The 117,808-nt window shown below is 38.6% G+C and overlaps 6 protein-coding genes and 3 long non-coding RNA genes across 11 annotated transcripts; 2 read left to right on the top strand and 7 right to left on the bottom strand.

Moving 5' to 3' along the window:
* Window positions 1-15,818: 15,818 nt before the first annotated feature.
* LOC147492983 (uncharacterized) lies at window positions 15,819-16,994 on the bottom strand. Its single transcript, XR_015197324.1, has 4 exons — window positions 16,929-16,994; window positions 16,586-16,638; window positions 16,225-16,387; window positions 15,819-16,093 (listed from the first exon to the last, which is right to left on the bottom strand). It is a non-coding gene; the product is annotated as an uncharacterized LOC147492983 (long non-coding RNA).
* A 133-nt stretch (window positions 16,995-17,127) lies between these two features.
* Window positions 17,128-21,395, bottom strand: LOC147492982 (protein CASP-like). Its single transcript, XM_086567713.1, has 9 exons — window positions 21,120-21,395; window positions 19,839-20,930; window positions 19,676-19,729; window positions 19,191-19,397; window positions 18,971-19,103; window positions 18,612-18,899; window positions 18,378-18,527; window positions 17,514-17,602; window positions 17,128-17,317 (listed from the first exon to the last, which is right to left on the bottom strand). Exons 6-9 carry the CDS (start codon window positions 18,699-18,701, stop codon window positions 17,128-17,130), a joined length of 519 nt encoding a protein of 172 aa, XP_086423839.1. The 5' UTR covers window positions 18,702-18,899; window positions 18,971-19,103; window positions 19,191-19,397; window positions 19,676-19,729; window positions 19,839-20,930; window positions 21,120-21,395.
* Window positions 21,396-22,311: 916 nt separating this feature from the next.
* LOC147492981 (uncharacterized) lies at window positions 22,312-26,480 on the bottom strand. 2 transcript variants are annotated; one of them, XR_015198651.1, is made up of 6 exons: window positions 26,316-26,480; window positions 26,119-26,235; window positions 24,470-25,984; window positions 23,943-24,298; window positions 22,979-23,087; window positions 22,312-22,678 (listed from the first exon to the last, which is right to left on the bottom strand). It is a non-coding gene; the product is annotated as an uncharacterized LOC147492981 (long non-coding RNA). The 2 variants fall into 2 exon arrangements; XR_015198652.1 differs by having other exon boundaries at window positions 23,943-24,289.
* An 81-nt stretch (window positions 26,481-26,561) lies between these two features.
* Window positions 26,562-29,036, bottom strand: LOC147492980 (replication protein A 70 kDa DNA-binding subunit D-like). The gene is made up of 9 exons (XM_086567712.1): window positions 28,764-29,036; window positions 28,396-28,558; window positions 28,044-28,329; window positions 27,833-27,917; window positions 27,637-27,755; window positions 27,452-27,533; window positions 27,015-27,144; window positions 26,792-26,937; window positions 26,562-26,688 (listed from the first exon to the last, which is right to left on the bottom strand). The coding sequence occupies exons 2-9, from the start codon at window positions 28,465-28,467 to the stop codon at window positions 26,562-26,564; spliced, it is 1,047 nt and encodes a 348-aa protein (XP_086423838.1). The 5' UTR covers window positions 28,468-28,558; window positions 28,764-29,036.
* Window positions 29,037-30,515: 1,479 nt separating this feature from the next.
* Window positions 30,516-44,450, bottom strand: LOC147492978 (uncharacterized). 2 transcript variants are annotated; one of them, XR_015199621.1, is made up of 8 exons: window positions 44,356-44,450; window positions 42,738-42,778; window positions 42,461-42,617; window positions 41,530-41,622; window positions 41,297-41,425; window positions 40,179-40,267; window positions 33,737-33,788; window positions 30,516-30,607 (listed from the first exon to the last, which is right to left on the bottom strand). It is a non-coding gene; the product is annotated as an uncharacterized LOC147492978 (long non-coding RNA). The 2 variants fall into 2 exon arrangements; XR_015199622.1 differs by lacking the exon at window positions 40,179-40,267 and having other exon boundaries at window positions 30,517-30,607.
* LOC147492979 (uncharacterized) lies at window positions 34,717-37,339 on the bottom strand. The gene is given in 2 exon segments (XM_086565282.1): window positions 34,717-36,469; window positions 36,567-37,339. Coding segments are annotated over 2 exon segments (2,526 nt in total).
* A 9,548-nt stretch (window positions 44,451-53,998) lies between the features above and the next one.
* Window positions 53,999-54,484, top strand: LOC147492977 (uncharacterized). Its single transcript, XM_086567710.1, has one exon. It carries the CDS (start codon window positions 53,999-54,001, stop codon window positions 54,482-54,484), a length of 486 nt encoding a protein of 161 aa, XP_086423836.1.
* A 748-nt stretch (window positions 54,485-55,232) lies between these two features.
* LOC147492976 (uncharacterized) lies at window positions 55,233-58,473 on the bottom strand. Its single transcript, XM_086567709.1, has 2 exons — window positions 56,002-58,473; window positions 55,233-55,917 (listed from the first exon to the last, which is right to left on the bottom strand). The coding sequence occupies exons 1-2, from the start codon at window positions 56,516-56,518 to the stop codon at window positions 55,286-55,288; spliced, it is 1,149 nt and encodes a 382-aa protein (XP_086423835.1). The 5' UTR covers window positions 56,519-58,473; the 3' UTR covers window positions 55,233-55,285.
* A 35,026-nt stretch (window positions 58,474-93,499) lies between these two features.
* Window positions 93,500-93,970, top strand: LOC147492975 (uncharacterized). The gene has a single exon (XM_086567708.1). It carries the CDS (start codon window positions 93,500-93,502, stop codon window positions 93,968-93,970), a length of 471 nt encoding a protein of 156 aa, XP_086423834.1.
* Window positions 93,971-117,808: the final 23,838 nt, after the last annotated feature.

The raw sequence follows: 117,808 nt of genomic DNA, 5'->3' as shown, positions 1-117,808 counted from the left end.
ATGTCTTAATTACACGTGTTTCTATGCCCCCCCCCCAAACACGAAGAATGCTTTGTCCTCAAAGCATTTAAATAAAGAGGGTAGAAAAATACCATGGAAATGCGTGAAATTCTGGAACATCTACAAAACAAGGTTAGAATATACTAATATAGGAAATAAAAAAAACGACGCGAACTCTATAAGAGTTCCACCCATTATGGGGTTAACGCAATTAAATTGCTTGGGACATAAGCGGACACTAACCTGAAACTAAAAACTTACCTCCACTCCAAATAAGTTTTCGTCATCCTCCTCTTCTATAAAGAAGTGAGGTTCCTTTGCATCCCCGCCATGCCATTATAATTTGCCAAGTTTGCGCCATTTATCATCTACGGATCCTAACCTTTGTTAAAAGCCACTTGGTCGGATGGGGTGTAAGGTGCAACCTGATGAGGTTGTATCCTCCACCCTTGCCAAGTCATTGCACGGAAAGATCGAATAATAGAATTGGTGGGTCTCACAATGTCGACCCCAACCTAGTCCGTGAAACGGGCACAAAAACAGGGGAAGAAACATAGTATAATCGGCAAACTAATATAGGCATAAGAAGATACTTATGCCTCATGCTATGGGCTCGTGCTAAACTAGACATTAAGGTCTTAGGAAGGTCATATAGCAGGCGTTCCTCAGCTAAAGCAAGGAAAACATCGCAAGTGGCATCATTCGCAGAAGAAAAATGCCACTCCCCAATATGTTTAGCATGATAAAGAACATTACCGTATCACATTAAAGGGACAAGCTACCAAGGGCTCGTTATATGTCCCTTGGTCCTCTACACGGAAAATGCCGGACCCATAAGCCTCATGCAAAAAGTCATAAGTGTAGACATGCATATTATCTACCCAATAGCATCATGGGTCTTGTATTTCAGCGGCATGGCAAGTCCAAGAACAAATGCTAGCAAGAACCATAAAAGCGGTTCCCAGCCTCGTGTGTGATCACCTCACGAAACCAAGCACCATAAGTAGTGCTTTGAAACAAATCTTTGAAAGACTGTTCGGTATTATTGTAGGAGATGTCATCTCAAAACTACGCATACTGAACAGCTGCACATCACCCGAACAACCCGCCGAGAAAAACTGGAATTTTTCTGGTCCCGACGGAAGTCGAGCGCCTTGAGTCGCTCGAGCGCGCTGGCGCCTTCTGAAGTTTTTAAATTCCAGTGTTTGAGCTGGTCGGTTCGGCTTCTTGCTTAGGCTCTAGGTCTCGTAGATGAGGGCGGGTCGATATGATGAGGCGGTCGCGCTCTGAATAAATTTTCCAAAAATGTGAAGGGCGCAGCGCTTCTGGCCTGGCGGCGCCTGGGCTATTTGAAACCGGAGTTTAGATGAAAAAGAAAGTAAAACTTGGAGTGGATGGTGCGGGATGATGGTGGAATGTATTGTGGTTTGTTAGTGTAGAAAGAAGGGAGTTTTATAGGTTTTAATTGTTAAAACGAATCGGTAAGTTGCCAAAAAGTTTTAAGGCAATTTCGAAAACAATAAAATTTCAAAACCCAGCGGAAACAACTCATATTCTTGATTCTAAAACAACCCTAGTATCTTTTATCTTTGGATTTAGACTAGTAACTTCTAAACTCTCTTATATTTCATCCTACCACCACATCTAATTATAGGTATGCCAATTCGACAATATTCTCAACCTTCACTCCAAAACAAACTCTAAAATGGAGGATCTTCTACAAATCATGATAGAATAAATAATACCACCCCAAACAATTCGGAAGGTGGGATTAACAATAAAATCTATGCACAATTTGAAAAGAACCACATTATATTAAAATTGAAATTCAAACAACATTTAACTACCAAATTCAAAGTTAACTACGAATTTAACAACGTAACATCCTATCTACTAAAAATAATAAAAACAACATCAAAACGACAAACAAGAAGAAATCTAACTACTCTTCAAGGGAGTGAGGTGGGGGTAAGAATAGGAATTTGAGTGATCAAGAATGGAAAAACCAAACACCCCCCCCAAACAAATTTTTGAAAACAGGTTTGTAAAAATTTGTTTTAAAACGTCAGGTCTTTTAAAGTCGATTCCCTAGACTTAAAGTGATATATATGTATTTACATGCGGTTTCCCATATATCAATAATCTAAAAAGTTGTGGGTCTTTCCACAAATAATTAACATGGAATGCACCATCAAACGAATTAAGCACCAAGATTTCCTATGATGTAGCTTAGTGGAATGAGAGTAAAGCCTTATAGATCTAAAACCTAATCGAGCATACGGTTTCTTCTTTGTCCTCCCACGAAGGGAATGCCAAGTAAATGAACATGAGAAAATTGATGGTTGTGGAAGATCGTAGGATGTGGATAATTTTGAGAAGGGAAAAATGGAAAAATGAAAAAAGTGTCCGGTGGCTTGTCCTTGGGTGTTACTTCTTCACTAGTTGGTTTTAGATAGTTATGAAGCATAGGAGAAACACCAAGGTCAAGTACAAACTCAATGGTTCTTTGAAAAGGTAGAGGCGAGGAACATTCGTGATGGAAGGTGAATGAGTGACATGAGGATGTGAGGTGGGTGAATGGTGTTCAACTAGTGTTCTTAGGTCTATATCATCGAGAGGCTTTGAGATATGCAAGACATTCCTCAATAGGTGGGTAAGAAGAATCACCGGGATAGAGGGCTTAAAAATTCTTCTTCCGTCATGGCGTCAAGAGATGAATGGATGTCAATAGGAGAGAACTCAAAAGGAGTCGAAGGAAATCTTCCTCGATGTTATCTACGCCTAGGGAGTAGAAATTGTGATCCTTGTCTTCTTCCATAAGAGGGGTATCTACTAGTGTGGGGACTAAAGTGTCACCGCACTAATGTGAGGTACAAAAAACTCTCAATGGACTTCACTTCTCCTTCTATAGGCAAACCCTAGTTGTCCCCTGTTTTTGTCTAAACATGTTAACTTCTACAGAAAAGATTTCCAAAAGAAAGAGTCATTGAGCCATCCCGACAATTGATTTGGGCATTGGCGGTTGCCAAGAAAGGACGCCCTAAGATGATGGGAATGGAATCATGAGCAACTTCGTATCGAGAAATAACAAAGTCGGCGGGATAGTAAAAATCCCTGAACTTTAACAAGAATATTTTCAACTACACCCTTGGGATACTTAATAGAACGATCGGCTAACTGCAAAGTCATTTTGGTTGGTTGAAGTATTGTTAGACCCAGTTGTTTATATAAATAAAAAGGGAGTAAGTTAACACTTTCCCCGGTCTAATAAAGCGGTTGTTATGAAGGTATCACCTAAGGTGCATTGTCTGATAGGGCGACCCGGGTCCTTGTACTTAACAATTCCGTTATGTTCGGATAAAGAGGGATATTGTTCGGTTAAGAATGCTTAAGTGGGGGTATGTTGGTTTTCCTCTTCTTGGTGCACAACTCTTTTAGAAACTTAGCGTGTCGGGTAGACTTTTATAGCTTCTAGAAAAGGTAGGTTTATAGTCAAATTTTTAAACACTTCCCTAATCTCATCAAAATTCTCATCCTTTTTAAACACAACTAGTCTTTGGGGATATGGTGCTTTATCGCTATTTTTAGCGAAAGGGATAAAAGTTTTATTAGTCTTTGCTTTATCTCTATCCGTTTTTCCATCTAGGTATCCATATTGGAACCTCTACAGTGTAGGGTCTTCACTTTCTATTATTGGATCTTGTAATGTTTTCCCTTTTTGGTTGTGGTTTAACCGGGTACTTCTACAAATTGTAGGGTCTTGAGTTTCTATTATAGTATGTGGTATGGTATCATTTTTAGTTTGTGGGTAATCTTTAGGCATAGTCACTTGGTTATCAACTACTGCATACGAGCGAAGGGGTAGTGACTGCCAGAGTCCCCTTGGTTTATATTACCATTACATTACACTGAATACTTTTTATTTCGAAGGCGGTGTTTGTTGACTTAGGATTAGGCATTGCTTGACTTGGAAACATGCCGGTTTGGTTATTATTTTGGTTAGAAGACATGTCAATAACCTTTTGGCACAAAGACTGCATTATTTGCATCGTTTGTTTCATCATATTAGAGTTTTGATCATCTTTGATCTTTCATCAAGTTGGAGTTTTGTTGCATAATTTGATTTTGTTTCTCCAACAAGGTCACTACTACTTTGTCTGTAGATGGTTGTATTGGAATTAAAGCTTGTTGAGCGTTCATGTCTTGATGTTGATAGTTATGGGTTATGGGTACTAAACCTCTATTCGGTCACCTAAGTTCCCTTGTCCTTGATGTTGAGTTAAGCTGGTTGAAGTGTGATGGTTGTGGTGGTGTTTGTGCATAGACAAGAGGACAATAATAGAAGGAATGCTCAAGACTACAAATGACATTACAACGAGTAGAGTTAATGTTCATGGCTGGAGTGGGTTGTTGTTGAACAGAGATGGCATCTACCTTTTTAGTGAGGGCATCGATAAGAGTTTTAAGCTCGGGATCATGTTTAACCTCACGAGAAGAAGGAGAGGAGCGGGAGGAATCATTACCTCCCCAATTGTTGTTCCTCTTAGATTGATCTTCTAAGAATGTATAAGCCTCTAAGGCTCCTTTACTAAGAAAACTACCCCCAGACATGATATCTAGAACCTCCTTATGATAATGTGAAAGCCCCTTGAAGAAAGAACGAACAAGCGTGTCTTTCGCAAGATTATGATGCGGGCATTCAATGAGAAGATCAGTGAAACGATTCCAGGCCTCTGAAAAGGATTCATGAGGATTCTGGCTGAAGAAATGAATCTTGTGAAGCATTTCATCTGTCTTTAGTGGTGGGTAAAATTGTTCCATGAACAATTGAACAAGTTGAGCCCATGAGTCCACGAGTTTGGCGTTTGGGCGGAGTTAACCAAGACGCCACCTTGTCGGCTAGGGGTGAAAGGAAACACCCTAAGTTTAACTTGATCCGACTTACGCTAGGATGATGGAATGTAGTGAGAACTTGGTCTATCCTACGATGTGCTGGTAAGGCTTCTCGTGGTCTAAACCATGAAAACCGGTAACAAGTTAAATATATTAGGGGGATTCGAAAATCCCCACTAGGTCTGCAAAGAACGATGCGACTTAGGGCCATCGTTTAGGGCTTTATAAAAATCGAGAGAGGAGTCTCTTGTTCTTTAGCCATTGATGCAGGTGTAGTGTGTGAAATTCTAGATAGGCGTGTTATATTTATTTCTTGAAAAACAAGCCTGATTATACTAGAATTAAAACTCCTCGGCCGAAGAGGCGGAAGGAAGAAGGACACGAATGCCTCCTTTGTTACAGCGTTTGAATAGCGTCTTGTATATGCGATTTCAGTGTATTTAACAAGTTAGAAACACTAAATAACTTTAAGGAATAAAAATTTGCATTTTTCTGTGAAAATTGGGCTGTTCACACTGAATTTTCCCTTGAGGGCGCGAGTGGGCGCGAGTTGGGCGCGAGTGCCCTCTGTTTTGTCGAATGTCCAGTGTTTTGGGCGTGGGTCGCGCTCCATGGTTTTCAAGTTTTAGGCCTTTTATCGTACTCCAAAAAATCTGAAATTTTTACAGTAATTTGCTAAGACGTCTATCAAGTAGGCTGAAAAATTTAAGATCAATCGGAGCTGTGAAAGTCCCTCTACAGCCCTTCAAAGTTTGCGAAACGGTTTTCGGACACAATACAAACAACCGAATGGTTAACCCATCAAAAAAAATCCAAAAATTGCCAAATTTTTACTGGTGACTCCTGACAGATCCTACTTGTTCCTGTAAAAATGTTAGAGCAATTGGAGTTCTACAACCTCTCCTTATTGGCTGGTGTTTCAGATATTAAGTGTTTGCAACACTGCAGAAACACACTGGAAACACTCTACTATTTAGGAGGTCAAAACAAATCAAAAACTCATCAAATTTTTACTACAAACTCCTTAGTTAGGATAGATACTCCTGTAAAAATTATAGAATTTTTAGAACTCCCTAAGTAACCTTACTCGTCTGTTTTTCAAGAACATACGGTGTGAAAACTGAAATGCAGCACTGTAAAGATCGTATTTTTTTTTTTTCACACAAGGTAAAACAACTTTGAAAAATCTGAAAATATTCTAGTAAATCAACAACACATTAAATAATATGTATGAAAATTTTCAGAATTTTCGAAAATTTAGAAATACCTTCACCGCAGTGTTTTTCTCTGTGAATCCATGAGCCCCTATGCCTGAAACGATTGAAACGGTTCGAAAATTCAAGAAACAAGAATGAAAAATTAAAAGGGTGGGTGGGTAGAGAATGGGGGATTGCCCCTTGGATTCAAGCAATTGAATTCTTGTCATGAACGAGATTAAGATGGCAGCGGCGCCATTTGATAACCCGTAAAAACAATAAAACACTAATATTAATGTTAACAACACTAATACGTAATCCTACCGTTCTTACGTTTAAATCAATATTTCTTACTCTCAAAACAAAATCATGCAATACAACGAGTAAGGATTTCGTTCCACTCTTAAACCCTCAAGACTTAAATAGAATTCAATTATTCAAACACAAGGAACAGTGAGAGTGATGTGTTTGGTGTTTAAACTAAAACTAATTATAAATTTAAGACAACTAAATCTAAAGATTCTAACTTTATGAAATTTAACAAATAATAATTAAAATCTAACATCAATAACTACGAAATGACTAACAACCAAGAAATGAAATTAGATCTAAGCAATAGATAAATGACAAAATCGAATTTGATCAATAATAAACTACTTTATTTATCTAATGAAGCAATAACAATATTTTAATACTTTAAATTAAAACAAGAGAAATGAAAACTAATTAAAATGAAGATTTAATTCTAGATCTAACTTTTTCTAACCCTAAACTCCATTAACATTAGCTTCCTAACCTAACTACCATTAACAAAGAGTCAAGCTTTTGTTTTATACTTCCGGATCCAAAATCGTGCATGGGCTTGGAGCCATGTTTTGGGCCGGAAAATCGGGCCCAAAACCCAATTTCTTTAGTCCAAAATGGGCTCCTCAGCTGCAGTTGGCTTCGACAGATGTTTCGTCCACTTCTGCTCCTCTGATTGGGTCAAGGCTTGGTCCATTGGAAAGCTCTTTCCGAGCCGGTCGTTTTGACATAAGGTAGGCCCAATTCCAAGGTCTGAGTCCAAAGATATGGTCTTCGGAAGTTCTGCTGTCTTTGTGCACTGTTTCTGCCTGCGTGGACTTTGACTTTTCATCTTTTGACCAGGCTTTACAAAGGCTTTGTCTTCTTGAATCTTGGCCTTTAATCACCGAACTCCTTAGTAACCAACCATTGCTCCTTTATCTCATCAAAGTGGCACATTCCTGCACATAATTGACTTTGAAGCCTGAAATACATAAAAACACGTAATCAGTATTAACTCTTACTTATTACTCACATAATTGGTCTAAAAGTATGACTGCTAAGGGGTTAAAACTACAGTTTTGGGCTCTTATCAGCAGCAGTGGTACCCCAAGACGTCATTGATGTGGGTATAGCTGAATGGGAAGATATGTTAATCGGATTCTTCCTGGATAAAAGGATGAGCTTCCCATTTGTTAAGAATGCTTTAGAGAAAACTTGGAAGTTAAAAGGATCCATGGATATTACCACAGACAGGGACTTGTTTTATATAAGTTTCACTGCTTCTGAAGACAAACAAGCTGTCCTTGAAGGTGGTCCAATATTTATTGCGGGGAAGATCTTTGTTGTTATGCCATGGTCACCGGAGGCGGAAAGCTAAAGGAATAATGTTACAACAGTGCCAATCTGGGCAAAACTCTCAAAAGTCCCGAAAGAACTATGGACAAAGAAAGGACTATCCTTCCTCGCTAGTCTTATAGGGGGTCCTCTTTGTATGGATGGAGCAACGTCAATGAAGAGACGACTAGACTTTGCGAAAGTCTGTGTTACTATTCCATTGGACTTTGAATTTCCATCATCGATAAAACTGAAGATACGTGGCAAAGTTGTGTTCGTTGACGTGGAGTATCCTTGGAAACCCCCGTCGTGCCCTAGATGTTGTAGGTTTGGACATCTAACTGCTAGATGCCCAACGGCTCCTACTCAAGTGTGGGTTCCTAGAACTAGTCTAATCCGAGAACAGAACCCCTCTGCTGCAGCTCCAACTGCTGGTCAGAACTCGCAAAATGTTGCAACTCCAAGCTTCAGTGACCCTGCTGGGTCTGATGTCTTATCTATGATCAATGTTGCAGTTGACAATAGGGAATCTCCAAGTTCTACAAGGACTTCAGCACGTCATCAGCATGACCTGCAATCTCCTTCTCCCCTCTTGGATGCAGTAGTCTCTAGGGATTCTCCTAGTACTGCAAATACAGTTGCTGTAGCTACAGCTGGACCAAACTCGCAAGTCGACATAAATCGGATTTACCCTGCCCCCCGGGTCCCTCACGAAGATATGTTTTCTACCAATGGCCTAGTAGTCACTAGGGTCTCTCCCAGTTCTGATAGGATGTCAGCTCGTTCTCCGACCTCTTTTGGGAGACCAGTGGTTTCTAGGGAATCTCCTAGCACTGCCATGACGATTGTTGGCACTCCTTCCTCTCCACCTTTTTTGAGGCCAAGTCAGTCTCTTACTCGGTATAACAAGACTAATGCTGGTTCGCTGGGGCCGCTGCTAGCCACTCCTTCTCTCCCTCGTCTTCTTAGCTCTGCTACTGATGGCTCAACTTTGAATAAGCAGAATGGATCTTCTTCCTTTCCTTTGGGGATTTCAGGTAGTCATACCTCCTCTCGAGACTGTGGAAATCCCAGAGGAAAAGAAGTAGTTGTCTTCTCATCACACAAACAGTCACAGGCTGACCTTGAACTGGAGGTAGGTTCTGTATCGGCTGAGGAACTCTTCCAGTTCAACGTGGACAATAATGCTTACGCAGCATTAGTTATGGAGGAGGAAGGTATCGATGACAACATCTCAGAGACGAATGAGGAACCTTTTGACGACCATATTGAGATCTCTCCGCAAGTCATAAGTTTGAATATGCCGTCACAAGTTGTTACGGAGGCCGCCTACAACAACAACAACAAATGCAAAAAATCAGGAAATAGAGGGAGAGGTAGAGCCAAAAGCTCGGGAACGAGGGAAAAATAAACGATGATCCCATGAAGATCTGCACTCATAATGTTAGGGGTTTAAATGATGTGAATAAAGCGAAGGATCTTAATGCTTTCAGAACCAAGAATAAACTTGCTTGTTTTTGTCTTTTGGAAACGAAAGTTCGGTAAGAAAATTTTTTGAGTATCAGCAGGGCCTGCTACCCGTCTTGGAAGTTTGAGCATAACTACTCCAGTGCAGTCCCTGGACGCATTTGGCTCTCATGGGATCCTTCAGTCCTTGGAGTTTAAAAGCTTTTGGAGAGCGACCAATTCATTCATGCTCAGGTCACCATCCTTGCTTCAGCGAAGGAGTTTCATTTTACAGTAGTCTATGCAAGTAACAAAAGAGCGGAAAGGATGACCCTCTGGCAAGATCTCATCAGTCTTAACACAACCTTCTCGGGTCTTTGGTGTATGACTGGAGATTTTAATAATGTTCTCTATTCTCACGAGAGGATTGGTACTGACTTGGTACACCCAAGGGAAACTTATCCCTTTGCAGCTTGTCTTAACTCTGTTGGACTCTATGAACATAAATCCAGTGGAGGGTTCTTTACGTGGACTAACAATGGTTCTAGCTCTATGTGGAAATGGTCTAAGATAGACAGGTGCCTTATCAATTCCTTGTGGGCTACCCATTTCTCATCTTCTGGAGTGGAAGTTTTACCCCAGGGTCTTTCAGACCATACGCCTATCGTAATCTCGGTCTCCAACTCTTATACATGCAGGGCACCTTTCAGGTTCTGTAACTACTGGGTTGTGAATCCTGCCTTCAAGGAAACTCTTCTAAAGTGTTGGTCTATCCCTAGACATGGCAATCTATCGTTTATGCTCTGTAAGAAACTAAAGTTGTTCAAGGAAGCTCTCAAAGGCTGGCCTAAGTTTAGTTCCACGGATCTACAAAATTAGGTGGTAGCTGCCAGGGCCAACCTAGAAGACATCCAAATGCAAATGCAGAAGCATCCTTTTGAAACCCATCTTTCTTTTCTAGAAAGCCGCCGTAGATCTGAGCTTTGCGATCTTATGCTTATGGAGGAGTATGATCTCATGCAGAGGACTAACACTGACTGGTTATCCTTTGGTGACAAAGGAAACGCTTTCTTCCACAATGCCATAAAGGAAAAGAAGATAAGGAACAACATTTGGTCTATTCTGGATACTCAAGGATATCAGCAGGAGGGACAGGCTAATGTTGCTAAGACTTTCATATCCTTCTATAGGGATCTGTTGGGTTCCTCTTCCACGCCCTCTTGTAATCCTGGGCTTCTGGAGCAGCTTAATCTTCAGGAGCTGCCTCTTGAGAGTGCAGACAGTTTGATCAAGGATTTTGATATCATGGAAATCAAGGAAGCACTCTTTTCTATGGATGATAACAAAACGCCGGGGCCTGACGGGTTCAATGCCTTCTTCTTTAAGAAAGCTTGGGACATAGTTGGAGAAGACTTCTCTCTTGCAATTCAGTATATGTTCAATCGGAAGTTCATTCCAAGGGGTATTAACTCCACCCTTCTTTGCTTGATTCCAAAAACCCTTGCGCCTTCAAAGGATGATGAATTCAGGCCCATTGCCTGCTGTAACACTATTTACAAGTGTGTGGCCAAGCTTTTAACAAGCAGGATGAAGGAATTTATGCCACTCATAACCTCCAGCGGCCGACAAATTTCCTTCGTCCCAGGCAGGAACATCCAAGATAATATTATTCTTGTGCATGAGCTTATTCGAGGTTACAACAGGAAATATGGCACCAGGAATTGTGCAATCAAGATAGACATAAAGAAGGCCTTTGATTCAGTCAATTGGGAAGCCATGGGTATGATTTTGCTGAGATTTGGGTTCCCTCCTATCTTCATAGAATGGCTTTCGATGTGCTTCACCACCCCCTCTTATTCCATTATCATCAATGGAACATCTGAAGGATTCTTCGAAGGTGGACAAGGTCTTAGGCAGGGCGACCCAATTTCACCGTATCTATTTGTCCTGGTGATGGAGGTGCTCTCTGGCCTTCTAAAGCAAGCTCTCTCTGCTGGCCACATTCACCCGCACTCTAAATGCCGGAAGCTGAGTATCTCTCACTTATTTTTTGCGGACGATGCTATGATTTTTTGCAAAGGAGATATGGCATCTATTCTTGCAATAAAGGAAATCCTAGTACAGTTTTCACTCTTCACAGGTTTGAATATCAATTTAGATAAATCATCTCTGTTGGTTGGGTGTATGTCACATGCAGTAGGTCTAGACTTGGCAAATGCTTTGGGTATACCCCTTATCTCTCCGCCTCTTATATATCTTGGTCTACCGCTAACCTCATCAAGGTTAGGTATACGAGATTGTCTACCTTTGGTAGAGCGACTGACTTATCGGATCTCTAATTGGAAGAATTTCTCTTTGTCAAGGGCTGGTCGACTTGAACTTATCCAATCAGTTCTCTCATCCTTTCAAGTATACTGGTCCAAAACCTTTGTTTTACCAAAGAAAGTCCTGGACAATGTTTCTAAGATCTGCAACCGTTTTCTATGGTCGGGGCCCAATATGACAAGGAAGATGCATCATCCCAGCCATGAGGTATTAAGGTATGCTAAAGATCAGGGTGGACTGGGCATGATAGATGCCAAAACTTGGAACAAGGCGGCTTATTGCGGCCTGATCTTCCGATTAGCTGAGAAGGATGGATCTCTGTGGTCAAACTGGACTTGGAGCCAACATATAAAGAAATCCTTCTTTTGGACTATGAAAATACCAGCAAGCTGCTCTTGGGTATGGAGGGGGATTCTGAAGCATCGGAACATTGCTCGGAAACATGTCCGATATGTTATAGCAGATGGGACTAACACCCTCTTCTGGCATGATCCATGGTGCTCAGGTCAACCGCTTTGGGAATCATCAGAAGCGAGACACTCCTTTGTGCTACCAATGGATGCAAAGGTCAGCGAAATTCTGTCTCAAGGTAACTGGTCCTCTATGGTGGAATCTATCTCGGACAACTCCTTGAAAAACCGCATCTTGAATACGGAAGTGAATAGTTACCTAGACAAAGATGAGGTTATTTGGTCAGCGAGTAGTAGCGAAGAATTCTCAGTTAAATCAGCATATGCAGTTCTGCGAAAGGAGAGACAAAAGGTAAAATGGTACAGGGTGGTCTGGGGAAAGCTCTCTATCCCAAAATTCTCTTTTACATTGTGGCAATTGCTCTCAAACTGTGTTCCCACTCAGGATTGCTTGATACAGAAAAAGATCTTGCACTTCTCTGAATGCAGTCTATGTGGTATGTCTTCGGAGCACTCAAAGCATTTATTCTTTGACTGTCAATACTCAAAGCAGTTCTGGGCCTCTGTTAAAAATTACTTTGGACTAGGGGAGCTGGTCAAAGACTCCTCGTCAGAATGGTATAGTATTTTCAGGTTATGTCGGCAAACCACCACCTATGCTAATATCTTTAAAGCTTTTATTGGAGCTACGGCCCATGAGATTTGGTGCGAAAGGAACAGACGGAAGAAGAAGAACATCTTGTTGACGCCCCAACAGTTAATCTCAAAGATTATGACCATAATGAAACTGTACATACAGAAAAATCTAACAGAGGTCAAAGATTCTTACTCTCTGCGAGCTCTTGCTGAAAGGTTGGGACTGCATATGAACTTTAAACCTCAGGAAGTTCTTTGGTGCAAGTGGAAGCCAGCGGAACAAGGTGCTTACATGCTTAACACTGATGGTTCGGTCCAGCAAAATGGAAGTGGGTATGGAGGGGCTATACGAGATAGCTTGGGTAATGTAGTTCGCGCTTATGCAGGTTGCTCGTCAAGGAACTCAGTCATATACCAGGAAATCCAAGCCATTGCAGATGGGCTTAAGCAGGCCCAAGAGATGCGTATAGAAAAACTGGAAGTTAATTCGGACTCTCTGGGAGCCATAAACATTTTGAAAGAGAATGAATGCAGCCCATGGTATTGTGCTAATACGGTAGCCTACATTAGAAGTATTACTTGCTCCTTTGCTAAATGCTCTTTTAGCCATACCTTTCGAGAAGGGAATCAGGTAGCTGACTATCTTTCAAAATTGTATAGATCGCCAGATGATGGTGATGTTGTATTCTCTCCTCCTCTAGACGAGAAGTTACATCGTATCATAGAGGCAGATAGAATAGGAACTATGTATCCCCGTTTTTCTTCTAATACAGGTTGAGGTAAGCCATAACCTCTAGATTATTAAAAAAAAAAAAAAAAAAAAAATTGTGCAAATCTATTTGTTAATCGCTTTTCTCTGTTTTGATTGCTGTGAAGTGTGAATGCCCTTATGCTCCCTCAATTTCTCAATTAGATCCGTCAAATTGGTGTAGGATGACCCACCTTCTTCCACATGCCTATTTACTTTCTCATCTTCCTAGGTATAAGAAAGGTGAGAGAATTCACATTTTCAAACAACTGAATCCAATCACTCTCATGAAACGATTCATTGTATATTTTGTTGTACATGAATGGTGTAATTTTATCTGGCAGTTCAAGTTTGGAGTACTTCCTCCTATTCTAGCAGAAGATAAGGCCTTGAGTGAGCCTTGTTTGGAGATATGCCCAAATGCAACTTGGCGGAGAGAATTAAGCAGAAGTGCCAATTAAATGCAAGGCCTAAAGTATATGATATACGACTGATCGCCATCACTATATATATGATATACTCAAACTCTCCAAATATAAGAATTAGAAATACATTCAAACTCTCCAAAGGGATTCCATGTGGCACTGTAGGCTATTAGAAGAGGCTATTTTTCATATTAGAGTGTCACGTAGGAGAGAAAAAAATCTCTTTTAGAAGTCTCTACTTTAGTATATATAGATCTTTTAAATATTTTGCGTGACAACAAGGCTTCATTCATTTCTGTTAAACAAATTCTCAAACATCTTTCAAAATCAAAATTCTCAACTTTAGACCACAAAAAAAAACATTATAATTATGATAAGACATATTACATATCAAACATTGGAAATCTTTTGTAATAAAATGTGCATAATCTCCTTTCAAAGCTTCCCACATACCTTGAATAATTTTGAGAACAAAATTAATTTCAAATATGCAATTGATTTTTCCCTCAGTTACACCTACAAAACTCAGTTGCAAATCAAAGAGATCAGAGATAGTCATGAAATTTCTCTATCTACAATGGTTTCACGGTTAGAATGGGGTTGAATTTGTAACACATGCAATTTGTATAGTCGAAGAGCTCCAAGGTAAATATTCAAGTGTTTAATAGGTGCATCGACCTCTAGTGAAAAAGAAACAATGCACTTTTGGTGTTGACCATCTATAGTAGCTTGATCTGTATAGAACATTCTTCTCTCTCCTGGTGATTCCTTCTTTATTGATATAGCAAGGTTATGGACATATATGAAAGCTGATGAAAAAATAAATTGTCTGAACTTTAGAATATAAACTTAAGGAATCAATTAAATACATCTTTTGAGACCTCAAGTAATTGATTGTACCTTTCAATCATCCATTCATTGCACTTTGTTATTTGGGGCAGCCCCTTCTATTGGTTTGCATAAATATCCCATTCTAACACAAAATATCAAGATCAATAGAAAGCTTAGTAATGCTTAATAAGTTCCAGACTTCTATGAGCTCTTTAGTAAATTTGAAAACATCCAATTGCAACAGAAACAAACCCAGTACCCTACAATGCTTTAACATCTCAAAATCAACATTTGGTTTTAAATAGATATTGGCGGCAGTTTTTAAGTGGAAAATGAAATTCAATATTATGTATTTGAGAGGGCAATTTTTCTTTCAAAAGCTCAATACATGCAGCAATCTAAAACTAATGTGCAATAATGTTTGTTCATCAATCTAAAACTAATGTGCAATAATATTCTAGAGTCAATGATTGCCAATCAAAACTTATATATTGTAGTTCAATGTACATAAGAATCAAATGTGAAAATCCAAAGTTAAAAAAACATACATACGAAGAAATTCTATTTGAGGAGTTGCAAACTTGCTCCAAGACACTAAAGTTGGGATATTAAAGTGAATGATATGATTGTAAAGCAACTATTAATTATATTAACAAATGATATCATAAACCATGGCTTGACAGGCATGATGTGGGGTGAACTCATGATCAAATTGTTGCATAATAAAGAGAGTAAATCTTATCTTTTTTCTATCTGCTAGGTGTAATTTTGTTTTAATTGAACCATAAGCATCAAAATCCCCATTAGACCCAGCAAAAAGACATTAAAAGTACAGACAAACAAAATTATTAGTGTTGTCCATAGAAAAAAAATTATATATAGTCAAAACACTGAATTCATAACACACTAATTTGGATGACAGACAAAAAAAGTACTAAGAAATTAACATTTTTTTATCAACTTGAGAAAATAAGCTTCTTTTGGTGAATTAAATAGCAGGTGGTTTGAGGCATAAAATACAACTTCTTTGATTCGAAAAAAACAAAGTGCAAAGAAAACACACTAAAAAATCAAAGAACTTGTTTTTAGTATGTACCTTCATAGACTTCATATGATTTAGAGCAGCAAGCATGTCCATCTCTCTGTTAGAATCCAAGGTTCTGTTTTCCAATGATTTCATCTGCTGCCTGAAAGAAAAATATACGTACAACCTTAGCAATTAATTCCACTAGCAAAATGCACGTGCTCTGCACATGAACAATACACAAAACTTATTGAAGAGAATGGTAACATAGTTATTAAGAAGAGAGTTAAGATGCTCCATATTTAACCATAGTGTTTTGTGCGAAATTTTCATAGCTTGTGTCCTTTTGCGCCTCACAGTCACTTATATAATTGACCTTAAGTTAGTGGGCTTGTATAAGTGCGCCTCAACAAAGAATTTAACCATAGCAGTTTAGTACTTTATAACAGACTAAATTTTCATATTTAACCAATGTCTTGGGCTAGTTTTTCAGTTGGCCTTGCTTGAAGCTCTTTCTTGATCTCTTGAATAGAAGTTCCCTGCAAATTAATAAATAAATAGCATCTGAAAACTGCATGTGAATTAACATAAGTAATTCGATTGCGTCCTTTCCTCATTCAAATTGCTAAATTCTTTGTTGAATCATGTCTCATTGAAATAAAATAAATACCTTTTGACTGATTAATGCATTCAACTTCTTCATCTCATTCATGTGTTCCTCCCGTTCATTTTACAAAGTGGTTTCCATATTGTGAAGTTCCATATTCAAGTCGGAGATTATTTTCTCTTTCGCACTCAATGAATTCTCCAGGATAGTAGTTAAATCCATATTACTGATGCAAAAAAGAGTAACATCAAGCTGAGGAACATAATACGAAGAAGAAAAGCATGATAACACTCAAAACCGCCTTTTATTAGCTACCGTCAATGTTAATCTTACATTCAATGCAATTTATCACCACCGGGGTCTACCAAACTAAAATGTAAGGATGATTGAATTCATGTGTAGAATTTGACTTATGAAACCTCACCTTTTGTTTCCATTTTCTTCATTTGTCGTCTCTAATTGAGAGCGCAAAAGTCCCTGCAGGGAAGTCCAAAGCAAAATAAGGTGTTTTCACAAGATCATGTAATAATTTAATAAGGTGTTTCTTTTTTTCCATTAATGTTGATCCCAAAAAGGACATCATGTGGATTCATTTTCTTCAAGTGAAATGAAGAGACGATTATCAATAGATGCAATAGAGTGTTTACAATGAACAATCTACAGTCTTGAAGAATAGCAGAAAACGGATGGAAGATGCACATATATGTCTAAACTAAAGGTTCATGATCACGGACATTTGAAATGATACCATTTATCATAATTTTCACCTTCTCCCTTTCAAGACTAAGTAGTTGTGACTGAGCCCGTTCAACTTCATCCATAAGAAGATTAACCCGATTGCTTTCTTCTTTGTATCCTCATCATCTGAAAGAGACAAATGAGAATGTGTTACATAACCACATTTTCATAAGTACCTTTTCAAATAATTAAGCAAGCTTCTCTGAGAGAATAAAAAATATAAAATGCTTAGAGAGTAGACATCAGCATTGCATGTGACATAAATAAAATGCCAAAACCTATTCTTAAAACAATGGCAATATACATTTCTGATTGAGCACGAAAGTCAAATAACTGGCTCTGGGCAAATTCATGCAGCTTCTGCATATTTGAAACACTATTTTTAGCTTGCCGTAACTGATCCTGCAACAGTCGCTCCCTGCCTCCATAAGAACACAAAACATGTTACACATTCCATGAGCATAAAAAAAACAACCGAAAAAATGAAAGGAGAGAGAGAGAGAGAGAGAGAGAGAGAGAGAGAGAGAGAGAGCTTCACATAGCCATGTTTACCAAAACAAAGTAACAAAAGTCAAGAACATGAGTCAAATTTTCTTTAACAACAATGTGTATACCTTTCTTTAAGGACGTCCAGTGTTTTCTGATTCTCTTCTGCCAAGCCACGTTGCTTGATTTCTACAATTTCTTTCACTTTTTCCTCCATCTAAATTCATCTCAAAAAAAAAATCAGAAAAACAACAATAATCATTAGCATAATAACAATTACTATTGTAATCTATAAATTTCGATTGACAGATGCCAAAGCATGAGAAGTTCAGACCATGATACAGTAGCAACCTATATAAAGGAGCAGTACATGCGACAACGCCCTTCTACTATCTGCTACGGTCTCCATAATTAACCCATAAGAGGTGTGCGAAAATCAAAAGACCTCGTTGCTTGGTTCGATCAATCACACTTCAACAAAGTCTATTTGCCACAAAACACCTAGGTTCTAAGGATTTGCAAAATGATCTCCATCAGAAACCCATGTCTAGGAGTGAACCTAAAGGCGTAGAACTACAAACCGAGCTTCAACTCTCACTTCTGAACCCAGGCACTTCCCAAGCATAACCTCAGAATATCAAAGTCCCACACCTTTAGATGAACCCGTCCTTGGGGCTATGATACCACATTGCAAAAAGCCGGTTCCCTCCTATCACACTATTGTCCCCACTTGCCCCTATGAGAGTTTTATGTCAAATGGCCAGGGTGCCAACCCAAATTCAGCACGTCACTTGGGAATGACAGATATCAGAAGGAACCTAAAGAAACATCCACCCGAGTCTGTAATGGTAATAAAATAGGGGGTTGCCAAAACAAATTTTACTTCAAGGAAGCATGTGGGAAACTCATATTTTGCAAGACTATAATAAATAAACCAAGTTGTATTATAATTTTTCATGAAAACATGAATAGGACATATAAACTATGCTAACCTGTTGTTCTAGTTGGCGATTGCGGTCTTCAAGTCTCCGTATAGTCGCTTTTTGATTTTTCAAATGAGCAGCTTCAATCCTAAACTCCTCTAGTTCAACCTTCATCTTTCTATTCTCAGACTGTAGTTCTGAAACTTTCACATCTTGGTCCTACATTAAAAAAAAAACACAATCAAATTCTCTGCAACAACATAAACCGAACGCATAAAACGCAAGCGTACTAAAAAAACTTACAGCAATTGAAGCAATAGCTAGATAAGGATCCGGAGCCTCATATAACTTCTGAGTGAAGGTGAAGGTTGAAACATGATTGGATCGAATCATGATTGGATTAGATGGTGAAGGTCAGATGACTGAAGGTCAGATTACTTGTTGAGACTGAAGATCAGATGGTGAAGGTCGAAACATGATTGGATCGAATCCATGCACTTGCTCAGCACTTCTCCTCGCGGTAATTGTCCCCAGATAATCCAGAATGCAAGATTCAATTTCATCCTATGTAAAATCTCCCACAATACTCACCTGAAAGAAGACATTGATGGGGATCAAGGCAACAAAGGGGGATATATAGTTTTGAGATGATTCTGAGATACCTCCATATTATCGCCGAAAAATTGATTTCAGGAAAGATTCTTCGTATGTCTTGAGTTCTTATGTACTAACGTCATGGTGACTGCTTGTTGAATGGCGTCTAATGGGCCTTTTTAATTTTCCTCCAAATCACTGCTGTAGAGTTCTTATGTACAATTAATTTTCTTAATTGTGGTGGAAGGCTGATCTGACGTCCAGAAAAAAGATCAAACAGGAAGTTACCATTGTGATGTGCCATCTCAAATAGCCTTGGGCTGATCCACAGCAGATACTCCGACTTGCTAAGATTATAGATTGTACATTCTAAGAGACTTAAGAACATTCCAGTTTGTGTGGTTACATCGCGAGAGATCATTAACCAAGGAAGTCGATTGAGTCCATGAAGGTAGTGTATGTGCTTTACTGCAATGGACCTCCATGCATGACAGACTGCAGCAAAACGGATATAATATGTCAGACATAGTCTATGCAAAATAATCTTCTTCGTTGGTCACCTTATTGCAACTTCCCTTTTTTTTTGTTATAACTCAATTCCCATATCACCTCTAAAAAAAATGCCATATAGCACTTGGTCACATGAACCAAGAACAAATAGAAAAGATGAACAAAATAATGCAGAATAACATCAGAACTTGTACAAAGTTTAGAGATGCTTAATCTGTAAAAGTTTATTAAATCTAATCCACGCGCTTAATCTGAAAAAGTACCTACAGTATTCTACTCAAGAAGATCAGATTACGATTTGAGGCTTTTCGAGAAATCTGAAAATAGACAATTAAAATCTTCAGAGATTAACCCATTTAGGAACTCATTACCTACAAATCATTTAAACATATAGGCCCCAGATCCCAAACTAAGGAGGTAGCATACGTATTTAGAGGCCTGATAGTTTATAGGCTTCCAGATACTGACTTGCAGCTAGCTGATGCTGGTTGATCAGTGTAAACCGATGCCCTGAAATGACTATTGGTGCCACACACTCTGGATCTTCACCAGTGAGCTTGAGCAGTAAGAAGAGAATTGCATGTGGGAACATTAGGACACAGACTTGCGTCAACCATAGCCTGAATAAATGGGAAGAGAGTAAATACCAAAAGAAGGTAGAAACAGGCAAATGAACACATATATTCGCTTACATTTATAGCTAACACTGATCACCATGAACACAAAAAAGAGGGTGTGCATATAAGCCGGCACTATTAGTTGCAAAGGTAATGGAAATATCATAGCAAATTGGGAATTAAGCATGATTTGCTAAAGTTTTTTTTCAAACACATATATAAACTGATCACGTAGCAGCATTAGAGGACAGAAGCACTTTTTAAACTCAACTTAATACTAAGCATAGCCATAAACGACTTTGATACAAACCTAAGCTTGGAGAAAGTAATTATCGAGGCTTTAGGGAAACTTAAAACAACAAACAGTAAAGAAATACACTCAGAAGTAAAAGCTTCAAGTTTCGGAACGTGTCTAAATATCCATGGAAGGTTCATAGTCCGAGTCGACATTGTAGTTGGGCTCATCGGCTTCATCATCACTGATAATTATCACCTCTGGATTGGCAAGCGGGTGCTGTAGATTTTGAATTTGATGTTGCAAGGTCAGGTTCCGGTTGCGCACTTGTGCTATTTGGTTACGAAGCTGATTAACTTGGTTGCGAAGAGATTCGGCTTGCACCCGTGTTTCACGCAGTTCACGGAAGTTGTAGTCAATGATTTCGACTTCGAACGTATTCTTAAGGTAGTTTACGGCCAACCTTGCCGCCACTTGTTCAGAATCATCCCTGTATGGTGTGGGCAATCCAAGAAACCTCATTCTGGTAGGTTGCAGTTCAACCCATGCCTCATACTGCCTGTTGACGAAATTCGATCCATACGATGGTAATTGCATACCTAGGATTCGTGATGCCTCATCGAGTAAGTTCTTGAATGAAATGGGAATGTTGTTATAAGCCATAGCCTGTTATGGAATAACCAAAAAAAGGAAAATGGATTAGTCAGGAAAAATACGAAATAATAGTGGACAGCCACAATAAGAAAGTATAACATGCCTAGCTTCTTTGTCTAGCTAGAGAGAATGAATAAGCAATGAGACTAATAATTGAGGAAATGTAATAAAATCGTTGGGATTTATAGAAAACAAACCGACCTAAAGTAGAAATAAGATGGAGAGGCAGACGCCTTTTTTTTTTCGGGCATTAATGGAGCTTCGTCGAGTTATGACTGGGGAGGAGCTATGGATAGTGGTTAATCATTTTTGGTTGAAAGGGTTTCCATTTTTTTTTAGTTTATTTATTGGTGCCTTTCCATTCCCTTTGTTTGAACTTAAGTGAATAAAGTGGGAGATGAAGCATTTGAGAGGCTGGCGAAGTATTAAGTTGGGCTAACGTGACGGGATTATTGAAAGCCCATAATTTGTACCGGGTTTTGGATGCTAAGAATTTAATCTAATTGATTTGAAGCAGTTATCTTTAATCTAATAATTTTAATAATGCGTTTTCGACCCTTGCTTATTGGTTTATAATCCTTTTATTTAAAATCTGTCTATATTTTAACAGCTATCACCACGATAATGCCAATACAAATCTATAAAACCAATCATGTAATTAATAATAAAGTATATATATATATATATATATATATATATATATATATATATATATATATATATATATATATATATATATATAAGGACATAAAGCAATTTGCATCGTTTGTGTCAAAATAAAGAGCAGATGTAGCAAAGGGAGTCCAAATATAGAATTACTTAAGTGAAAATGGTTATGACACAAAATTTTAATTTGCTGAAGCATTAGAGGTGGGTGGACTATACTAATAGAGATGATAGAGCAGAGTGTTGATTAGAGAATAGCAAGAGGGTGACGCTATTTATAGAGATTATAAAAAAGAGTGTTGATTAGAACAAATAAAAAGTCATTCTGATGTTGCATCTTAGGATTCATAGTAATGTATAAATTAATATTGCCTAACTGCGTGTATGAATATCCAAATAGTCTGGAGTTAGATATGGGAGAATCTCCAAATAGGAACTTAGGATATGCTTAGATATGCCTAGCTTAAAGTAGCATGTGAGGAGCTATTACAAATTCTGGACGCAGCACACCCAATTTGTATTGCACAGCAAAAAATTGTGAGGCTATTGAAGTCTCCAATGAGGTTAGTTTCTGCACATATTATTGTGTGCGCACATCATATATCAGGGTCACCTTTAGAAGCGGAAGTAAATTTGATTCAGAGAATCATATTTGATGAATCCTTTTGAATTTATCATAATGTTAAATAAGTAATTTATATTCAATAAATCAATTTGATTGATTGGATCAAGTGTTAAGCCCATTTAATTTGCAGAAGTGAGTACAATTGGAACACTTCTAAAGAAGACAATACCGCACGCTTTATGAAAACTTGAGCAGAGTCCGATTTTTTATTATACTGAGTTGCCCATAATAGTTACTCGGCTTCCATTGTCCGAGATAACTTACATGAATTCAAAAGGGAAGAAATGGCACACTATGTTGGGAAGGTTAGTCCTGCTTATTCCCATCCACCATTGCAGAAAACCTCATATTGATTCGGCATGGGCCAGCATCAAGAGTAAGTTGTTTGATGTATCCGAGATTTCGTGATTGAATTGTTTCGACCTTCAACCCAACTGATGTAACCTATTGGTTAGCTTGTCAGAATCACCTGCAAATTAAAATTAAATATCAAATCAAAAAGACATTAAGGTAAGTATGTGTGTAGCCAAAAAATTGGAGGGTGAAAAGCAATTGTTACTTTGTCAATTCTAGTACGTATTTAAGTTCCTTGATGTTTAACAATTTTATTGAATGTCTAGCATTGGCATATCCGGATTAAAAACATATATAAAATACGAAAAGGCAAACATACGTATTGTCAATTCAATCAAATTATCGATTAGTTGGTTTCCTTTGGTTGCGTTATTGAATATATACGAAATATATACTGACACATCATTAGACTAACCTCTTGCAACAGGGTGCAGCTCGTTCAAAGGTAGCCATCAGTGAAGTTTGGATTTGCTATATGCATGGGTGCAGACTTGAGGTAGTGTTCCAATTCAGCCCGCTTGAATCTTCAGAGGGAGTGAAAAACGACCAATTATTAGTATAACCCAAAGAAAAACATTGTTAAATCAGGGGCTGATAAAAACAATTTATATACATTACAATTAATAAGAAACGGGTCTTACAGCAGCTATAACAGCATTGGGGAAGTAGGTCAACTGCTGATTGAGAGTAGTATAAGTAGATAGATCCTCGACAATGATTGGAATATAATAAATTGTGCCTACTTGAGACATTAGGCATGTAACTTATATAGGAGATGATAAAGAATTTGACGGAGTGCGGGATAAGTGTTTCAAAGTTATTTCTTTTGCAGAGAGAAAGTGTAGGCATGCTGCTTCTAAATGTTGCTTGACAATCCCTTGACACTTGGGGAAAGTTGTAGGTATAAAAATGATAGTTAAAGCTGCTGGCTTTTGTGAACAATTAGTTGGTGTGCTTGTAATTTTCACCATTGGCTGGTCTTTATTGTTAGACTTGGCTGATTCAACTTGGGCGAGCACATTGTCACTTTGTAGAGCCAAGAGTGGATGTCTTTAGATGCAATGTATTTGTATTTGGCCCTTAACAAACCACTGTTGCTAGGACCAAAATGGTGCTGTTTCATGCAAAACCTAAAAAATAGCCGAGACTAAACAGCCTGAAGCTTTATGCCTGATTTGAGATCGAATGATATTCCTACTGGAAACTAAATGACCTATAGAGGTTGAATCTAGACCTAAGACGACATGTATAACTGACATTTTTTTTAAGAGGCAGTCCCAAAAAAAACACTTAAAAGCAGGGGCTTACTCCAACACTTGGAAAACATATAGCTGAGCTGTCATAGTGGCGACGTAAATGCAAAGCTAAAAGGAAATCACCTTCTGTTAGATGGAGTAACCATGATGTGGAAATAGCCTTGACACGCAGCTGATCGATCCACCAGCCTTAGCCGAGTCTCGTCTGCTTGTACATTGAAGGGTTTAAGATAGGGGCATGCCTTGATTGCGCGGGTGTTATGGTCCTTCTTCATTAAACTATTTTGACCACGCCCGACCCACCCCCTCTTCCTCTTGCTCCCCGACCTCGGCATATCCCACTGTCATTACCTGGCAGTTGCTGGTCCATATTTACTTGACGTGGCCACTGCGGATTGAATCGTTGATGCTGCTACCACACATTGGGCTGTTGTTGTTGCTGCTAGTGGATGCAATCCACCTCGCGGTATCTGAAATTGCTAACAACAAAAGATTTGGAATTTGTCACATTAACAGGTCAAAGAATATATCACTAAATATAACCTAAAAACTAATAACTGCGACACACGGAAGCAATGTAAAGTATAGTTATAATCAAAGAAAGTAACTCAAATTGGTTAACTTAAGAGCTTGAAAGCGCGAAACCATACCTTGCACATACCGTCAAATCCCTACCACCAAGGGGAAATCAGCATACAATGAGCGCATGACGCTGCAGAGTTTTCGATTTGACAGCATCCCTAATAATATCATGATAAAGTGGTTGCCTATAGCAATTTCAGCAAAAGTATTAAACGCGTCAAAATTAATCCCGGAATTTTCGTGGTCACCGAAAGCCGGTCCGAAAGGTGGGCACTTCTTGTTCTCGTTTCTAACCGTCCTAACCACAGCCTATATATACCTTCCATTAACTTCCAATGGGAAACAGTACAACCTTGTCAACAACATAAGGATATTCAAAGCTTCATCTTAGGACAAAGGGAAAAAAAAAGGTTTTACAGAGAGCAAAACCATACGAACTGCAGAAAAGGAAAACATAAATCTGGGATAGGGAACCAGCTTAAAACGTAGGCAAACCATATAAACCGCCGTACGCAACATGACCTAAATCGTAGCATCAGTCGAGACAAACAACGATGGCTATTAGACCATGAACAAATTAATTGACGACAATCAATATCAGACTAATAATTTGAAATATTTGTAAAGTGTTGTTCTATAAGAAACGACCATTTTTGAGAATGTTAGACTCAGTTTGTCAACCATTTTTAAAGGATGGAAAAGAAATATGACGTTAACACATATATACTACGCCTTGCTAATCTATTCTCTACACCACATGTATTAAGAAATTTATTACCTATAATGTTTAGCGGCGCAAAGTACGCAAGTAAGGGTTATATTTTTATTTGATGGTTAAATAACAAACAGCAACAATGCATATGAAAACAAAAAAACATCATTCCCCATTAAAATCAGACCAAGCACGTCAAAATCTGATATATTTTTGGGAAAATTGAAAAGGTCACCTTTGTGACGATTTCGTTAAGCTATACCTGCTGTAAAAAAGAACTAAATATATAGATGAGAGAAATGGGTGCATAAGAGAAATACGTCTAGTTTGCTAGCAGCCAAATCCGGTATAAATGGGGAAAAAAACAGCATTCATGTGAAGACGTAACACGCGTACATTTTAATAGCAGCGTGATCACATGCCTAGTAGAACCCATAAATTAAACTGGGCCACATTAGAAAGTTGCATAAGAGATTCCATATGTTCCACATATACCCTCATGTCTACTGTACTGGTATGGCAGTTACAATCCTTAGAATTCATACATAGATGGTTGGTGCATGCGAAAGGGAAAAGTAAGAGATAAATTGCAGCATATGGTACATGACAAAAAAAACAGTGACAAAAAGATGGAACATAACAATTAACATTGAACTGATATAAAAAAGAAATCAAAGTTAGATAGGGAAGCACCAAACTACGAAACGAAACAGACAATGCTGAAAAAAAAAAGTGAAAACACAAAGGCACCAGTGTAAAAAAAACTTAGAGGCACATTTCTCAAACAGTATCCAAATCCCTCTTGTTAAGAACACACATCAAAAGAAGTAGAGTTAAGACAATGTATTGATTCTGCAGCCATGGATGTCTCCTGCAATGTAGAAAGGGTAAAAACGTTGACACACACGGACTTTTGATTGTATGCTTCATGTAGACTTTTTTTAACAAACAAAATAAATAAAGTTTTAAATTACAATATCCAAGAGTGTTGTGTTGTACATTTACCTTGAACTATGTTCTTTTTGTTTTTTTTGATGGCTGCATCTCGGAGGTTAATATTTTGCCTGGAGCAGCTTCTTCAACAATATCAACAAATGACTCCACATATGCACCTTGGCTTCCCTAAGGATGCGTAAAATGGTTAAATGTGATTGTAGTAAAACAAATTTGTTATCCGACCAAAAAGACACACATCAAACTACCTGCTCAACCAATTGACAATCTATCACAGCTTGGTCAGGGTAAATCTTCTCAACGGTAAACGATTCAAAACCTTCCTTTGCACTGTACTCGGTAATTTGCACCTGGAAAATGTAAGATCGGCCTTCAAGTTTCCTTAGTTCAGTTTGAACTGCTTTCGGCCCTTGGTCCTGTAATTTGGATAAGAATGGGTAATTTATACAAATGGCCTTCATTTTAAAAATAGACAGAGGCATTGGGTTTTTTAATCAACTTGCCTTATGGATAATTTCTAATTCTTCAACCGACTTCTTCACCAAGTGTTCAGCATGTTTGTTGAAAGCGACAAAAGTGGTAATGTCTGAGAAATCATTAACAGCAAATCGTAGCTTGTACCTGTTTTGACATTAGAATGTGTATAGGCAAGAAGCAGTCATTTGTCATTTGTCATTTAAAATAAAAGTTTAAAAAAATAACATAAAATATATATTTAACTCACTTTTTTTCGCTGTCCACCCTACATTTTGGACATTGTGTCTTGGGTTCAGCCTGCGCAATCGTTTTCATACAACGCTTGCAACTATTGTAGTACCAATTATTAATGTATACTTTGTCTATAATGGCACTGCAAGTATAACTTGATCCCTACAACGATAGAATGGAGTATATTTAGAGCCAAAGGTATATACATTCATATATGAAAGAAAAAAATTTGCATATACCTTATACGATTGATCTCTTCCCATTTCCTTCAATTCACCTATAGTAACTCGCATGTCTCTAAGTAGTGCTTCTTCAGAGAGATTTTCAGCAGGGACCTCAAGCTCAACCAATATGTTTGCAGCTTCAATGCTAGTGGGCAACAATATAAAAGAATGTACGACCCGCTAAGTTTATAGGACAATATAGGCAAGGAATGGTAGTAAAGAAAACACACAAACCAATTGAAGGAAGAGGAAATTGGCCCAAATGGCACTGTGGCTGATTACAACACATTCATTTGTTATACAAACGTAAAATAGTTTACGTTCATCCATAACAGTTATATGTTGTGACAGTTTGGTCCTATACATAAACTTATATTTTATTTCCATAACCTCTTTTTAACGCGTTATGTAAGAGTGAATGCAAATATGTTAGATAAATATCCTAAACTCACCCGCGCTTGTATTCAGTGACGGCGTGGATATCCAGGTTGACATAGATTTTTGTTCCACTAACAGACGAAAGGGTAATCTTGTCTACAACAAAAGACATGAAAAGTGCGTTGGCTTAGAATAGAATTTAAAATTAATTAGTTTTCAATATCAATTAAAGCTGTGAACACTGTAAATGTATTATTACCTTGATAATCCCTTGCAACCAGCGAAGTGGCTATAATGATAACATTCTGTTGTGTTAGTATGTCATCCGGAATTGATTTGACCAGATCACCCCATAAAGTAATGGTCACTTCAGCGCGCCTAAACGGTGAATAAACTTGATTAGGTTACAACAACATGTTTGACTGTTTAAATTGATATATAAAGGGTGTACTAACTTCTGATCCATGAGGACTATCTCCTTTAAAACTGATCCAGATATATGTTTTGTGCTGCCGACTTTCTTCAACACACCAATCACATCTGCTTGTTTAAATAAATATAAGGTTAGATCGTTGATTATATCCAGTTAACTTTAAGAGACGGTTTAATTTAACAGGGATGTAAAATCGAGAGGGGATATTTAAGCATAAGGTGGTGATTGATTACCTGATAGAAGAGTTTTCTGTTTTGCTTTGTCTGGCACTGTGTTATACTCAATGAAATTGAAGTTGTATCTTGCGATTTCAGCCCCCCCTTCATCAGCTAACTGTATCAAAGTGATTGGCTTGAATTTTATTACAAAGGGATGTACCACTGGGCGATAGGTCGTTGCTAACACCACGTCAAATCTCTCAATGACGTAGATGTTGCCCTCTTCCAACAAAGCTCCTTTTGCAAATTTGTCAAATTCTTGAAAATACTGCGATTCCAATTTAGCATGTATGTGGGTTCCCTAGCAAGAAGAGGAAAAAATCAGTGGTAAATTTTGAATGATTGCAAAACATACGCGGTTGATTACCTTAGCATCCAATAGCAGAAAGTCTCTACTTAAGACCTCATTGTTGTTATTCCAATGGATTGACTCCCACATTCTGGTCAAACTAACTTTTATTTTCAAGTTGGTTGTGCCACTACGAAGCGAGGTAAGGTGTTGGAATTATGTTGTTGACATTGAGGTATTCCTACAAAACAACCATATTGAATGTACAAAGAAACTAAGCAGAAATCTTGAACACACACTTTCTAAGAAAGGTCATCTAGATTACATAAGAAAAAAGAATATAATCATCTTATAGTGACATAGATGAAACTTTAGATTGCCCACAAGGCGAAGAGTAATATGATTGAGAGGAAAATAATAGCAGGGTATGTAACTCCAACGATTACCTGGAAGATGCAAATATTTTACTTGATAAATTGAACGAAATGCTCACAACTTCTCCAGCACAACATGTATATAAACAATAATATAGGTAGGCTTGGAGTGGAACGGTCTTGACCAATTTAAGGGGTTCAATGTTGTAAGGGCGTTGCTTATGTTTTTGATTTTAATCATATGCATTAATGGGAGGCCTGGAAGTTGTATAGATTGCAGGCGTTTTAGGAGGAATGAGGGAGGTAGCACCCAAACGCTGATTGGTTTTTTTTTTTCCGCAATTATTACATATCTATATATTTAATGGGCAAAGGGAAAAGTGAAAACTGCCCACGTATTAAATTTTATTAGGTTCTGGGCAAGAGGAACAATGTATGAGGCCCATTATTATTGTTACCTCTCTATCACTCTATGTTTCACTTTTATTTTTTTATTTTTTTATTGGCGCTTAATTTGTTTTTTTTTTAATTATTAAGATGTTTTAAATTTGATTTATATAATTTTTTCTTGGAATAATCATCTTGATTTAATTGAGATTAAAATGACCGAGTGTTGTGATATGTGGGAATTCATACCGCCTTATTAATGCGAAAATAGTATCAATTTCTGCAAATGTGTTGTGAGGTGCAGATGAGTGACTTTGCTTCGCTTGTGGTTCAAATGTACACATTAGGCGTAGTTGGTATACTACAATGTGAAATTACCAATTGGACGAATATACTAATTGAACTGAAAATACGTATATAGATATTCGCAAGAAATGATGACTTGCTCACATATTGTCTACTGAATCAATATGCCGTTAAAAATAAAACAAAATAAGCAATAATAATATATTGGAAAAAACACAAAGCAAACTAAAGAGATGTAATCACACGATCACAGCGCACAATAGAAATATTAACTCTCACATGAGGTATAGGGCACGTTGATTGTTATCAAATATAAGAAAAACTTGTGTTTTTGTATATCAAAATGTTTGGTAACCATCGGTACTCTTAAAACATGCTGCAGTAGCATCAATTCAAGGCGGCTTCCATACTCGAACCTGAAACACTATTTGGTTACTTGGATCTACAGTTAATGTTTGGTGGTGAACGTCAACCAGTCGACCAGTCTACCAGGAGCATTCATTCCATTTAATAGCCATGAGTAGCCAAGATTGAAGGCTAACTTACGGAATCCCACTTCTTGACCCTGTCACCGAATAGTTTGGAACAAAAGGCGGCAAAGTCGCAAAAGCACCCCTGAAACAACAGGTAGAAATTGATTAATCAACAAATAATTGGATCTATATTACGGTATGGTTCCATGTGTTTTCTGTGTATAGTATGTTTAAGGTGCGTTAGAGGCTAACAATGTTGGCTGTAAGCTAATTTTTAAGTTATTGCAAGATATTCTTTCTGAGGTTTTAGAAACATAATGTCCTATGAAATTAAGAGGGACCACAGCTACTTCTGAATCCCTTTCAGTATTCTTGCCTGCCTTCGAGGTTATATGTGCTAACGTAAAGCCAATTGCTTTGTTTATGTTATCCAGTTGTAATGCTATTAAATTGGTAGAAGCGACCATATCCGTTCCAGAGAAATGTGTATGCTTGAAAGTTCAAACGGCAGGTGCATTTGTTCCATAGCAGATGTTCTTATCGGTTCTTATTGTTGTTCATTTAAATTAAGGCATAAAAAGTTAAAGTTAGATACAAAAGGGATGAAACAAACTAAATCAAAAACAAATGTAACTTACCTGACATTGCTCAGCATCAATGTCACCTGGTCCTAGAAACCCATGAAAAATCGACACGAATCCATCAGGCTAACCGAAAATAAGTAGATGAATGTCAATCATAGCCTCCAAACTATCAAGGGGCAAAAAAAGGCCAAACAACTAATCAATGACCCTATGAATAATTTGATAAAACAGCACAGGAAAAAAATTAAAATCAAAAGCGCTAAAACAAATCAGGAAAAAAGAAATTGCTTTGGTGATGCTACAGGGGCTGCTGAATCTGTTGCTCAAGTTATGGAAGGTGCATCTACAATCGTTAATACTCTTCTTTTACTGTGCTTTCGTATCATTTAGTTCTGACATTTAGAGAATCGGAGGTAGTCTGACAGCTATATTAATGAAGTTGCAACCTTGACGCCACATAATATGTTGAGCTTGTTACTAAAAAAAATAAGTTGTCGGACTCTATCATATTCCTTTTATCAATGGTGAGAAGCATAGTATGTAGTCACGGGAGAGCACGAATTGAATGGTTGTGGAACTAAGATCGAATTGTGTTTGACTATGTAGGAGCCCAATATGCAGCTAGCCAATCCATGCAGGACTCAACTTGAACAATGTTCTAGGAATCTACTTATTGAACAATCTAAAAACTAATTGAATTCTCCTATGGCAGATCAGATAGACTCCTAGATGAAGTTCAAAATGAGATAAACTTAACGTTTAATTTATAGCCACTATCCTGACTTGGTAGTTATTTGCTTATGGTATTGTTATAAAATGTATCAGTAGCTCCTTGGCCAGCAAAGTGTACTGCAATAACTTATGGTATTGTTATAAAATGTATAAGGTCCCCATGACCCACGTACGTTCGGCTCAGCTGGGAAAGCTGAGCAGAATGCAATGTCGGTTTAGAGGACTAAACAGAGGACGGTGTTACTCCAGGTTCAGATTACTGTAAAACTAAAGTAGAAACAAAAAATAGACTGCCAGAAGAGCAGTTACATAGAACGGTGAGTACTGGCAAGTGGAACTTATCAAATGCAAATTAAATTGATCTGTTTAAGACCATAAGATGGAAAGCCTATCACAACTGCAATCAGAACTTGGTTATTTATCTATAAATCAATGGAGTTTCCTTGTCCCATGGTAAGGTCTTATTATAGCAAGGGAGACACGACATTCAGTGGGAAGGAATGAATATACGGATTTGGGCCTAAGACTGGACGATCAGGTATCTACTCTCTAGGAGTATAGTTACATTCTCAATGCAATGAATACTAAGTGTTAAGAGTAATTGTCTAAGAGTTTGCCGCATTGGGGCTCAAATACGGGGTCAATGGCTTTTCGGATTCCCACACACCCGTTATCATAATGCTTCATTTCATCTTTGAATATGTGAACCCACCAAGTCTCATCAGTCAATACTCAGCTTAATAACTGATTGCTGTTCCAGTTACAGCTGTAGCTGGCTGTTATGCTGACCATAACAATGACCATATGAACGGCACAAAAGATTAATTCTAAGTGTATTCCGAGCTAGCCTCATTAAACGGGCTGAGCCACACGCGCAAGTTTCCTGCCGGATTGAATGTCGTCGTCATTTCAACCCACTCCCTGGATTAGGTATAGGGAGGCCTCTTAGAGACAGGCAAGGTATAGTGATGAGCCACACCCTTAAAAAGAAAGAAAGAATTGCTCGACACTGAATAGAAAATAAAGGAAATCCGCCATTCCTATGAATGGCGTCAGGACCAACCCTAAGCTGGCTGTTGGTAATCAAATGCCCAAAGTCCTGTCGGGCAAAGAAAGTCACAACCTCCCCGTTTCTGCTAGGAGAGGAAGATTGATCAAACTGACTTGCTAGTCGAGGCACTTAACTTTCCAGAACATTACAAAAATGAAGATTGAAAAATGTTAAAACTTCTCAATATGGATGAGCAAGATAATGTTAATGTTTATTAACAATGGGCATTCTCAGAGCAAGCCTTGGCAATAGGCCTGTCCAAGAGAGCGTTGTAAGTTCACCTAGTCGAAGAGAGGGACATAATCCGGTGACACTCGATGAGGAAAGGACCAAGATCAAAGGATCAAAGAAACCCGACCGCATAGCTCTTACCGCGTAACTCAACGCGTGCTAATCGGGTTTCCCTCCTACGGCGGATGGATGTAACCGCCAAGGTGCTATTTTTCGCCTTCGCCTTACCGCAGGCGATCCGCGATTATTCGGGCCTTAGTGCGTGTGTATTTCTCTGACCAACGCTTTTTTTTCCAGTACACCTCATAGAGACAGAATTAAAGAGGGGGAGAACCTTTTATTTCACAAAAAGGGATTTTACGAAAGAGAGCCTTCAACGGCCACCCTACTCTACTCCTCAACTCGTGCCATCCACGATGACTTAAAAATCTCTAGAGCCCGGGAGAAGGGCCGGTACAGCTTTTCAGTGGTAAAGGACTGACCACATAATCACTCTTTAGTCGCAGCGTGACCAATAACTGATGCAGGGGAGCTTATATCTTATATAATCGACGTGATCTGTATGTGACCCATGCCGGGGACGCTTCCCTAAGCTCGGACCAGTGGTATCTATTTGCTCAGAACATTGGCCGCCAGGTGTTCCACAGATGGCTAGGTACCCAAGGGAATATGATTGACCCAATGGATACTACTTCCTTGTGGGAATCCCTTCCCGTGCCCTGACTTGCTAAGCAAAACCAAAACTGACTATCACAAGTGCCTGCTGTTGTTGTTAGGTTAATCTGCCCGTATCCTATACTACCCCATTCTTAGGTAAACCATTTGTGCGAAACGTCTACCTAACCTTTATCCTCAAAGCCTTTCGACTGCAGAGCTCATCTCTGCTTTTTAGTTTGCGATGGGGCATGTGAGCAACACAATCGCCTCTGTTTCAGGTAAGCTTGTCAGCATATTTTGTTTTGGGATGCCCAAGTTGAGTTGATAATTCAGCTGACCTCACAGCCAGCCGAGCATAAGTATCAGGTTTAGTAGCCTTTGTGGTGACCAATCCATCCATCATACTGAAATTCAAGCGTTGGTAGTAGATAAAGGCCTCAAGAAATTTAAGAATTGGCATAGGCTTCAACATATATTGGAAGCAATAAGGGTAGTAGTAGGCTCCCGACCCTGACACGAGGGTAGCCTAGACTCAACAATAAGGTAAGTTAGCTCTCCGCACTTGTACCATTGCAACCAACAGTGTACAACGCAAACAGAAGAAGTTAAGGTAGTTATAATTACCTCCTCTTCCTTGGCGCTAGTGAAACAGCTGTTGCCTCCAAAGTTAAGTAAGCTGCATTCAGTTAAAGAAACGATCACAAACTGTAACAACACATTATCCACTCCGCAGTTTGATATAATAAGTTCGCAGCAAACGTAAGCAATGCAAACATTATCTTTATGTAGTGATATCAGGAAAAACTTATTCGCGTTGTTAATATTGCTGCAGGAACACATGCAGTACAATATTAATTCTTTTGGTTACACATGCGAATGGATATGTATAGGCATAATTTCACAAATTTATATATCTTCTCAACAGAAATGAACTTAATGGAACAACATAAAAATCATTTTTTATCTTGGGAAAAACCTGTGTAAATTCCTTGCAATAACAAAAAATAGTGCAATTGAGTTGTCAAATTGCACACCAAATTACTACACATCATTAAACCTTGTTCGATGGATTAACCGGTGCAGAACGCAAGGAAATTGTACAGGCAACTGTAGTTATATATTGTATACATAAGAGAAACAATCAACGTACGAAGTAAGGAAGATTAAAATAACATACAGATATATGAACCAATAATTAGGCAGCTAAGAACAGAAGATACCAACGGCTACTGTGCACTGCAAGAACGGAGGATGTCGTTGTAGACGACATTTTTAGTGTAAGTTCCAAAGAGACCCCTCAATGTTCCCTTCTTAACTAAAACTCTAGTCGAAGATTGTGAAACTCCTCTTGATAAAGCAACATAGAGTTGGCCGTGGGAGAAAACATGCTCAGGTAAATATACGCCAACATTTGGTATTGTTTGACCTTGTGATTTGTTTATTGTAAGAGCGAAGCTTAACTTTATAGGAAATTGTTTCCTAGTCAACTCAAAAGGTAGCCTTGCATCTTGAGAAGGGTGCAACGGAATACGGGGCAAGAAAACTCTAGCACCAGCTGAATTTCCAGTAACGATTTCAGCATCAATTACATGTGTGTCGAACCTCTACATATTAGTCGGTGTTCCATTACATAGGCCGTTCTTAGGATCTAAATTCCTCATTAGAATAACTGGAGCTCCTAGCTTGAGTTTCAACTGGTGAGGAGGCAGACCACTGGGACAGATAGAATTTAAGTACTCTTGAAGGTACAAACCACGCGTATCATTTCCAACCGAATCGAAAGAGTAATACGACACTTCTTCACCTGGAAACTGATTAATTATTTCATCGTTCACTAATTCAACCGTTTCATTCCTAGGAGTTATTATTGCCCTCTTAATCATGTAGTCAGTGTCACCGGCATTTTCATGTAATCTTGGAAAGATCTCATTTATAAGATTCACACGTGAATGCTCATTCTCCCACGGCACCACAATGTCTCTAGGAAGTTCAATCATGTCCCCATCAATAAATGGTCTAGTCCCATCGCCTATGCTCATAAGAAACTCCGCAAAAGCGGGATCATTTTTCGCTCGCATGTTTTCTTTAAGACGCACCACATGCACTTGATCCCAAAGTGGTGAGTTTGTAATACATGCATCAATAGTTTGTGCTCTTGTTCCACGTGAAACAATAGGGAGTACTTGACGGAAATCTCCACCCATAACGAAAACCTTCCCTCCAAAAGGTAATTCGCTGCCTGTGATGTCTTTTAAAGTTCTGTCCAGTGCCTCAAACGCATAACGATGTGTCATTGTAGCCTCATCCCATATCAGTATACTCGCTTGTTGTAACAAACATGCCAAGTTACTCTTCTTGCTTATTTTGCACGTGGACGTAGATGTAATTGGTATTGGAATCTTGAACCTAGAATGGGTCGTACGACCGCCAGGCATCATTATAGCAGCAATTCCTGAAGTTGCTGTCGCAATAGCAATTTGGCCCTCGCTCCGGAGTGTTGCTAGAATGGATTTATATAAGTATGTTTTGCCTGTTCCGCCTGGTCCGTCAACGAAATATACCCCACCCTCTCCCCGTTGGACCGAAGTGATAATCTTTTCATAAGCATTTTTTTGATCATCAGTAAGTTTACTTACAGAAGTAATGTCTTCTGAAGCAATGGGAATAGACAGTTCTTCTCTAACCAAGTTGGATATATCATCTAGGTCAACATGTTCACCGGTGATTGCAGGCAAATCGTAGCCCAAAATATTTTGACCATGCTGTTCCAACAACACTTGAAGTTCGCGTAACAAACGATCTGTCGCATACGTTGAGTTCAAACCCGACGCGGTGTAATCTTCAGCCATATAGCTATGGAATTCATTCCACAAATCACGAACTCCAGATGGATTACAATATACCAAGATTGTAACAAATAATTTCCGTAGAGAAGAGGGCATTTGTATCCTCGATGCTTCAAGCAAACATTCGTGAACATCATTATCCCTTTCAAGCAGCCCCAATGCTTCAGCCGCCTCTTTGAATGTGGGGTATACATTAGATCCGACCGTTCGTAGATGCTCAAATGATGTTGGTCCTCGAACATGATTAAGCAATACCCTCAAGTAGTACCGCTCACCTTCAAGAGGGGATACTGCATAAAGCCTTCCAATGACACGATTATGTCCATTTCTTTCTTTCCAATTATTGGACGTCTTGTTCCATACATAATGTCCAGGGATCTCACGATAAAGATATAGCCGAGCAGCCTCATCAATGCCATTAAGTTTAAAAAATTCTGTTAACATCAGCCAAAACATCCTCAATGAGTTGGTTGCCTTCATAGGTAACCTCATGCATATTCTTAAGATGGACCTGCAAAGAATACACAGATGGGTATATCTGGCTAAGCGGGAATTCAAAAATTCTCCAAAGGGCTTCCTGGGGGCAAATCCAACGTCCATCTACATACTGCTTTATTTCATCCTGTTCTTCTATGTCTGTAGATGTTACTTCCACGGCCACTCGATCTGAACCCTTGTAGATATACTTGTACAAATATTTGACACTTCTAATGCTCGAGCATACCTCCACATTGATATGGCAATTGTATTTTTTTAACAACCACGGGTTATAAGGCACAACCCAACGATTATCGACACGGTAACGACGACGATGATTCTGGACAATTGCAAAAGCACCATTGTCTCGCCTCATATATGTAGCATAGGAATCACTTCCTTGATTAGTTACTGGTGCAAATTGTTTTGGGAAATTCCTTGTACAGTTCTGATCTTTCATGCAAACACATGTTGGATTCACAACACCACACGGTCCATGAATCATGTGTTTGACAACAATCTCATATAGCTCTGGTTCAATATTTGGATCTGGAATTTCCGCTCTAACAATTTGGTCATAATCGTCTGCAGTTGTTAGTTTGTCATTCTCGTCAAGAATAAGAAGGATGTGTGCATGAGGCATGCCTCTTTTCTAGAATTCAATAACATGTACGTGTGCCACGACTTTCCCAAGAACTCCTTTAGTAAACAAATCATTCTTCAACTCTTCAAGCTTTGCACGAAAGATCCTTACTATCAATTCTGGCCTGTCATTTGGAACTTGACCTTCTAACAACTCATCAGTGATATCCTCCCAAGACGGATTGCAAGTCATTGTGATAAACAAATCCGGCCTCCCATACTTTTGAACTAATGCCATAGCATCGTGATATCGCCGGTGCATGTCACGGGACAGCCAACAAAAGATGCAGGCAAGATGGTTTTGCGTCCAACATTACCTACATTTTTTTAAGAGATGGATATAAGGATGTCTAACCGGTTAGATGGTAATAAATTATAAAACTTAATACACACCTGAATGGATTTCTCCTGAGCTTAAATAGTCTTGCAGTCCTTGATAAAGCTCAGCCCTAATTTCTTGTTGGTGATCACGTATCCACCTTAATCTCAGAGTTGATATTTTAACATAGTTGTCAACTATGTACTGCTGCAAAAGACGGCCACTACGGAGCAGTAGAAGTGGATCATTTGGTCGAATCTAACAATGGGAGAAGACATTGGTCAGGTAATTGTTTTGGAAAACCAATTCAGAACAAAACACTAAATAGGTCGAAGTTGAAGGCTTACTTGGAGCAAGTAACAATAAAATTGTTGACTCGTGAGTCGTTTTCTATTAGAACGGAACATATGCAAATTCCATCCCGGGCTGCCGTAAGGGAGTAGAAGAGGGTATTGAAATGGATCATAATAGCCGGCGGTGTCGGGGACATTCTCAAACTCTCCAGATATTCTTTGAGCTATGATGTCCCTTTCATTTAGGTTACTTGGATCCTCACCACCAACTAAGATCGCTGCTACTTGAGAAGATGTAGGCATGCTATATTGATGTGCTCCTGTTGGGTGATCTCTAATAAGTAGACGAAGATTCGGTGATGACAACCGCTGGGAAACCTGGCGAAAAATCCTGACATACGGATTCTCCTTTAAAACATTATGAATGATAGCCAATACCCGTCTGTCCAACACGCTATTTTCAGCCATACGATTGTCAAGCTCATGATCTGTATCGTATATATACATTTGAAGAAATCTAGGTCTGTGACCAGGACTCGGGAGAAGGCCACCGATACGGTGGTAAATAGAGCCCCGCGTTTTATATGTGTAAGCTCCTTCTCGACCGTTAGCTAGATCATCGTCTATCCTGACCCCCATAGAAGTAAATGAGAAGACATGATTATATGCACGTATGTTCTTCCTAAAATTGACAGCAGTAGTTGATGGAGATGTAAATAAATTAATCAACTCAGTCGGTGCTGCTAAAGTGGGCAAGTTTATTGTCCCATTTGAGCAAAAACCGGAGGTTCGCGGATGTAATAGTTTAAACGGCATCGTGGACAATTCGTAGCTTGTGTTAAACGATGTGTATGAACATCTGAAGAGTTGTCGTAGCCTCGTGCACAATTATGATTCCGCCTTTTTCTAGTCGTGTCTCCCCTCATCCGTCCGATCTGACCATTATCTAAGGCAGCACACTATGCTAAGTCAATATATTAATCATGGAAGCCTAGTAGCAAAAAAGCCTAAAAGACATAAAATAGATACAGTTAATTCAAGGGCAAAGTTTAACCTTGCATAGGAAGCGCTTCTTCTCTTGACCCCTCATGGTCGGTCCCGACATCCCCAGAGTGAATTACAGTATTAATCCCATTGAATGGATTAATGACATCAACACAGAAATCCCCGTGATCAGCGTCAGTGTCTACAAAATAAAGCAAGGTCTTTGTATTGCAAGATACGTAAACGAAAAAAACAAATTTATTATTGGGTAAAGAGTAAGGTCCACATGTAACCTTCAAAAGGCTCGCCGTCGCTGCCACTGCTGATCTGGATATCGACCCCATTCAAGCCAACGTTATTGATAGCATAGTCGTCAGGAATATCATCAGCAAGGATGCCCAAACCTGATTAGATTCTAGTCATTTTCCCTAGATAAATAAGCGCTTGTGAATCTAAGCGGATCAGAAATTAGTGGGGGTAGTTACCGGCATTGCCAACAATTTTCGACGTAGCTGCCGTTGCGTTAATACAGTTCCGAGCATATTGCCTTATATGAGTCAGACGTCTTCGTTGCAAATCACGCTCTCCGTAAAGCAATACGTGCGAAACATCTCTAGATGGGTGTCGGCCTTGGATTAACTCGGGAGCCGTCGAATTGTTGGAGTCCAACGATCCATCAGCAAGAAACGATTGAGGGGCATGCCACGCAACACGTATGCGCTCTCTCTGAGAAGTCAATTCTTCATTTCTTTGGTTTCGGATTCGTTGATAATAATTGATCCGCCTACGTTCCCTTCGCTGGGCCATCTGTTCTGAGCTCATATTGCTTACTCTTGCTCTTTCTCGATTACGCCGGTTTTGTTGTTGTTGTTGTCGTACGTCACGATCACTAAGGGAACTTAACCTTGGGTGCTCCTCAGGCGCGTCCATATCTAAATGGTTGTAAACGGATAATACGTTGGCTGCACAGGCTATTTTTCAAAGGTAGGAAAAGAAATGATATCTAGGGAGTTACTAATCCACTCCCACCTGAACAAATTCAAAAATGTAGATAAACAAAACAGCGCACACAACAAAAATGCAACAGATTAACAAAACAAAACGAAAAGATATAATAGTCCACATTCCAATAGAAAGCTCAAATAAGTTAAACATACATTAAAGCACACGAGGCTAATAAGAATAAATAATAAAATATATAGTTGTTGATGGTCTAGACAATTAAAATGACAGCATCATATTTGGTTAGGTGCGCAAGTAAGTCTAAAACAAAAAAAATTTGCGGAATGTGCTGATGTTTATACAGAAGTGCACACCGACAAATTTGTTATCGAAATTGATTTAATGTGATTCATGCAAATATGGTAAATATGAGTATGTATTTCATTTGATTGGAGAGAGGGACATAATCAAAATGGGACCGTAAATATCGCAATGGACAACTCTTATTCGAACAATACCGGTTCTAAGAAGGAAAAAGACGTTCAAGAGTGAAGCCAACGCACCTAAAATTCAAATTGGGCGAAGATTAACTTATCCTTATAGCGATGCACACAACAGAAAAGATCGACAGAGGGCTTCTGAACCGTATTGACTGCAAACAACAACAGAGAAAAGGTTAAAAAAACCTGTGGAAACGAACAGAAGGCTCTATACACTTCCCAATGGGGGAAAATTGGTTGTTGATGCTGTAGAAGCATTGCTTATGACGGCTGCTTCGCTTGATCCTACTTTGGGGCCTTTCTATGTAACACTAATCTAATAATTATAATTATAGTATAAATTTGAAAGGGAACTGGGATCATCCTTTTTTATTTGAGACTCTTTTATATCACAACATCCAATGAATATATAAAGACAGTGTTGGAATGGTCCTTATAAGGAACAAAAATGTTGTTTATCACGTAAGTGACTTTGATCTAAACAATGTTAATGAAAAACCTAATCATAGCCGAGATGAATTTTCTTAGTATCCACGACTACTGGGTCGATGACTATGAGGGGCACAATGGCAGCCGACCATAATTCTAGTGGTTGAGTAAAGCCATACGGGCTGAACCACACCAAGCAAAATGAGTCGCCGTAGAGGGGTCGTGTATCACGCCACATTAAACATGGAATGGACTATTAACAAAGCTGTTATAAATAATTAAACATGCATCTATGGAATTAGGTTTTAAATCATTCCAACGAAGAAGTTGGTCACGTAGTGTTAGATTAGGGACATGCCCAAGCATGGTAAAGAATGGGAAGGGACATCATACATGCGTAGGTATGTGTGAAGAATGGTTGGATTTCTAGTTACATAATCATTGGATAATTTATTTTGGCCAAGAATCAAGGCATGTTGGAAACATTAAAACTGAAACACTAAACCTACCTGGCGAACAATCAAGGAATGTTCAGACACGGTAACAGAACGAAAAAAATCTATAAAAGACAACTAACCATTTTATGAACCAGGTACGAAAACTCAAGTTTAAGCGACTTTATCTTATTAAGCCCAAATGACATTGTTCTGTGCTTTTGGTTAATGCTGATGCCACAACCAAGGAACTTAACAAAGGTATAGCAAGAGTCAACCAAAAGGTGAAGCTAATAAAATCAATGACAAATGGCGAACATTTAAGTAACGTCTGTGTAAAGCAGAAGCACTTAAAATGCAGTGCGTCTCTATAGCAATTCTTGCTTGTAAGGAACCTCTGCCAGGTTCTAGTACTGCACAAAACAAATTTTGATACGGACAGGCGACCTACAGAAGGAAAGAAGTGTGTATAATTAGCAATAGCAATAAGTTTGACACGTCAGAATCCAGACAAAAATGGGATGAAAAAAATGCATGAACATGAATTGTACCTTCAAATTCAAAGGTTATATCAGCAGATCAACTTTGTAGCACTGGAGATGATATGCGAGCGGCAAACCTCTGGATCATGTGGATGTTCGAGTCTGTCAAGGGAAAACCAAGTTCACACCTCACGAAAAATGATTTGTTTAAGTACATATATATGAAAAGTATATATATATAAGGATATATTCTCCTCATATATGGGATGATTCAACATCAACAGATTATTGTTGCTAACAATAGCACGAAGCAGTAGCTCCATGGCCTACTCGTGTCTATTTTTCAACATTTTACATAGTTGCAAGAATAAAATCAGATCTGGTATTGCAACATTGTTAAACTACAAAATCCAGCTATTTCTTGTGTGAATAAGTTACCAATAATAAATATAAAATATAAAATACTTCATGAACAGATAGCTTGAGTATATATAACATGTTGATGCAGGCCACATAAACACAATAAAAACAAAAAACAGGTTGGAATGACTTAGAAGATGAGCACGTTTTTTTGTCCAAATATTTTGTCAAAGTGGCTGCAATGAACAGCAAGTATCACAAAATCCTGGAAATGCTTGCTTGCAAGCAAAACAGAACAACATGTGGAGAAGTCCATCTTGAACCATTTTTTATTTCTGAAACGATAGATAGAAACCATGAAATATTCGGCCTGAAGTCTTGAACCAATGATTTTGGTAATTAAAAAGTTTGCAATCTCTTCAAGATTTACTTAAAAAATGTCGAAACAGATTAATATTTCACGGTCCTTCGCCTCAATGACTGCAAGTTAACTTGCAATTAAAGAAGAAAGGGAAAATGGAAAGAAAATAAAAGTAAACTATGAGTTTGGAAGTTTCTCCCAAACTCATTTATTCAATACTTATGTCTTTAGACCGTTAGTAACATATTATAAGCAGTGTAAAGTCCATAGGTTACTTACATCTTCAAGCTCCTTTGTATACGCTTCGGCCTTTTCGGCAGTTTTTATCATTTTCCATCAATCAAGGAACTCCCAGCTCTTTCAAACACTCTGCTCGATGAACATCAAAAGTTGGGGAGGAGTTGTAGCCATCTAGTAGATGCTCAGAGTTGTGGACCTAAGCAGAGGAGACAAAGACGGTTAAAGTTCAATTGGATAAAAGGCTTCAGACTTATAAAACCTAAATTATATCAGACGTATTTTGCAGAAGAATGCACAATGCTAATTTAAGTGTTACCCGCTCTGTAGCAACTCTTTGCTAAACTTCACCGAGTAGCCCTGTAGATTCCAAATTTGAGAAAATTGATCAATTAAAAGACATAATTTATTAAATACACGATAAATGATAAGTGATCATATGGGTAAGTAAAAACACATGCGACTCTAAAGTACGTAAGCAATTGAGGGCAATCAAGAATATATGCCCATCATGTTGGCATAGCACATAAACAGTCAAGATCATTTGCTAATTGACCATGTCATGTCAATTCCAATTATGCAATATCCTTCTTATACCACGGACAATTTATATGTTTTTTATAAAAGCGTTGTACAGTGGATACATTAATCAAAAGTTTTTTGTTGATAAGTAAGAGATAGTAAAGTGGAATAATTGTAGACAGTACATCAACACCAAGACCATTAGCTAAGAAAGACCAAACCCAAAATAAGTACAACCAATCCCCCCCGTGTCGAAATAAGGTAGGAACAAAAGCAAACGCACGAAGAAAACAAACAGAGTACAGTAGCCAAAGAAGGCCTGAAAGCAAAAACTAAAAGAGTGCAAAAACCTAGGAACAACCACACCATGGTGGAACATCAGAAAAGTGGCATTTCTTGTCCTGATGCACCCCCATTAAGTCCCTCCTCCTCCTCAAATCCACAACAACCATACGCCCATACCAACAACATGGCCCACTCCTCCACCCCTGAAAACGCATGATTGTCGGGGTTCGGTCGGTTCGGTTATAGGGGCCGTCCGGAAGTCGGTTTAAATAAGTACATCCAATCCCCCCGTGTCGAAATAAGGTAGAAACAAAAGCAAACGCACGTAGAAAACAAACAAAGTACAGTAGCCAAAGAAGGGCTGAAAGCGAAAACATAAAGAGGGCAAAACCCTAGGAACCACCAATCCATGGTGGAACATCAGAGAAGTGTTACTTCCTGTCCTGATGCACCACACCCCCCCCCCCCCCCCCAATCAGTCCATCCTCCCTCCTCAAATTAACAACAACCATACGTCCATACCTACTACATGCCCCACTCCCCACCCCCCGAAACGACAAAGAGGCCAAGATCGGTTCGTTTCGGGTTATAGGGGCGTTTGACGCCGATTTAGTCCCAAACCCAACCCAAAACAAGCCAGGCACACCCGCAGCCACGAGTACTCGAAATCGATTATGCTATCTTCCAGTTGTCTTCATCACCGTCCTCCAAATCATCATCACACTGATTGTCACCGGACCAAGTTATTGTTCTTGCTTCCTCCACCCTCCAAGCCTCTACCTAATCCAGTAACTTTAATGTTTTCATATTCGCGTCGTACCTTTCTTTGGAGAAACCCTGTAGCCACCAGCAGTGCGATGGAATTTCCTTTGCTTCCAGTTGTGGCCTATTTAGAACATTACATCCTTTAGAATAGAAAATCGCAATGAGGATATAATTTAAACCGTCTCTCTTAAAATAATCTAAAAGAACTGTAAAGGAACTAATAATCTTAAATCGCACTGAGGAGATATCCATTACCATAGAACTATAAAAGAAAAAAACTAAACCGTCCCTCTTCAAATAACAGCAGTGCGATCAAATCTTTAGTGAAAGCAGGGAAAAGGAGGTTAAGAAACAGAAAGGCCTACCTGAATTGTCTTGACTGAAGGCTTGGTTGAGACTTCCGATTATTTGGGGAAGAAGTGACTGAAGGCTTGGTTGAAGAGAGAGAGAATGATGGCTGATATTCTGTTTGCAAAAGAGGGGGAGCCGTAAAGGGAAGAGAGACGCTTGGTTTGTTAAATTTAATTTCATAAAACGTAATTATGTGGGCAATCAATGATGGGTATCTGGCGCACAATTGAATAGGGGCGTATAGTTGATTTCCAACCTGAATTTACACATACGTCCTTAAATTACTATATAATTTTGAGGGTATAAATGGTAGACAAATATGCAATGACTAAGCAGCCCTTCTCAGAAACATTGAATAATTGATTTTATTTTTTGATTAAGGGCATTTCATGGTAGGAAAAAGGTTGGTCCAATTTAAAGGTCCATGTTAATTATGGTATACTATACTAATAGAGATAATTACGTTTCAAAGTGTACTGGAACCATACCAACAATGAAACTCATAAACAAATATCCACAAATTGCAAAGCACGTCTTACCAATTAGTTTTTTTTTACCTCATCCTCCGCACGCCAAGGCTTAAAGTTGCGGGTAGCAACTGACTCAACAACATAGTTTGAATTTCACGGGTCAGTATTCATAATCAGTTTAGCTGAGCAGTTGGTGCATTTTAAGTAGAACCTGAATATTTGAATTCCCAAATATGTCTGTCTTATAACAACCAAACCACTTAATCTTAAAACTACCCCAATAAGTATATTCTAATCATATTTAATTATTTATTATAAAATTTTTTTAAAAAAAAAAGTAAGTAGGTTCAAAGAAAGATCAAAAAGCATTATTGCAAATGTCAAAATGACTTCACGTAATACCAAATCTCAGACTCAATCAGTTTACGTGAAAGGATTATACTAGCCATAGTTCACAATCTCCATTACATTATATAATTTCAATAGATGATCAAATTATCTTCATAATGGAATCGATAACCAAGGCAATAAACAGTGAAGTCGAAGCGTAAAATAAATATCAAAGTTTTATATATTAGTAACTGTTTCAGCAAGATTTGCCAAAACACACTAGGTGAGAGTCGGAAGTAATGTTTTTGGAGATGGTGAAGGAGATGGTTGTTGGGGAAAGATGAGACTAGACTTTAGTGTGAAGTTGCCTACGTACCCAAATGTATTGCTTGGGATCAAGTCTCGATAGCGTAGTTTTGGAGAATGATGAAAGTTGGATTTTATAGGTAGAATCGGTGATTAGTTACTTACTCGTTCTCTAATATTCCAATCGTGGGATAAAGTTGGAGAACTGTTGGAGAACTAACAATCACACAATATGAAGTGGATGGAAGTGAATCTTGAATGTGGACGAAGTTGTAGAAGTTGATTGATTTGGTCAAAAAACTTCATCGCAAATGTTCAAGACACATGTTTAATTGAATAGACTTTGCGTTGTGTAGGTAGGTAGGCTATAAATTGAGTCTGAGTATGGGCTCTGAGCGTGGACTTGTATTGAAGATAGACTCTGAGTATGGACTCTGAGCATGGACTTGTATTGAATTGGGCTTTTATTGAGCCACATTTGTGGGGGTTGGAACATCTCCCTCTTTTTTACATGGGCAAGACCCGTGTGGCAAAGAAAATATTGGTTTTTTTGTATGTGGTAGGTTTTTTTATTAAATTGATCAGTAAAATAGAAGTGATTGAAATTATATTTGAGTGTTCAATACAAGGTATTAAATAAAATGATCGGTAATGTAAAAATAGTGTTAGGCAAAAATCAAAGTTGGGTTTATGAGCTTGTTTAGTTGATAAAATCTAGTGGTAGCTTGGTAAATAAAATTGTGGGAAATAAAAAAAATTAATGTATGGTCGGCAGTTGAAGAATTGTTAGACTAAAAGTGAAAGGCCATCAAAGAATTGAGGATTTTAGGCCATTGGCATTTTAATTGATTTTATTGGTTATACTTGTGAGATCAAATTTTAGATAAGTGGTTTGGACTGACATTAAATGAGGCATTGAAGTGGGCTTTTGTTAATGGGCTTAGTATATATAGATTTGCCTTCACCAAGAGGATTGGCAAATAAATGTCTACTTATGGATCGACAAACAAATTAGAGCGGCAAAATTAGGTTGGCAAACAAAACGGCCTAAAATAGATCAGGCTAGAGAACGCGTTGTCTCTGTTGTTGTTCGGCCTTCTTATCAGCTGTTCTACCGTTGCTGCTACAGCCTCCACAGGTAGTGGATATGCAGGGGTCGCCATTGCTGTTGGTGAAAGGATTGGTATCGATCGGTTTGAATCGTTTCGGAAACTAATCGGCATCAGCGAGCGGCAAGCTCAAAAAAAATTATTTCAATTTAAACCAAATTGATCGACATGTTAATTGGTTTTAGGAATTGGATCTGCAAGTTTAAACTTATCGGTTTACATGCCAAATCGATCGGTTATTAAAAAGAAATGTGGGTTTTCAAAAATTAATCAAGTTGGTTTAAAATAAATAGGTGGCTGTGTTCGGCAACTTGATATGGCTTTGATCGGTTTTGATTTAGTTGGCAATAACTTGATAGGCCTTGTCATTCTGAGTCATTTCAATCGGGAAGAGATGTTGATTGGAAGACAATTTTAGATTGATCGGTATATGATCTTATAGGAGAAGGTTTGGTAACTTCGGTGGGTTTGCGAGCCATAGCGAATCGTTTCTAAAATTGATCGAGGCATCGTTTGATTAATTGAATCGGCAAGTCTTTTCGATTTCGGTGAGGAACTGTTCTTCGAATTGATCGGGAAATTTGAAACTTCGCAGCAACTTGATCGGCAAATAGAATTGATAGTTTAATTGAACTAATTTTATTGATTTTTTTTTTTTTTTTTTTAAAATTTTTTTTTAGAACAATTTGAATGGCAAGTTCAAAACTGATTGGTTGTTAGTGATTGTCAAACATATAGGAGTGGCTCAAAGTTATTTGAGGTAGGTTGGTTGATAATTAAGTCAATATAAACAAAGTGGAATGGCATGTTGAAATTGAGAATGGGGCAGTTAATATTCTTTGAGACCAATATTAAAGGTTTGGGAATAGGCTATCAAGGCTTCGGCATATAAAAAGGAGGCAGTTTTATCAAAGATCGATTGAGCAATAGAAACAGTCGGTTTTTTTTTTATTGATAAGTAATTAAATTGGAGCATTGGCAAATAAATTGGATTGATCGGTTAAATGCAATAAGTCAAAAAGAAAAATGAGAGACAGTTCGACAACTGATAGGTAAAAGCGAAGTTTCGTGGAGGCCGTTTTTTTTGATTGATTGACGTGCAAATTATAGTTGTATTGGTCAGCAATTTAAATAAACACATCTTGTTTCTATGATCAAAACACATCCTGGTTGTAGGATCGATTTCGAATCAGTTTCAATCGAGATTGATAAATTCCCAATTGGGTGTCGGGTAAGGCAACTTGACTGATCAATGTAGTTCGATTGGCAATTAGATATAGGTGGTATGATCGGCAAATTGGATGTCTATAAGTAACTGAATTATGAATTTTTGATCGGCTGTTTGTATTTGATTCAAACAAAGTATTGATCGGGTTTGGATTGTACTAATAACATTGATCATAAATTTCTTTTGGATTGATTGACATGCACATTAGAGTTAGAAAAAAGTGGAGGACAGTAAAAATCGAGCTATAAAAGTGGTCAGCCAAATTTGAGTAAAAAGTACTGGAGAAATAGAACTACTTCGAAAAACTTAGTCAACTAAACTAAATTCATATCAACTCAAAGATTTTGGCAAGTCCTGGTATTGAAAAATGGATTGGTTACCATATAGGTCGGTTTTATTGAAACTAAACGACAGTAAGAAAACTTTGAACAGCTCATCAAAGAGGGTTGGCTTATCAACTTAGTACAAAGAAGGTAGGCTTATGAATTTGACGTGCTTATCTGTTGATTGAATAAGAAAGGGAGAGTGAAAAATTTAATGTAGCTTATATAAAACTGAATGGCAATAAAAAAACTTTGATCGGCTCGTCAAAAGAATTCTTTTGATAAAAAAAGGACCACTTTTGAGCTAACAGGAAAATTTGTCCTATTAAGAATTAGTCATATGTTTTGACTGCCCTACTAAGTATCAGTGAAATGTGTCGAAAAAGATTAACCAGACTATAAGGATGACTGACTCCTGTTAAAGATCGGGAAAAAGTGTTCGAAAACTTGGGGTGATGCCACCCCATAGCAATGATAATATTATGAAATATGGGGTGTCGCTGCACCCAAATTGTAATAATAATGTATTGAAGTTTGAGGCGTCGCCGCCCCCCATAGTGTACTGATAACATAAGAAATTTGGGGTGCCGCCGCCCTCATATTGTAATAATGTATTGAAATTTGAGATAGTGTACTGATAACATAAGAAATTTAAGGTGTTGCCACCCTCATAGTGTACTAATAACGTAAGCTATTAGAGGTGTCGCCGCCCTCATAGTGTAACGATAATGTAATGGAATTTGGGGTGTCGCCGACCCATAATATATTGATAACGTAATTAAATTTGGGTTATCGCCACCCCCAAAGTGTAATGATAATGTAATGGAATTTGAGGTGTCGCCGCCCCCATAATGTATTGATAACGTAATTAAATTTGGGGTGTCACTGCCCCCATAATATAATGATAACGTAATGTAATTCGGGGTGTCGCTGCTCCCAAAGTGTAATGATAACGTATTGGAATTTGGGGTGTCACTGCCCCCATAATGTATTGATAACATAATTAAATTTGGGGTGTCGCCGCCCCCAAAGTGTAATGATAACCTAATAGAATTTGGGGTGTCCCCGCCCCCATAATGTATTGATAACGTAATTAAATTTGGGGTGTCGCCGCCCCCATAATATAATGATAATGTAATGAAATTTGGGGTGTCGCCGCCTCCAAAGTGTAATGATAATGTAATGAAATTTGGGGTGTTGCCGCCCCATAGTGTAATGATTAAAATACTTTAAATGAAATGTTATATATGAATGCTAATTTAAATGTATGCATGTATGGATAATTAACTAATTAATTATAAATGTAAAAGGACATGTAAGACACACCTATGTATATATGGTCTTTCCTTTTGACTATGTGAGACTCTGTCTCACTTTTGTAATAAAGTGAATGTCGTCATTCCTTATAAATTGGAATATTTTTTGCAATGAATTAATATAACTTTGAGGCAAAAGGATTGTAAGTATCATCATTCTTTGAGCAGTTGGTAAAGCACTTCTTGTTGTATGGCTAATCCACTCTTTATTTAGGCTATAAACAGAAGAATATTGATATCATCATATTGGATTGATCAGCATGTCAATGAGCCATAGGCTTGGCATGTTATCAACTGTGCGAGTTCCATGACGAGATCAATCACTTCTTGCTGTATACCGATCCATTATTCGGTGAGGCTATAGACAGAAGAATATCGACATCATCATATTGGACTGGTCAACATGTTGATGAGCCATAAGCTTGAACGACCACTATGCCATGACGAGGTCAAATCACTTCTAGCTATACACCGATCCATTCTTCAGTGATGCAATAAATAGAAGGCTATTGACATCATCATATGGACGGATCAACATGTCGATGAGCCTTAAGGTTTGGGCTACTATCGACGGTGCGAGTTCCATGACGACGTCAATCACTTTTACCTCCGATCCATTCTTCAATGAGGTAACAAATAGAAGGTTATCGATATCATCATATGGACGAATCAGCATGTCGATGAGCCCTAAGGTTTTGGGCTACTATCAACTGTGTGAGTTCCATGACAAAGTCAACCACTCCTTGTTATGTGTCGATCCATTCTTCAGTGAGGCTATAATTAGAAAGTTATCGACATCATCATATGGACATATCAATATGTTGATGAGCCCTAAGGTTTAGGCTACTATCGACTGTGCGAGTTCCATTATGAGGTCAATCAACCACTTCTTGCTACATGCCAATTTCTCATAGTTAATCAAGTTTCATCTATATCATCGAGCTACTCAAAATGATTGATATGCTCAATATTAGATTCTGATCTACTCGATCAATATAAGAGGATCAGAATAAAAATGAGATCTAATCAATATTCTTTTTGCTTACCAACCAATTAAGTTGAATAAGCTTTTTTGAAGTAAAATTTGTTGGACTGCCAAAATTGAAAAATCAATTAAGACAAAAAATTTCTTGCCGACCATTTGGATCAGCCAAAGTGAAAACCAATTTTAGATTGACATTTATTTATTTTTATTTATTTTTTATTTATTTATTTATTTTTTTTTTGTTGTTGTTGTTAAGGTAGGCAAAATTAGATACTGCAAATTGGCAATGAAGAGGACTGAGCCAACTATGGAGATCGGTTCTTTTATATATAGGGTGAACATCTAGAGAATATGGACAGAGGGTTGGAATCCAATCACTCTTTTCATGGTCCTATGTAAGTGAGTCACCTTATACAAAATTAGATGGAAAGTTAGAATCCAATCACTCTTTTCATGGTCCTATGTAAGTGAGTCACCTTATACAAAATTAGATGGAAAGTTAGAATCCAATCACTCTTTTCATGGTCCTATGTAAGTGAGTCACCTTATACAGAGCTACTACCGTCAATTGACATATTATCTAGAGCATGCCTTAGTCAACCGGAGAACTCAAAGGTTGGAACTACTACTTGCAGAGAGACCTTCCAAAGACGTTGAACTACTAAAGCGTGGTAACTGATATCGACATCCTGACAATAGACTGCATGTCGACCCTCCATTTGTGGTCTGTCATGCCTACCAGCTCTAGTGGTTCGGACGTCTAGATAATTTCATCCAGGAGAGAGCCGGCCTCTTATAGCCTTTCAGCAATGATCGGCTACACCAACATTATTTTTCTTCATATCTTCGATGAGTCCAGATAATTTCTTCTAGGAAAGAGCCGACCTCTTATAGCCTTTCGGCTATGATTGGCTACACCAACATTATTTTTCTTCATATCTTCGACGAGTCTAAATAATTTCGTCTAGGAGAGAGCCGACATCTTATAGCCTTTCGAATATGATCAATTACACCAACATTATTTTTCTTCATATCTTCGATGAGTTGTCTACCACTCCATTTAGTGATTGGCTATAAAGTTAGCAGAAGAGTTTCTGGACTCACTCACAATCACACTCGAAATTGAGGGTCGTCAGAACTGCCCACTCATATTGTAGTTTTGTTTGTGAGCAACCTTCCTTAATCGACTCGCACGATTTCTCTTGGTGTGTAAGCAAGTGCTTTTATTCTTTGATTGGCTATACGAGGATCCAATAGTGTCCAAACGATCCCAAATACATCTTTCCTTACATGTTGGTTTTGTTGGTTCCAAATTAACTTCAAGCAGTCGTCGTAGCTGTCTCCTGAGATGGTTGTTTCCATTTTCCAATCTCTAGAGATGACGATCTACCAAAGTTGTTGGATCCGCATGGATATCCACTCTCTCAATTGCATTAGATGATTGTTGGGAACCATTGATGCTTTTGGAGACGTGGGAATATCCATTAGCTTTTGAATTTGAAAGTTGAACGGGAGGATGGTCCTCTCCGTTAGGTTGAGTGTTTGATGATGCCATTAACGTAACTTTTTGCAAAGGGTAGGAGCACTGACGACACAGATACCCACCTTCTCAGTCGTAGATGGTTGAGAACCATCGGACTTGGAAAATGAATTCTCATTCGCCGAAATTGAGTGCTGAACTTGAGTGGCAAGCTAGAGGAGAATTTTCACCGTTGTTTGTTCTTCGTGAAGCCATTGACGTAATTTTTTTGTGTTGGCTTTCGGCGTTGCACATGTTGTTTGTGTGAAGCCTTTTGTAAGCGACTATCACGGTTTCTCTTAGTACGGGAGTTTGTACTTGGAGTCTTTGACAATGATGCATCGAAATTCAGACGATCCCAAACACTTCTTGGATTTTTAGTTGTTGGGGTCGTTGATCCTGAATCATCTTCGAGAAGTCAAGACATCTGTTTCTTCATATTTTTGTTATTGTTCTCCAATTGTCGAAGGCGACGATTGACCTGAGTTGTTGGATCTGCAATATGAATACCTACCTTCTCAGTCGCAGATGGTTGAGAACCATCGAACTTGGAAAGTGAATTCTCATTCGTAGAAGTTGAGTGTTGAACTTGAGTGGCAATAGGAGAATTTTCACTGTTGTTTGTTCTTCGTGAAGCCATTGACGTAATATTTTTGTGGTTGAGGGTAGGAGCACAGACGGCGCCAACTACGTTTCAGCAAGATTTGCCAAAACACACTAGTTGAGGGTCGGACGTAATGTTTTTGGAGATGGTGAAGGAGATGGTTGTTGGGGAAAGATGAGACTGGACTTCAGTGTGAAGTTGCCTACATACCCAAATGTATTGCTTGGGATCAAGTCTCGATGGCATAGTTCTGGAGAATGACAAAGGTTGGATTTTATAGGTAGGATCGGTGATAAGTTACTTACTCGTTCTCCAATATTCCAATCGTGGGATAAAGTTGGAGAACTACTGGAGAACAATCACATGATATGAAGTGGATGGAAGTGAATCTTGAATGTGGACGAAGTTATGGAAGTTGATTGATTCGGTCAAACAACTTCCTCGTAAATGTTCAAGACACATGTTTAATTGAATAGACTTTGCGTTGTGTAGGCAGGTAGGCTATAAATTGAGTCTGAGCATGGACTCTGAGCGTGAACTTGTATTGAAGATAAGTTATGAGTATGTACTCTCAACATGGACTTGTATTGAATTGAGCTTTTATTGGGCCACATTTATGGGGGTCGGAACAGTAACTCACCTTGGCCAAATTTTGCAGTACTCATTCCTAAGAGCATCATCAACGCATTGCTATTTGCAATTGTGACATATCAGCATTTTTAGGAAATCAAAAAAGTCAAAAATGAATCAAGTACCAACGCGAAATAAGAAAAATTCTTGTTTCCATTTCGCACGGCTAAAGTTGTCCCGTGCAGACATGATTCTTTTATAAACGGCACAAGTTGTCCCATCCATCAATTCCCCCCATTTTTATGGTGCCAATCCATTTTCACGCCCATTGTTTCCTTCCACTTTCTACGTTATATATCACAGATGAATCACAGTTGAAGCATCCATCATTTCTTCATCTCCTCTCATCAATCAAACTTTTTATATTTTGTCATGGGTTCTAGTAGTCATAATAGCAATTGGTGCGAAAGAGTAAGTGAACTAATTTTCGACGATGATGATGAAAATACCGTAATTGTTCAACAAATGCAAAGTGATGCAGTTGTAGTGGTGTCAATGATTCCGGCTTTCAACGCTTTATCTGTACCAAAATGGGGTAGATATGTTGATGGTAGAGAATACACTAACCGCGATCGTGTTGGTGGCTGATTATTTTGCTGATAGACCAACTTATAAAGCGGTGTAAGTTTAAAATTAAGTAGGTTTTAGTATGAGAAGACCACTTTTTAACAATATATTGGAAGTTGTCACTAATTTTGATCCATATTTTAAGCCTTCTTGTGATGCTCTTGGTTTTGCACGGGGTTTTGGGTTTGGTAAAATGACAAATTAATACGATGCTTGCTTATGGTTGTCCAAATGATTCAATGGATCACCGGATAAAACTTCTTTGAGAGTATGGCCCGAGAATCACTTCATCATTTCTGCAATGCAGTTGTCAACTGTTTTGAAGAACAATACCTGAGAAGCCCAACGGAAGAAGATGTAACACGTTTGCTTGCAGTAAGTGAAGAACGCGGTTGGCCAGGTATGTTGGGTAGTTTAGGATCATGCCTTTGGGTATGGAAAAATTGTCCAACTGCGTGGCATGGAACTCATTTGGGCCATCCTAGAAAAGCGACTGTGATTTTGGAAGCAGTTGTAGACCAGGAGCTATGGTTTTGGTACGCATACTTTGGAATGGCTGGATCGTGTAATGATCTTAATGTGTTAGATAATTCTCATTTATTTGATAATTTAGTCGGAGGAACGACTCCGGCTTGTGTTTATCAAGTTAATAACAATCCTTACAATATGGGCTACTACCTTGGCGATGGAATATATCGACCATGGGCTACACCGATTCAAACAATCCCATCTCCTCGCTACTCCTATGGATACTAATTTTGCAAAAGCGCAAAGAAGCAGCTCGTAAAGATGTGGAACGTGGATTTGGTGTTTTCTGAGGCTAGATTTGCAATTGTTAGCGGGCACGCTCGTCGATGGGATAGAGGAGCTCTATCCCATTATAATGAAGACATGTATTATACTTCACAACATGATTGTTGAGAATGAACATAATGTACAACTTCCAAAGTGGAAACCACCTTCAGATGAACGGTTGCGGCATGAAGTTGAGATGCAGAGTAATGACCATCTGTTTGTGCAAAACATGGTAGCCTAACATTAAGTATTCGTTGTGGAGCTACTAATCAACAATTGAAGAATGATCTGGTTGAACATCATTGGGCACGTTATGGTGCACGCCACAACCAAAGGAACAACTAATAAGTTTGTTTAAGTTTGTTAACTGTGTTTTTTAAGTGTGCTTTATGTATTTTCTATTAACTGTACTTCCATCATGTTTGTTTAAGTTTGATTTGTCTTAGTTGAATTTTCTGTTAACTGTACTTTCATCAAGTTTTGGTGCTTTATGTATTTTCTGTTAAGTGTAATTTTATCAAGTTTGTTTTGTTTAAATAAGATTGTGATTTGTTGAATAAGATTTGCACATACTTGAAATTAAAAACGTTACAACATACTTGAAATTAAAAACGTTACAACATAATTGGAATTTAAAACGTTACAACATACTTGAAATTAAAAACCTTACAACATATTTGGAATTAAAAACGTTACAACATACTTGGAATTAAAAACGTTATAACTAAAAATCATCATCTTCATATTCTTCATTTTCATCCCTCAGAAATGGATTGGGAGAGCGTGGTTGCGTACCACGAGACTGACTAGCACTGTTTGTTGATCCAGAAGAAGAAAAAGACCCAAATTGTTGAGAGTTGGAATGTTTGCACTAGGAGGGGTTGGAATGTATGGATTAGGAGGGGTTGGAATGTATGGACTAGGAGGGGTTGGATAATTAGGAATAGAAGGAGCAGCAGGAATACTTTGTTCTTGTTCAACCCACTTACGATAGATAGCTGTTTGCTTAGCTTTCCAAAATGTCAGTTGAATACCGCTAAACTTGCTTAGATCAAGCATCATGATATCTTGTTCTTTCTGTGCTTCAAGCCTCAATATTTCGTCTTCTTTTTCCTTTTTCATTGAGAGGAACATTTGTCGTTTTAGCTCTGTTTGTTCTTGCAGATATTTTGCAGTTGTAAGTTGATTGTCTCTGACCTCCTCCAGAGTTTGTGCCATTTGGTGTGCAACTTCATCAGCATCTCTTTTCTTAAACTTTCTTCCCTTTGGCCGTTTTTCTGATCCGGGCACTTTTCTCGATGGTTGACTTTCTTCATCTAACGAAATATTGGCTATTCCAATATTGTTAGCGGTTGATCCACCACTGATGCCACCACTAACATCACTACTAGAAGTGGTTCTCTATTTTTTTGAACTACTATCACTTCTAGCTTGATATAAATGATTCCATTTTGGACTTAAAATTAAAATCTAATAACAATGCTCAAATTTAAAATGTTCCTTTTGAACAGTTAAAAATATAGTACGAGCTCGTGGCATTGTATCATCCGCATTAGTACCACTAGCATTCATTCTCAATTGTTGATCATAATAACCTTGAAATAAACTTACCGCATGTTGGATGATGTGAAAACGCGCTTGAACCGATCCACCAGTTCGTGGTTGCCCTGCATGACCAAGCTGGCTCATACGCTTGTTCATTTCATCAGCAATTTTCTCAAAAAAAACATGCCTATTTTGGCCCGTTCCAACAACTGCATCTTCTGAAATAAAAATCCAACTATGACATAAAATTTCATCTTCAACAGTTGTGAAATTTTTTGAATGACCTTGAACATAGGTATGTTGGCTGTTTTCTTGGTTTTGGTTTTCACTATTTCTACCACCTCTATTTCCTCTACCTCTAGATCTTTGTGAAGACATTTTGTGATTTTGGTGAAGAATAAAAGAAGAAAGAAGAAGATGAAGTGAATTAGTGAAAAATGAGTTAAGCATATATGGAATGTATATAGGCCCAGTCCAACGGAACTAAATATAGTCGTTAATATAGCCATTAATTCCAACGGTACAAAATCGAACCGTTTTAATTTTTTATTAAAAAAAAACAAAAAAAATGCTAGACGGCTAAAGTAGAACCGTGCACACATTTCTACTCTCGGACGGGTCTAGTTTTCCCGTGCGTAATCTTGGACGGGTCTAGTTTTACCGTGCGAACCATTTCTATTTTCTTAACCAATTTGGCTCCACTTTTGACAATTCTTAAAATAGAAACGATCATTTGACAATGCGTTGGTGACGGAAATTGCTATAAAAATTGTCAACTGTCACATTGAAAATAAAAAATAACAACGCGTTGATAATGCTCTAACATGAGTTATAAACAAAATGGCTTAAAAAAATACTTAAATTCTACAAAAATCAAAGCTTCAGACTCAGTCAATTGAGTGTCCGTCAGTCATAGTTCAATATCCCCATTACCTCACATTAATTCAACATTAATTCAATGAAATATATGCTTACATAGATGGTAAAACATAATCTGAAGATGTTGCCATGCATATCAAATATCTACGCCACACATAGAAGATAAATTTAAAAAGCAGGTAACAAAAGGGAATTTATCGGGGGGGGGGGGGGCGGCGGCGGCGGCACTCTACCATTTGCGAATCTGGTATTAAGTCCATTGCAAATTCAACGAATCAATGAAAGTGATTATGCTCTCACTATGAACATTAGTAGTCCAAAGGGACTATAGTTAGTACGTAATCACTCACCTTCATAGCATAAACTTATCATCGTAACACCTTTTCCAACCGATTCACACTTTATCTCCACAAACTCTGCCCGCCTACGACGCCATTCGCCTATTTGAAATTCACAAATTTGGTTATGTCAATAGAAGTAAATCATCATTATTTATCTAGCTAAACCAATCTTTTCTTTCTCTAAAACTCAAATCTAATGCAAAACGCATAAATCTCCTCTATATTTAATTTCATTTTGTGTATCAATACCATTACCACAGTGCCACACTAAGCGTGTAAACCCCTTGGTGCCCCTTATTTTTAACCATATTGTAATATTATTAACACATCATTTTGAATTAATAACCATATAGCACATGATGGTCGATTTCAATGGGGAAGCATATTGTTCCTCACACGCATGTTACCGTTATCTTTGTTTCGGAGAATAAAGATTGACACCAGAAAAATATTGTAAATAATAGCCAATAGAAAACTCAGAAAGATTGACACCAGAAAACTCAGCCAGTAGAAAAAGATTATACATAGATGAATACAGACTCAACTTCATTTAGTCGGCATCTTATGGTTTGCATAAACCTTCAATAGCATGTTGTAGTTCCTTGAGGAGAGTTTTTTCCATGTTTGTGTCGAATGACCAATAGCAGCCAAAACAAACCTCCACACGAGGATTTGGATCACAAATCTTCCAAATTGTACCGATCTCATAGAAAGGGAGTAAAATTCGGCATGCCCAACGATTCTTTTTGAGGTTGCACCTTCCATCTACCACAATACTGCCTCTGCTTTCTGAGTGAATCCCCCAGTGACATAGTGTCTAACAAACAGGCCTTGGGTTGGGATATCGGGTTCAGAGCCATCTTCCTTCATGGTCTCAACACACTTCTCCATCCGTTCAACGTAATTGGCCTACCCTCTGGCGTCAATTAGGAGCCTATCTGTGAAAACATATAAGCTTCTAAAAGTTTTTGAGCTACCTTTTTTCTTCGAATTGTGATGATATGGTGGAAGGCAGACTGACAGATGGTCATGGGAGTTCCCAGTGTTTTATGAAGAACATATCAGATGAGAAGTTGGAGTATTTTAATAAAATTACGATGGGTTTGAGACTTGAGAAGTTGAGAGAGGGTACGTGAAAGTGTAACAGACATCCATATGGGGGCTTCACTCTCTCCTAAAAGAGTGGCACCTAGGAGAGGACTATCCACGTTAGATGTACTCTACTTTAATATAGAGAGAGGTGATAGTAGATAGTAGATATCCGACTTGACTTGACTTAAGCACGTTCACCACGTATTTGCCTTGCGAGCTGTAAGTACCCTCCGTTCTGCGCTCATGTCACTACAGCACACGTGTCCACACCAAATTGTATCTCCACCAGCTCGTACCATTTGACCAACACGTCATAACGACCCAAACTCAGGTCATCCCAAATCTCAGTTATGGCCATATATGGAAGCAAATCTTCTAGAGCAATCTTGGAGTTCAGTCAATGCACCAATCAAGGAGACATTTACTTTGCAACATCAGGAGTAATGGCGAATCATCAAGATAGCATGCAATGTGGATCTATCCTTGACAACGGCCTGGAGCAAATAAGGAAGGTCAGCTCAAACATCTATAAGTAGAGAGAGATGAACTACATAAGGCTTGATTCAAGTTTACCTTGAGAAACTTGATACGTAGGCAACTCTTGTCCCAAGAAAGAGTGCAGCCACTTCCTATCAATCCCAACCTCAGGTCGTAGGTCCAGAAATACTAAACCTCTACATTGGCGCCGTCTGCCGATTCGTTTTCTTGAGAAAACACATAAACTACTTTCTCAAGCCCACGAAGCTGGTCATAAAAACCACCATAGAAGCACAGCTACAAGCCTTAGCATACCAAATGAAGACTTTCCAAGATCCGTTCATCGCCCTCCAACAAGAAAACCAAACAATGCGCGAGCAAACAACTTCCAACACCAACAAAGCCAGCGCAATCTAGATCGCTCAAAAGATGCCCCAGTCATATAAGGCATCACCATTCACCATGGAAATCAGGGACAAGCACCCTCCCTCAGAGTTCATATCTACAAAGTTCCCGCTGTACGACGATAGCTTGTGTCTAGGACAACACGTAGCTTGTTTTAGCCAGATCCTCGCACTTTACAGCACTCCAGACTATGATTACCTGAAGCGCAAACTCTTTCCAGCTAGCTTGAAGGATGGAGCACTAGACTGGTTCTACATGCTCACCCCAGATTCAATCAACAACTTTGACAAACTGGCTGAGTCGTTTGCAGTGGAGTTCGTCCACAACAGGAAGAAACAATCCGACCTGGACTCCTTGATTCAACTTAAGCAAGCACATGGCGAGACGATCCGTGCTTTCCTAGGATGTTTCAAGAAGGATCTCCTATCAATGGAGTCAAGCCTCAAAAACAGCTTTGCAACTTCTGCATTCACCAACGCCCTCTAAGAAGAATCCGACCTAGCAGGGTTCCTAATGCGCAACAAGCCAGAACGCTTAGACGACCTATTGATAAAAGGTAAAATGATAGTTTTACCTACAAATAAGCGATGAAACTCAAACATAAGTAAAACTAAAACTATTTACGTGCTTATATATATCAAAATTATCTACTCTCGTTATCGTTCAATATATTGGAGTAGAGACTTCGTTCCACTCCTAGTTCTTTAGAATTAATGTTAACGATGATTATCAGTTCAATCAAAGTCAATGAGAGTACGGATTAATGTAATTATGCTAACAATGAGGGAAATAACGTAATCGAAATGTTCTAAATAGTAAGATGTCAATTAAAATACTAAGGTTCGAATCTAGATAAAGAATTAGGGGGATTTGATTCCACCTTAATTCGACTTAATAAACTAGCAAGAATTGTCGTAATCCGAATTGCAATGCTTTCGCATAACAATTGGGTCTTTCTAATCCCTAATTGTTCATGGTAATCTCTACCAACTAACAACTAGCATGTGAAGCAATTAAACCCATTCTCATGGTGAACAAACTACTTTCTAGAATGGAATAGATCATTACCAACAATTCTACGCTAACAACAATAAAGTTTCATCAAGGCTTCCTCAAACCCCTCTAATAGAGGTTTTAGCCTTGAATCATTATACTATCATTTCTAACACAAGAACAAACAGAACAACTCATTTTTGAATAAATGATTAAACTTTATAAATCTAATTTAACAATAGTCTACGAATTCAACTGAAATTAAAACTGAATTTAGGAAATGAAAGTAAGACAAACTAATTATGAATTTAGGACAAACTAAAGCTAAACAAGAATTGAATCGTAAAACTAAATTGAAATGAAAAACCAATTCTTTTTTATAAAACTAAATCTGATTCTAAAATAAAACTCATTCCTTGTTCTAAAACTAATTAACTGAATGTAAAAACTAGATCTAAACTAAATTATTCGATAATTGCTAAGTAAAAACTCTATATCTTAAGAGCTAAGTCTTTGTCTCCCATATGGAGGAGACAAGATCCACAAATTCATGCATGGGTTGAGGAGCAATGTTTTGGGCCGAAAAATCAAGCCCAAAACCTCAGTACTTCAAACCACAAAGGGCTTTTCAGTTGGAAATGACTTCAACAGCCCTTTTCGTCCACTTTTGCTCTTTTGATTGGGTCAAGGCTTGGACCATTAAAAAGCTCTTTCCAAGACGGTCGTTTTGACATAAGTTAGGTCCAATTCCGAGGTATGAGTCCAAAGATACGGCCTTCGGAAGTTCTACTGACTTTGTGAGCTGTTTCTGCCCGCGTTAACTTTGACTTCTCAGTTTTGACCGGACTTTAAAAAGGCTTTTTCTTCTTGAATCTTGGCCTTTTATCATAGAACTTCTTAGAAACCAACCCTTGCTCTTTTATCTCGCAAAAGGGGCGCATTTCTGCACATATTTGACTCCAATGCTTAAAATATATAAGAACACGATAACAGTACTAACTCTTACTTATTAATCACATAATTGGTCAAAAGCGATATTATTAAAGGGGTTAAAACTACAGTTTTGGGCTCTTATCAAACCACATCCAAACAGCATTTTGCTTGTCCTTAATCAAATATGAGAAATTAGAATAAGTGACCAAAAATGGAGTTCTAACTAATCTCGTGTCGCCGAGTGCGATTGCATTGACCATATCCAACAAGGCCTTAAACCACTAGGAATTCCCTAGTGGACGAGTTATAGCCTCGTGAGAGTTTTCCAGTGAAGATACTCACAAACTTCATCTATACTACAATGACTAAGAAATAAAACTATTGTTTCCTTATTTATGTCTCAATTATCTATACATCTCACTAGTAATGAATACAGAATAATCAAGTCGAAACCTAAGCTAATATATGCATAATAATCAATTATCTACGAATAAACATATATACAATGAGTAATACTATGAAATGCATTAACAGGTCCGTTTCTGAAACTTTGGAATAGCGTCCTTAAGTAGGTCCTCACATAAAAGTCAAGACAAAAACACTCTGATTTTTCCGCTCAAGTTTCACTACTCCAGTATGCAGTGGGCACACTTTACCTTACAAACTCAATGACACACAAGGAAGCCGAAGTCGATCAAATACATTTGCCACTTACTATCACACTAACATATTTCTAATTGAGTTAGAGGTCTTTATTAGGTATTGCGGGGATTAGGTGATGGTTTAAGAATGAAGGAAATGGATATTCAAAAAAGAACCAGTATGAGATAATAGAATCTTCATATTCTGTAACTAGAGAAAACCATGTTCTTTTGCTTCTACACTTTGTTTCCATCCTTAGCCTTTTTATTTTGGCTTTTTGACTCCTTTTATTTTATTTTTAGAGTTTTTATTTTGTCTCTATTTTTCTTTTTCTTTTTCTTTTCTTTTCTTTTCTTTGGATGGAAACCTCTTTTCTTTTTCTTTTCGGAAGCAACTAACTAATTTTTGTTTACACAGGTTTTTCTTTTCTCTTTTCTTCACTCATCCTATTCTCAGACTAGTTCTAAAACGGGTAGGTTGATTTTTTATTTTGTTTTGTTTTTGTAAAAGGGTAAAGGAATTATGGTTTATGAAAGGCTAAAGAAAGGCTCAGAGGAGCGACTAGCGGAAAATAATTCATAGGTTTGAATTTTTGGCTATATCGATTCAAAGAGGGTCTAAATTCTCTCTTAGGATATGGTATTATCAAGCAAGTGGACGTGTGATTTCTCTATCCAGAATTTACTTCTCCCTTGTGTCATTTCTCAAATATTTCACTCATATAAGGCTTTAGGCTATATTGTCACAGGATTTGTAGAATAAGTACTCTAGCCTAGATTTCAGAAACTTACTGCCAAACAATCATAGATACTCATGTAATATATTTATAAAAAGATGCAAAGATTATTACCTACATATTAACCTAAGTTTCTAAAAACTATTCTAATGCAAAAACTAACGTGAGACTTCTAGATTATTAAAAGTATAGAAAGAAAACAATACAACTATTCCTAAGTGTAGAGCATAAACATTTTTATTTATATTTTTGAATTTTTTGAAATTTTTACTAGAAAACAAGTGCATATTATACATATCTATATCCTAACAGATGCCTTAAATTACGCATGTTTTTATGCTACTCCCAAACAAGAAGCATGCTTTGTCCTCAAAGTATTGAAATAAAAAGGGTAGAAAAATACCATGGAAACGCGTGAAATTTTAGAACATCTGTAAAACAAGGTTAAAACATACTAATATAGAGAAAAAAAAAAGCAACTCTATATGAGTTATACTCGTTATGGGGTTACAAGAAGTAAAATGCTTGGGACATAAGCAGACACTAACTGAAATAAAAACTTACCTTATCTCCAGCATTTAAGCGTTGTCAACCTCTTCTATACATAAATGAGGTTCCTTCGCATCCTGCCACGCTATGATAACTTGCCAGGCTTCACGCCATTTATCATCTACAATCGCTAACCTGTTTAGCGCCACTTGGTCGGATGGGGTGTAAGGGGCAACCAAATGAGGTTGTAGTATCCACCCCGGCCAAGTCATTGCATAGAAAGAACGAATAATGAAGTTGGTGGGACGCACAATGTTGACTCCAACCCAATCCGTGGAACATGCACAAAAAATAGGGAAGAAACATAGCATAATACGACAAACTAAAATAGGCATAAGAAGGTACTTATGCCTCAAGCTATGGGCTCGTGCTAAACTAGACATTAATGTCTGGGGAATATCATAGAGTATACGTCCCCCAGCTAAAGCAAGGAAAATATCATAAGTTTCATCATTCCCAGAAGAAAAACGTCATTCCCCTCTAATGTTTAGCATGATCCAAAACATAACAGTGCCCACGTTCATGGACAGGCTTCCAAAGGCGACCTTATATTCCCCTTAGTCCTCTATCCTAAAGATTCCTGCCCCATAATGCTCATGCAAATTCTCATAGTTATAAAGGTACATATTATCGACCAAATGGGCCTATGAGTCTTGTATTTCAGTGGGCATAGCAAGTCCGAGAGCAAAGGCTAACAAGAACCTAGTAATTTCCATCAGTTCCTCCTCAATGGTGATGGAGAACACTTGTTCTCCATCTGGTCTATCCAAGAACTTACAATTATCATAAAAATAAGATGTAAGCGCAAGAGAATAAAGTTTCTCAGGACTTACCATTAGTGGTTCCCAGCCTGCTTTTATGATCACCTCGCGAAACCACGCACCATAGGTGTCACTTTGGAAAAAGTCTTCAAAAGACTGCTCCGGTATGATTGTAGGAGATATCATCACAATAAACACTCTCTAGAACTGCTGCAAACAACCCTGGAAAACTCACAAAAAATCAGAAATTTTAGTGGCTACGAGGGCAGGGCGCGGGGTGCGCTCCGAAATGGCCTTTGAAGGGCGCGAGGTTATGCTCCTTTCTAACTCGAATTCCAGGCGTTTCAGCACTAGGCGCGCTCAGAAGTAGCCTATATAGGCTATGCGGGCCCGCATCGTGTGCTCGAAAGGGATGAAGTGAAAAACAAAAGGAAAAATTTAGAGGTTCAAGGTGAGAGATGTAAGTGAGATGTGTGGGTTGTGAGTATAGAATGAATTAAGTATATATAGGGTTTTAGTTTCTAAAATGAATATCAACAAGTTGCCAAATTTTTTTAAGCAATTGCTGGAAACAAAATATTTCCAAAACCTAAAACGGAAACAACCCAGATTCATTATCCCAAAACAAACCTAATATCTTTTAGATTGAATTTTGAATAGCAACTTCCTAACTCATTGAAATTTCATCCTACCACAATATCTAATCCTAGCCATACCAATATTGCCAACATTCTCAACCAACTCATTGCAAAATTACTTCTAAAATGGTGTATCAGATAAAAGCAATGCTAAAAATAATAATACCACCCCAAAACAATTCGGGAAGGTGGGATTTATGCAAAAATCATCGCATGCTTAGACAAAACCCAAGTTAAATTAAAATAGAAATTCAAATAACAATTAACTACAGAATTCAAATTTAACTACTGAATTTAACAACTTAACATCCAATCTACTAAAAACAATAAAAATAACATTAAAACAACAAATTTCCTAAACCACTAGCCATGAGATGAAGATGGGCCCGAGTCATTCGTCCTTCTGACGACGACTCATGCCTCACAAACTCCACTGAGGAAGAACCCCCGATGGGTGGCATGCGTTCTAGGATTTCCATTTGGAACCGGCGTTGTGCCTCCATAAATACCTTCATCTCTACCCAACACTCATCCTCACGCTGGACGATAGTCTCCATGTTAGCCTGGAGATCCGTTTGACCATCGTTGAGCAATTCAAAATTCATCTCAAGGTTCTTTTGGTTATGTTGAATTCTAACCTGCCTAGTCCATAAGTCTTCACAAATATTATTAAGGGAACGCAAGCCACGATGCAATAGTGACATGCGTTCTAAATCAGAAGTACACCTCTCCAAGGCATTCACATCAAAACATGTCGTATCCTCCTCCTCATCATCCGAATCAACTACCCTATCCTCCGACAACCTCCAAGTCTTCTAGATACACTCCGTATAAATAGTTGCATTTGAATGCAACTTTAACATAATACGATCAGATTTTGTAACAGCCCCAAAAGACATCATGATCTTAGTGATCAATACAGGGAAGGGTGCAATATTTTTTCCAACTCCTCTAATCATATTTAATATAAAATCGAGGATGCAGAATTTATACCTCTTCTCCTACAATATCCAAATAACGTGCAGATAGTTCAAACTGATATCGTTGACTTTCTCTTTCCCAATGATGTTCTTACCAATCCACTGAGCTACAGCCAGCTGGTTGGTTCGTAGAGATGACTATCGAACACAATGTGATTTCGGATTGTATTGTCCCTCCAAGATAGTGTCTCTCATCAATACAGGAACTCCAGTATACTGGGATTCTTGCAAGGTGGCTTCGAGATGGCGTTCTGGCGTAATGCCTAAAATATCAGCCAACAAATCTCTAGAAACTTCTCTCCTCTTCCTAGTCACCTTCACAAAAAATTTCTGACCCTCCAACTTCTTCTTCTTATAAAATTGTTCAACCAAATCGGAGTGATAAAAGTCATTCTCCGAATACCACAAACCTTTCCAATTCCGCTGAATCATTTTGTTACTGTAAAAGAGCGCAAAGTGGTCTGCTTTAAAAACTTGTTCTGGCAAAATTCGTCGTTTTTGAGCCATTGAAGATTGGAATCGATTTGTGGGCTTGAGTGCAATGTGGGGAATGAGTTTGATTCAAACTCACTCAAAAATTTGGAGTGGGCATGGTGGTGGTTGGAATTTGTTTGTTTTTTCTATATTGTCGGTGGTTTAAACTGTTGATAATGGTGGTGGAGATGATGTGGAGAAGATTTGGAGTGGGGGAAACCTTTTTGGCATGGTGGTATTTGGATTTCTCTTTTTTTTTTTTTTTTTTTTTTTTTTTTTTTTTTTTTTTTTTTTTTTTAATTTTTATTTTGGTTAGGGTTTGGTTGGTGTTAATGGCGGAATTGGAGAAACTCGCGATCTATTTTTGTGTTTAAAGAAGGAGACGCACGTGCGCGGCACATGCACGCGAGATTTGGGCCCAAGCCCAATCAATTTTGAAAATTTCCATTTTGTCCTTATTCGCGCAAACTTTAAACTAAAATTGCCGATTCGTTAACGGTCTGATTTTTGCGAATGAGTTATGAAAACGATCAACAGAGGATTTCCAATCCAATGATCCATAAAAAACTCTATTCTAACCGTGGGTGACATATAAAAAGATGGAAAACATCTCAAAGTGCGTGAATAACATAAGTTATGCGAACAAATGAAATCTAAATTTATAGATAATGTCAATCCGAATCAAAATACGATTTGACGGCATAAGTAACAAAAATGGAAAGTTGAGCAATCAAGGATGGGAAGACCAACATCCCACCCGCAAACAAATTTTATAGAACAGAGTTTAGAAAATTTGTTTTAAGCGTGGGTCTTTTAAAGTCAGATTCCCAAGACTTCCTAGATTACTATTTTTATGGTTTTGATATTTTTATGAACACAATAAGTAGTAAAGACGTAAGTCACTCCATAGATAAACATGACTCAAAAACCAAGAAAATATGCGAAAGTGGAAAGCGTGAATTACGTTAACCATGGACTTAGGATCCGGTACTTACATCCACACACTCCAATAGGAGGGCCCAGTTACCTGAATGGTGCACTTACCAATATATGGAAGATTGGAATAGAGTACACCGAAGAATAAAATGAGTCTTTTATAGTCAGATGCTCAAGAATTTATATAAAATATATGTATATAATGAACATGTAGTTTACTATATATCAACAACTGAAATAGTTATGGATCGTTCCATAAATAATGATCACAAGAAACACACCCAAACACAATTAACCACCATGATTTCCAAAAGTGTGGCCTAGTGGAATGAGAGTGAATACTGATGGATCTAGAACCTAACCTAGGATGCAATTTCTTATTTTCCCCCCCAACGGGTAGGTAGCCAAGTGAATGATCGTGAATGAATGGATGTTTGTGGAAGATATGGTGGATATGGATAAGTTTTAGAATGAAAGAATGGAAAAAATGGGAATGTGGGTTTAGCACAAAACTCATTCATGGTGTAGGTAGGAATTGTCTCAACTCCGAAAATAAAGGTGTCAAGTGCCTTTTCCTTGGGAATTATTTCCGTATTAGGAGGATTTAGAAAATCATGAAGCACATGAGAAACAAGAGGGTCTAGTGCAAACTCAAGGTTCCCTTTAAAAGGTGGAAGGTGGGGAACATTGATGGAAAGTGAATGAGTGATAGAATGATGTGAGGTGGGTGAATGGTGCTCAGCTAGAGCTCTCAGGTCTAGATCATTAGAATCTTGTAGATATGCAAGACATTCTTCAATAGGTGGGTTAGAAGAATCACTAGGATATTGTGTGAAAAATTCTTCTTCTGTCATGGCGTCAATGTTGAAACTTTCGAAGGTTAGAAATTTGTGCATCTGATTATCAGGAAACATGTTGTTGAAATAATCTTGAGCTAAGCTCTCGATCATGCTAACCTCTCCATTCGATGTCATATCTGGGAACTGTTTTGTCGCTTTAAAAATATTTACCTCAACAGAAAGATGGCCAAAAGACATGGACATCGAACCATCGCGGCAGTTTATGAGCGCGTTGGCAGTAGCCAAAAAAGGACTCCGTAAAATGATCAGAACAGAGTCATTAGCGACTTCTCTATCGAGGAAAACAAAATCAGCAGGATAGTAGAAATCCTGAACCTTAACAAGCATATTTTCAACCACACCCTTAGGATACTTAATAGACCGATCAGCTAATTGCAACGTCATTTTAGTAGGTTGCATCTCCTGTAGACCTATTTATTTATATAAATAATATGGGGGTAAGTTAACACTCGCCCCCCGGTCTAATAGCGCAGTCGTCGTGTGGGAATATCCTAAGGTGCATTATACAGTAGGACGACTAGGGTCTTTGTACTTAACGATTCCATTATGTTCGGTTAAAGTTGGAAATTGTTCAATTAAAAAGGCGTCTTTAGGAATATTTGTCTTACGTCTAGTAGTGCACAACTCTTTGAGAAACTTAGCATGATGAGGTAACTTTTTAATCGCTTCAAGAAAGGGTAGGTTTATCATTAAATTTTTGAAAACTTCCCTAATCTCATCGAAATTCGTATCCTTGGTTAACATGGCTAATCTCTAGGGAAACGGTGGTTTCTCTCTATATTTAGCGTATGTATCAATAGGATGTCTAACCTTGGCTTTTTGTTTCTTAGGTTATGGTTTAACTAGTACCTCTACTGGGGTAGGATCTTCAGTTATTACTTCGGTATCTAGTAAAATATCAGGTGTAGGGACTACTGGTGGGGTAACTACAGGCATAGTTATGGCATTATGAACCACTCTGCCAGAATGGAGAGTGGTGATGGCATTTAGCTCACTTACGTTTCCATTTTCATTACTAGTATTACCGTTTACCTCAAACGCTGTGTTTGTTGTTTTAGGATTAGGTATCGCTTGACCTGGAAACACACCTTTTGGTTGTATTTTCTCTTGGGCTAATTGTTGTAAAGAAAGTTGGATGGACTACAAAATCTGTTGCTAGGTTTGTATAAAGGCGTCAAAACGATCCGGTTGTGGATGTGTAGTTGTTACAAGTGGTGTGACAGGAACTATCCCACATTGATTATTAACAGGTGGGTTGTAGTAGTTATGATTAACCGGAATGATACCTCTATTTGCATTATAATTATTATTGTTATAATTTTTATAATTACCATGTCCTTGTCCTTGTCTCGGTGGAGCTTGATTGTAATTGTTTGCTGGCCTAATGTTTTGATTACTATACGCTGGAGGTGTAACTTGTTGATTATTTCGCCAACCATAGTTAGGGTTTTGTCGCCAAGATACGTTAGGTTCGCTATTAATGGAACAAACATTGTTCGGCTGTGTTGATTGTTGTTCATAGACTAGAGGACAATAGGAGTCAGGATACGCATGACTCAAACAAAAATTACATGGAATAGAGTTGACATTCATAACGGGGACAAACTTTTGTTGAACAAAAATAGCTTCTACCTTTCTAGTGAGAGATTCGATTATAGTTTTAAGCTCAGGATTGGGTTTAATCTTAAGCATACCGGTAGCCTTAATTGTTGAAGAAGAACTAGCGGAGCGGGGGATATCGTCACTACCCCCCCCCCCCCCCCAGTTATTATTACGCTTTGTTTGATTTTCTAAAAACTTATAAGCCTCTGAGGCTACTTTACTAAGGAAACTACCCCCATTCATTATATCTAGGACCTCTTTATGGTGGTGTAAAAGTCCCTTGAAAAAGGCACGAACTAACATGTCTTTCGCGAGGTTATGATGTGGACACTTGATAAGAGCCCAAAACTGTAGTTTTAACCCTGTAACAGTCATACTTTTAGACCAATTATGTGAGTAATAATAATTAAGAGTTAACACTAATTACGTGTCTTTATGCATTTCAGGCTTCAAAGTCCATTATGTGCAGAAATGTGCCACTTTAGCGAGATAAAGGAGCAAAGGTCGGTTATTAAGGAGTTCCGTGATTAAAGGCCAAGAATCAAGAAGACAAAGCCTTTCTAAAGCCCAGTCAAAAGCTGAAAAGTCGACGCTGGCGTAAAACAACACACAAGTCAGAGAACTTCTTCGGCTGTATCTTTGGACTCAGACCTCGGAATGGGGCCTACCTTATGTCAAAACGACCGGCTCGGAAAGAGCTTTCCAATGGTCTAAGCCTTGATCCAATCAGAGGAGTAGAAGTGGACAAAAAGTCTATTGAAGCCAACTGCAGCTGAAGAGGCCTTTTTGGACTGAAAGAATTGGGTTTTGGGCCTGATTCTCTGGCCCAAAACATGGCTCCAAGCCCATGCACGATTTTTGGATCTGAAAGTATAAAAACCAAAGCTTAACTCTTTGTTAATGGTAGCTAGTTAGATCTAAAAATATAGATAATTCTAGATCTAGTTTTCATGTAATAAAATTAAGTTTAGTTTAAATTCAATTATTGTTTTAGATTAATCTTTCGAATCATTGTTCTTCATTAGTTTGATAAATAAAATAGCTTGTTTGTCAATTTCTATTCTTGTCATTTACAATTGTTTAGATCTAAATTCCCTTATTACGTAGATAGCTATACCTAGATTAGTTAGATTATTAATTTAGTATTCGAATCATTGTTTTATTATTCATTAGATTAATAAAATAGTGTTCTCCATAATCTAGTTTCATTTCCATTAATTGTTTAATTTCAATTCGTAGATTTAATTATTTGTCATTATTAGTTTAATTCAATTATTACATTAGTAGTTTTGAATTGAGTTTAAACAAGCAAAGTTTCAATCTTTATATCATGTCTTGTTTGAATTCCATTGGGAATGATAGCGTGATGATTCTCGGCTAAACCTCCATTTGAGGGGGTTGAGAAGCCTTGATGAAAGCTTGATCCCGATTATCGTAGAGCCGTCGTAATTTCCTTTCCACTCTAGAAATGATTAGTTCACCATGAGAATGGGTGTAATCGTTCACATGCTAATTATGAATTGGTAGAAATGTCATGTGTAATTAGGGATTAGGAGTAACCCGCATTGTTCTCGTGAAGCGCTCAATTCGGATTACTGACGATTAAATGGTTAGTAGGATTAAGTCGAGTTAAGGTGGAATCAATCCCCCTCAACTCCTTATCATAGAATCGACATAGCATTCCCATAGTTGTTCTAATAGTCGACTAGTTGCATCTTGTGGGTAGTTGCATCGTAGTCTAGGTGCCATTTCGTAAATCTCTCATTAGACTTTAGTTAAGTTTACTTATACGTAGAGAACACAACATGCGGAAGGACTAGGAGTGGAACGAATCACTCTACTCCACTATATCTCATAGGATTGAGAGTAGAAATCTTTGATAAATCTTAGGCACATAAATTAGTTTTAGTTCACTTACGTTTTGAGTTTTATCGTTCATTTCGTAGGTAAACTATTCATTTTTATGTTTTATCAAATGGCGCCGCTGCCATCTTAGTTTCACTTTCGCATTGTTTTCGTGGTATAAGTACTCTTCTTAAAGTCCCATTAAACCCACCCACCCTTGTTTGATTCATACTGTGGTTGTCCGTTTCAGCATTGAAAACATCCGAGAAAAAAATTGCACGGAGCGCGACTCGCGCCCAAAAGGAGCGCCTTTCGCCAAGTTATCTTGGAAGCCGAAGGCACCAGCGCTAAACACTATAACTTAAACTTACACTGAGCGCGACCCGCGCCCAAAGTGAGCGCACCCGCGCCTTGAGCTGAATTTTGTCGGATTTCCACAGGTTTGATTCGAACTTCGATTTTTCAAGATTTTCAGTGTTCTAATTTGTTATATACACTGAACAAGCGTAAACAAGACGCTATTCATAAGCGAAGCAAGGACGCAATCAGGTATTCCTTTCTTCCACACCTCGCATCTCCTGTTAGAGGTTTATACTAGTATATCAGGATTGTTTGGAGTGTTGACGTAATTAGCTAAGTTTGGTCTTAGCCTTGTATGAGATTAAAATCTGGTCGAACAAAAACACCGAGCATAATTACACGTTAAACATCAACAAGCACACCTATCTAGTATACCACTCATTGCACCTCTAGCTACTATTCCACATACTCTACGACCTGATGCCCGACGAAGGAGAGACTCCTCTCGGACTTTTATAAAGCCTTGAGCGATAGCCCCAAATCTTGCATCGTTCCTAGCAGCGGACCCAATTGGGGATTTCGAATCCCCAAATATTTTAATTTGTTATCCGCTTTTCATGGTTTAGACCATGAAAAACCTTATCGGCATCATCGTAGGATTGAACAAGTCCTTACAACATTCCATCATCCTACGGTTGGTGCGAACAAATTAAACCGAGGGTATTCCCTTTCACCTTAGCCGATAAAGGCGTCTTTGGTTAACTGCCCAAAGCCCTAATAATTCTGTGGACTCGTGGGCTAAACTTGTTTAGCTGTTTATGGAACATTTTTACCCACCCCTAAAGACGGATGAGATGCTTTCCAAGATTCATTTCTTTGGACAAAATTCTCATGAATCATTTTCAGAGGCTTGGAATCGTTTCACCGATCTCCTTATAGAGTATCCACATCATAACCTAGCGAAAGACATGTTAGTTCATGCCTTTTTCAAAGGACTTCTACACCATCATAAAGAAGTCCTTAACATAATGGATGGAGGTAGTTTTTTAAGTAAAGGAGCCTCGGAGGCTTATAAATTTATAGAGGATCAAACTAAAAAATTAAATAACAACCGGGGGTATTGGCGATATCCACCGCCCCGCTAGTTCTTCTAATACCGTTAAGGCCGCCGGTATGTTTGCAATCAAACACGATCCCGAGCTTAAAACTCTAATCGAATCACTCACTAAAAAGGTAGAGGCCATTTCTATTCAACAAAAGCCTATCCCCGTCATGAATGTAAATTCAAATCCATGTAGTTTCGGTTGGAGTCCCGAGCATCCCGACTTCCATCGTCCTATAGCCTATGATGAACGGGCTTGTTCCATTAATAGTGAACCTAACCCCCCTTGGAGACAAAATCCCAACTTCGGTTGGAGAAATAACCAACACGCCACACCTCCGTGGTACAATAATCAATATGTTAGGCCAACGCACGCTTTTTATCCAAGCTCCACCACGACAAGGATTGGTCGGGTAATTTTAATAATTACAACAACCAAGTGCAACCTCGATAAGGTCAAGTACAAGGTCAAGGTAGTTATAATAATTATATAATGCTAATAGAGGTATCGTCCCGTAAATAATTACTATCAAAATCCGCCAATAAATAATTCACACGAGATAGTTCCACCACACCACCCGTGACTACTACACCCACACAACCGGATCGTCTTGACACCTTCATACAAGTGAGCCAAAACTTTTCCAAACCATGGCTCAATCTAACCAACAAATTCTACAATCAGAAATAATTTAAGCCAACAGTTGGCCCAAGATAAAGCCCAACCCAAAGGTGTGTTTCCAGTGTTACACAATACCTAATCCTAAAATAATAAACACGACCTTTGAAGTAACCGATAATACTAGTAATGAATATGAAAATGTAGGTGAGCTAAAGGCCATCACCACCACTCCGCTTCGGGCAGAGTGGTTGATAACAAAGTAACTATGCCTATAGTTACCCCACCAAGAGTCCCTACACCGCTATTTTACTAGATACCGAAATAGAAACCGAAGAGCCTACCACTGTAGAGGTACCGGCCACAACACAACCTAAGAAACGAAAGCCAAAGTTAAACATCCGGTGATACCATTGCTAAATATAGACAGAAGCCACCGTTTCCACAAAAATTAGTCATGTTAACTAGGGATACTAATTATGAGGAGATTAGGGACGTTTTCAAGAATCTAACTATAAACCTTCCCTTCCTCGAAGCTATTAAAAAGCTACCACACCATGCTAAGTTTCTTAAGGAGTTGTGTACTACTAGGCATAAGACCAATATACCAAAAGACGCTTTTTTTAACGAACAATTCCCAACTCTATCCGAACATAATGGAATTGTTAAGTACAAGGACCCCGGTCGCCCCATCTTGTCATAATGTACCTTAGGAGATTCTTATCTGACGACGCTATTTATTAGACACGGGGGCTAGTGTTAACTTACTCCCATTTTATTTGTATAGACAAATAGGTCTAGACGAGATGCAACCCACTAAAATGACGTTGCAATTAGCTGATCGGTCTATTAAGTATCCTAAGGGTGTGGTCGAAAATGTCGGGTAAAAGTTCGTGATTTCTACTATCGGCTGATTTTGTCATCCTCGATACAGAAGTCGCTAACGACTATGTCCCGATCATCTTAGGGCATCCTTTCCTGGCAACTGCCAATGCGCTCATTAATTGCCGTGATGGTTCAATGTCCATGTCTTTTGGCCATCTTGCTGTTGAAGTAAATGTTTTTAAAACAAAGACACATTTACCCGATTAGCCTATGGATGGAGAGGTTAGCATGATTGAGAGCTTAAACAAAGATTATTTCAACAACACGTTCCCTGATAATCATATGCCCAAATTTCTTTCCTTTGGAAGTTCAGACTCCAACATTTTCATCCCTACACTAGTCGATACACATATTACGGATGAGGATGAGATAGATGACTTTCTCAAAGATATAGAGGACTATCATAGTAACGCGTGGATATGACCAATCTAGATGAGGAATTCGATGAGTTTCTTAGAGCGGTGATGATTCACCCAATCAAGAACTACTTTGCACAACATCCACCTCGACTCCCTCCTTCCACCCTTTCAAAGGGATCTCGAGTTTGCACTCGATCTTTTGTTTCTTCGTACTTCATAATTTTTAAATCCACCTAGTAAACAAATACTTGGAAGAACAAAGCATTTGACACCTTCATTTTCAGACTTGAAACAGTCCCTACCTACACCCATGAATGAGTTTTGTGCTAAACCCACATCCTCATTGTTTACATGCTTTCCTTCTCCAACTTATCCATATCCACCATTTTTTCCACAACCATTCACTTTTCCACACTTATTCACTAGGACACCCTCTCGTTCAAAAATGAAAAAGAAGGTGCATGCTAGGTTATGCTATAGGGTTATCCGATTTCGTTTTCAGTTCACTAGGTTGCGTCATAGGAAATCTTGGTGCGTGATTGTGTTTGGATATGTTTTCTATGATATTTATTTATGGAATGATCCACAACTATTTCAGTTGTTGATATATGATAAACTGCATATTCAGACATATGTTTAAATAAAGTCTTGAGTATCTGACTATAAACGACTCAACTTTTGTGTTTGGTACATTTCCTTTTATTTCCATATATTGGTGAGTGCACCATTAAGGTAACCGGGCCCTCCCTATGGAGTGTGTGGCTGTAAGTACCGGATCCTAAGTCCACGTTTAACATAATTCACGTTTTCTACCTTGCATGTTTTCTCGGATTTTTTGGTCATGTTTCTCTATGGAGTGAATTATGTCCTTATTGCTTATTATTTTTCCTTATAAAAGTAAAAAATATTAAATAATAAATATAGTAGCCTAGGAAATCACGGGAATCTGACTTTAAAAGACCCACTTAAAAAACAAATTTTCTAAACTTTGTTGTAAAAAATTTGTTTGGGGGTGGGGTGGTCGTGTTTCCGTCCTAGAATGTTTTATGTCCCATTAGAGTTGTTTAGGCCGTTTAATTGTAATTCGATCCGGGTTGACATATTCTATGAATTTAGAGTTCATTCGTTCGCATAACGTACGTCATGCACGCACTTCGAGGTATTTTCCACTATCTTATATGTCATCCACGGTCGGAATAGAGTGTTTTATAGATCATTGGATTGGAAATTCTCTCCTGATCATTTTCATATCTCATTCGCAAAAATCAGACCGGTAACGAAGCGGCAATTTTAGTTTGAAGTTGCGCGAAAAATCAAAAAATTCGAAAATTTCGAATTGGGCTTGGGCCTAACCCGCGAGCACCGGCAGCACACCTGCGCCCCTTACCTCCACACCAAGTCGTGATTTCATCTTTTCAAAACTGCCATTAACGACCACCAAGCTTCAAAACCTAAAAAAATAAAAATAAATTAAAAAGAAACCTAAACTAACCCACGCCAACCATCAAAAATCCACTTCAAATCTTCTCTAAATCCTTCCACCACCATCTCCACCAAATTAAAAAACCAAAAAAACCACCGAAAATTTCAAAATTGTGAACTGTCGCGCCACCACCACTGTTTTTTCATTCGGTCGACTAAAATTCCAACACCACATCCCATTTAAACCCCCACTACATTCCAAACACTCCAATGGCTCAACAACGTCGAATTTTGCCGGAGCAAGCATTTACTGGTGACCACTTCGCGTCGTTTTACGGTGACCAAATGATTAGTAGAGACTGGAATAGCTTGTGGTACTCAACCGAAGCCTTTTACCACGAAGACTTAGTCCGACGGTTTTACAATACGAGGGAGTTGGAGGGGAGTAGAATTTTTGTTATGGTGGCGAAGAGGAGGAAGGAAATAACTACTGGTTTGTTGGCTGAGATTCTAGGCATTCCGCCTAAAATCCATTTGGATGCCATGTTACAGGAGTCCCAATATAACGGGGTAGAGCCATTGATGAACGTGACAGTTACCGAAGGGAACTACAATGCGAGCTCGCATTGTGTTCGCCAGGCATCCCTTAGAACCAACCAGCTGGCTGCAGCTCAGTGGATTGGTCGGAACGTCCTGGGGAAGGAGAAGGTCAGCGACATCGCTCGAGCGCCTCCCACATTTTATGGATACTCCGTGAGCGAAGTACGAGTTCTGTATCTTGGAGTTTTTGCTTAGCATGATTAGGGGAGTAGGGAAGTCTGTTGCACCTCTCCCTGTGTTGATAACCAAGATCATGTTGAAGTTGAGAGCAGCTCCGGCGTCTGATAGGTTTTACATCACCCTACACCGAAATCCTCGTATCTATAAGGATTTTGTCCAACGAGTTTGGAGGTTGCCTGAGGATAGGGTAGAGGACGAGGAGGATGGTGGAAATGAGAATGACGAGGAGGATGGGGGAAATGAGAATGCCTCGGATGGGAAATGAGAATGCCTCGACTTGAGGACTTGACTTGTTTTGATATCGATGCCTTGAGAGGTGTTGGTCGGATCGAACGCATGGCCATAATTTATCGTGGCATGCGTTCACTTAACACTATCTGCGAAGACCTCCGGACTCGACAGGCTACTATCCATCATAACTTTGAGATCCAATCCCAGCGGGAGGACGAGCGGTGGGAACAGATGAGGACTGAGCTAGAAGCTCAGCGCCAGTTCCGGGCCAACATGCTTGCACGATTCCCACCTCACGAGGATTCTCCTTCTGAGGACACACCATCGAGGCACGAGCGTCGTCGCCGAAAGACGAATGGTGCCGGGTTTATCGGGAGCTCAGGAGCCATCTCCTGAGCGTGTGCCCTCCACTACCAGTACTGAAGTAGTTAGGGATAGTATAGTTTGATATTTTTTATTTGTAGTTTTATTATTGTTAGTTATTTTAATGTAAGGTTTAATTCCGTAATTTGGATTTTGTAGTAAAAGGGCATTTAATGCCAATTTTAATATAATGTCGTTATTTTTATTGTGCGTGATTGTTTAATATTGATCCCACCTTCCCAAATTGTTTGGGGGTGGTGTTATCTATTCCAGCATGATTTTTATATGACCCTTGTTTTAGAAGTTATTGCGGAGTCAGGGTGAAAATATGGCCGTTTAGGCATATCTATGAATAAGTATCATGGTAGGATGAAATCTCGATAAAATAGGTAGATTCTATCCTAAATTCAACCTAAAAGATACTAGGTTTGTTGTAGAATCAAGAAAATGAGTTGTTTCGTTTTGGTTTGGAAATTTTATTATTTCCTAAACCGCCGTAAAACTTTTTAGCAACTTCCCGATCCGTTTTAGCAACTTAAAACCTATATAAACTTCATTCATTCTACACTCACAACCCACACTACACCTAACTTCCATCACTTACCTTTCACTCCCACGTTTCCCACGCTTCGCCTCATTTTTCGATCTTCAAGACACCTCGGGCGCACTTCAGGCTGCCTTCTTCAGGAGCGACTCGCCTACACATTTGTCGAATTTTGTACAGGCGCTTTTCGGCTAAAGGTGAAAGCGACTTCGGCCAAACACTTGGAATTCAAATCGGTCGAGCGACTCGCTACCGACTTCCGTGGACCAGAAAAATTCCAGTTTTTCTGCGGGTTGTTCCCGGTCATTCGTTCGGGTATTCCAGGCGTAATTTTGAGATGACATCTCCTACATTGATACCGAACAGTCTTTCAAGATTTGTTCCAAAGCACTACTTATGGTGCTTGGTTTCACAGGCGATCACATACGTTAGGCTGGGAACCGCTTATGGTAAGACCCAATGCACTTTATTCTCCAACACTAGCATCTTATTTTTACGATAACTACATTTTCTTTGAGAGACCAGATGGAGAACAAGTGTTCTCTATCAACATTGATGATGAACCAATGGAAATTACCAGGTTCTTGCTAGCATTTGTTCTTGGACTTGCTATGCCCGCTGAAATACAAGACCCATGGTGCTATTGGGTAGATAATATGTATGTCTACACTTATGAGTTTTTGTATGAGTCCTATGGGGCAGGCATTTTCCATATCGAGGACCAAGGGGAATATAACGTCGCTTTTGGTAGCCTATCTATGAACATAGGAACTGTTATATTTTGGATCATGCTAAATATTTTAGGGGAATGACGTTTTTCTTTTGTGAATGATGCCACTTGCAGCGTCTTCCTTGCTTTAGCCACGGGACGTATGTGCCATGACCTTCCCCGAACCTTGATGTCTAGTTTAGCACGAGCCCATAGCATGAGGCATAAGTATCTTCTTATGCCTATTCTAATTTCCTGTATTATGTTATGTTTCTTTCCTATTTTTTGTACACGTTTCACGGATTGGATTACGGTCGACACTGTACGACCCACCAATAGTATTATTCGATCTTTCCGTGCAATGACTTGGCAAGGGTGGAGGATACAACCTCATCAGGTTGCACCCTACACCCCGTCAGACCAAGTGTCGCTTAATAGGTTAGCAATAATAGATGATAAATGGCGGGAAGCCTGGCAAATTATCATGGCATGGCAGGACGCGAAGGAACCTCACTTCTTTATAGAAGAAGATGATGAGCAGGATGACGAATAAAGCGGGAGATAAGGTAAGTTTTAATTTTACTTAGTGTCTGCTTATGTCCCAAGCAATTTGATTCTTGTTAACCCCATAATGGGTGGAACTCTTATAGAGTTGAGTCAGTTTTTATTTCCTGTATTAGTACATTCTAACTTTGTTTTGCAGATGTTCCTGAATTTCACGTGTTTCAATGGTATTTTTCCTACCCTCTTTATTTAAAATACTTTGAGGACAAAGCATGCTTCTTGTTTGGGGGCATAGAAACACGTGTAATTAAGGCATTTGCTAGGATATAAATATGTATAATATGCATTTGTTTTCTAGTTAAAATTTCAAAATTCAAAATATAAAATAAATAAGTTCATGCTATACACTTAGGAATATTGGTATTGTTTTCCTTCTCTATGCTCTTAATAATCTAGAAGTCTCACGTAGATTTTGCATTAGAATAATTTTTAGAAACTTAGGTTAATATGTAGGTAATAATCTTTGCATCTATCTATAAATATATTACATGAGTATCGATGATTGTTAGCAGTAAGTTTCTGAAATCTAGGCTAGAGTAATTATTCTACAAATCCTATGAGAATATAGCCTAAAGCCTTATATGAGTGAAACATTTGAGAAATGACACAAGGGAGAAGTAAAATCCGGATAGAGATATCACACGTCCACTTGCTTGATCACTAAACCATATCCTAAGCGAGAATTTAGGCCCTCTTTGGATCGATATAGCCAGAAATTCAAACCTATGAATTATTTTCCGCTAGTCGCCCCTCTGAGCCTTTCTTTAGCCTTTCATAAACCACAAATCTTTTACCCTGTACAAAACAAAATAAAAAATTCAACCTAGCTAATTTAGATAAGTCTGAGAATAAAATGAGGAAGAAAGAAGAAGAGAAAAACCTGTGTAAACAAAAGTTAGTTAATTGCTTCAGAAAATAAAGAAAAGAAGTTTCCATCCAAAGAAAAGAAAAATAAAAATAGAAATAAAATAAAAACTCCAAAAAAAAAATAGAATAAAAGGAGTTAAAAGCCAAAGAAAAAGAAAAAAAAAATATATGGCTAAGGATGGAAACAAAGTGCGGAAACAAAAGTAAATAACAAGGTTTTCTCTAGTAATATGAAGACTCTATTATCTCAGACTTGTCCTTTTTGAATATCCATTTCTTTCCTTCTTAAACCATCTCCTAATCCCCGCAACACCTAATAAAGACCTCTAGCTCAATTAGGAATAGGTTAGTGTGATAGTAAGTGGCAGATGTGTTTGATCGACTCAGACTTCCTTGTTGTCATTGAGATTGTAAGGTAAAGTGTGCCCACCGCACACTAGAGTAAATAAACTTGAGTGGAAAAAATCAGTGTTGTATCTTGACTATTATTGTGAGAACCTACTTATAGGCGCTATTCCGAAGTTTCAAAACTAACCTGCTAGGCATTTCATAGTATTACTCATTGTATATATGTTTATTGTAGATGATTGATTATTATGCATATATTAGCTTAGGTTTCGACTTGATTACTCTATATGCATTGCTAGTGAGAGGTATAGTTAATTTAGAGCATGAATAAGGAAACAATAGTTTTATTTCTTAGTCGTTGTAGTATAGATGAAGTTTGTGAGTACCTTCACTGGAAAACTCTCACGAGGCTATAACTCGTCCACTAGGAAATTCCTAGTGGTTTAAGGCCTTGTTGCATATGGTTAATGCAATCGCACTCAGCGAAACGAGAGTAGTTAGAAATCCATTTTTGGTCACTTATTCTAATTTCTCATCTTTGCTTGAGGACAAGCAAAATTCTGTTTGGGGGTGGTTTGATAAGAGCCCAAAACTATAGTTTTAACCCTATAACAGTCATACTTTTAGACCAATTATGTGAGTAATAATTAAGAGTTAACACTGATTACGTGTCTTTATGCATTTCAGGCTTCAAAGTCCATTATGTGCAGAAATGTGCCACTTTAGCGAGATAAAGGAGCAAAGGTCGGTTACTAAGGAGTTCCGTAATTAAAGGCCAAGAATCAAGAAGACAAAGCCTTTCTAAAGCCCGGTCAAAAGCTGAAAAGTCGACGTGGGCAGAAACAGCACACAAGTCAGTAGAACTTCCAAAGGCCGTATCTTTGGACTCAGACCTCAGAATGGGGCCTACCTTATGTCAAAACGATCGGCTCGGAAAGAGCTTTCCAATGGTCTAAGGCCTGATTCAATCAGAGGAGCAGAAGTAGACGAAACATCTGTTGAAGCCAACTGCAGCTGAAGAGGCCTTTTTGGAATTGGGTTTTGGGCCTGATTCTCTGGCCCAAAACATGGCTCCAAGCCCATGCAAGATTTTTGGATCTGAAAGTATAAAAACCAAAGCTTAACTCTTTGTTAATGGTAGCTAGTTAGACCTAAAAATATAGATAATTCTAGATCTAGTTTTCATGTAATAAAATTAAGTTTAGTTTAAATTCAATTATTGTTTTAGATTAATCTTTAGAATCATTGTTCTTCATTAGTTTGATAAATAAAATAGCTAGTTTGTCAATTTCGATTCTTGTCATTTACAATTGTTTAGATCTAAATTCCTTTATTACGTAGATAGCTAGACCTAGATTAGTTAGATTATTAATTTAGTATTTGAATCATTGTTTTATTATTCATTAGATTAATAAAATAGTGTTCTCCATAATCTAGTTTTATTTCCATTAATTGTTTAATTTCAATTCGTAGATTTAATTATTTGTCATTATTAGTTTAATTCAATTATTACATTAGTAGTTTTGAATTGAGTTTAAATAAGCAAAGTTTCAATCTTTATATCATGTCTTGTTTGAATTCCATTGGGAATGATAGCGTGATGATTCTCGGCTAAACCTCCATCTGAGGGGGTTGAGAAGCCTTGATGAAAGCTTAATCCCGATTATCGTAGAGCCGTCGTAATTTCCTTTCCACTCTAGAAATGATTAGTTCACCATGAGAATGGGTGTAATTGTTCACATGCTAATTATGAATTGGTAGAAATGTCATGTGTAATTAGGGATTAGGAGTAACCAGATTGTTTTGCGAAACAGTTCAATTCGGATTATGATGATTCGTCGTTAGTAGGATTAAGTCAAGTTAAGGTGGAATCAATCCCCCTCAACTCCTTATTATAGAATCGACGTAGCATTCCCATAGTTGTTCTAATAGTCGACTAGTTGCATCTTGTGGGTAGTTGCATCGTAGTCTAGTTGCCATTTCATAAATCTCTCATTAGACTTTAGTTAAGTTTACTTATACGTAGAGAACACAGCATGCGGAAGGACTAGGAGTGGAACGAATCACTCTACTCTACTATATCTCATAGGATTGAGAGTAGAAATCTTTAATAAATCTTAGGCACATAAATTAGTTTTAGTTTACTTAGGTTTTGAGTTTTATCGTTCATTTTTATGTTTTATCAACACTCTATAAGAAGGTCAGTGAAATTATTCCAAGCCTCTGAAGAGGATTCATGAGGATTCTGTAGAAAAAAAAATGAATCTTCTGAAGCATTTCATCTGTCTTCAGTGGTGGGTAAAAATGTTCGATAAATAGTTGAACAAGTTTGGCCCATGAGTCCACAAAATTAGGCGCTTGGGCAGTTAACCAAGACGCTGCCTTGTCGGCTAGGGTAAAAGGAAACACCTTTAGTTTAATTTGTTCCGCACCAACCGTAGGATGATGGAATGTAGTAAGGACTTGTTCAATCCTACGCATATGCTGATAAGGTTTTTCATGGTCTAACCCATGAAAAACGGGTAACAAATTAAATATATTTGGGGGATTCAAAAATCCCCCACTGGGTCTGCAAGAACGATGCAAGATTTAGGACTATCGTTCAGGGCTTTGTAAAAGTCAGAGAGAGGACACTCTCTTTTTTCAGCCATTATTTCAGGTGTGGTGTGTGGTATACTAGATAGGTGTATGTGTTGACGTTCACGATAGATTACGTTAATTGTTTTTTTCTCTACCTGATCTTAATCTCATGCAAGGCTAAGTCCAATATTGAAGAAACACGACAACAATCAAAATAACCCTGATATGCTAGTATAAGAACTCCTCTAACAGAAGATTCGAGGAATGGAAGAAAGAAGTACTTGAATGCCTCCTTGCTTCGCTTATGAATAGCGTCTTGTATACGCGAGCTCAGTGTAATTAACAAGTTAGAAACACTGAATAACTTGAAGAAATGGAAGTTTGTACTAATCGATGAAAATCGGGTCGTTCGAGAAGAGGCGGTCGGTCACACAAGTAGCCTAGATAGATAGCGCAGGTCTCCCTTGTGTAAATCGAGTTCCAGTGTGTCAATAGCAGCTAGGGCGCCGAACTTTGCCTTGGATGGGCGCAAGGCGAGCTCAGGCTTTTTCTTGGAATTTTTTTTAGTTTATGAACCAAACAATCATTATTAGAACCAAACAAGGATGGGTGGGTTTAATGGGACTTTGGGAAGACTAACAATACTAAAGAAAACAATTCTAAACATAACTAAGATGGCAGCGGCGCCATTTGATAAAAGGTAAAATGATAGTTTTACCTATGAATAAGCGATGAAACTCTAACGTAAGTAAAACTAGAACTATTTTCCGTTCTAAAGTATCAAAGTTCTACACTCTTGATGCTATTGCAATGAGTGGAGTAGAGAATTCGTTCCACTCCTAATTCTTTAGAATTAACGTTAACGATGATTATCAGTTCTATCAAAGTCAATGAGAGTACGGATTAATATAATTATGCTAACAATGAGGGAAATAACGTAATCGAAATGTTCTAAATAGTAAGATGGCAATTAAAATACTAAGGTTAGAATCTAGATAAAGAATTAGGGGAATTTGATTCCACCTTAATTCGACTTAATAAACTAGCAAGAATTGTCGTAATCCGAATTGCAATGCTTTCGCATAACAATTGGGTCTTTCTAATCCCTAATTGGTCATGGTAATCTCTACCAACTAACAACTAGCATGTGAAACAATCAAACCCATTCTCAGGGTGAACTAACTACTTTCTAGAATGGAATAGATCATTACCAACAATTCTACGCTAACAACAATCAAGTTTCATCAAGGCTTCCTCAAATCCCTCTAATGGAGGTTTTAGCCTTGAATTATTATACTATCATTTCTAACACAAGAACAAATAGAACAACTCATTTTTGAATAAATGATTAAACTTTATAAATCTAATTTAACAATAGTCTAAGAATTCAACTGAAATTAAAACTAAATTTAGGAAATGAAAGTAAGACAAACTAATTATGAATTTAGGACAAACTAAAGCTAAACAAGAATTGAATCATAAAACTAAATTGAAATGAAAAACCAATTCTTTTTTATAAAACTAAATCTGATTTGAAAATAAAACTCATTCCTTGTTCTAAAACTAATTAACTAAATGTAAAAACTAGATCTAAACTAAATTATTCGATAATTGCTAAGTAAAAACTCTATATCTTAAGAGCTAAGTCTTTGTCTCCCATATGGAGGAGACAAGATCCATAAATTCATGCATGGGTTGAGGAGCAATGTTTTGGGCCGAAAAATCAAGCCCAAAACCTCAGTACTTCAAACCACAAAGGGCTTTTCAGTTGGAAATGCCTTCAACAGCCCTTTTCATCCACTTTTGCTCTTTTGATTGGGTCAAAGCTTGGACCATTAAAAAGCTCTTTCCAATACGGTCGTTTTGACATAAGTTAGGCCTAATTCCGAGGTATGAGTCCAAAGATACGGCCTTCGGAAGTTCTACTGACTTTGTGAGCTGTTTCTGCCCGCGTTGACTTTGACTTTTCAGCTTTGACTGGGCTTTAAAAAGGCTTTTCCTCCTTGAATCTTAGCCTTTCATCATAGAACTTCTTAGCAACCAACCCTTGCTCTTTTATCTCGCAAAAGGGCGCATTTATGCACATATTTGACTCCAATGCCTGAAATACATAAGAACATGATAACAATACTAACTCTTACTTATTAATCACATAATTGGTCAAAAGCGATATTGTTAAAGGGGTTAAAACTACAGTTTTGGGCTCTTATCACCTGTACCACAGAATCGACAAGTACATCAAGTACGAAAAATGGATGGCCCAGCGCAAGGGCAAAGAAGTCCTCGTAGTAAGCGACAAGCGAGGACCCAAAGAAAACAATCACTACTCAGGCAACAACAGCAACAACAACAACAACAACAACAACAACAACAACAACAACAACAATAACAACAAGGGCTCCAGCTCCAACAAGCCCTCATACACCAAAAGAGAATTCTCCAACTTCTCTAGGATGCCAAGCCATATCCTGAAGAAGATATATACAGAACCATACTTCAAGCCTAACATCAGCAAAGTCATAGCAATCCAAGGACGTCCATACTGCCACTTCGACAAACTCCAACACCATGACACAGATGAGTGTTGGAGTCTCAAGCAGTACCTCCAAGACTTAGTCGAAGAGAGAAAACTGAAAGAGTTCCTGCCGGAAAGCGACCTCAGGCATAAGCTGAATGCTAATCTCCATGAAAACAGGAGCCGAAGCCATGAATAACTTGCACACAGAAGGAGCAGAAGCAGAACAGCCCAACGATCTAAATCTCTAGGTCGGTCAAGGCACAATAGGAGACAACAATCCTCTAACCACGATGAGAAAAAAGTAATCAACATGATTACAGACACCTCCAGCAACGAGACTTCAGGTCGGGAAAAGCACAGGTAGGTAGGACCACTACAAGAAATCTACCACCTCTCCCATAAAGCTGAGGTGATCACTCCTACCAGCTCCCAAACAACAGCTGTAATCTTATTCACCGAGGAAGATCTAGACAAGGTGTGCCTACCTCACAATGATGCCCTGGTAGTACACGTCAAAATTAACGGCTGGACAGTCAAAAGGGTCCTCATCGATCCAGGTAGTTCCTGCGACATTCTCTTCTATCAAACATACAAAGATATGCACCTACCAGACTTAATGATGATAGAATCAAATGCACCACTCTATGGATTCAACGGAGAGTGCAGTGATGCCATTGGAGACATTATCTTACCAGTCTCCATTGGAGAAAAAGAGGACATGGTCAAGACCTCAACACGTTTTAGCGTAATTAATGTCAAGTCATCCTACACTGCCATCTTAGGACGTAGGTGGATTCACAGGATCCAAGCAGCTCCATCCATCTTACACCAAGTCCTGCGATTCCCCAGACCTCGAGGCATCATGGAGCTCAGGACCAACTAACTAGAAGCCCATAGATGCAATCAAGTCATCACAACAAACACGACCAAAACTCAGGTCGTCCAAGACAAAGACGTCTCAAAACTCCAAGATCCTCAGCCATCCAGCTCACAAGCACCAGCAACAGACAAGCTCAGGGAGAAACAAGCATAAATCGAACTAGGAGAAAAAAAATCAATTTGGGCACAAATGATGACCCAAAGTTTGTGTATGTAGGGGCTGATTTAGACCCCAAGCTCAAGGAGCAACTTGTCAAATTTCTATCTCTTAATAAAGATGTTTTTGCTTGGTCGTATATCGATATGCCAGGAATCGACCCTTAAGTCACTTGCCACAAATTAAATGTAGATCCAACTGTAAAGCTTATCAAACAACGACCTAGGAAACTGGCACTCTAATTTCAGAAAGCCATCAATGAAGAGATATAAAAGCTCAAAAATGTTTGATTCATCAGAGAAGTCGAGTACCCGACTTGGCTAGCTTACATTATAGCCGTTCCTAAGAAGAACGGCCAGGTATGATTCTATATTGACTTTACCAATGTCAACAAGCACTGCCCAAAGGATAGTTTCCCCCTACCAAGGATTGACATCCTGGTAGATCAAACTTGCTAACATGAACTTATATCATTTATGGACGCATATAGCGGGTATAACCAGATACCACTTGTAGAAGAAGATCAAGAAAAGACATCATTCATAACCGAACAAGGAACATTCTACTACAACGTCCTACCATTCGACTTGAAGAATCCTGGTGCGACCTACCAAAGAATGGTCACAAAGATGCTCAAAGACTTACTAGGGGACACAATGGAAGTCTACATAGATGACATGGTAGTCAAAAGCGAAAAGGCTGGTGATCACATATCTCACCTGCAAGAAGCTTTTGAAAGCTTGAGCCAAAACAAGATGAAGCTCAGCCCAACTTAATGTGTATTTAGAGTAGTGATAAACATAAAAAGATAGTTTTACTCACAAATAAAGCGATGAAACTCTAAACGAAAGTAAAACTACAAACTGTGGCTTATACTAAACTTATCAAAGATATTTGTTTTCTACTTTTGATCATATTGACGTAGAATTGGAATAAAAGATTCGTTCCATTCCTAGTCCTTTAGCATTCTAGTTTTCTATAATTGATGGTCTATCCAAGTCAATGAGAGATTTACGAAGGGAATTTTATACTACGATGTGAATTCAAATAACAAGATACAAATAACGAAATGACAGAATGCTAAGAGTTGAATCTAGATAAAGAATTAGGGGAATTTGATTCCACCTTGAATCCAACTTAATAAACTAGCATAGATTTGTTGTAAACCAATTCTTACATTCTTATAGTAAGAATTGGTCATTCTAATCCCTAATTATACATGACATTTATACCAATTCATAACTAGCATGTGAGGTCGTCCACCCATTCTCATGGCGAATCAACGACCTTCTAGAGTGGAATAGATTCTTACAACGATTCTATACTACACAATCAAGTTTTCATCAAGGCTTCATCAAACCCCTCTAATAGAGGTTTAGCCTTGATTCATCAAACTATCATTTCCAATTGAATTAAAACTAGACATAATATAAAGATTTGAACTTTACTAATTTAACTACTCAAGAATTAAAATCTAAATTAATAACTAGGAAATGAATAACAAATAATAATTTAAATAACAAAAATAGAAATTAACAAGAACTACTATTTTATTAATCTAATGAATGAAGAACAATGATTCAAATAATTAATCTAAAACAAGGAATGAAACTAATTAATTACTAATTGAAATTCAAAAAACTAGATCTACAAGCTATTCTAATGGCTACTTTCTATTCTAAGCTATCTAACTATTCTTTCTTAAGAGCTAAGTCTTGTTTTATGTAAAGAAGGAGAACAGATCCACAATTTCGTGCATGGGCTGAGGTCTCATGTTTTGGGCCGGAAAATCGAGCCCAAAGCCCAATTTCTTCAGTCCACAGAGCCCGTTTAAGCTAACTTTGACTTCAGTAGACTTTTCTTCCACTTCTGCTCTTCTGATTAGGTCAAGGATTAGACCATTGGAAATCTCTTTCCGAGCCGGTCGTTTTGACGTAAGGTAGGCCCAAATCCGAGGCCTGAGTTCAAAGATATGGTCTTCGGAAGTTCTACTAACTTGTGCACTGTTTCTGCCCGTGTTGACTTTTCAGCTTTTGACCGGACTTTATAAAGGCTTTGTCTCCTTGAATCTTGGCCTTTATCACAGAACTTCTTAGCAACCAACCCTTTGCTCCTTTATATCGCCAAAGTGGCACATTTATGCACATAATTGAGTTCCATGCCTGAAATATATAAAAGCACGTAATTAGCATTAACTCTTATTTATTACTCGCATAATTGGTTTAAAAGTAGCATTATAAAACTACAGTTTTGGGCTCTTATCAAGTAGCCTCAGGCAAATTCTTAGGATACCTCGTTTCACAAAGACGCATTGAAGCAAACCCATAACAAATACGAGCTCTCTTAGAAATGCCAGAGCCAACTACCAAGCAACAAATCCACAAACTATTTGGCATGGTTTTTGCCCTCAACAGATTCATCTCACGTGCTTCTGACAAATGCAAACCATTCCGGCAAATACTCAAGAAAGGTGCAACATTCACTTGGACAGACGAATGCCACAAAGCCTTCAACGACCTGAAAGCATACCTATCAACTCTGCCCATCCTATCCAAACCAAATAAAGGAGAGACACTGGGGATTTATCTTACAGCTACCGACTTTGCCATCAGCTTGGTCCTCTTTCGCGAAAGCGAGGGAATCAAAAAATCAATCTACTTCACCAGCAAAACATTGGCAGATACAGAGAAGCATTACTCTACAATGGAGAAAACAATGTTGTCTCTGTTATACTACGCTCAGAAAGTTCCGACATTATTTTCAGGCTCACAGCATCAAGGTCATAACAGATGGACCTATCAAGCAGGTCTTGAGTTTTAACAACAAAAAGGCCCGCATGGCCAAATAGGCAGAAAAACTTGGAGAGCATCACATCGAATTTCTTCCCAAAATGTCTCGCAAAGGTCAGGTCATTGCTGACTTCCTCGCCGACTTCCCCATCGAAGATATCAACTGGGAACTTAAGCCCATCACTTCACTCCATCAACCAACCACCCCAGACACATGAAACCTCTACGTAGATGGAGCCTGCAACAATAGCGGTAGTGGAATGGGGGCTGTGTTTACTTTACTAGAGGGAACACAGCTACAAAAGTCAATCAAGATCGATTTCGCAACATCCAACAATGAAGCAGAATATGAAGCATTAATCACAGGCCTCCGCATGACACAATAACTACAAGTCGGAAAGCTCAAGGCTTACAATGACTCGTAGCTAATCGTCAAACAAATCACCAAAGAGTATGTGACAAACGGAGCAAACTTAGCCAAGTACGCTCAGGTCATCAATGACATCATCACCTCATTCAAAACATTCTCCTTGGAACATATTCCCCGGGAGGATAACAGACATGCAAACAGCTTGGCTTTCTTAGCCTCGAAAACCCAAGAGGCATGTCCCAGCACAGTCTACATCGACATCCTAGATAGGCCTGCTTACCAGCAGGAAAGTGTCAACAGCCTCACGGACTTTTAGCCCTCATCTAATAAAGAAATCACTCAATCTTAGATAGGCCCATTCCTGAAGTATATTTCACATGGTGAGCTCCCAACAGAGGCAAGGAATGCTTGTGCAATACAATTTTGAGCTCCCAGATATACAATGATCAATGGACGATTGTTCCATAAATCCATAGGAGGACCAATATGCATAACTCCACGCGAAGGCCAACTCATCTGTAATGAGATTCACAAAGGCAAATGTGGCAACCATGCAGGAGCAAGATCTCTGGCTCACAAAGCAATCACCCAAGGGTATTATTAGCCAAGCATGCATATCGAGGCAAAAACATATGTCCTCAAATGCTACCAATGTCAAACATTTGGCCACAACCATCTCAGTCCAACCCGAGAGTTGATCAACATAGCCAGCCAATGGCCTTTTCATATGTGGAGGCTAGACATCATGGGACCATTCATCCCACAAAAGAAAATATGACTCAAATACGTCCTAGCAACCACAGATTACCTCACCAAATAGGTGGAAGCCATCTCGTTGGTCCAAGTCAAGGAAATCCATGTCATCAACTTCATATGAACCAATATCATCACAAGATTTGGTCTACCCCACACCCTTGTCATGAACAACGGGACACAATTTGCTGGCACACAAGTCAAGGCATTTCTACAAAAATGGCATTGATAAGGTTATATACTAAAAACATTACTTTTGTATTAACTCTAATTCTTTTTATTTGGAATGAGAATCATATGGGCAAATGTTATGCATATTATATATGTTATTAGTTATATGCATGCATTTAATACTTTATGTTGCAGATGATATTGTGTGTGGTGACACATAGAAGATCATATCATCAGTACCTTATAAAGTATAAGTAAACGTTCGCAACCTAGATGTATTTGGACAAACCATTTGTATGGTTGTAGTATAATCTGGCATTAGTCTATCTTGACTACAAAATTACACTAGTACACTTTGTGTGTATTGAACAGGACCAAGTGAGGTTGTTTCTCTTTATACTGACTATATAAGAGAACAAACACCTCTGTTATTATGGATGTTTGTCCTCTTAATCCGGATACAATAATGGGCACTTATGTGCATTGTACATTGCTTTAAATCATCAATGAGTGAGATTCATTTGTGAATCAACAAACTCAATGGATTGGATAATGGCATTGTATGTAAGGTGTGCTATTGATTATAGAAGGAATTCATGACCCGCAAGAAGTCGGGTTGATGATGTCCTCTTGAGGAGCTCATAAGGATTGTCATGTAAACCCTGCAGGTAGATTTAATCCGGCTGACAATGAGGTTGAGTGGTACTATTCAAGGACAAAAGAAGTTGATTAATGTAGTTGTCAGTAACTTGACTTAATCAACGGGCTTTCGATATCTTAACACGGGGAGATCAACAAGCATATAATATGGAGCCCATAACCGTAATACACGTAATTTGGGATTAGGGCGGTAGTGCAACAATGGCCTTTAGTGGAATAAGCCATTTGTTGACGGACTTAGGTCGTGTGTTTTGGGAGAACATGGGAAGCCCAAGCCAGTCAGGAGACCTAACCCTAATTTCTCCTCATGGTCCCTGTTGTAGCCTATATAAAGAAACCATTTTCTCTTAGCCAAAGAATTGAATGATTTCTCAAAAGAGGCAAAGAGAAAGAGAAAGGGTTGGTAGATCATTGCCCACACAACGTCCATTCCAAGGATAGGAATACAACATAAGATTAAGAGGTTGCTGATTCATAGAGCTTGGATTCTCAGAGATATCACAGCTGTTCAAAGGTATGATTCTAAACAAAATCGTGAACACCCTTATTCCACTGCGTATGGGTTTTCACGATTTGTAGTCGGTGACATGAAACCAAAACGGTTCCTACAATTGGTATCGGAGCATGTAGATCTGTTGGTAGATGTAGAACTGCTCTAACTTGGTTTTGCATGCATCTAGACCAACTGTTATGGTCAAAATGTATGAAAAGTGATCGACTTGATTTTATGAGAGCGTGACCGCCCTCTGAATAAAACAGCTTGTTTTCGTTTTATTTTACAATATTTGTTTATTGGTGGATGTAAAAATCATGGTATGTATCGTGTTGTTTGTTTTTTTTCCATGATGTAATCTACTGTAAGATCAAAAGATCAAAAGTTGGATTGGTCGAGATCCGATGCTGTTTTCATTTTAGTGGAGCGCGGGTGGAGCGCGGGTCGCGCTTAAGCGCCTGGAAGTTGTCAAAGGCATGAGCGCAGGTCGCGCTTAAGCACCTGGAAGTCATCAAAGGCATGAGCGCGCCACGCGCCTTATACAGGCGTAAAAAGAGTGCAGGTCGTGCCCTTAACGCCAGAAAGAGAGAATTTTTTTTCTCTATGAGGTGAAATATGTTTGTTGTTCGGAGGTCTATGCGGTGATTTCGTGAGGTTTCTAGTGAAGGAAACAGGTCACGATTTCTTAAAAAAAAATAAAAAATCGGGGCATTGCCCCGAACCCTAGGTCCCCAGACCATGCAAAGGCAACTAAAAGAGTTCGGCAAACAGGAAAGAGCAATGGACATGGCCATAACAATTGGGAATTTATTTCCCATTTTATTGTTCATATTTGCTTATTCTATATGCATATTTTTATTTGTGGATGTTTGCGCTAAAAACCAATCCCACATGAATAATAGATAACATGGACATAGGCCTGACTAGTAAAATAGAAAGATCCTCAGTTCTAAATAACTAAGTGGGAGTGGGAATTTTGTTTCGTATAAATCCCATGGTCTCCATTACTGGTTTGTTGGTAATGTAATTATACTTGCGCGTCGGTTTTAGTGCCTTCCTCCATATCGGATGAGTCTAATTATGGATCACCAGAACAAACTTCTAAAGGACAACTATATGAAATTATTAATGAATGGATTCACTTCTCCATCTGAAGGGATTCATTACAAAATAATGGACTTAGTGTTGAGTAATGGTATACACTTAGATGTAAGTAATGGTATCCTCCCCATCAGAGTCACTGCTATTATTTGTAGGACCAAAGAAAGGTCAGCATATTAGTTTTACTTGTCTAGATGGCATGTGTCCACTCTAACAAGTGGTGTGCTGTTAAGTTGACGAGAAGTAGAACTAATAGGAAAAACCTCTTTACACGAATGTAGATATGGTAAACGTCCACACTATAGTGGCTTACTACTTCTCGGTGTGTAGGGTGTTGACGAGTTAATTAATTAATTTTTAAGTTAACTCCAAAAGTATTTCCACAAATGTAGAATGGTAAACGTCCACACTATCGTGGCTTACTACTTCTCGATGTGTAGGGTGCTGATGGGTTGATTAATTAATTAATTTTTATTATTAACTCAAAAAGTTTTTGCTCTACATAATAGTTAATTTTATGTGATTCTCAGGTTTTCAAAATGGTTACTTTCAACCCACTAGCAACTATTCTTAAGGAAAATAAACTCCTTGGCCTTAATTACATAGACTGGAAACACAACTTGGATATCGTGTTGACTGCTGAAGAGAACAAATTTGTACTCAATGTGGAATGCCCACCTAAGCCTAAAGGCAAACTGCCATGAAAAACTTGATGACCACAACTATGACTGAAGGGACTCCTGTAAGGGATCATATACTCAAGATGATGACTTATCTGAATGAGTTGGAGATCCTTGGAGCTGATATCGATCCGGAAATGCAGGTCGATATCATTCTCATGACGCTGCCTGAGAGATTTGAACCGTTCTGCCTTAACTACAACATGAACAAAAGGTTGTATTCTTTGGCGAAATTTATGACAGAACTTCAGTCAGCTAAGAGTCTCTTTAAGCAGAGTTATGTTCAGGTTTATGCTACTGAGAAGGTTTCTACTTCTACGCCTAATGGCGGTAAGAAGAAGAATCATGTTCAGAAGCATATGAATATGGCAAAGAAGGGTATGGGACCTCAAGGAGCTGTGAAAAAGCCTAAGGGCAAGTGCTTCAAGTGCAACCAGCCAGAACACTGGAAGCCAGATTGTCTTCTTCTCAACCAAGAGAATAATGGAGGTATGTCTCATGCACTAGTCGTTTAACATGTTTAACGATGTTATCTACCAGTACCTGGTATGTAGATACGGGAGCCACTAACCATGTCTGCATTTCATTGCAGAGGTTCTAGGAAACCAGAAAACTTAGTGCTGGGGAGATTACCATATCTTTGGGGGATGCTATGAAAGTAGTAGTTGTTGCAGTGGGAGATGTTTGTTTATCTTTTGGTAGAAATAAGACTATGGTGTTAAAGAATTGTCTTTTATGTGCCTAATTTTAGAAAGAACTTGTTTTCAGTTTCTATGTTAATTAAGGATGGGTATCCTGTTTCTTTTAAATGACAAGATCGTCATATCTGTTCTGGTGCATTATAAGGCAATTTATACAACATTAATCTTATTCCACCCATAGTGCATAACATTATTACCCCAAGTAGTATTATTCTAGAAGTATTGAGAGAAGAGACATTAAACTACTTCGATACCAATAGTACAAGAACAAGAACCACAACGTGTCACTAATGACGTACAAGAACAAGAGGTGCTTCGTCGTAGTGGGAGGGTTGTTAGACCACCTGATAGGTAGATTGGTTTGGGAATGTGTTCAGATATAACCATTGATAACCAAGATCCTGATCCCTGGACCTACAATGAAGCACTCCAAGATAGAGGTGTAGAATCTTGGCAAAAGGCAATGATTTCTGAGATGGAATCTATGGATTCTAATCAGGTTTGGGAGCTTGTAGAGCCACCCAATGGTGTAAAACCCATTGGATGCAAGTGGGTCTATAAAATGGATGTCAAGATAGTTTTCCTTAATGGAAGTCTTGAGGAAACCATCTATATGAAGCAACCAGAAGGATTCAACCAGAAACATCTTGCTTGTAAGCTTAAACGATCCATTTATAAATTTAAACAAGCTTCTAGATCTTGGAACATTTGTTTTGATGAGGTAATCAAATCTTATGGATTCTACCAAAGCCCAGACGAATCTTGTGTGTACAAGAAATTTGATGGAAACGTAGTGGTATTTCTTGTGCTTTATGTAGATGACATCTTACTCATTGAAAATAATGTGAAAGTGTTGACAGACATAAGGGTATGGTTATCAAAGCAATTTGATATGAAGGACTTGGGAGAAGCGGGTCACGTCCTTGGGATCAAAATTATAAGAGATCGCAAGAAAAGGATGTTGTGCTTATCTCAGGCTACCTATATTAATACTGTGTTGACTCGTTTTAACATGCAAAACTCCAAGAATGGTTTCTTGCCTTCCAGGCATGGAGTTCTTCTATCAAAGGATATGTGTCCCAAGACACCAAAAGAGATAGAGGACATGAAAGCGGTTCCTTATGCTTCGGCTGTAGGAAGCTTAATGTACACCATGCTATGCACGAGGCCAGACATCTGCTTTGTCGTTGGCATGGTTAGCAGATATCAGAAGAACCCAGGACAAGGGCACTGAACTGCGGTAAAACATATACTGAAGTACCTGAAAAGGACTAAGGATTATATGTTAGTATACCATGCAGATAGTTTGGTTCCCTTAGGGTATACAGATTCTGATTTTCAATCAGATAGGGACAAGAGTAAGTCTACCTCAAGTTGTGTGTTTACCTTAGGAGGTGGAGCCATAGTATGGAGGAGTGTCAAGCATAAACGAGTGTCTGACTCCACCATGGAAGTTGAATATGTGGCAGCCACTGAGGTAGCCAAAGAGCCAGTTTGGCTCTGGAACTTCTTGTTGGACTTGACAGTGGTACCTGGTTTACCTATGAGTATCACACTTTATTGTGATAACACTGGTGCGGTATCTAACTCAAAGGAACCACGAGCCAATAAAGCAAGTAAACACATTGAGTGCAAGTACCACCTGATATGATCAATCGTAAAAAGAGGAGATGTTATTGTTACCAAGATAGCATCAGAAGATAACCTGGTTGACCCTTTTACAAAAAGCTTACCGGCTAAGTCTTTTGACAGGCATGTTGAGGGGATGGGAATCAGATGCTTGACAACATAGCTTTAAGTATAAGTGGGAGATTTGTTAGTAGTATACTAAAAAGTAATGCTTTGAGTATAAGTGGGAGATTGATAGGGTTATATACTAAAAGCATTACTTTTGTATTAACTCTAATTCTTTATATTTTGAATGAGAATCATATGGGCAAATATTATGCATATTATATATTGATAAAAGCCCAAAACTGTAGTTTTAACCCTTTAATAATACTACTATTAAACCAATTATATGAGTAATAAATAAGAGTTAATGCTAATTACGTGCTTTTATGTATTTCAAGCATGGAACTCAATTATGTGCAGAAATGTGCCACTTTGGCGATATAAAGGAGCAAAGGGTTGGTTTTTTTTTTTTAAGCTTAGGGTTTGGGTTTGGCCCCTCAGCTGTTGTATTACTTAAGAAATTCTTACATAAACTCTCCCTTGTGCATCCTCTTCAACAATGTTGTTGAGGGTCTCATCAAGGGGTGGTATAAAGGAAGCAAAATTTATATAAAAGGCCTGACTAATAGAAGCTAAAAAGTCTGCTGCCCAGTTAGTTTCTCTGACTGCATGTCGAAAGGAAATGAACTCAAAAAGAGGGCACAAAAGTTGGATAGCCATGACTATGTCCAGGCAGTACCTGATAATCACCCAAAAGTGTATTATGAAACCCCGTTGAGACATAAATTTTTTTTTAACTATGTGTTTAATAATCATGAAATAAATATGTTTTCATACTTTTGCAGGTATTCGCAGTAGACATGGAAATATAGTTTAAACTTGCGATAAAGCACGAGGAACGACATATATATGAAATCTTCCAAATCCGCACAGAAGCATCAAACTTCCGAAGCTCCTACCTCTTGAACCAGGAGTCCGAATGTGACAAGTGAGCTGTTCAGACAATCAGGGCGATGAACTCTACACATAGGCGGGAAGTTGTAAAATTGCCCAAAGACCGGACCGCCACTGGACTGCACATAGGACCCACTATACGGGCCCGCAAGATTGGATGAGTCATCAATCATAGAGCATGTCAAGACAAAAATGACAAATTATTGGTGCAAAGTTGACACCTTGCATGTAGTTAATTAGATTAGGTGTTAATAGTGAAAAAAAGGCAAGGTGTCACTTTGTTTTAATGTGGTGGATAAAAATGAAGTAAATGTGGTTTGATATTTCACATGGGAGGAAATGAGATGTCTCTCCAATGAAGAAAAAAACAAAACAAGGGGGGGACACTCCATTTACTCCCTTGACTTCTTTTCCTTACCCTTGTATTATTTTAGTTCCTTAATCATCATTATTTATTTAGTTTTATTTTTTGTAAGAAAAACTTGTAATAGTTTTAATAGAGGAAACTTTGGTTTTCTTCTAGAAAATAAATAAAAAGCAAGTGAGTTTAGTTAGTTTTTCTTCTTCCTCTTCCTCTCTCTCTTTTTGTTCTTTTAGTTTGTAATCCTTTATCCCAAGGATCATGAGCTAACTTCCCTTTTGGGGAGTTAATCCAACTCATGTGAGGGAAAATAATTGTTGTTGGCTTGGTAGGTTGTTAGGAAGAACAACTAGACCTACATCCTATCCCAAAATGATAGTTGGTGTAGTGTCTAGTTAGGAATCAAGTAATGAGATTAGAGATAAGTCATTGCTTGATTCCAATTGCTAACATGTATGAGTTTAGAAATGAGTCATACATGTTAGGGATCAAGTTTTCTTCCATTAGGGCTTGTCTATGAGTCTAGGAAGAATCAAATGAACATTTTCAAATTAACAACTAAATGTTATTTTCACATGAGGAGGATTAGCTCTCCACCTTTTCTTTAGTAAATTATATTTTGTCTTAGTTGCATATTTCGAATCTTAATGTTTTTCTTTAATGTTTGTGTAGGAAAGAAACCTAGTATTAATATAAACTTCCTCACTAGTTTCCTAAGAGTAACAACCAAGTTGTAGTTGTCCTAACCTTTAGGTTGGTTCGATCCTTACTTCAACTTTACGAACGTGAAGATCGTGAGTAAGGAACTTTGAATTCGCTCTTTCGCCAAATTAGAGAGTCAAATCTCTAACATAGTAAAAAGCTAATATCAGTACCAAGGAGGCTTTTCCTTCTTATTAATCACGTTAACTGCTCTTAATGAGTCTGAGTCAACTTCTACTTTCAACAGCCCCTCATTTAGACATCTTTTTAACCCGACTTCAATTGCCAAAAGTTCTTGGAAAAGCACCGATAGCATTCCTCCACTTCCTGTGTACGCTGCAACAACCCGACCAAATCTGTCTCTGATCGTTCCACCATGCCCTGTACCACGACTGCTCAAGCTACCATCAGTATTAAGTTTAACTCGATTCTCTAAGGGAGGGTCCCAAGAACATCTGTTAAACCTTTGGGTTGGAACTGCATGTTAAGCCCAAGTCTGTCATTCACTTCTCTTGACACAGGCGCGTCTTTTAGAGTAGGCTTCAGAACAACGAGATAATTTTTAAGGTCCCTTACCAGTTTGTTAAAGAGGACTGAAGCTGTCTTGGAAGAACCTTGAAACCTCCGGCCATTTCTCTCTTTCCATATCGCATCTACTACAGCACATATGTAGACTTTATAGACTTCCCCAATTTCATGTCCTTTACAAAGCCTGAAAATAGAGGACCATTCTCGATTAGCAGATCTAGAATCCGTCACGATGCTAAGAAGTTGTTTGATTTTGGAGATGATCTGCTGGGAGTAAGCACACTCGAAGAACAGATGCTTAGAGTGTTCTCTACTATTGTTACAGAGACAGCACACTGAATAAGTTAACACTTTCTTATGAACCAGACAATCTTGGGTAGGTATGATATTGGAAAATAGTTGCTAGCATGTGAAGGAATGCCTAGGCAATACCCACTTCCCCCACACAAAACTAGACCATCGCACTTCATCCTTTTCTGGACTAAGAGCAGTATAGGCACTACAAGAGGTGTAGGTTCCACTCTGGTGGGGAGTCCACACAATTTTGTCCTGAGGGAGATGCCTTTGGACACAGGTGGAGAGTATTTCTTTCTTCAAAGCTGAATTTGGCATCTGTAGCACTAGGTTGTTCCATTGCCCATTATCTAACAAGCAGCTAACCTTGGCATTTAGAGGGAGTTGCCATGCTGACATAGCTTCAGCATTAAATAAGAGAGGTGAAGTGCCACACCAAATATCGTGCCAAAGAAGGGTGTTGTCCCCATCAGCAATTGTATACTTGATAAGCTTCATAGCATCCTTTCTTACATTTAGAATGTTCCGCCAAGTCCAAGAGCAATCCTTCAGGGTATTCATAGTCCAGAAGAATTGTTGTTTTATGTGTTGCCGCCAAGTCCAATCTACCTATACAGTGCCTTCAGTACCAAGAACCGTTTTAGGCAGGATAAACGTTCTCGCCTAGAAAACGTGGAAAGATAAAAGTACTGACTTGATCAACATAGCTTTACCGGCATGAGAGAGTTGTCGGGCTTTCCAGTTAGTAACCTTTTGAGTAACTCTTTCAATAAGAGGTTGACATTCTCTTATACCCAACCTCCCTGAGATCAGAGGGAGTCCCAAGTACCTAACCGGGGGTTTTACCAACTCGACTCCTAATAGAGAAGCAAGAGATAAAACATCTTGATGATTTAGAGCGCCGGTCAGAATGGTAGTTTTGTGAGTATTAATACTAAGGCCTGTCGCCCTTCCAAATTCTGCTAGACCCTCTTTAACTGCCAAGATAGAGTTACTATCCCCCTTACAAAAGAGAAGGACATCGTCAGCGAAGGCCAAATGTGAGAGTCTCACTCTTCTGCATCTCGGATGAAATTGGATTCTCTTCTCATTGATGCTCCTTAGAAGGATACAACTGAGGATTTCCATGACCAAAACAAATAAATATGGAGACATAGGGTCTCCTTGTCTCAAGCCTCGGGCACCAGGAAAGAAACCTTCTGCAGAGCCATTGATCATCACTGAATAGGAGGGAGAGGATACACACATCTGGATCCAATTACATATAGCAGGGGGGAACTTGAAAGTATTCAGCATGATTTGTACAGTGTCCCAGCTAACCATATCATAGGCTTTCCTTATATCAACTTTGATAGAACATCTTGGAGTACCATGTTTTCGCTCATATCCTCGCAAAAGCTCATGAGACAGTAAGATGTTGTCCTGTATAGACCTGCCAGGGATGAAAGCTGATTGGTTAGAGTAAACCAGATCATTAATCACCAATTTCAATCTATTAGTGATAACTTTAGACATGCACTTGTATATGGTGTTGCATAAGGCAATAGGTCTAAAGTCTTCTACCCTAGTAGGGTTATTAACTTTAGGGACAAGGCAGAGAAAGGTTGCATTGACTCCTCTAGGGAGTTTACAACATCTAAAGGCATTTTTAATAGCAGAGACAAAATCTGGTCCAACAATAGCCCAGCATTTCTTAAAGAAAATCGAAGTATATCCATCTAGGCCAAGGCCTTATTGTCTTCCATATCAAAAAGAGCTAATTTGATTTCTTCATCCGTCACTTCAGAGTCCAAAGAAATGGTATTGCTGACAGTGGCGTTGACAGATAAATTTTGAAAGAAGGCAGGACAAGAGATCTCCACCCCCTTTGTGCCAAGAATCCCTTTGTAGAACCCACAATCATATTGGAAACCTCTTGCCCTTTGACTGTGTCACCTTATGCATCTTGAAGATTCCAAATACCACTTCTAGCTCTCTTTTCCTTTAACAGATTAAAGAAAAAGGTTGTGCATTTATCTCCTTCCATCATCCATTCACTATCCTCCTTTTTGTCCTCAATTTGAGAGGCTTCGCTCTAGCAAGCCTTTGGTACTTGTTAAGAGCGACTTTTTCATTTTGTCCCGATATGGATTGAAAGGGTTGTCCCAAGAACCGCTTCGGATGTCATATAGCTCCTCTCTAGCTTTTATAACTCTGCCATGAAGATCAGATAAATTCTTCCTGGCCCAAGGCTTTAATCTTTCCTTCAGAAGCTTTAGTTTCTGCATGAGAACATACATGGGATTGGTGAAAATTTCAGTCTTCCACACCTCTTCAAGAGTAATATGAAACTCCGGTTGCTCCACCCAGTAGTTTTTGAATCTAAATGGTGATGTGTTTCTGCTCTGTGCATTCCACTCAATAAGAATAGGGGAATGGTCAGAGATTCCATATGGCAGGAATTCCACTTTAGATGACGGAAATCGTGCCAGCCATGGGCTATTAACCATGCACCTATCAATCTTGGTCATAATCCTTCCAGGCCCATCCACCTTGTTGCTCCAGGTAAAGAAAAAGCCATTATAAGCTAATTCAGAAAGACCACAAGCTACTAGACAATCAGTAAAATCACTAGCTTCTCTCGGGTGCATAGGTGCCCCACCCATTCTCTCCTCTGCCTTGGTAATATTATTAAAGTCACCAACAACATTCCAAGGAAGATTAATAGAGTTCTGGATAGTTTTAATGTCTTGCCATAGCTTCAATCTTTCAACTTTAGCATTCCTAGCATAGACCACTGTAAAAAAGAACACTTCATTGTAAGGTATATGGGTTACATTACAATGAATATATTGGTCGGATTCCATAATCTTGACAAATTGCAGTATACTTGGGTCCCAACATATCCAGATTCTGCCTAAAGGGTCTCTACTGTAGTTATTCATATGTTCCCACTGAGGACAACACATTTTCCGCATGAGTTCACACTTATCCTGCCTTACTTTAGTTTCTAGCTAGCATAGACTCATTTTATTTATTTATTTAGCTTTTTAAACTTCATTAGTGCCCCGCACATTCCACACACAGATTGGCGTAGACATTAATGACGTTTATTTTTTGCCCCCTTAGGTCTACCCCTTCTTTTACTACTGCTTGGTTGCTCAGATGAACTTCCATGCAACACTTTATGTTGTAATGCTATCCTTTGATTGGGGATAGCACCACTTGCTATCCTTTGATTGGGGATAGCACTTTGTCTCATCTCGCCTTGTCCACTCCTTATACCTGCTCTTGTTACAACACCTGACAGAGGAGGGAAGAGCAAAGAATTCGCATTCACAGTTTGAAGAGGCTTGTCTTGCTCACTCCTTGTACCTGCCCTTGTTACAACACCAGACGGAGGAAGAGATAGCAAAGAATTCACATTCAAAATAACCTCATCTTGAAAGTGCTCAGTTTCCTCCTCATAAATCTCACTTGGGTCAAGAACACTTTCTAACTCCTCTTCAAGAGCAGAAAACCTGTTATGGTCCAAAACATAGAGCATTTCTTCCCAATTAGTGAGAGAATCATCAACACCCATCATAGCATTAGGAACAGAGTTGGCCAATACCAAGTCCATCATCACCCTCTCTTGTACTGAGGCCGACTCGTTAGGGTCAAACTGCACTATTGCATTACTAAACTGGGTAGTAGGTTCCCTAGATTGGTCTGCATGTCCTGGATTGTTTTCCTCAGTTTGCACTGGTATAACTTCCAAAGTAGGCACATCATCTCCATGTTCTGCTTCTGTGCTTGGAGTATCTCGAGAATTTTCTGCTTCCCTAGCTCTCATTCTTACCCTCCTTCTCTGACTCTTGGAAAGCGAAGGTTCAACTACTTTTTCCTTGCCTTTGTCACTGGTTATATTATGGCCAGTCACTTTTCTGCATTCATTAATCGTATGACCAATTATTTTGCAGTGGTTGCAGAATTTTGGCATCTTCCCCAATCGAATTTCTTGCCAAAACTCATAACCAATCTCTACCACTTCTACCAAAATTTTGTCAGGAATAGGTTCAGAGAGATCTATGTCCACCAACACACTCGAACAAAAACAATTATCTCTTTTAACAGAGTTTTTGTCCACCCGAATGGGTCCTCCCAACCCTCTACCCATTGCCATAAACGTTTCTACTACCCAATACTCAAGAGGGAGACACGGGAATCTAACCCATACAGAGGGCGAAGTGTGCTTGTATGTCTCTCAGACAAAAAAGTTAGGCATCCGAGCTTAAACCGAATGGGCTTACCTGCAATACTCCATGGACCACCCAACCCAACTTCGATTGAAATCAGGCTTCATTGTCCATCTTAAACAAAACAAAGCCTTTTCCCATCGGTGTAAGCTTTACCTTACCTGAAAGTCCCCATTTTGCATTTACCTCAGCTTTAATAGCTTCCAGCGTTGATACTTGCATATCCAACCGTCCCACCAGCGCATGCTTACACGCTTCAATATATTTTTCAATGGCTTTCAACGGTATTTTGATGGATGGTTTATCCCTCTTTGTAGAAAGGATGGGGATCTTTGATAGGTCGAAAGTGTGTTCCACTCCTACCAAGTGATTTGCAGCGTAAGAGGGAGCATCAACGAGTAGCCACCGATATCGTCACCTTATTCCTACCTCCTTGGGTCGTCGAATCTCCATATAAAGAACACCTGATTTCTGCCACGCCCCAAACCGAAAGTGGAGTAGAAGCCATCTTTGCAGAAAATGAAGCAAAAGATAAAACCTTGTTTTGAGTGAATCAACAAATCATGCGAGGTAGAACCAGCCAGACGTAACCAATACAAGACAGAGAAGGTGAGGGGGACGAAGACCAACAGCTCCTTGTTTTGTCTTGAATCGACCGACACTACCTCGGGGAACCAAAGAGAGACGGAACCTTCGGGAACGAATCAAGAGGTGACTAGCGAAATTCCTTTGTTTTGAACTCACTAAAGAGGATTTACCAAAACAAAGGGCGGAGAAGATCTTGTGGGAAGGAGACCGTGAAGAACCTTCGAACGAGCGAGGGAAGATGACCAAATGAGAACCTTCGGAGAGAATCCACTTAAAAAGATGACCGAGATACTTCCTTGTTTTGTTTTACCAAAACAGGAAATGAAGAAGGAAAAAGGAAATAAAGATGTAGCGTTTCTTTACCCAACACTATAAACTGAGAACGATTTGCTTCCCTCACCTTTCAGAACACCCATTGTTCAACAATGGTGGATTTTACCTGAAAGGGAATGAAAAAAGAAGAAGGAGAGGATGAGCCTAGCTCACCAAACATATTTAACTAAAAGCGGCAATAATCTGGAGTACTGGATTAGGAAATGAGCTAAATTAAAGTAAGCTTAAGTTACTCCTTTTCTCCTCCTTAAGGTCCTTATTAGAGCTAAATTACATTTACTGCTACTTTTGCAAAGGGTTGGTTGCTAAGAAGTTATGTGATAAAGGCTAAGATTCAAGGAGACAAAGCCTTTATGAAGCCCAGTTAAAAGCAAAAAAGTCAACACGGGCAGAAACAGTGCACAAGTCAGCAGAACTTCTGAAGACCATATCTTTGGACTCAGGCCTCGGATTTGGGCCTACCTTATGTCAAAATGACCGGCTCGGAAAGAGCTTTCAAATTGTCTAAGCCTTGACCAAATTAGAGGATCAGAAGTAGACAAAAAGTCTGCTGAAGTCAGAGCTAGCTGAAATAGGCTCTGTGGACTGAAGAAATTGAGCTTTGGGCTCGATTTTCCGGCCCAAAACATGAGACCCCTCAGCCCATGCACGAAATTGTGGATCTGGTCTCCTTCTTTACATAAAACAAGACTTAGCTCTTAAGAAAGATATAGATAGATAGCTTAGAATAGAAAGTAGCCATTAAAATAGCTTGTAGATCTAGTTTTTTGAATTTCAATTAGTTAATTAATTAGTTTCATACATTGTTTTAGATTAGTTATTGGAATGATTGTTCTTCATTGATTAGATAAATAAAATAGTAGTTCTTGATCATTTCGATTTTGTCATTTAAATTTGTAGATCTAATTTCAATTCTTGTTGTTATTCAATTCTTAGTTATTAATTAGATTTGAAGTATTGTTAGTTAAAATTAGTAAAGTTCAAATCTTTATATTATGTCTAGTTTTAATTCAATGGGAAATGATAGTTTGATGAATCAAGGCTAAACCTCCATTAGAGGGGTTTGATGAAGCCTTGATGAAAACTTGATTGTGTACTATAAAATTGTTGTAAGAATCTATTCCACTCTAAAAGGTCGTTGATTCACCATGAGAATGGGTGGATGACCTCACATGCTAGTTATGAATTAGTAGAAATGCCATGTATAATTAGGGATTAGAACGACCAATTCTTACCATAAGAACGTAAGAATTGGTTTACAATAAATCTATGCTAGTTTATTAAGTTGGATTCAAGGTGGAATCAAATTCCCCTAATTCTTTATCTAGATTCAACTCTTAGCATTCTTTCATTTCGTTATTTGTATCGCGTTAGTTGAATTCACATCGTAGTATAAATTCCCTCGTAAATCTCTCATTGACTTTGGATAGACCATCAATTGTAGAAAACTTTAATGCTAAGGACTAGGAGTGGAACGAATCTTCTATTCCAACTCTACGTCAATAGATTCGAGAGTAGAAAACAAATATCTTTGATAAGTCTAGTAACAGTTTAGTTTATAGTTTTACTTACGTTTAGAGTTTTATCGCTTTATTTGTGAGTAAAACTATCTTTTTATGTTTATCAAATGGCGCTGCTGCCATCTTAGTACTCTTTAGTCTTGTTTTCTTTAGAATTGATAGTTTTTCAAAGTCCCATAACCCACCCACCCTTGTTTGATTCTCACTGTGGTTGTCTGTTTCAGCAATGAAATTTTCCTCGAAAAAATTACTCGGAGCGCGACCGCACCCTAGGCAAGCCAAATTGGAGCGCACCCTACGCCCAAACGCCTGGAATTCCATTTTTTGGCTGAGCGCGACCTGCACCCTGCCAAGGCAAAACACTAGCGCGACCTGCACCCTACCAAGGCTAACTTGGAGCGTGACCTGCGCCCACACGCCTGGAACTCCAGCTTGACCTGAGCGCGACATGCGCCAAGCCTAGGCCTATTCTGAGCGCGACCGCGCCCTCTGCTGAAACTGCCCGATTTCCATAGGTTTGATTCAAACTTCCATTTCTTCAAGATTTTCAGTGTTCTAACTTGTTATATACACTGAGCACGCATAAACAAGATGCTATTCATAAGCGAAGCAAGGAGGCTTTCAGGTACTCTTTTCTTCCACACCTCGCATCTTCTGCTAAAGGTTCATACTAGCATATCAGGATTGTTTGGAGTGTTGTTGTGTTTCATTAAGATTGGTCTTAGCCTTGCATGAGATTAAGGTCAGGCCGAAGAAAAACGCCTAACGTAATTAACCAACAACGGCAACGAACAAGTCTTTCTAGTATACCACTCACTACACCTCTAGCTAGCATACCACACACACCACTTGAAGTAATGGCTGAAGAAAGAGAGTCTCCTCTCTCTGACTTTTACAAAGCCTTGAACGATAGACATAAATCTTGCATCGTTCTATCAGACCCAGTGGGGACTTCCGAATCCCACCAAATATATTTAATTTGTTACCCATTTTTCATGGGTTAGACCATGAAAAACCTTATCAGCACATGCGTAGGATTGACCAAGCCCTTACTACATTTCACCATCCTACGGTCGGTGCTGAACAAATTAAACTAAGGGTATTTTCCTTCACCTTAGCCGATAAGGCGGCGTCTTGGTTAACTGCCCAAGCGCCTAATTCTGTGGACTCGTGGGCTAAACTTGTTTAACTATTCATGGAACATTTTTACCCACCACTGAAGACCGATGAAATGCTTTCTAAGATTCATTTCTTTCGATAGAATCCTCATGAATCATTTTCAGAGGCTTGGAATCGTTTCACCAATCTACTTATAGAGTGTCCACATCATAACCTCGCGAAAGACACGTTAGTTCGTGCCTTTTTCAAGGGACTTCTACACCACTATAAAGAAGTCCTTGACATAATGAATGGGGGTAGTTTCTTAAGTAAAGGAGCCTTAGAGGCTTATAAATTTTTAGAAGATCAAACTAAGTGTAATAATAACTGGGGGGGGGGTAGTGACGATATCTCCCGCAACGCTAGTTCTTCTACAATAAAGGTCGCCGATATGTTTGAGATGAAACCCGATCCGGAACTTAAAAATTTAATCGAATCTCTAACTAAAAAGGTAGAGGCTATTTCTATTCAACAAACGCCGATCCCCATCATGAATGTCAACTCCAATCTATGTAATTTCTGTTTGAGTCCAGAGCATCTCGACTCCTATTGTCTTTTCGCCTATGAGCAACAATAGTCACAACAAGATAATGTTTGCTCGATTAATAGTTTTCCTATTCCTAACGCCCCTTGGAGACAACATCCCAACTTCAGTTGGAGAAATAATCAACAAGTAACACCTCCATGATTTAATAATCAAAATGTTAGGCAAGCAAACAATTATAACCAAGCTCCACCACGACAAGGACAAGGTCAGGGTAATTATAATAATTATAACAACCAAGCGCAACCACGACAAGGTCAAGCACAAGGTCAGGGTAATTATAATAATTATAGTATTAATAGAGGTATCGTTCCGATAAATAATAACTATCAAAATCCACCCATTAATAATCAACGTGACATAATCCCTGTCACACAACCTAAAGCTAACACTCTTCCATAACCGGATCATTTCAATACCTTTATGCAATCTCAACAACAGATTTTACAAGCCATCCAACTTTCTTTACAGCAGTTAGCTCAAGAGAAAGTGCAACCCAAAGGTGTGTTTCCAGGACAAGCAATAGCTAATCCTAAAACAACAAACACCGCCTTTGAGGTAAATGGTAATACTAGTACGGAAAATGAAAACGTAGGTGAGCTAAATGCCATATCCACTCTCCGTTCTGGGAGAGTGGTTGATAACAAAGTAACTATGGCTATAGTTACCCAACCAGTTGTCCCTACACTGGAGATTGTACTAGATACCGTAATAGAAATTGAAGAGCCTACCCCTGTAGAGGTACCAGTTAAACCACAACCTAAGAAATAAAAAGCCAAGGTTAAATATCCTGTTGATCATTACGCTAAATATAGAGAGAAACCACCGTTTCCCCAGAGATTAGCAATGTTAACTAAGGATACGAATTTCGATGAGATTAGAGAAGTTTTCAAAAATCTAACGATAAATCTTCTTTTTGTTGAAGCGATAAAAAAATTACCACACCATGCTAAGTTTCTTAAAGAGTTATGCACTACTAGGCGTAAGACAAATATTCCTAAAGACGCCTTTTTAACTAAACAATTTTCAACTTTAATGGAACACAATGGAATCGTTAAGTACAAGGACCCTAGTCGTCCTACTGTATAATGCACCTTAGGAGATTCCTATCGACGCTTTTTACTAGACACGGGGCGTGTTAACTTACTCCGTGATATTTATACAAACAAATAGGTCTACAAGAGATGCAACCTACTAAAATGACGTTGCAATTAGCGGATCGATCAATTAAGTACCCTAAGGGTGTGGTTGAAAATGTGCTTGTTAAGGTCCAGGATTTCTACTATCCTACTGATTTTGTTATCCTCGATACAGAAGTCTCTAACGACTCTGTTCCGATCAGTTTAGGGCGTCCCTTCTTGGTGACTGCCAACGCGCTTATAAACTGCCGTGATGGGTTGATGTCCTTGTCTTTTGGCCATCTTTCGGTTGAGGTAAATGTTTTTAAACTAATGAAACAGTTACCAAATTTGTCTATAGATGGAGAGGTTAGCATGATCGAGAGCTTAGCTCAAGATTACTTTAATAACATATTTCCAGAAAACCATATGCATAAATTCCTTTCTTTTGGAAGTTCAGATTTTGGAAGTCAACACCATCTTCGAGTCTACACAAATCGTAGACCCTTCGGTTGCTCCATATACAGAGTTTGAAGACCTGCTGCCTAAGCAAGTATTCATTACTCAAGATGAGGACCCTCCAGAAGCATTTATCGATATTCCTCCCACCCCGGTGTTTAAACCTCTTCCTCCTAAGTTAAAGTATATTCAACTTGATCTGGATGGTAGTCATCCGGTAATTATATCTTCTCTATTATCTAAGGAGGAAGAGACACGGTTGATCAGGGTGATTAGGGAACATCGTTCTGCGATTAGTTGGTCCCTAGCCGACATTAAGGGAATTGACCCTAATGTGTGCACTCATCGTATCCATTTAGAGGATAACACAAAGACTTCCCGCGAACCTCAGTGTCGTTTAAACCCTACCATGAAAGAAGTGGTCAGGGAAGAAGTCTTACGGTTACTTGATGCGGGTATCATATACCCAATCTCTGATAGCGAATGGGTCAGTCCCATTCATGTAGTTCCAAAGAAATCAAGGATTACCATGGTATGTAATGCCAAGGGTGAATATGTTACCACGCATGGTCCTATGAAATGGAGGATCTGTATTGATTACAGATGCTTAAATGCCATGACACAAAAGGATTATTTTCCTTTACCCTTTATAGATCAAATGCTTGAACGTCTAGCTGGTCATGCTTTTTATTGCTTTTTGGATGGCTACTCTGGCTATTTCCAAATTATTATTGATATTGATGACCAAGAAAATACTACCTTCACATGTCCCTTTGGAACATACACCTATAAACGAATGCCTTTTGGCCTTTGTAATGCTCCTGGTACCTTCCAGCGGTGTATGCTTCATATATTTAGTGACATGGTAGAGCGTTTCATGGAAGTGTTCATGGACACTTTTTCTATCTATGGAGACTCTTTCACTGAATGCATGTCTAACCTGTCTAAAGTTTTAACGCGATGTGAAGAGAAGAGTCTCATTTGAAATTGGGAAAAATGTCACTTCATGGTGAAAAAAGGCATAATACTAGGTCACATCGTATCTAGTGATGGCATCGAAGTAGATAAGGCCAAACTAGATAAGATAGCGACTCTACCTATACCACGGACTGTCCGTGATATTAGAGCCTTTCTAGGCCATGCAGGTTTTTATAGGCGTTTTATCAAAGATTTTTCGAAAATAGCTAGACCCTTAACTAATCTGCTTTTAAAGGAGGCCATCTTTGATTTTAATTTTAATTGTAAACAGGCTTTTAAAACTTTGAAAGTTGCCTTAACTTCTGCACCCATTATGCAACCTTCCGATTGGTCTAAACCTTTCGAGCTCATGTGTGATGCTAGTGATTATGCAGTTGGTGCTGTCTTGGGATAGAAACTAGAAAATAAATCCACCGTTATTTATTATGCTAGTAAAACTCTAAACGATGCTCAAAGGAATTATACAACAACTGAAAAAGAATTCTTAGCTGTCGTTTATGCTTTAGATAAGTTTCATCCTTATTTGGTTGGTTTTAAGACTCTAGTTTACACGGACCATGCAGCCCTTAGGTACCTTCTCGCAAAGAAGGATGCTAAGCATAGGTTGATCCGATGGATTCTTCTCCTGCAAGAATTCACATTAGAAATAAAGGACAAACGAGGGGTCAAAAACGTAGTTGTCGACCACTTATCTAGACTTACAAACGACGATGATAGTGATTCTGAGTCCATACGGACTCTTTTTTCTCCCAAGAAGAGCATCTGTATGCTATATTTTCTGCACCATGGTATGCTGACATCGTGAATTATTTAGCGTCTGATGTTATTCCTTATGACTGGTCAAGAAATGAACATAAGAAGATTTTGGCCAAAGTTAAGCTATACTACTGGGATGAGCCCTACCTTTTTAAGTATTGTGCGGATCAGATTAATCGTCGTTGTATTCCCCAGTGGGAATATAATGAGGTACTCTCATTCTGCCATGAAAAAGAGTGTGGTGGCCATTTCAGTGGTATGAAAATAGCTGCTAAAATTTTACAATGTGGGTTTTATTGGCCTACTCTCTTTAAAGATGCCCAAGTGCATTGCAAGGCGTGCATTCGTTGCCAACAACTTGGGCGAATCACGAAGTGTATTATGATGCCATTGAATCCAATCATGGTGGTAGAAATTTTTGACGTATGGGGCATTGATTTCATGGGTCCCTTTCTAGTTTCCCACGGTTTCATTTATATTCTAGTTGTCGTGGACTACGTGTCTAAATGGATAGAGGCCATGGCTTGCCATAGCAATGACCATAAAACAGTTGTGTTTTTCATAAAAGAGTATATTTTCTATCGATTTGGCATTCCTAAGGCCATCATTAGTGATGGAGGAATACATTTTTGCAACAGAGTTGTTGCATCACTAGTAAAGAAGTATGGAGTTACACATAAGGTAGCAACTCCGTATCATCCACAAACTAGCGGACAAGTAGAAGTTTCTAATAGGGAAATCAAAAAGATCTTAGAAACAACTGTAAATCCTGATAGGAAAGACTGGTCGAAGCGTCTATCTGATGCCTTATGGGCGTATAGGACTGCTTTCAAAACTCCTATAGGTATGTCTCCCTTTAGACTTGTATTTGGGAAACCTTGTCATTTGCCCGTTGAATTGGAGCACCGTGCTATGTGGGCTATAAAAAGCCTTAACTTCAATTTTGATGAGGCGGGTGTCAAGCGCAAGTTGCAATTGAATGAGCTTGAAGAAATCCATAGCGATTCTTATGATCTCGCAAAGGATTATAAAGCTAACATGAAACGTGTTCATGATAAGCAAATCTTGCGCAAAGAGTTTATGGTAGGTCAAAAGGTCTTACTGTACAATTCCAGTCTAAATATTTTTCTAGGAAAATTAAAAACCCGTTGGTCTGGTCCTTTTCTGGTTATTGAAGTCACCCCTTATGGGGCAATCACCTTGGTAAACCCCAAGGACAACAGTACCTTTCAAGTTAATGGCCAACGGTTGAAACATTTCCACGAGCTATTGTCCCCTGATGTAGAGGAAGTCCTTTTACAGGACCCTGTCTACGAGGACTGACCTTTTTCATTGGTGTACTTCCTTTCATTTTCATATATTGGTAAGTGCACCATTCAGGTAACCGAGCCCTCCCTATGGAGTGTGTGGCTGTAAGTACCGGATCCTAAGTCCACGGTTAACATAATTCACATTTTCCACTCTTGCATGTTTTCTCGGTTTTTGAGTCATGTCCCTCTATGATATGAATTATGCATTTAATGCTTTCTTGTTTCTTATATTAAATTTTATTCATAAAAAAAAATGTAAAAAAATTGTTAAAATCACAAACATAGTAAGTTAAGAAGTATCGGGAATCTGACTTTAAAAGACCCACTTTTTAAAACAAATTTTCTAAACTCGTTGCCTAAAATTTTTTTGGGGGTGGGGTGTTCGGTTTCCATCCTGGATTGTTCAACTGTCCATTTGTGTTGTTTAGGCCATTTAATCGTATTCCGATCTGGGTTAACATTATCTATGAAATTAGATTTTATTCGTTCACATAACTTATGTCATGCACGCACTTTGAGGCATTTTCTATCTTCTTATATGTCACCAATAGTCAGACTAGAGAGTTTTATGGATCATTGGATTGTAAATTCTCTCCTGATCATTTTCATACCTCATTCGCAAAAATTGGCCCGGTAACGAAGCGGCAATTTAAGTTTGAAGTTGCGCGAAATATCGAAAAAAAAATCAGAAAATCAAGTGGGCTTGGGCACAAACTCGCACGCACGTGCGTCTCTTTCCTTCACACCAACTGTCGCGATTTCATGTTCTCCAAACCGCCATTAACAAACAACAAAGCTTCAAAACCTAACCTAAGAAAAAAAAAAAAAAACCTAAATATACCCACGCCCAAAGTTAAAACCCACCCCAAATCTTCTCCTAACTACACCCACCACCACCTCCACCAATTTAAACAACCAAAAACCACCGAAAATTCAAAAATTTTGACTGCCGCCACCACCACCGCGCCTCCTGCCATTATTTTTAGTTAGGGTGTTTCAAAACAAGTCCCCCTACCTTATTCAAACCCACACATCTTATAAAAACTCCAATGGCTCAAAGACGTCGGATATTGCCGGAGCACGCTTTTACTACCGACCACTCCGCACCGTTTTAAGGTGATGAGATGGTTAGGAGAGACTGGAGTGGTTTGTGGTACTCGACAGACAATTTTTACCACGAAGATTTGGTCCGAGAGTTTTATAGGACGAGGGAGTTGGATGGGAATCGAATTTTTGTTAAAGTGGCTGGGAGGAGGAGAGAGGTTACTACTGTTGTTGGCTGAGATTTTAGGCATTCCTCCTAGACACCATCTCGGTGCCACATTACAAGATTCCCAGTTTACTGTTGTAGAACCTTTGATGAATGCGACTGTTGTGGAAGGGAACTACAATGCGAGCTCGCATTGTGTTCGCCGCGTCTCGAAACTAACCAAATGGTCAGAGCTCGATGGATTGGTAGGAATGTCATAGGGAAGGAGAAAGTCAGCGATATCGGTCTGAATTGCCTTCACGTTCTATGGATACTCCAGGAGCAGAAGTATGAGTTCTATATTTTGGAGTTTTTGCGTAACATGATTATGGGAGTTGAAAGAGTATTGCACCTCTCCCTATTTTGCTAACGAAGATCATGATGACCTTGAGAGTGACTCCGAGGTCTGATAGGATTTGCCTGAAGGAGCACCAAAATCATCATATTTATACGGAGTGTATCGAGAAAGTTTGGAGGTTGCCTGAAGAGAGGGTAGTCGAGGAGACTGACTCGGAGGATGAGGATGACACGACATATTTTGATGTCGATGCCTTGGAGAGGTGTAGGTCGGATGCAGAACGCATGGCTGTGATTCACCATGGCATGCGTTCCCTCAATACCGTTTGTGAAGACCTCCGAACTCGGCAGGCTACCATTCATCATAACTTCGAGACTTGTGCCCGGCACGAGGATGATCGGTGGGAACAGACAAGGGCCGAGATGGAAGCTCAGCGCCAGTTCCAAGACGACATGCTTGCACGCTTCCTACCCCAAGGGGGTTCTTCTTCGGAGGAGCAGTCTGGCACGAGCGCCATCGCCGCAAGACGGATGGCTCTGGCCCATCGGAAGCCCAAGAGCCATCTCCTTCTCGAGCGTATTCCACTACTAGCAGCGAGTGGTTTAGGGATCTAATGCGTTTATTTGTTTTATTGTATTTGTTTTTATTTAGTACGAATGTAAAAAGATTAGTTCAGTAATTAAATTTGAATTTGGTTGTTGTATGTTATTTGAATTCAGTTTTAATATAAATCGGTTAATTTCGAATTATGCGTTGTTTTTATCATTAATCCCACCTTCTCGAATTGTTTAGGGGTGGTATTATTTAGCCTAGCATAATTCGTTATATGATCATCTATTTTAAGAAGTTGTTTTGGAGTGAGGGTTGAGAATATTGCTGATATGGGCATCGTTATAAATAGATATTGTGGTAGGATGAAATCTCGATAAGTTAGGCAGTTTCTATCCTAAATTCAACCTAAAAGATATTAGGGTTGTTTTATAATCAAGAATATGAGTTGTTTCCATTTTCGGTTTTGGAAATTTTATTATTTTCAAAATTGCCATAAAGCTTTTTGGCAAATTCCCGATTCGGTTTAGCAATTTAAAACCTATAAAAACTGCATTCATTCTACACTCACAACCCCAACTACATCTCACATTCATCTCTCCCGTTTCATTCCCACTTTACCTTATTTTTCCTTCGCACTTCGGCCTAACAGCTCCCCGAAGCGCTTTGCTCCCGGTGGAGTGCCACTGCGCCCTCTCAAAGATCGCCGAGAAATTCTACCCTCGAAGCGACCTGCACCCTCTCCAAATTAAACCTCGAAACCACTGCGCCCAAAACACACTGGAATTCCAGTTTTCATCCAGGCGCAACCAGCGCCCATCCCAGCTAAAAGTGAAGCGAACCCTCGCCCAAGTGCCTGGAACTTCGAAATTCAACAGAACCAACCCCCATCCTAGGCATACCTTGAAGCGCACCTGGCCGCTTACCCTAATGGCCACCAAAAATTTCCAGTTTTCCGAGGGTTGTTCCAGGATAGTTGCAGCTGTTCTAGAAAGTAGTTTTGTGATGACTTCTCCTATTGTAATATTGGAGCAATCTTTCGAACACTTGTTGGGGGCGTGAGTCTTACGGACATTGGTTCCGCGAGAGGATCCTGCAGTTCGGATGGAGGCATCTTCTGGTAAGTGAAGACGACTCGTATTCACCTAAGCTTACTGAATTTTTTTACAATAATGTTAAGTTCTATTGTAACCAGGATGGAGAACAAGAATTCTCCGTCACGGTTGATGACACACCCCTAGAATTCAATAAGTATGTGGTAGCATTAGTTTCGGGAATACCAATACCTGATCCTATTCACACGTGGGGATATATGACCGATAATTCATACCTCTATGACTATACATATTTCCATAAGTATTATGGGGAAGGGGTATTTCGTATAATGGACCAAGGGCGTTACAACATAGCCCTTGGTAGTATGTCCCTAAATATAGGCACCACCATGTTATTCATCCTGATGAATATTTTTGGGGAGTGGCAGTTTACTTCTGCAAATAGTACCGCTGGTGACGTTTTCCTTGCTTTAGCTGAGGGACGTCACCGATATGACATTCCCCGAGTATTAGTGGCTAATCTTAATAGAGCCCAAAGCATGCGGCATAAGTGTCTTCTTATGCCTGTTTTGGTTTTCTGCATCATGCTCAGTTGTCTACCTTAATTATGTACCCAGTTCACGGATTAGAAAAGGGTTGAAGTTATGAGACCCACCAATTGGGTGGTTTGCTCATTTCGAGTAATAACTTGGCCGGGATGGCAGGTGCAACCTCATTTGGTTACTCCTTACACCCCATCAGACATAGTAACACTAGACAGGTTAGCACAAGTTAACGACACACGGCGGCAGGCTTGGCAAGTTATCATGGCATGGCAGGATGCGAAGGAACCTCAACTCTTTGAAGAGGGAAATGAGGAGGACAATGTTTAAACGGGAGTTAAGGTTCGTTTTTATTTCAGTTAGTGTCTGCTTATGTCCCAAGCAAATTTGGTTCTCATTAATCCCATTATGGGTGGAACTCTTATAGAGTTGCGTCAGCTTTCTTTTCTATATTAGTATGTTATAACCTTGTTTTGCAGATGTTCCAGAAATTCACGCATTTCAATGGTATTTTCCTACCCTCTTTATTTAAAATACTTTGAGGACAAAGCATGCTTCTTGTTTGGGGGATAGAAACATAGAAACACGTGTAATTAAGGCATATGTTAGGATATAGATATGTATAATATGCACTTGTTTTCTAGCTAAAAAATTCAAAAATTTTAAAAATATAAATAAAAAGTATGTTATACACTTAGGAACATTAGTATTGTGTTCTTTCTCTATGCTCTCAATAATCTAGAAGTCTCACGTAGCTTTTGCATTAGAATAGTTTTTAGAAACTTAGGCTAATATATAGGTAATAATCCTTGCATCTATATATAAATATGTTACATGAGTATCTATGATTGTTGGCAGTAAGTTTTTGAAATCTAGGCTAGAGTACTTATTCTACAAATCCTGTGACAATATAGCCTAAGGCCTTATATGAGTGAAACATTTGAGAAATGACACAAGGGAGAAGTAAAATCCGGATAGAGAAATCACGCGTCCACTTGTTTGATCACTATACCATATCCTAAGCGAGAATTTAAGCCCTCTTTGGAACGATATAGCCAGAAATTCAAACCTATGAATTATTTTTCGCTAGTCGCCCCTCTGAGCCTTTCTTTAGCTTTTTATAAACCACAAATCCTTTACCTTGTTACAAAAGAAAACAAAATAAAAAAAAAAAAAAAAAAACAACCTACCCAATTCTTTGAATAAGTTTGAGAATAGAGATGAAGAATAGAAAAGAGAATAACCTTTGAAATCAAGAATTCGTTAGTCACTTCAGAAGAGAAAAGTAAGTTTCCATCCAAATAAAAAATAATAATAAAAGGAAATAAAGAGTTAGAACTCCAAAAATAGAATCAAGGAGTCAAAAGCCAAAGAAAAAGAGAAAAAAAAAATATGGCTAAGGATGGAAACAAAGTGTAGAAGCAAAAGTAAAGAATAAGGTTTTCTATAGTTACATAATATGAAGACTCTATTATCTCAGACTTGTTCTCTTGAATATCCATTTCCTTCCTTCTTAAACCATCTCTTAATCCCCGCAACACCTAATAAAGACCTCTAGCTCAATTAGGAATAGGTTAGTGTGATAGTAAGTGGCAGATGTGTTTGATCGACTCCGGCTTCCTTGTGTGTCATTGAGTTTGTAAGGTAAAGTGTGCCCACTGCACACTAGAGTAGCGAAACTTGAGCGGAAAAATTAGAGTGGTTTTTGTCTTGACATTTATGTGAGGACCTACTTAAGCACGTTATTCCGAGTTTTCAGAAACAGACCTGCTAGTTCATCTCATAGTATTACTCATTGTAAATATGTTTATTCGTAGATGATAGATTATTATGCATATATTAGCTTAGGTTTCGATTTGATTATTCTGTATTCATTGCTAGTGAGATGTATAGATAATTGAGACATAGATAAGAAAATAATAGTTTTATTTATGAGTCGTTGTAGTATAGATGAAGTTTGTGAGTACCTTCACTGGAAAACTTTCACGAGGCTATAACTCGTCCACTAGGGAATTCCTAGTGGTTTAAGGCTTTGTTGCATATGGTCAATGCAATCGCACTCGACGAAACGAGATTAGTTAGAACTCAATTTTTGGTCACTTATGCTAATTTCTCATATTTGCTTGAGGACAAACAAAATGTTGTTTGGGGGTGGTTTGGTAAGAGCCCAAAACTGTAGTTTTAAACCCTTAATAATACTACTATTAGACCAATTATGCGAGCAATAAATAAGAGTTAATGCTAATTACGTGCTTTTATGTATTTCAGGCATGGAACTCAATTATGTGCAGAAATGTGCCACTTTGGCGATATAAAGGAGCAAAGGGTTGGTTGCTAAGAAGTTATGTGATAAAGGCCAAGATTCAAGGAGACAAAGCCTTTATGAAGCCCGGTCAAAAGCTGAAAAGTCAACACGGGCATAAACATTGCACAAGTCAATAGAACTTCCGAAGACCATATCTTTA

The sequence above is a fragment of the Coptis chinensis genome, chromosome 6, assembly GCF_015680905.1.
Source record: "Coptis chinensis isolate HL-2020 chromosome 6, ASM1568090v1, whole genome shotgun sequence".
NCBI lineage: Eukaryota > Viridiplantae > Streptophyta > Magnoliopsida > Ranunculales > Ranunculaceae > Coptis > Coptis chinensis.
Note: the sequence above shows the minus strand (reverse complement) of the source record. Positions and strands in the feature narration are given on the sequence as shown.

What these genes read in the sequence shown, in the direction of transcription:
- LOC147492982 (XM_086567713.1), bottom strand. Translation starts at nt 18,701, where the DNA reads ATGATTCGATCCAATCATGTTTCAACCTTCACCTTCACTCAGAAGTTA. An exon ending in ATCGCCAACTAGAACAACAG is followed by an intron (nt 17,603 to 18,377) that starts GTTAGCATAGTT and finishes AGATGAATTTAG; the next exon opens with ATGGAGGAAAAAGTGAAAGA. An exon ending in CTGGACGTCCTTAAAGAAAG is followed by an intron (nt 17,318 to 17,513) that starts GTATACACATTG and finishes TTATGGAGGCAG; the next exon opens with GGAGCGACTGTTGCAGGATC.
- LOC147492980 (XM_086567712.1), bottom strand. Translation starts at nt 28,467, where the DNA reads ATGTGGGAGTCAATCCATTGGAATAACAACAATGAGGTCTTAAGTAGA. An exon ending in GGTTGCAAGGGATTATCAAG is followed by an intron (nt 27,534 to 27,636) that starts GTAATAATACAT and finishes CTTTTGTTGTAG; the next exon opens with ACAAGATTACCCTTTCGTCT. An exon ending in AGGGTGGACAGCGAAAAAAA is followed by an intron (nt 26,689 to 26,791) that starts GTGAGTTAAATA and finishes ATGTCAAAACAG; the next exon opens with GTACAAGCTACGATTTGCTG.
- LOC147492977 (XM_086567710.1), top strand. Translation starts at nt 53,999, where the DNA reads ATGGCCCGAGAATCACTTCATCATTTCTGCAATGCAGTTGTCAACTGT.
- LOC147492976 (XM_086567709.1), bottom strand. Translation starts at nt 56,518, where the DNA reads ATGCTTAACTCATTTTTCACTAATTCACTTCATCTTCTTCTTTCTTCT. An exon ending in ACATTTTAAATTTGAGCATT is followed by an intron (nt 55,918 to 56,001) that starts GTTATTAGATTT and finishes AATAGAGAACCA; the next exon opens with CTTCTAGTAGTGATGTTAGT.
- LOC147492975 (XM_086567708.1), top strand. Translation starts at nt 93,500, where the DNA reads ATGACTGAAGGGACTCCTGTAAGGGATCATATACTCAAGATGATGACT.